This window comes from Ascidiella aspersa, chromosome 1, assembly GCF_963924565.1.
Source record: "Ascidiella aspersa chromosome 1, kaAscAspe10.2, whole genome shotgun sequence".
Lineage (NCBI taxonomy): Eukaryota > Metazoa > Chordata > Ascidiacea > Phlebobranchia > Ascidiidae > Ascidiella > Ascidiella aspersa.
Window position 1 is genome coordinate 20,404,912 of NC_139447.1, and position 144,179 is coordinate 20,549,090.

The 144,179-nt window shown below is 36.1% G+C and overlaps 2 protein-coding genes and 1 long non-coding RNA gene across 7 annotated transcripts; all 3 read right to left on the bottom strand.

The window, feature by feature from the left end:
• Window positions 1-209: 209 nt before the first annotated feature.
• LOC146168217 (2-aminomuconic semialdehyde dehydrogenase-like) lies at window positions 210-37,088 on the bottom strand. 2 transcript variants are annotated; one of them, XM_083391699.1, is made up of 11 exons: window positions 36,847-36,970; window positions 35,464-35,633; window positions 29,361-29,452; window positions 25,115-25,193; window positions 17,216-17,385; window positions 7,770-7,962; window positions 7,495-7,695; window positions 7,271-7,432; window positions 6,993-7,205; window positions 1,821-1,920; window positions 210-438 (listed from the first exon to the last, which is right to left on the bottom strand). In XM_083391699.1, the coding sequence occupies exons 4-11, from the start codon at window positions 25,181-25,183 to the stop codon at window positions 296-298; spliced, it is 1,251 nt and encodes a 416-aa protein (XP_083247825.1). In that variant the 5' UTR covers window positions 25,184-25,193; window positions 29,361-29,452; window positions 35,464-35,633; window positions 36,847-36,970; the 3' UTR covers window positions 210-295. The 2 variants fall into 2 exon arrangements, with proteins under 2 accessions (XP_083247825.1, XP_083247816.1); XM_083391690.1 differs by lacking the exon at window positions 35,464-35,633 and having other exon boundaries at window positions 36,847-37,088.
• On the bottom strand, window positions 14,340-16,580 carry LOC146168218 (uncharacterized). Its single transcript, XR_014501304.1, has 2 exons — window positions 15,605-16,580; window positions 14,340-15,441 (listed from the first exon to the last, which is right to left on the bottom strand). It is a non-coding gene; the product is annotated as an uncharacterized LOC146168218 (long non-coding RNA).
• Window positions 37,089-55,189: 18,101 nt separating the features above from the next.
• LOC146168219 (coiled-coil domain-containing protein 89-like) lies at window positions 55,190-103,919 on the bottom strand. 4 transcript variants are annotated; one of them, XM_083380825.1, is made up of 9 exons: window positions 103,865-103,919; window positions 103,660-103,791; window positions 98,946-99,104; window positions 87,049-87,146; window positions 81,801-81,925; window positions 73,452-73,594; window positions 67,414-67,572; window positions 66,868-67,011; window positions 55,190-55,419 (listed from the first exon to the last, which is right to left on the bottom strand). In XM_083380825.1, the coding sequence occupies exons 2-9, from the start codon at window positions 103,693-103,695 to the stop codon at window positions 55,270-55,272; spliced, it is 1,014 nt and encodes a 337-aa protein (XP_083236951.1). In that variant the 5' UTR covers window positions 103,696-103,791; window positions 103,865-103,919; the 3' UTR covers window positions 55,190-55,269. The 4 variants fall into 4 exon arrangements, with proteins under 4 accessions (XP_083236951.1, XP_083236943.1, XP_083236958.1 ...); XM_083380817.1 differs by having other exon boundaries at window positions 103,660-103,902; XM_083380832.1 differs by lacking the exons at window positions 103,660-103,791; window positions 103,865-103,919 and adding an exon at window positions 103,189-103,334 and having other exon boundaries at window positions 67,510-67,572.
• Between the last annotated feature and the right edge of the window lie 40,260 nt (window positions 103,920-144,179).

Consider the following 144,179-nt stretch of genomic DNA (forward strand, 5'->3'; position numbering starts at 1 on the left):
ACAAAATACTAACCTCCACCATCTGATCAATGAATGACACAGCAGAGTCTTACCGAGTATTTTTGTATTCAGATATAAGTCTATTTTGGAGTCCTCATTATTGATTTTACTGCTTTTTACGTTTGCCTGATAAAAAATTGTCTTACTGTGAATATTCTGGTTAAATAATGAACTAAATGAAAAATAAAAACAACCTAACTTGTTTATTACCAGGCAGTGTTGTATTATCGAAACAATTTACACCACAACGTAAACCACGTTTAAAATATTGCACTGACAGCGATTTATATTACGTTTAAAACCGCATACAAATACACTTTGATTCTGTAAAAAAATTTTGCGAATCTTTGCCACTCTCTCTTCCTAAACCAGACATTTTCATTCCACCGAACGGCATATGAAGGTCTCTTACGAGCCAACAATTGGTCCAAACAGTCCCTGAAGTAACATTCAACAAGCATATATTATAATTGATGTAAAACTTCATTAAGTATTTACACAAAGAAATAAAATTTTGAATAAATATTTTTCTTATGACCCGTTAACTTCCAATATAAATTTTGAGTGATTTGTCCGTCTATCTTTCTGATCATCGAAAGAAAAACATCGGAGGGGGGAGGGGTCAGGCGACATTTTAGCCTTCTCGTGAGTATGTGTGGCTGTGCAGACTCCATAGAACGTGATTGAACTAATTTTCACATTCTTATTGGTCGCAAGTAACTACAGCTATGGAAAAACCTTAATCGCCACAAGTTTGCATTAAACGTATTTTGAGATCCCCTTTTTTGACACGGCCCGGCAAGACACTTTTTGTTTCTCATGCGGCGCGCAGTAAAAAAAATGCCCACCCATGGGGTAGGGTATAATATGTAGATGTAGTTTTAGTTTAGGTTTAGGGGTTACGGGTCTGCTCTATTAGGGACTTTTAATTGGAGGTCAAAAAACCTAATCGAATAGCTCTCGATCACTATCTAGTGGTCGCAATATCTTTTAAACAGGATTCGTTACGTATTTGACAACACTCGCTTCGTTGTGCTCGCCAATAATTTAATTTATAAAAATCACTCGCTTTATTAAACATTGGTTTCAAACAACATTTATAACGAAACTACGCACCCTGTTACTGCTGAAATGTTCGGGAATTTAGGTTATATTTATTCCAGGTGAAGCGTCATAAAATCAAGCCAGGCTATCATCTTTCGCTTTATGTTTCTTGATTTGTGCAACTACTGCGGGTCGTGCGTAATTGTAATAATTTTGTTTTATATATGAAAAATACTCTTCAATTTAGCATCAGTGACAACGTTATTTAAACCACATATTTTGAAATAGGCCCAGTGTGGTATTTAAATATTTCATTATGGCACTGCCCCCCAGAAGCGTTTGAATTTTAAGCTGGTCAGGGAGAGGTCCCAGGATTTGCGCGGGTTTGTGAAACAGGAATAAATGATTAGTTCATAGTGTTCCGAGAAGACCACCACAGAGAATGTATGGCTTGTCAAACTACTTTGCACATATGTAAGTTCTACGTAAAAAAATAACAGTGATAAATAAACATATTTATAACGGCTAAACGACACTCAAACAACCCTTGCAAATCTTCCTTTGATAAAATACCCGTCAAAAATATCTGAACTATATAAGCCCTTACAAAATATACCAGAACTGCAGTCATGTGTAGTTCCAAACTTATCATACCGTAAAAATTAAACGGGTGGTTTTTCAAATGTTACCATTGCTTGCCTTGTCTAAGATTTTGCGTAACACACAGCTCACAAAATAGCTCATTTGATGTTAAGACATGTTTTTACTTATCTTACCAACTTCAAGATTCCTGGACACCCGGGTTGCCTTTTTCAAATCTGTAGTCCATACACAAGCACAAAGTCCATATTGAACATTGTTTGCCCGCTTAACAACCTAAAATATTGGTTAACTATGAGTTGTCTAATAACAGTTATTTTGCTGTAAATTAAGTAATAAGGACGTGCCCACAAACTATTACTTTCTTACGATAATCAATGTTAAAAGTTACTCATATAACACTAATAAGGAAGTTAAATTTTTATAAAATTTACAAATGTTATGAGCAGATGTTAGTAATTTTCTGCAACACTTTTGTGCATTAAGATAATTTTATTTCAAGTGGTTTAATAATGAAATATTTGGTCACATTAGGAAGACATTAAGCCCGTTTATATGCACATTTTGCGGGCAGATTAGATTAAGGTTTAATCCGGATTGAAAAGTAATCCGTTCCAGCGTCGTAATTACATGGCGCGAAATTCAAGTCAGCTTGAGTGTACAAACTGCACTGATATGCATTATTACGTAATATACCAGTAAACCTCTGACGCAGCGATAGCAATCTATTGCTGCTTGTTTGTATTAACCTAAAATTGAAAAAAAAAATACTTTGGTTAGGTTTGCCGATTAAGTACGTTTTTGACTGTATAGTGCTTCAGTTTAACTACCACACAGAATGTAAGTGCAGGAAAGTTAAGCTTATGTGTGCTGGTCAACGCTATATGCCAGGCAAAGTGGACAAAATAAGTTGATAAGATGTACCAAACATGACTAATGAAAACTGTATTTGGCGCTGGCCTAAAATCCTACCACAGCGATACAATTTTTACAGCAATGTAAAATATTTGGGTGAGGGTGGGCCAAATATTACTATTTAAATTCACCCAAACCCGCATCCTAACCCAAATAGTGTTCGATTTTGTAGATTCTAGACCAGCGCCTCTGTCACAAATTAGTATCTAACGAGTGTATGAAATATTATTTCCCTTTGCGCTAAACTTGTTGTTTTGTTTACGACTAGCCGTTCGTGTTACGTCAAAATGCCCAAAAACTGGCGTTATGTTTATTGCGTTAAATCAGGTCATTCTACATTAAACGATTTCGGCCGTCAGCGAAACGAACAGATTAAGCGGCGATCGGATTGAAAACCACTTCTTTTGGCCGATTAAGAAACTAGAGAATTTCATTCCCAGTCTGGCGCTCGTGGAGTGCGGAGCGAAAAATGACAAGCAGAGCAAGTTACGCTCAGGCAGTGAATAAAAATGCGGCCAGCTTTAACAGGCCGAATTGCCTTAGTTTGAGGACAGTTAATAAATTGAAAAGAGACAAAATAAAATTCTGAATCTTATAAAAAGTATGGATTATCCGCTGAAGAAATTAGTTGCGATTGCAGAAATGCGAGGCCAAAACGTCGACATAACTTCCAAATTTGTTAAACTATACGAAAATGACAAGATTAACATTGCAGATGGCTGGGTGCCAATTCCTTTCCCCAGTGAACTTATAGCAGAGAAAATATCGGCAAAATATGGAAAAGTTGAAAAGGTGACACACAGGAAGAACAAGGTTGGGTTGCTAACTAGGGATGTTCAAAGTAGAATCCCAAGGTATTCTAGAATAATAGGTTTCGAATCTAGAATAACGAATCCAGAATAGCGAATCCTAGTATATTTTTATTAAATTATTTAACCTCGGTTTTGTTTGGGGAAGGAATTAATCTTAATCTACCCTACAGGGCCCACAATCACAGCAATAAATCGCCCAAACAATTTTCTAACATGTGTACATTATAATAAAAAAAATCTCCCATATGTTTAACATTCTTAACAACTATCATTTGAACCAGTTGTGTAAACTGTCAACTGTCCAGGTTGTTGCCAAAACTTATATTCTTGCCAATAGTGAGTACAATGCAACACTGCACACAGAAGTCTTAAGCAATTCGAGCCTGTTTTTTCAAGCATTTTGGGCTCTTAGGGCTTTTTTACTACTAACGTGATCTGTTATGCAGTCAAATAATGTACTGCAAAGAATACAAAGTTACTATTGACTTAACGAATTCTTGACAATTACACTGTGCATAACTGCATAATATCGCTGAATATTGGCCTAAAGTTGACCTTAAGTAACCCTATAGCGCATTTTGTGGACGGCCAGCACGTTTTACAACGTAATGTTACTTTTGCAACTTAACGCATGTAGAGAAATTGCGAACGCCACACGAGACATTACACGTTGATCGCTCGCCAAATAACGCTTGATTGACACTTAGACGAAACGTTATCGCGAGACGCGGTAATTGGTCGCCCGAAAAAACGCTAACACTGCACTACCAGGTTACATTTAAAGCAAGCACTGTAAATTGGTCGCCGCAGCGACAGGCCAACTTACCACACGCGTTTGTGCAATTAGGCGATCTACAATCCACGGTAGAACAATAAATTATATCGGTTCTAATTACCCGAAATAAACGCCAGAATTGGATTCGAATCCCATCTGGATTCGATATTCTACTTTGAACATCCCTATTGCTAACCGGAATGAAAATCTTGACAATGAATTCAACGGACGTCGAAGAAAACCCTTTACCAAGGTATATTAGGATGGCGGACTGTGAATTTTACGTGACATATCATGGGCAAGTGTTTACTTGCAAGTATTGTGACGAGAAAGGTCACAAACAAGCAAACTGTCCCAAACGTCAAAAATATTTCCCTCGGCTTGTGAAAAGACAAGAAGAGCCCAAGCAAGACAAAGTAAACGGACAGACAAACGATAAGGCAGTTGCACCCCAATCTAGCGCTGGCGCTAACAACGATGATGACGATCCACACTCTACAACAGCCGTAAGCAGCATTCTAAACGATGCTGATAAGAACTCGCCGGACTTCAACTCTGAATCCAACGCCAACATCAAGTCAAGCACACCGAAGCTTAACAAATTAACAACAACGTCCCGATCGTATAGAACTCAAACATTAAAATTATTTATCCAGCAGTATAACTCCACCAAATCGGTTTACGAAAAAATACAAACAACAATCCTCTTTCCTCCAAAAGCTCAATTAGAATGACACCAGACCTTAAGTTACGGGAGTGCACGTCTGCCATGGGAAAAAATATACCGCAACCTCTGCAATTCAACAATCGAAAACAAACTAAGAAGCTTTCAGATAAAGTTTAACTTGGGCGCAATTGGTACAAATGACTCCCTTTATTCGTTTGGTAAAACCGAATCTAACCAATGCACTTTTTGCAAAAAGGCAACGTAAACCCTGTACCACTTGTTTTATTTGTGTCCTGTTACGTGTCTATACTGGGAAAACGTGAGGGCGTGGTTATGTACTAAACTACGAATATCGTTTGTTTTTTTCCCGCGAGCAATTACTCTTTGGAGTGCACAAAAATGAACCGTGCAAAACATTTGTGAATTGTGTCCTTTTATGCGCGCGATATGTTATTTATCAATGTAAATATGCCGACACTGTCCCGTCTATGTTACGCTTTCTTATGATGTTATCTTCTGTGCGAACTTCCAAGCGATATTCGGCTTTAAAAAGAGGAAGTATGACAAAACACAGAAGTAAATGGTCGTTAGCTGCTTGAGAGCTTTACTATTTTGCCAAAACGAGAGAGAATGAATTAACGAACTAGATTCGAATCCGGCTTAAACGTGCATATAAACGGGCATATTGTTGTTCTTATTTCATGGTAACAATACTAAGTTCAGAAAAATAACATTGGTGATCTCTTCTATATATATGCGGTACTACCTAACTATAAATAAAAGAGGTTTCCAATAGAGTAATATTAGAATAACAGCAATATCAAAGTAAAACATAGTTAAGAATATAATACCAAAATATGGCTAATACCTAATAGCCGGTATAAGGTCACCATCCCTACTGATTCCTACTTCTACCACCCCTGCTAAGTCTACTAACAATTCCAATCCTAAACCAAATCTCACGCTAACCATTTGGCACCTTTAGTGATAACAAAAATACACTCACAGTGGTTCTCAAACTGGGGTCCGCGAAGCACCTAACAAAAAAATCAACACGACTCTCTTAAATAAGATACTTTTTTGGGCAATAAAATTTTCAAGCAACTTACTTTTCCAAACTAAGCTCATTAGTTGTTCATTTACGTCATTGCACGCTCAAGTTAAATTGTCCATTGTGACGTTATAGTGTTGCGTTGTGCTAGTGAGAATTACGTTTTTACAGCTTGCTGCGGTGGCAATGTGGGCTTTACGGTCACGCTTTTAAAACTGTTCGTTATTGCTAGACTCAAATAAAGTGATTCGTTAATTAGAGGTTAACATAACTGATAGCAAAGAAGAAAGTGCACCCGTCCCATTGATACAATTAAAAACAACGCGTTATTTTGAGTTTATTTGTGTATATTTTTAAGGACCGTGAGCAATTAAAAAATTGCGTAATTTTTTAACAAAAGTTTGAGAACCACTGCTGTAAAATACAACTGAATTTCTATGTGAACAATGTATCACAATCACTACACACAATTAAAATCACGAGCAACAGCGAAGGTGAATAAACAAACCATCTTGTGTTATGTCTTTGAGACAGAATTACGGTTTGGGTATAATATACCACCCCTGACCCAAACCCCAAACAGCCTGTTGTCTTAACAGAGGAGTAAATCGACATCACCTTAAAAATACGCTTCAATCTGCCCTTGTCCTCATGATGATACAAGTGCGTTTCAAAATGTTTGGCTTTGACATTCCTTTTTAAAGGTATAACTATACTACTTATGAAATAATATTATAAGCGTAACTAATTTCTTTAAGAAAAATCTTATTTTTTCTGAAATTGTTACTTGACATTACCTAATATCACAATGATATTTAGACTGTTTATAAAACAGGTACAAAACTTAAAATAATTTCTTCAAAAATTTACAGAAAAATATATTTCGCCTGATTTTTATTAGAAATGTTTTATACCGTTTTTTTTGTAATAGTCTAAATATCACCGGACCCAAAAGCAAGAACCTTTCCTTTACAATTTACTGTTGTGGAAATTTATTACATTCTAAGTTTTTTAGCTTACTTAATTTCCTAGTCCATCATTATCCATTTATTTCTTTCAATGAGATAGAAACACTGAAGCACAACAGATTATGTTGAATAATATAAAACTCTATAAACACACCAATACCTCTGTTTCTGTAGCAAATGGTGTGACACAGACAACTGGTCCAAATATTTCTTCTTGCATGACAGGAGAGGAATCTGGTAGATTTGTTATAACAGTGGGTTTCATGAAGAAACCATCTTTGCAATTTTGTGGAAAATCAGGCTCACTGATCTGGTCATGCCCACAATTTATTGTACCACCAGTTTTTGCAGCTAAACTTATATAACGAGAGACCTGTGAAATAAATTAGAAGTTTACCTTAAGTTAAAATTTATTCAACATCAAGTTATTTTAAATACCTTATTGTAATGCTGTTTGCTCACCAAAGCCCCCAAATCCACACAAGGATCATTCGGATTTCCAATTTTAAGGGCTCTAACTTTTTCCACAAATTTTGACAAGAATGTTTCATAAACATTTTCGTGTACGAACAGCCTACTTGTGCACAGACAAATTTCTCCCTAATGTTCAAATCAAAATACTTTAACAGAATAAATAATTTAAAATCCAACATTAAACAGACCTGGTTGCTAAAGGCAGACTTTATGCAAGTTTGTACACAATCATCCAAATCTGCATCTTCAAAAATAATGGCTGCATTTTTGCCTCCAAGTTCTAAGGACAACTTTTTGCAAAAAGGTGATGCAACTTTGGTAATGCGTTTTCCAACTTCTGTGCTGCCCGTAAAGGATATTAGTGGGACATCTGGGTGTTCAACAATTGCCTAATATTTCAGGATTTGTAAGTTTGAAAGGCAAAAACCTTTTTTCAAGATGAAAATGTAAAATCTTTACTAACCTCACCAGCTAGCGGACCTGTCCCAAACACCATGTTGACCACCCCAGATGGAAGACCAGCTGCATTAAATATTTCACAAAGCTTCCAAGCAGAGACACTTGTAAGTTCTGAAGGCTTGGCAACACAAGTATTTCCGAATGCGATAGCGGGAGCAATTTTCCATGACAAAAGATACAATGGCAAATTCCAAGGACTGAATGTCAGAATATATTTAGCACTAACTATTGTCATCCAATATTATTACAAGTGTGTAAAGGGTATAACTAAGTTATTGTTGAGTCTTGCATCAGCTAAATCGTAAAAATCGTAAAACCAGCAATTTGCACGATAAACATTGTATAAATTTCCTACATTAGCATGGTAAATCAAAATAATGTCAAGAGAATCGTTTTAGGAATTAACAGCATAAAGCATTTAACTCTTATATAATTCAATTTGGCTCACTAAACATTCAATGAATATTTATTGGTTTACCTTTTAGGGTCATTAGCACACTTTAAGTAATATCTCTCTTCAATGATTTTTTATAGTGCTATACTACGCTTTAGTAAGTTAGGAGGGTTCGTGTTAAAAGGCCAGTAATGTTAGAGGTCCCCGTAAAAGTTAGGTTAGCCTCTTGTTAAATGGGTAAAGCTCATTGCAATTTCTTAGAGGATTGCATTTACATTAATAAGAGTTGTTGAAAAATTATTACATAACCTAAAAAGCAATGTTGTATGTTATGTCCAAAATGGATTATGTTAATTTATAAATGGCAAACTTTGACCGCTGGGCGACGGACGAAGGCCGCGATATCTTCACCAGATACGTCCTAAATAGCCCAAATATAGCCTGAAACGGGAGGAAGAGGGTATGGGTTGATCGGGCGCTGTATGGTCTGGCATGGGCCGTTTTGGTGTTGACGTTTGGACGCCCTAATTTGACCTGTGCCATAAGGGCGCCAATGTTTTTGCATTGGATTTTTGGCCCTGTTTAAGTGTTGTTTAGGCCTGATTCTGGCCTTTTCTTATTCTGACGGGTTTTTGAACTTATTTCAATTTAGATGGTACTACGACTATTAGCTATTGGTCCTATCTTGGTCTTATTCAGAAGCGTGTTTTATTGCGACGTTGATGTTGTTCTTATTTCGGTATTATGGCTGGAGCCCTTTTAAGCATAGATAGTGATGTTGTTAGAGGTTTGAAAAAATTTCAATGACATCATTCATAAGGTTGGTCCACGTTTTAGGTTGCGGAAGTTCAAACAGTTCAACTTTGACGCTTTCGGTTAGGAGCGAGGAAATTTGCCGTTAAGAATGGCAACGCGTTATGTGTGAACTGGACGACGCTAGCGTTTTGCGTTGTATGGTAACGCTAGAAGCAAAATGCATTTAGTGTGAACTAGCCTATACGTTGCCAGCTGTAAGGTAAGGAAAATGTAATTTTAAATATAAGCTACATCGTAATAGGGGAGATGTGGGACCAGTGGATCATAGGGACCAGTGACTCGTCAGCTTTTTTCCTCTTTTCATTTAAAATAGATATTCGAATATTTGAAAGAATAAAACGATTTTTGAGGCAAAAAAGTAATTATGTCATCTAATACAATTTGTATTTTGTTCTAGAATCTAGAACAGGGTTTCTCAACCAAGGAGAGGTCATTGGGGGGCCATGGGCATAACTCTCTAGCTAGGTCGTTATTTGCAAAACCCAACTACACAAGTGTCTTTATTTATAAAATTTGCCTGTTAACTTAAATTGTGAGTTTAATTATGACCTTTCTTGTAACGTATTGTAACTAATTTTTCTGACACGTTCTTTGATTTACTCCTAAGTGGGGATGTTTAAAGTAGAATATTGTATCCTTTTATTACGCAATAAAGTTTTATGCATAATGGTACGTTTGCGAGTGGCAAGATTGGATAAATGATTTGTCAAATAATTAGAAAGTAGATGCATTTATTCAACTTTTCTCTTCTTACATTTTGAGTTAGATGCTGTGGTATGTTGAAGGGTAGATTAAACGGACTCCAGCCATAACACAGAGATAAGAACAACACCAGCGTCAGAATAAAACACAATTAGGAATAAGGCCAAAATAGGACTAATACATAATGGTATTACTACCGCCTAAAACGGAATAAGTTCTAAATCCGTCGGAACAAGACCTAAAAGGTCAGAATCAGGCCTAAATAACACTTTAACTAACCCAAAACTCCACCCCTAAAATTATTACATTACTAACTCCCCTAATAATTTTAACACTAACCCATTTTCTAACCCCACTCATTGCCCACTAATAACCCCAAACAGGACCAAAAATGCGGTGCCAAAACAGCAGCACCGGTCAGACTAGGGGGTCCAATGGTAGTCACCAAAACGGTGGATGCCAGACCGTTGGCCACCGAACACCCATACCCTCTACCCACATCTTCGGGCGTTATTTTGGCCATTTAGGCCTTCTTCCGATGAATTTAAAACTTATTCTGTTGAATTTAGGACTTATTCCGATAAATTAAGGCCTTATTTCGCTGATTTTAGACCTTATTTCGACGAATTTAGGACTAATTCCAGTAAATTTAGGCTTATTCCGATAAATTTAGGCCTTATTCAGACAGATTTAGGTCTTATTCAGAAGATTTTGATCTTATGCTTTACTGGATATGACTGCGTATTTGGCTGTATTATGTTGTTAGTCTTAATAGTATGGTTATATAGATTTTTCTGCTTTAGGTATTGTGGCTTTCTAGGTCTTATTGTGTGTTCCCGATTAAACTTCATGTTACGACCTCTAAATCCTATTTTACGACGCAAATAAAACCTGCAGATGCAAAAACGTCAAAAGTGATCCACTGGCCCTACATCTCCCCACAACTATGAGTCTATGACACTTAATTACATTAATTACATGTTTGTGTTATTTTGCAGTAAATAACATTTTTTATGTATGCATTTTTACTATTTTTGGTAATAGCTACGTTTGCAAAATTATATGCCCTTCTCTGGTAATAAGCCTTAGGCCTACAGTGCCCTTATAATCCGGCCCTGATTGCCACATTCATCTTTCATAGTCATTTCGCAAACTATTGCGGACTTGCGGTTATTGGAGTGTAATTGGTTCACATCGACCGAAGAACGCCAATAGTCTTTTACCTAGGTCCTAGTAAAATTAAACGCGCGGCAGTTTTACCACAAAGCGATTTTCATTATTAAACGGGATATTTTTACGTTGGGCGCAGTTTGGTAGCACACAACATTGCTTTTTTGTTACATACTTGCATGTTGCATTGTACAAAAAACTGTGTAAAAAGAGTAATTTAATCTCACAAGACGAAGAATTGAATTTGATTTTTTTACAGTCACTCAGATATGTCACTTCCACACAGAAAGCATTAAGTTAAACCGTTTCAAACACAATCCGCGCCAAACAGTCAAGCACCTTTGCTGTTTTACAATAGGCTACACGTGGACGCGAAAAAACATCACAAGTTATGAAATTTATTGTTACTGAACGCGTGCAACGTTTCAAGTAAAGACTTAGGTTTAAAACTTTTAGCAGTATGTTTAACAACGCAAAATTTAGGCAGAGTTAGCAAAACATGGCGTTTGTAGTCCCTTGAACAGTAAGCAATTTTTATTTTAAACAGGTTATGGGTTGGTATGAGGTTACAGGCAGCTTAATCTGGCGTTTAATGCAGAGGTTTAGCAATTTTCACTTTTAAACACGATATAGATTTTTCTTACATTGTACGCCATTTGGCACAGGGATTACGTGTTTGCTTAAATATCACACAATTTAAACAAACACTGCTACAACACAGGTTGCATACTAAACATACCTTGATTAAACATCAGGAAACCTACACGGATATCGTACCACAAACCTTTTCCAAAACAAAAAAAATGATAGTGATTGAGCCAAAGCCTATTGGCTTTATACAATGTGTTTAATTACGCAAAATAATTGCGTTCATTGCAGCAGTATAAGTAACAGTAGGCAATTATTATTTTAAAAGGGGATTTTTCTTGCGTTTGAAGCAGTTTATAGGAGGGTGGAGGGAGGGAGGGCCAATTTAGATTTTTCTTTTAGGCAACTTTACCACTTAACTAAAAGCATTTAAACTTTAATTTGTAAAATATCAAACTTATTTTCGTAACAGACCTCTTTATTGTTAACCAAAGGCTACCATTTCGGAGGGTAATTTAAACTTAAATTTGCTAGGCCTAAGCAATATAACGACACAGTAAAAACATAAACTAACACAAAAAGGCACAAGAAAGAACAAAATTCTTCAATGACTGTTAAAGTAAGTAACAATAGCATAATTAATCGATGGGAAATTTGATACTGTTTGCTGCAAGACAACATCGTTACAAGTTTGTTGATGCTAGCAGTAGTAAGTCATCTAATTGTCCGTCTGTCAGTTTTGTTCTTAAATGATTCTTACAGTGTTTTATTTTTTTAAATAACTGCTCACACAGACAAAGTATATGCTGCCCAACAGTGATCCCATATTTTTTACCTGCTCCACTAAGTTTGGAAACTTTTCAGATGGAAGAAGATAGTGCCTGTAAAAGCCGTTCTAAGACACACCAACTACATTCAATTTGCTCTTAAACACCTTATTGCACTGCAACTCTATCTGTTCCATTTGGAAATTTTTTTTGGCATTCTACTTTGAAAGCCAAATAAGCTCAGTCGCCCACATAAGAACGAAGATAGGAAAAAAAACGGGATGCAAACTCATCCCAGTTCATAAAGGGCGGTAATGTAAGTGAACGTATCAGCTGGTTGGCTTCTTTGAAGATCAGGAAAATGGACATAGTTACATGTTGAAGCTGGTTTTCCAACAAGGAAGCTTATGTTCAAAAGCTGTACAGCAAAAAAACATCTCATTGTACAACTGATTTTTCTCTTAAGGTTGCACGTTCCAGTCGTACAGGTGAGAGTTAATATCTACCAAAAACCCAAAACTTGAAAGACAAATTGGATCACGAAAAGATAAAATATCCTCATTTTTGCCTTCCAAAAATGTTGCTATTTCTTCATGCAATAAATACACTCTGTGCAATATTTGCCACAATGTAGCCATCGAACATTGCAAATGTAGGTTAGTCTCCAAATTCAGCTTGAGTCTCCAATAAAAATTGCTAGAATTGACGATGATTTAGTTCACAAGATAGAATTAAATTTACTGCTTTTATCCCCACATCCAATACTTTTGTCACAGTGCCTCTTGATGAACTATGCAGCAAAGTTTTTTTTTTTATTTTGTGAGAAATTATGAGGCCTTTCATGTTTTTCCAGAGAAATGACAACCTCTTTCTGTCAGACCATTTTGGGGGGCACCATCTGTAGTAACAGCAATAGGTTTTGAAAAATTAAGTTTTATGTCTGTCATTAAGCTTTTCAAGACTTTGAAACAATATTGTCCTGTAGTAGTATCTTTTATTGCAATTGCCTGGGAAACTCTTCTATGATATTGAAATTTGGCATTACCACAGAGTACAGACTGCTAAATGTCCTGTATCTTTTAAATTTGTAAAATATAGTAATTTGGTACAGGTGTTCTTCAAGCTCCCTCTCACATTTGCAGACACATCTTCATTATGTCTTGCAACTTCCCTTCAAGAAAAACTAATGGTTAAAAATAATGGTGGCAATCAAGCATTTCTTAATGAATTCTCTTATTAGCTTTGACACTGCATACTTCACACAAGTATTTCTTTCCACTCTCTGCGCTTATCTATGTAATGAATGAAGACTATTTCTGCAAAGATTCTGTGAGTCTACAAACTTCTTCTTTGCTGATCTGCTAACGCAGTTCCTTGAATTCTGCATGCTTAGTTTCATAGTGCTGCTACAGCAACATTATCATGGCAGATGAGGCAACCAAGTTTCCAGAATCAAACCTTTCTGCGTTTAGCTGCCATATGAACAATTATTATTAAAAGAAATTTAATCTTGGACAAGTTTGCCTTGGCTACTAACAATCAGGCCCAGTCGCACTGTAAACTGCAACACAACTGTATTACACAGTTCAAATGTATGCACGTTGCACATGCAAACAAACACACACCAAGGTTGTCTTGTGCATAACAATGCTTATTCATAGTAGTATCTGCTATGTGGTTAATTTAAAAACTCTTTTTGCATCCAGTCTGAAAAAAAAAATTAATTTAGTACTTAAAACGGATAAATTGCAAAATTGAATCAGGGTGACTAACAAAAAAATTGCTTTCATGGTCCGAGTTAAATGACATGATCTGGCCTGTCAGCTGTAGGTTGCCCACCCTTGGTTACTCATTCATTTTTTAATTTAGCCCCAATAAATAAGTTTGTTTTAATGCTAATCGTTCTTGCATGGAAATGTGTGCAGTGTTAATGCAGTTTCTTGTAACAAACACAAGTTCATCATCCTAATTTTGTGCTGACTGCGGAGGTTAGCCATGCTAGCTTGAGAAATAGAGCTCAAGATTCATGCTGTCGTTATGCCACAGTGCGAACCAACTTAAGCGTAATAAGATATTATAACAAAACTGCAAGGACTATATTGTTAGGCATAACCAGTATGGCAGAAAGCAGGCGACTTGGTGACTATGTCGGCCGAAGAATCAAACAGAAAACCGAAGAAATTGGTCCAAAAAAAAAGTTTTTTTTTTTTAAATAAAATTAAAAAGTTAAAAAGATCGATTTTCCAAAAAGAACCTGTGCTTCTTCTACACATATTCAATCCAATATATTTTCAAAATGCTTTATATGGAATATTATGCACTAAAGTTGGCAGGAATTATTTTTTTGTGCCATTCTGAAAAAAGTTATTTTGAAAGTTATTTCGAACACATGATTTAAGTTTAGTGGCACGACCAAAAAAACGAAGAATTTAGCTCAAAAATGCTCGTCACCAGAAGGCAGGCAAGATTCTGCCAGCCTGGGAATAACACTGTTTTTTCATTAGCATTGCAGTATTTTAATTAATAAATAATACCATAGGTTAAGAAAGAAATAACCAGTTGACTGTTACAATGTAAAAGCAGCAATCCAGCAAAAAGGGAAAATGGAACAATCCATTAAACTAAGCTGAGATTTGTTATAGATTTAAAATCAGACAAAAACTACCCTTCCGCTCGCTATGATTTTTGCAAGGTCATGTAACAAAATTCATCAATAGAAAAGCGCAAACTGAAAGGCAGAGAGACACTGCACATTCTTAACACAAAAAGTCAACATCCTTTTTCAAACAGCAAACATGATATTTCGCTGAGCAAAATCAACAATTCCAGCAGTTAATGATGGGCGATGGCATCCTCTGATCAACCTGTCGTTGCATCATCACTAAGAATAGCTCATGTCCTTATGTCTCAAAGTTTTGCAGACAGCGTCATAAAACCGTGTTTAGAGGTAGTAGCACAGGAGATTCATGGAGGAGCTAAAGCTGTATCCACCGACGGTGCGAGGGCTATGGTCCAAATGCGTACCGGGGTTGTTGCTCTCACAAAGCAAGTCACACCGGAGGTTGTAAGTTGTCACTGCATCTAACACCGTTAAAAATTGTGACCACAATACTAAAAAAACAATGTCAAATTGCGCGTTTTATGATCTTGTCAGATAAATTGGAGATGAAGGGCGTCTTGTTTTTGATTCCAAAGTTTGGTGGCTCTCTTGTAGAAGAGTAATGGAAAGAGTGTGGAAACTGCGACGATAACATGTTGTGTGGTTCAATGGACAAGACAACCATAGTGATAATTTGATTCAAGATGTGTTTTGGTTAGTTGGCTAGCTTATCTTGTTGACATAAACGGTATGCTTAATGAGCTTACTACCAATGTTTGTAAGAAGAAATCTGTCGTACCAACCTTAACACTTTGAAGACCCTGCAGACCTTCATGTATGCATGTGAATGGGAAAAACCAGAGGAGAATCTGGAGTGCTGTATCATCAAGGCAGCGAGCTCTCATTTGCACACTCTGCTTGAGAGTTTTGATGCTTCTTTTTCCAGTCATTAGGCAGCAAAATTACAATCAGAGCTGTGGATTTTAACCACTTTGGCGAACAGCAGCCTACAGGCGTTTTGGTCATACCCTTAAAACGATTTCTGTCAACGAGTTTTTTTAATTATGGAAAACACTTTGAATTTTGAATTGGTGCTCTTAAAGAATCTAAAAAGACCTGGCGATCCCAAAAAGGCTCACGGTTTAATTACACAAACCTTTCATTGTTATTTCACAAATACGAAAAACTAAAAGCTTTAAACTTACTGTGCTTGTTTTTTGCGGATGAAAAAGTGTGAACGGTTTTATTACAGGTTGAGAAGCACTGGTCTAAAGCATGTGAAAGGCAATTAAAACAATCCTATCCATTGTATAAAGCCCTTTAAGTTGTACTACATGGCTATATACAAAGGTGAACATGGTATAAGTCTAAGTATGCGGCATTAACAAATTAATTCTGCAAATTTGCTGACTAAGGTTTATAATTTCACACTGTTTTAAAATGTTTAGCTCAAAAGTTTGTGTAAAATATTACTTAATGTTGCGTGGGTAAACATATTACAAGAAGCCATTCAGCATAAAAGTCTTAATCTCGCAACATTACGTTTTATTTTTACCTAAGCAATAATCCTAATTGGATTTTTGCAGTCACACAAAAAATCACACTAATGTTTGAATTAATTATGTGCAGTTATATTGAGAGATTTTGCATTGTATAAGAGGTGCACTTAAAACACAGAAGTCACCAAACAAGTCCCAAGGGAAGCCCATTGAAGCACACCAGAAACAAAAATTGTGACTGACTGTGGACAAACTTTGTATATCTATATCTAAATCTATCTATATATATTTACATATAGATAAACATTTTTATAATAGGTGCATCAACACATAAGTTAACAGTGTTGTTGAAATAATTTACAGAAAGCGTTGTTTCTAACATTTATACACAGTTAAAGAAGTTAGGTGAACATGTTTCAACCAATTTTATTATAAAAATTTGGTTTTGTTACCGAAGAGTAATTTGTTAAGAGTTAATTTGCACAATGAAATAATTTGTAGAGCAAAATGGAATTTCTTGTACAAAAACTGATTGCAGGGCTAAAAGATCACTTGTAAAATGTTTCTGTAGCAAATACTAACACTATCTGATAAATCTGGCTTACTTGCAAAGCCCAACTTTTTATTATAAACACTATGAAATATTTGTGTGGTTTGCTGTTACAAAAATCCACAGCAACCTACCAGCATTGTATTCAAACTAATAAGTAGATCATGTGGATTCAGCTGCTTGGCACGCTAACTCTGAAGTTGCGTAAATGCCTGTGACACACGTTAACAAACAATATCATGTAGAGAGGCTTAATCTTTGACAAACTATACACTTTTGTAATATAACAAATCAACATTCAGTAGAATTTTTAAACTAAGCAAATGAATTGAAGAAAAATAAGAAAACAAAACAAAAACCATCACCTTATAAGGCCTGCCACCCCAACAGGAATTTTTTGGACGTATGATATAGTATTTGTTTGGTCTCCTTTTCGGCAATCCTGTGCTGTATGAAGTATGTATGTTGCAAAGAAACGAAAATTATAAACACATCTTGGGATGTCAACAGTCTTTGCCAAAGCTAGGGGCTTTCCCTAAAGAATAATACAATTTAAAGGCAAACACAATTAAAACATACTTGACATCACAGAGTTATTGTCATGGGTTTACTGTCAAAATAAATGTTATGCTTTTTGCTCAATTAACTATTGAAGTGTTTATTAACCTTTGCAATTCAAAGAACACATATGCATTAAACTTATTTTGCGATTCAGCAAACATAAGTTTATAATAATGAGTTTATTAAAATAAATTAAAAAAGAAAAACTTTATTCAAAAATTTATGTACTCAGTTTTTGGGGGAGTTCAATTACTAGGTCTGTTTGGATGAGCACAAAACTGAAATTTGGGCTACATACACTGTAGTTAAGCAGAAACAGACACAAGTGATTAGAATCCTATTATTACAGGTCACATACTGATTATTATTAAAACAACAGTAAATAAAGCAAATTACAAAGTAGGATTCAATCATGTCATAGTGGATAATAACCAAAAAGTCAAATTATTTTTGGGATCATGTTACCCAAATCCTGACCTCACCTGAACATTTTTTTTCCTAAGACCAAGAAGCCGAATAATAATGAAATTAAAAATATTTCAAAAGAAGGTTAAGCTTGACTTAACCTGTCAAAAAGCGGTTTGCTCCAGCATGTCACAACAAGGGATGTTAAAAGTAGAATTCCAGGGGATTCTAGAACTTTAGGTTTTGGATCTAGAATAACGAATCCAGAATATTGAATCCTAGTATATTTTTACTGAATTATTTAGACGTGGTTTTATTTAAGGGAGGAATAAATCTAAATATACCCTACTGGTCCTATTGGCTTAAAGTTGACCTTAAGTAACCCCGTAGCACATTTTGTCCAAGGACCGCACGTTTTATAAGGAAATGTTACTTTTGCAGCAGTTAAGGAAATTGCCAACTCTGCACTTAACATTAAACATTAGTCACTCTCCCATTAACGTTTGATTGACAGTTAATTGTTAGGCAAAGGTTATCGTGAGACAGAAAGTAGTTGGTCGCTCGAAAAACACGGTGAAACTGCATTACCAGGTTACATTTAAAGCAAGTACTATAAATCTGTCGCCTCAGCGACAGGCCTTAAATGTAAGCTTGCCACTGCCGTATGTAAAGTTAGGCGCAACCATTGGGATAAAACCTTAAATTAGATTGGTTCCAATTACTCAAAATAAACGTCAGAATTGGATACGAATCAAAATCGATATTCTACTTTAAACATCTCTAGTCACAACTTATCATTTAAAAATCCAAGTTATCGATGTTCGAATTTACTGCTGTTTGCAAAATATGTGTCAAAAATCAATTAAAAACATTAACCTAAATGTGTTAGGTCTGTTTATTATCTAAAAAACATAAAAAATATATTAGTACCTAAATAAAATAAGCTTAAAAAGTATACTACAAAACTAAATCAGGGGGCATTATGAACAGTTTCTCCTTCGCTAAGTTAACAAGCTCTTTTTAGCAAGGAATTAACGAGCAAGAATCTCGCAGACTAATTTTTATGAATGGTCCTCGCCAACACCTCGCTATACCCAAACGCACGCGCAAGAGAAAAAATCAAAATTATAAGAAAAATAGCGAATGACTCAGCAAAATTGCTGCAAAAACGTCATTTAGTGCTGTATTTTGGAAATCGTTTACTAAATTTTTTTTTTTTTTTTTAATGTTAAATTTATAATGAAACAACTTGCAGGATGAATTTAATTCCTAATTAAACCAATAGAAAAAGGTTCTAAAAATGAACAAACAATTTTTTTAAACTTTTTATTCATTTGTGTGTATATTTACGGAGTCAACGTGACATTTTACAAAATAATTTATGCGATTTAGCGTAGCGAAAGTCACACTTTTGCAAATTATTTTAATACAACATTCTTTCAAAAAGTTATAAAATAAGTGATTTCAAAAAAAAAATTTGTTTCTAAACTTGGGCAAGGTGATTTGCAAATGTAATGAGTAGGCTCTATAATCCTGATTTTGTAAACAAAAAGTAAATTTATTGTGGACATTGCAGGACAGATTGCTACCTGATGTCACAATTAATAGACTGTGGTACAACAATCAAAAAACGTATTTTTGTGACAATTAGGTTCAGGACAGTCACTGGCTGTTGTTCAGTGTGTTTGTCAGCTCGTAATTCTATTTTGTAGCTAGTAAGCAAAGATAAATAAAATACAGAAATGGCAGCAGCAAACACCGAAAAAGATCATATGACGAGGCTTTTTTAAAACTTGGCTTCACTGAATTTAATGGCAAGCCAAAATGTGTAATCTGTTTTAAAGTTCGAAGAATCCATGAAAAAAAATAAACTTGAACATCACTTAGTGAAAAAACATCCAGGCTACGTTGGTAAACCAGAGTTTTTTTAACATAAATTGCAATCTCTCACATCCCAAGACGGCATCATGAAAGCATTTACTGCAGTAAATAAAGCTTCTGTTTATTCTTTGTATGTCTCCTCTTATCACATTACAAAACAAAAGAAAGCCCATATAATATTGGAGAAAAATTAGTGACGTCAGTAATGAAGGAAGTAGTAAAAATTAAGCTAGAAGACAAACAGAGCAAACATTGGATTCAGTTGCCCTATCAGCTACAACAGTAAAACAAAGGATTGAAGATATGTCCAATGACGTTCTTGAATAAATTGTAATGCAAAATGAATGTTTCTCCATATTATGCAATTCAATTAGATGAGTCTACCGATACTGAAGGGCTTGCATTTAAATGCTGTCACAAAGTGTGTGAACTACATTAAATCGAGACCACTAAACCAGCTTTTTTTTCTTGTTTGTATGATGAGATGGGGGTTTATCACATAGGATGGCTGTTACATACAGTACAGTGGTTGTCACGTGGTCGAGTGCTCAAGCGAATTTACGAACTGAGAAAAGAAATTATTTTGTTTTTTAACAAACAGAATCATTTGGCCTGGGCTGAACAGTTTGGTAAAGAAAATGTTGATTGCAAACGTGGATTACTTAGCCAACAAATTTGATTGGCTGAATTGTTTGAATCAATCTATGCAAGGCCCTGGCTTTACAATAATTGATGAATTTGCAAAAATTACCGCTTTTAGAAAAAACTTATCCAGTGGCAAATTTATGTAAAGCGAAATGAGTTTGACATGTTTCCACAATTACAACAATACCTTGTCGACAGAGATGTGTTTGTCCAAAGTACCATACTTGACACCTTCAGCAACTTAGAAAAAAATTTACAGCCTGACGCCGTCCAACGATCAAGACTGGATAATAGATCCTTTTACTGTCATAGATTTGCCGAATCTGCATCTCCGTGTTATGGAAGAATTTACAGGAATGATAGCGGATGCAGCAAACAGCATTTCTTATAACTCATTTAAAGGGAAATACCCAAAAGTTACAGCAAATATTTACATTTTGACTTCAATGCTATCAACGTACCCAACTCTGTGTGATTATGTTATTGAACGAATCATTCCATTTTTAACCACGTGACTTTGTAAAGCTGGGTTCAGCGGAATGAGCATACCAAAAAACGAAACATCGTAATCGCTCAAAAGTAGAGCATGACATGCGGTTATGCTTATGCAAAGTGGAGCCGCGTTTGCAAAAACTAGCAGACACTATGCAGGGGAAACCATCAAACTGAATGCATTTTGATGTTAAAGCACATTTTTGTGCTCTTTGGTTTGTTGAATTCAAATTCGTATGTTAAATATACGCCATAATTTTGGAGCACAAGTGCAGCCACAGTTCTCTAGAATTAAAGATACACACACACATATATGTGTTTTAATAACAACTGTAATCTAGCCCCTCGGAGGCTGCTTTTTGATCAACCGCTTGTGATACTATGTTCCAACATTAATTTAAATATTTTTATGAATCCGAAAACAATGGCGTCGCAATGTAAATTCTGATTTCATTCTATTTAAATTGGGGTCGTTTGTTAAAAAGTCCTATGATGTCTACTTTTTCTATAAAGCTTCACACAAGAATTGGTCTAAAACATACAACAGCAAACCAAAAATGAACTAGATAGGAGTCGGTAGCTACAGAGAGCTTAAACGATTCGGTCACTATATTTTAGGTTTTTTGCCCCCCCAGTATAAAGGCCTCTAGGGGTGCAGACTCATAAAGCTTCTATACCAACCTACAGACCACTATACGTCATGTGTGAAAATTTGAAAGTTCTAGGATTTAAAGTTTTTCTTTTTTCTCATAAAGCTCTGGACTAAAATCGGTCTATATGTTACAAAGCAAACCACAGCAAACTAAAAAAAAAGATATGTCCTTTTATTTTGTTTCATTTTGCTTGATTTTATTTTATTAAATTAAAATTTTGTGTTGGGCTGTTATTAATATCGATACTTACCAGGGTTCCTTGCAAATATTATTAATTTCACTTTGGTTTGTGATTTAATATATTCGTTGCACGTTCTATAGTGTCCTTAACTTGTTTCTGCAAGCAAAAACAGATATGGACTTATGGCTTAAATGTGAAAGGGGTTTAAATACGGCAAGGCATTTGGGGAATGATCGACAACATATATTTGATAAATAGAAAAACGTAGATAATGCGTACAGCAATGTTATTAATTCTTGGTCAGCTAACATGTTCAAAAATAAAATAAAATCATTCAAATAAGGACGAATTCTGTATTAAAGTTTTCAACCGCTAGAAGGGAGTCGATAGCTACAGTGAACTAAAACGATGAGGTCACATTATTGATTTTTTGTACAAAAAGCTTCGGACTAAAACCGGTTTGAAACATACCAAGCAAACCAAAAAAGAACTAGACAGGGGTGCGGTTATTGTATATTCTTTCAGGGATATATTTCCATGGTTTAGAACTAACTTTTAAACTAAAGTACAAAACTAAAGTACAATGAATGTGCTGCTATCACGCAGCCCACAACTACATGAGAACACTAAGCTAATTCAAAAAGTACCTCGCGGCCCACTAAAAATGGCTCTGCAGCCCACAGTTTGCCGACCACTGTTCTATAGTTTCCTTAACTTGTTTCTGCAAGCAAAAACATATATGGGCCTGAAATTTCCCGCCTTGTTTTATGGCTTAGATACGAAGGGGTAGTTGCCAGGGTTTCATTTTCTTAAATGTTAGTTTGGCAAAGGCCATATGCAAATCGTATTCTAGAATCATTTTGCAATCATAATATTTTATTCATTTATTTTTATTTTTGACGCTTTAAAACAAAAATCCCATTCCCAGAGACAGTGACACACTGGCATTTGACGCCTAAAATCTTTACCTTCGTGAAAATTTTCAGGTTTTTTTGACCTATGGTTAATCCTGGCGACATATTTCACGAACGTTATACAAATGAAGCTTCTAGCAATGCTTCCCTGATTTCTACAATGGGTGAAATTTTATCACATGTCCTGCCTCTTTTATGTATTAAGGATGGAAAATCTAACTTTTAGACTTGAAGTGTTGGACAATGCATTAATTCGAAATCCAGATGGGATCCAGATTTGATTTCATTCCAATTTTGCTATTTATTTCAGGTAATGGGAACTGATTTAATTTATTGTTTTACCGCCGACGGTTGCCTCAATTTTACATACGCAAGTGGCAAGTTTCGATGAAGGCCTGTCGCTGCGGCGACACATTTATAGTGCTTTAAATGCAGCCTTGTATTGCAGTTTCAGCGTCTTTTCGGGCGACCAAATACGCGTCTTGCTATAACCTTTGACTAATAATTAAGTGTCAATCAAGCGTTATTGGGCAAGCAACTACTGTGTAATGCCAGGTGCGTAGTTCGCAATTATCCTAAAGTTGCAAAAAGTAATATTACATTGTTATACCTGCTGGCTGTCAACAAAATGCGCCATAGGGTTACTTAAGGTCAACTGTGGGCCAATATTCAGCGAGGTTATGCAGGTACATTATTTGACTGCATAACAGATGATGGTAGTCAAAAAAAGAAGAACTAAGACCCAAAAATGTTTTAAAAGACAATACCGAATTGCTAAAGAGTTCATTGTGTGACAGTGTTGCATTGTACTTACTATAATATTGGCATTTGGCATATAAAGTTTTGAACAACTTGGACATTACAGTTTACATAACTGCTTTAAGTAGGGTATATTAAGATTAATTCCTCCCCCAAAGAAAATCGAGGTTAAATAATTTAATTAAAATATACTAGGATCCGGTATTCTGGATTCGTTATTCTAGATTCAAAACCTATTATTCTAGAATACCTTGGGATTCTACTTTAAACATCCCTACCATTGACCCACCCGAACCTCAACACTTTAGGCCATAATAATTCAATGTGTGACCTGGGCGAGAAAATATCTTATGCCCACTCAAGTTTGGGTTTTTTTTCCCATCATTCAAATAATTATTAAATAGATGCACAGAGTTTGACTTTTGGTGATGGTTAGCGTTTAGGTTCGGGTGGGTCAAGTATTATTAATTCTATTTCATATTTGTTTTGTGAGCTTTTAGCCAATATTTTGCATTTATCTCTGTCGGGAGTTTACCTAAAGGTCCAATTAGTGCATTGCCATGAAAGTCAGACTATCCTGCCCTTTAATGCCCTAATTGCCGTACAACTATTTGCTTAGAACTGCATTAATTTCCAACGGATCCGGTGAAACTACAAATGCTATAATTTCAAAGTAAGACATCAAATGTAGATCACAACCAGGTGCTACATGTAAACTAAAATCACACCAGGTGTTACATGTAACCATTAAAATTACTGCACAAAATATAAAATATTTATAGCACCACTTGCGACGTCCGGAGAATTTGCCGCGCTCTATTTAAGAGGGAGCGCCCCCTGGTTAAGAACCACTTTTTCGCCCGTATATTTCAAAGCAAACTAATTTGGACACCTTTTTGTCTGTACGTAACTCAAATAAAATAACTTGGGCCTTTTTATTCCTTACATAGCTTGGATAAAACTAAATTGGGCACTTTTTTGTCCAAACATAGGTTGAATAAAACTAATTTAGGCACTTTTTTGTTCATACGTAGCTCGAATAAAACTAATTTGGTCACTTTTTTGTCGGTACGTACAACTTAGCGAGGTGTGTTCATAATGCCGTCCCAAATACTTTAACAAACTCACCAAATCTGAAATTCACTACAACAGCATGAAAAACGAAAAAAAAATGCTGCATGCTTATTTAATATATTGTTGTAGTTTTATTGATTAGATGTTTTCAAAGTTAGTTAGAAATATACATTTATTGTCACTAACACTTCATGGAACCTTAAATAAAATACGGGTTACAATACATTAACATACTTAGGATTCACAGTTTTAGGTTAACCCAAGTTATGTTAAATGAACCGGAGCCAGAACTTATTGTTCCAGTTCTGTAAGAACTTCAGTAGAACAAGAGCTGAAAAAGCAGTGGTTCCCTAAGATCATCACTAAACTTTTGGTATGAACCTTTTTACTTCAAAATGGAGGCTGTTGAAGTTGCCTAGTCAATCATAAAGTTATTATAACAGCTTCCTCATCTAACATACCACTTATAATATGAAATCAATAAAAATAGATTTAAAAAAAAAAATAGAAAAGAGTGTCTCAGGTGTGAAAAATCAAAACTCATCTTTCGGTCAACTCTTTGGCAAAAAAATTAAACAATGATTAAACAAAGGGCTGAAAAGTTACAACATCATTTGAAAACAATTTTAAAATGAAATTTATTACATGATTTTTTTTAGGTTGTGTATTAAAAATACAATATCCCATTATTTAACAAACCTGGTCTTTAGATTCAATAACGGCGAGTTCTTCCAAATTTTCTTCAATCAATTCAGCAATTTTTAGCATCAGTTTTGACCTATGGTTGTCATAAAAAGTAGGGTTTAACATAGCATATTTATTTTTTACCACAAATAAAGACCTGTGCGGAAATTTTTGCACAGGAGTAAAAAAATCAGTGTGCAAAGTGCCCAAATAGGCCCCTTCCCAGGTAATCTTTTTTTGGTATTTACTTTCTTTTACTCTGGTAATGTCAATATCAATACAGCGCAGACATATTAAAACCATTGCTTTAGTTTTTAATATCCCTTTAGACCAGAGGTTCGCAACATGGGCAGTACTGTCCCCTTGTGGGCGTTGGCGAGTTACCAGGGGGCGTTTTGGGTCTTTGTCTTATTTTGGGTGCACAGAGCGCACAAAAGGGGGGGGGGGGGGGGGCATTACGTAAAACTACTTTCTACAAAATTTTATAAACTGTTTACATTAAAATAGTAACAAACAGCACTGTGATATGTAACATTGATGCTTGTATGGCAATTTAGTACTGCAATCATAGCAGTTATCCACCCATTGTTAACTCCTACTTAAGGATGTTCAAAGTAGAATATTGAATCCTTAGATTTATATGCAAATGGGATTTGTGTCCAATTCTGCCGTTTATTTCGGGTAATTGGAATTGATATAATTTAGTGTTTTTCCGCCGATGGTTTTGCCTAATTATACATACCACGAGTGTCAAGTTTCGATAAAGGCCTGTCGCTGCAGCAACCATTTATAGTGTTTGCTTTAACTGTAGCTCTATAGTGCGGCTTCAGCGTTTTTTCGGGCGACCAATTAATTAACGTCTCACGATAACCTTTGCCTAATAATTTATTGTGTAGTGTTGCATTGTACTCACTATGTTAGTAAACACTAGGATTTCTGAATTCGTTATCCTATATTTGAAACCTGAAGTTCTAGAATCCCCTGGGATTCAACTTTGAACATCCCTAATCTTGCTTAATAGTTGGCTAGTTTATGTAAAGCTGTTAGTTGTTGTTGCGTTTCACCATTTTATACATCAAAAAAAAAAATTTGCACTCGCCAGTTGGGCACTGGCTATCAACCAGCACTCGCCCGGACGAAATAACACTCGCCAAAAATGTTGGCACGTCGTCTGCAAATTTCCATCCTAGCGCGGCCATTTCTTGGGTAATCGTATTATAAAAGTCTGGTCGTTTATTTCCATGCATGGATGAACAAATTAATGACACATAAAGCAGTTTACGCTTAAAACAATGTTTTTAGCGAAACATTTTTTTTAATCTATAGTGAAAAAATAACACTGACAATTTAGTAGCCACAGCCTTGCTGTTTTCCATTTTTCTAAAAATGCTCGCGCTCTCTTTTTTTCGTATTCTGATTTTTCTGTGCTTGAAGGACGTTTTACTGCAGGTTGTTTCAGCCACAAACAAAACGCCACATTTCACCTAACACTATAGGTACTTGTTGAACAGATATACTAATGACAAAATAATTTTTAATTTACAACTAAACCATTCATTCGAAAAGTTAACAACCATATGCACCAGGGTTCTGTGCTGCGCGACGTGAGTCGTTTGAATTTCCAAGGGCGTCCGCAATGGCCGGTTCGTATTTTAACATAATTGCGATATAAAATATTCACAGACAGTTATTTTTTAAGCTTTGGCTTGGTTGACCGCTATGAACTTCTCAGCTGTAGTTACACAAGTAGGTGATATTTTCAAATATCGTAGTGTTCACTGGACTGTTTCGGCCCCCAAAACATAAAAAAACACTGCTTACAAATATTATTATAAGACATTTACATTCAAACTTATTGTTACCAAAAACTGCAGCAATTGCTTATTTTTCCTAAAATACAAACAATTAAATAAATACAAAAAAGTAGAATTCTTATCTTGGGTACATCGCAATTCCAATGAACTTTTCTAAAGGCGTCAACCACTGGGTTAAACATATAAAAATTACCAAGATTTAAGTTAAACGATAAACCTTATAACTATTTGCCACTGCAGCAAGGACATTAATTGTTTGCCAGTAAACGACTTTTTAAAACGGGACAAAGAATCTTTATTACGAGCTTCGAACATGACGTCGATTAACCTTTTTATTTGTGTAGTGTTGAAGGTATTTGCGTCTTAGTTTTTAGGGAAATAACTGGCGCTAAGTTATATTTCGCTTAGAAGTTGTGCTTAACACAAGTTGTCCTATACCAACTAATTAAATTTCTCGCCAAAGCCACTCGCCAGTCGGGCGAGTTGGTGTCAATCAGCACTCGCCAGGAGCGATTTGCACTCGCATTGGCGAGCGGGCCCAACCCTGACATGGCAAATTGGTTTTTAATGACCCACTTTGTCTTTTTTTTTTAATGACCCAAATGTTATCAATAATTTTCAGGAAATGATAAATGTAAAAAGCAATTCTCCGTTATATACCACTACTAGACGAAATACCCGACGTTGCCCAGGTTAAATAGGTAGGGTATTTACTTGTAACAATAATATGACGCCTTTTGCAATAAGCGTGATATACTACAGTGTTTCTTAAACCCCAGAGTGAACCAACCAAAAGGGGTGAACCGTCAGAAATGGCTGATAGCTTGCGAGTAGGGCGGATATTCCGGGTGTTCATTTTATGCTGTTATATATAGACGAGATAGTTTAATCATATCATAAAACAAAGGTGAATGAAATCTGGAGATAGATGCGAGGGGTGAACCAAACTAAAAAAGTTTAAGAAGCACTGATATACTATATATATTTTTCATGTATAGGCTAAATTGCTATCGTATATGTTGATCGTCCCTTGACTATTTCCGCTGATTGTGCCTGAAATGTTTTTTTAGCTTGTGTGGAAGTGAGGGAAATTTGACTATTTGTTTTAATTAATGTCGATGTCAGAAAATAGCGACAGTTATGACGTCATAAAATAGTGATTTGCAATGACGTCATCAATAGGAAAAAAATAAATAGAAATCGCCAATAAACGTCTAGCAAAAGCTACCGTTACAAAAAGCAAACACGAGCGTCGTTGACAATCCTGTCAGGCGCCAGCTGCGAAGCCTCTAGATGTGCTACCGTTAACTTCAAAAGAAAAACTAAACCAAGACTTAGAATCATGTTTTGACTATGAACAGTGCAATTACCCAAGTTCTATGTACAGGACTAATAGAGCTAAATTACAAGCACGTCTTCCACCACCTGCAATGCGGAACAAAAATCGTTTTTCCCAGGTGTTATCATGCCATGATTAGCATAACATCTCCTCGGACTGTGTGCCAAGTCAGCAAAATACAAGTACGGTTTAGAGAAAATAAGCTGTGTCAATTACACACTAAAAACATGGTCTTAGAATATGCTTAGTGAGAATAATTTTGCTGTAACCATCATTATATAAAAATGACAACTCCCAACCACCCCACCTCCAATAGAAATCTTTTAACATCTGCTGGAGAAATAATCTATGTTTTTCACAAAAATATGTTCAAAACCCATCCGAACCGAAATTAAAAGTAAAAACGTGAAAACTAGCTAAATTTGAAAGTAAAACCAACAGTTTTCTCATGCCCAACTTTTTTGTATTAATTTGCCTAAAAACCCAGTAATAGTTTGGGTGGTTACACTTAAAAAAACATGGAATATAAAGTATCATTGTTTGATGGTTTACTAGAGAATAATTTACATAAATGTATATAGTTTATCAGTCAATGAATTCAAAAAAATTAAAAGTTGTTTTGCATACCCCTTAAAAACCTCTTCTCGGACCCCGGTTTGAAAACCACTGCATTAAAGTATACTGAAAGTAAACTGTTTTACCAGGCATAATAACAATCAAATAACACAGCTCCTTTTGCAGTTATATTTCTTCTCCAAGGTTTCGGCAACCTATCCAAGTCGCCTTCTTCACTGTCTTTCACTCTAAAGAAGGCGACTTGGATTGGTGAAAAAACGTTAGAGAAGAAATACAATTGCCTAAGGAGCTGTGTTTTTTTATAAATAAGAAAAGTAAGTTGCTAAAGCTTTATTGGAAACTCAATAAAGATTATGTTGTGTTTTCTATCTTCAGTTCACACTCAATAAAAAGATAAATAAAATTTTCGTAATAATAAAATTACCTTTCATTTCAGAAATGTTTGGTCAACCCTATTTTTAAGTCTAAACTGATTTTACCAAATTGAATTTTTACTTTACTATATGCTTTATTAACTAAATAAAATTCAAACCTAAATGTAGGAGAAGTGTTGGACCATTCCAAAAATGCCTTTGAAGCACTTTTAACAGCCTGATTTACATCCTCTTTGCTGCTGGAGGGAATCTATAACAAAAACAGAAAGGTTGTTCAAAGTAGAATCTTAACGTATTGACAAAACAGCAATTAACCTCAAAACTATTTAATGACATGTGTATATTGTAATCAAAAAGTTAAATGAAAATAATTAACAATCTAGCCCACTGCCATTTGAAGCAGTGGTTTAAATTGTGACACATAACTATACAAAAAACGAACAAAAAAACAGCATAGAAAATACAGTTTGTGGCCAAAACTTTACACTGGCACACCCATATAGCGCATTACATTCCTATAGTAATGCGCACACAAAGATTCAAGGGCGTATCCAGAAATCCAAAAAAGGGGAGAGTTCCGAATTATTCAATTAGGTGTTGTAGTCATAAATAGGGAACACGTTAATCAGCAACAGTCAAGCAAAAAAAGTTAAGTGTTTTTTTTACACAATGCGATCTGCAGTAGTCTCCTGGAGTATACACATTTCTTATTTTGCAAGGATTAATAAATATAAAACCTGATGTACCCATGTTTACATAACTTAGGTTTCAAAAAGTGCCCAAATTGGTTTTATCCTAGTTACGTCTGAAAAAAAGTGCCCAATTTAGTTTTATTTGAGCCATGTAATGTACAAAACAAGTGCCCTGACGAATTTTATATGAGCTACCAGGCTGGCAGAAACTTGCCATCCTTCTTTGGCCTAAATGCTTTGGTTTTTTAGTTGCGCCCCTAAACCTAAATGATTTGTTCGCCTAAGGCAACGGTGTTCCATCTAAGGCGGCACAGCCGCATGCCGCCGCCGATGAATAATTATGCGGATGTTAACACATATTTTAATAAGCCTGTGTTGGCGGCTGTGCCAGTGCAGGCATGCGTTTATGGTTGATATGCTGAATGCAGATTAGAATTTTTAGGACTGATGCACAAAGAGTGTAACAATCTATCTAAATGGTGATGTCACATAAAGATAAAATAAGAATTAAAATCCGATCCATTATAATTTTGTATTAAATCCAAACACAAAAAAAATCTGTATTTAGGTAATAGGCCCCAAACCCAAAAAGATTAAATCATAAACCAAAGACAGTAGGCCCGGGGTTACAAGTCAACAAACTTGGTAGTACACTGTTACTGCATTGCATGTGCGCCGTTTCGACGATCAGCGCTCAGCTACGTTACATGTCCTATTAAAAAACCCAATAATTCAAACCCAATAAACGCATTCTTTTCGCGCTTCGTGCGATTATATTATACTATATTTCAGTTCTATATTTTTGCACGAGATCATTAGAGAACAACAAGTTTATGTTTAAGAATAATTGTTCTAATACGTCACAGTATGACTTAACTTTCTGAGGTCATCTCTAAAAAACTTACTGGCGGCCGTAAGATCAATAAAGATGGTCAATGCGTCCGTCTACAGATAAAAGGTCGGGCACCTCTGTTGTTTTGGATTTACATAAAAATTTTTGCAACAGGTTTTCGGTTTCTGGTGATTCTCTTGGCCGACATAGTCGTCGAGTCGCTAGCATTCTGCCATACTGTTTCAACAGTACTCTTTATTGTATATAAATGCTAGCTCTAATTTTTTCTAAATATCTACTGTATCTTCACAACTGTCTAACATGTGGAACAGTGGCTGGACAACAAACTATACAACATAACATTTAGAAATTAAAGGTCTACTCTTAAGAATTATCTGGTCCAATATGGTGTAGTGATACTGCAACGCTGTTATGTCACTTAAAACCAGTGTGTCAAAACGCATTCCATAAAGAACGGTGGGTAGACCATCAGTTTGGAAAATTTAGTTTTAGTTTGAATTGTTCTTTCCACAATGTGCATGTTTGCAAAGTTAAGGCAGGTGAGCGCTTCCTTAAGTGGTAAAGAATGGCCGGTGTGGCTATGGATGTAGTTGAGCTTACCATTGCAATTTGTTTGCAGAAGTGGCCATTAGAGGTATTCAAAGTAGAATTCCAGGGGATTTGAACTTCAGGTTTTGAATATAGAATAACGATCCAGAAAATCAAATCCTAGTATATTGTAATAAATTATTATTATTTAAACTCGATTTTGTTTGGGGGAGGGATTAATCTTAATATACCCAGCAGTATGGCAGAAAGCTGGCGACTTGGCAACTATGTCGGCCGAAGAATCAGACAGAAAACCGAAGAAATTGTTCCAACAAAAAAAATTTGTAAATTAATTTTCCAAAAAGATGTGTGCTTGTTCTACACATATTCAATCCAATACATTTTTAAAATGCTAAATATGTAGGAACATTATGCACTAAAATTGGCAGGAAATAATTTTTATGTGCCATTCTGAAAAAAGTACCAAGCACAATGTTTAGCAGGGAAAAGCCAGTGTTTGGCATATAGATTGTTTATTAGTTTAAAAAGTACTAATTTTCGATAGAACTGTTGTGTAATTGTCTCAGCTTGGAAAGTCCCACATGCCAAATGTGGTTCTGAGAGCCTGTCGAACTTTCCCAAATTTAACTATATGTAATTGAAAAAATGTTCGCGGTTCACCCATGTATTCTTAGTTTTATAGTATGTTATGGTATAGCATTATGGTATGGCAGTGTTTTGGGCACTAAGGCGCCATGTAATACTTCACCTTAAAATCAAATATACTGAATCAGCCACTGTTTTTCAAAATTTCTACCAGTTAAAAAAAAAAATTTTTTTTTCAGTTATGATTTTATTTTTTCTCGCATTCAATCTGATTTTGAGCTGCATGTGTGCACATGAGTTCGCCCCAAAACAGCCTATCTATGTAACAGGGTTAGAGTAAGAAAAGCAGACATGTGTACCCCCAGGCTGTACTTATACCCCATATGTATTTCTTTATGTCACAAAACATTTGTCTTGTTTAATGCCTAAACATGTCAAGGTTGATACATTCTTTAAACAAAAAAAAAAAAAAAAAAAAAAAAAAAAAAAAAAAAAAAAAAAAAAAAAAAAAAAGTTTGCTAATGGTGGTGTAAAAAATACTAGCCATAACACAGTGGTTCTAAAACATTTTTGAGCTTGCCCCAAATCTGAGTTTTATGAACATCTCACGACCCAAGACATCAAAAAATGTATTTTTCTGATATGCATGAAATAGAAAAAGACACAGATAATCGGCATAAACAATGATTTATTACAAACAAATGATTGATTTATTTTAGTGTAATTGATAAAACTGAAAATTTTTCTTCATGATATCTTTGATGCACGAATCTCTTTTATAGAGCGCAATGCGAAAATCGTCACAAGGATCAAGGCGATTGCGAGCTTTGGTTTTGGTACCTGGCTCGCACAAATATACGTGCTGGTCGCAAAGGAGCAGAAAAGTCATTGCTTGTTGCCAATTATTGGCTTTTCCTTTTTAACCAAAGTATTCTCCAATTGACGCTGTAGAAAAAAGTTAAGCACTTCCTGTAGTCCTGCAATATCCTCTGATAAGTCCTCAACCTTTGCCATAAACAGATTTCTGACCCACATCTGAGATGCCAGATTTATATCCGAGTTGTAGAGATTAAACTGCCTGATAAGGTTTTCTGAATGCTCCAATAAGATGGGTTTGATGACATCCAATCTCCTTATTGCATTTTGATTCCATTCCTCCAGATACTGGTTCATGGATGGAAACGCTGCTGTTTGTTCATGCTTCAGTTTTTTTCTTCCAGAGGTGTTTTTCTTTGAAGGCAGACAACTTCTCAGAGAGAGTGATAATATTTTGACTTTTACCTTTGATGTGTTAAGATCGTTTACTGCGTTGAAGATGTCGTTTAAGCAACATACTTTTAACATCCACTCCTTAACATCTTGGAACTGAATGACATGACAAAGTTTTTTTCAATGAGAAAGATAGGCACTATGCAGCTCTGTTCGTAATCAACTACACGGCGCAAGAGCTTACCTCGAGAAAGCCATCTCATATTTGAGTAGAACAGGAGGTGTTGGAATTAAGACCTGAAGTTGATATACTTCTGCTCGGACAGACCAGAGTTAAGAGCACTAGATTTGATAAAGTTGACAACACCAACCACCTCCTGCATCACTGCCAAAAGATTTGAAAACCAGTTGTGGAAACCAGCAGCGTGCTTTAGATTGCGGACGCCCGGGCAATTTGGATAAATTCATTGTGCAGCTTATAGCCCGGTACGCCTTATGTATAAACAAAAAAACAATCACAGCAATTTATTGACAGTGCGCTTTATAATCGGGTGTGCCTTATGGTCCGTAAAATACGGTAGTATTGACTTGTTTGACTCCTGTAGTAAACCCCTGTCGAGCACTAAGCATCGCGGAAGCACCAGTGCATAAGCTGACACAGTTTTCCTAATTAATGCCGTCTTTTGTTGGAAGTTGTCTACAACGTTGAAAATGTTGGTTGCCGTTGTTGTCAGTTGTGTGCAAAACAGAAATTCTTCTTCGAGGTCCATGTCACCCTCGTACCTCACATAAACCATTAGCTGTGCATTCTTTCCAATGTCGGTTGACTCATCGAGTTGATAGCTGGCTCTACTTTCCCGCCTTATTCATTTGGGAGCCACTTGAAATTTTATATTTAGTGAAAGGTCTGTGATTTGGACTTTTGTGCTGTTCGATAACGAGACGGACTGCAATTTTGAGGCCATGTCGTCGCCACATAGGAATCTGGCCATGTCAATGGCTGCAGGCTTAACAAGCTGATCGAGTGTGGTTTCATCTCTCTAGCATCAATTTCAAAATGGAGTTTCTCAGCAAAGAGTCCGAGATATGGCTTCTTCCTTAACAGTGGTTAACCCAGACCAGCCACCAAATGAATGCTGGGAGGTTGGGCAGCAACAGGTAGAGCCACATTTAAAGATTTTGGCATAGTTACTGGACAACGACAAGATGCGACAATGGTAACAACTGAACACAACAGAAAAATTCTGACACTTTTCTGATGCAATTTCAGCAAAATTGATCTAGTTAAAAACATTCTACACTTAAAAAATGCAGTCTTCTAAATCAGTGGTCTCCAACCTTTTTGATAAATGACCCCAATTTTAATAAAATGAAATGAGATTTTATATTGCAACCCCATTTTGTTTTCAGATATAAATAAAAATATGCAAATAATACTGAAACAAAGTAACACAGCAAATGTGCGTAAATTATGCATAATTCTAGAGAGCAGTGGCTACGCATGGGCAACAAAATGAATACAAAGCCTAATTGTCATATCGACAAACCATATTCGTTACGTTTAATGATAAAATTTGACTTTTTAAAAAACTAGCCCTTTTAAACGCATTTTTCAAAAAGTTCGATATTCGCTGGGCTAAATCAAAGAAATCTAGTTTTTGTGAAATGTTACCTTAACTGATTTAGCGGCTTTTATGAGCTTAAAAAGCAATTTTATGTAGAAAATGCACTGAGTTACGTTTAATAGTGTGACTTCATAAAGAAAACAAAATAAATCATTCAGACTGAAACAGCAGGAATATAGTGAATTATGGCAACCCCACAAAAATTTCAGGCGACTTGGGGTCGCGACCCACAGCTTGGAGACCACTGATCTAAATTGAAAGTTTTGTGAAAAACACAATTTTTTCTTTTTTTTTTAGCTGAAGAAACTGCAAGCAGATAACCTAAATGGTTTTAATACATTACTAGAAAAAAACTGGTGCACAATCGGGGGGGTTTACACGAGCACAAAATTGCTCCCTACCTCGTCGGTGCTGTTGTCCTAATAACAGCAGCATCAAAACAAACAAACAAACAAACAAACAAACAAACAAACAAACAAACAAACAAACAAACAAACAAACAAACAAACAAACAAACAAACAAACAAACAAACAAACAAACAAACAAACAAACAAACAAACAAACAAACAAACAAACAAACAAACAAACAAACAAACAAACAAACAAACAAACAAACAAACAAACAAACAAACAAACAAACAAACAAACAAACAAACAAACAAACAAACAAACAAACAAACTAATGACCTAGTTGAAAGTAACAAACATATAGCTCGAACTGAAACGGACGAGTTTCTGCTGACTCACCAAATCTGTTGATCTTATGCAAGCAGGGCAGGCTAGAAAAACAACTAGCCTGCATTGAGGTTCGAACTAACGACCTCCGGTCAAGTCGGGACCGTCGCTCTACCAACTGAGCTATGCAGGCTCAGAGAGGAGCGAGTCAACAAACAACCATACGTCAATGCTTGCTCAATCTGTTAGTACAAGCAATTCAATTAAAGGGGATCCACAGTACCATATCATTTATTCAATGAAACATGCACACATATGTGTGTTAATAACTGAGATCTAGCCCTTCTGAAGTTGCTTTTTGACCAACGATTACGGCTTACGTATAATTAGTACACCGAAAGCCATTGCAGACATTCAGAAAAACACTTATAATGCAATCCAGGTTACATGGAGCAACATGAAAAGCTTATGACGCAATAATTCAGTCATGATTGAATTGAAAATACTTAAAAAAATAAAATGAAAAAAGTTTGTATGCACAGGATTGAATAACACAGAGCGACCCATTTTTTGACCTTGCACAACCCATACTTACTGCCATAAACCAAAAACTAAATTTGTTTATTAATTTATTTTTCAGGTAAAAATTACATTCTAAGTCTAACCAATATATAAGACATCAACCAGTATATATATACATAAGTTCTTTGTAAACCTACTCTTGTCAAGATGGTTATAAATGTGGTAGATTTGGCAAACAAACTTTAAGTTAGGAGCGGAGTTCGCAATTTCCATAAATGCGTTAAGTTGCAAAAGTAACATGTGCTGGCCATCGAGAAAATGCGCTATAGGGTTACTTAAGGTCAACTTTAGGCCAATATTCAGCGAGGTTATGCAGTTATGCACAGTGTAATTTTCAAGTATTCGTTATGTTAATTATACCTTTGTATTCTTTGCAGTACATTATTTGACTGCATAACAGAACAATTAGTCAAAAAAGAAGCACTAAGACCCAACAATGCTTTCAAAAACTGGACTGAATTGCTAAATAGTTCTGTGTGCAGTGTTGCATCACTATTGGCAAAAATATAAGTTTTGGCAACAACCTGGACAGTGGACATGTATTACAGTTTACACAACTTCTTCAAATGACAGTTGTTAAGAATGTAAAACATTTTTTATTATAATGGACACATGTTAGCAAATTGTTTGGGCGATTTATTGCTGTGAATGTGGGCCCTGTAGAGTAGAAAAAGATTAATCCATTCCCCAAACAAAATCGAGGTTAAATAATTTAATAAAAATATACTAGGATTCGCTATTCTGGATTCGAAACCTATTATTCTAGAATACCTTGGTATTCTACTTTAAACATCCCTATTTAAGAGCTTTGCATTAAAAATAGAAAAATGTTAAACATAACTTTCTTGCAGCACAACTAACACAATAACTTACCAGTGCATGATTTAATCCAGTTGCTGGGTTTATGCTGTCAATATAATTCCCAAGCACAGGTGGAACAAAGGCGCCATTAATAAAATTGCTAACTTTTATCATTTTTTATTAAAATCAATTAAATATATACTCTGTTGTGTTGATTGTATGTTTTACAGATAGATTCAATACAGATTATGAAGCTTGTTATGAGGTAATACTACAAATACTGATATCAGGCTAAATTAGACTTTAAAAAGAAACATTTTAAAAATATCAATAAAATACGCCAAAAATATCCAACCAGTCAGACACCTCAGGAAATTTGTGAGTGCTGCGAGCAGTTGTTCTTATTCTTTTGACATTGTCCGCAATAATTTTATACTGCATTTAAAGCAACAGGACTCAAAACCAAGACGTGCACATTGTGCGCACAAAGTGCACTTGCGATATGTGGCGATAAAGTGAACATTGTGCAATATCGCTCAATGTACCAGTGCATGTTATACAGTTAAAGAAATAACTTCATATGAAACCATTTTTCTGATGATGTTTTTGTATTGAGAAGATCAAGTAATGCATTTTATCTTTCGTGCAATTCTTTTCATTATTAAATATATTTTTAATAAGTCCCAATTCTATGGATTTCTGATTATGTGGAGTGAATTTATTATGCATGTTATTTTTCGATCGATTCTTTTTATAATTATATTTTTTTTAATTGAGTCCCAATTGTAATTGTGATACTTTCTTGTCCACGATATTGGTTATCGGAATAAAATGTCAACTTTTGGGAACCCCAATCCAATTGCATATTGATAGGACCTTTAAAACTTAAGGCAACACTTCTTGTATTAAAATATCTAAGTTTGACCATTTTTAATCTAATTCGACTGCAATATTGCATTTTAATTTTGTTGACTTGGAAAAAAATTGTTAGAAATAGTTGAACATTGAATAGTGATACGTTAGCTTAGATTGTTTGTTTTTAAATGATCAATGACTTCTAAAAATAACTTTCGTAATGGTGGCTCGATCGACCTCTCTGATTCACTGCATTTTAAAAAAATTCAACCATTTTTATTATGAAATACATTTAAAATGAGTGATTGTACAACGTTAAGTCAGGCCATAATTCTGTAAATTTGAAACAACTTCAACACAAAAGTTTATTTTAAAAAAACAGAAAATTGAAGGCGTCACGGCATGCATATAGCACAAAAACAATTAAGGGAACAAAAAAATACTCACTACAGGGCAAAAACCAATCGTAAGATTAAAATGAAAATGGTTGAATAGAAAATTTTTAAACGAAAAGCGCAACTTAAACTGCAGCAGCAATATTTGCGAAATACTTTAAGCAAGATTATGAACGAAATACTATCGATATCTATAAAAGGTAAAGAATCAAACACAAACTGGACAACGTTCCCAGCTTTCGTTTGCAAATTTTTCCACATTAATCAATTGCAAATTGCAAACCTATTTTTTTAGCCACGTTAACATAAAAACTTTTACTGCATAAGTGCACACTTAAATTTTTAGCCCTGCACCTGAATGATTTCATTTTCCTTTTTGTCAAACCCTTTGAGCAATTAATGCTTGTTTAACTTTAACAGCCCTTCAGGTGACATTATCTGACGTGGCATGCCATAGCATTGTGATTTTACATTAAAATATTGCCTTTCATGTTTGTAAATATATATTGCAGAATTTCTCCTATGATTTTAAGTACCGGTAATCAAAAATCTGGCGCTTCGCGGTCCTTCTCCACGGAGACCGTTTTTCTTTTATCTGTATATATTCTAGTAAGAATTTTTTAAGTACAAATCCTACATCTGCCTGTCTGACTGATTTTAAGTTCGATAATAATCAGCTGCCGGACAAATAGCGCCTTATACCATGGATGTCCAACCTGCGGCCAGCCTGATGTTTACATGCGGCCCACCACTTATTCTCAATTTCAGTAGCCTTTATTTAAAACAATTATTTATACTATTATTAAAATGTGCAAAACGCGCAGTATTTGATGTAGACCTAATTTAAGATATTTTCTGAGACTATAATCGAGTCTAATGTCGCATTTCAACATCTATCGAACACTTGAGCATGCATCATTGTTAAGCAACATGTGTGTTTTTTTAATGTGTGTTTTTGCGTACCGTTTTAAGGAAATAAATGGTGTCGTACCATGGCATGATACGGCATGTTAACTCAATTTTTCGCGTTTCGTGCAATTAGAACTTTGCTTTCCCGGGGTTAATTCTTGCGTAATTGCGCACAAGTTCTATCTGGAATAGCGGGTGTTTATAAGTAAAGTTGTTTTAGGACGTCACGATATGACGTAACTTATGACGCCACCCCTTTAATTTAATGGGATTTGCAGCCCATCAAGTGGCAATGCGGCCCATTTTGCTAAAAGGTTGGACATCCCTGCCTTATACCATCACAAGCGGTGGAAAAAGTATATAATTACGGAACACAAAGTGTGCACCTTTTTAGATTTAGTGCACATTTGGTGCAAATATCGCAAGTACACAATGTGCGCACAATGTGCACTGAACCGTGCACATATCGCAAGTGCACATTGTGCACATTTTTGGAGCCCGTCTCATTCAAAGGATCAAAAAGTCCGACTTTTAGACTTTGAGGTCTTGGACAATACACTAATTTGACTTAACAAATGTGCATAAGAAGATTAAGTTTAATAATACTTGACCAACACGAACCCAAACGCTAACCAGCACCCTAACCTAAATAAAGTGCGTTAATTTAATAATTATAACGATTCAGGTCCCCATACCTCAATTTGTGACGTAACAATCCTATACACAGTGGACGAGAGTCGGATCGGGTGGTGGACGATAAACTATCTTATGCTCACCGCGTTTGAGCTTTTTTCCCCGCGTTCTGATAATTATTAAATTAACGCACATTATTTGGGTTAGGATTCGGGTTAGCGTTTGGGTTCAGGTGGGCCAAGTGTTAGTAATCCTAAAATTCTCTTTCGCCTTTTGTTATAGTGGTCACACCTTTCTAATGATACCCCATTTGTTATAATTTTGACTTGGATAAGTGGTTCAGTCGGCGATAGACGATAATCGATATTAATATTCATAACCGATCGCGGAAAATTTTCAAATGACTCTAGCCCAGCTAACACACAACGTATTTTCGACGTTCGGATTTTTTTTTTAAACTAAGTAAACGTTGTGGGAATGTGTCCAAACGAACGTTAAGAAAATACGTCGAGGCCGTGTTATCAAAACGTAATGTAAAACGTAGCATTAACGTCAAAATTAACGTTAAGAAAAACCGCAATGCGACCAAATTTCAACGTCATTTGTAACGTACAAACAACGTTGATTACAGACGTCGATCTTAACATGTTTTACATCATTTTGGACGTCACTTCGAACGTTTGTGGAACGTTATTTTTTAACGTTGCGACGAACCACAATGAAACAAATTTACAACTTCATAGGTGACATGCAAATAACGTTGATTACTGACGTAAAATCTAACATTTTTAGACCGGTTCAGACGTCTTTTACACGTTTAATTGACGCTATATATTTAACGTTCCGTAAAACTATAACGCAACCAGCTTAGAACGTCATACGTGACGTAGAATTCACGTTCATTTCTGACGTCACAATTAACTTGTTATAGACAAATTTTAACGTAACTTCAAACGTTTGTTTAACGTTCTTTCGTAACGTTGAAACAAACCAAATGCAACTTATTTTAAAACGTCATAAATCACGTACAAAAAACGTTGTTTACTGACGTCAAAACTAACGTCTTTTCAGCCACTTTTGACGTCGTTTAAACGTTTTTTCAATTCAATGGTATTCTTTAAAAAAATTGTGGCGCACCACAAAGTAACCTGATTATAACGTCAAAGGTGACGTACGAACAAGGTTAATTGATTACTTCGAGGCTAATAACTTGTTTTAGGCTATTTTGTACGTCAGAGCGAACGTTTTGCTAACATTATTTTTAAACTTTGTGACCACCATTGATGTTACTAATTTACAACGTGATACGTGACGTACAATCAACATTAAATTTTGACATCAAAGCTAATTTCTTGGAGACCAGGACGCCATTTTAAGCGTTATAATAACGTCATTTTACCGTTTTGACTAACTACAATGTTATATAATTAAAACGTGAAACGTGACGTAACAACAACGTTACCTTTTGTAACAAGGATAATTTTTTTATGACTATTTTGTACATCATTTCTAACGTTTTAATAACGTAATTTCTCAACCTTATTACAAACCTTAATGTAACCAATTTAGAACGTCATAGGTGACGTACATGCAACGTTAATTACTCACGTCAAAGTAAACTTGATTTCATGTCATACGTTGTCGTGAGAAACCACAATGGACCCAATTTAGGAAATCATACGTGACGTACAATCAACGGTGATTTCTGACGTCAAAGCTAACTTATTTTAGACCGTTTTGGATGTAATTTTAAACGTTTTAATAACGTTATTTCTTGACGTTGCGTCAAACTAAGATCCAACTAACTGACAACGTCACGCGTGAGGTATAAATGATGTTGAATTCTAAGGTCAAAGCTTACTTCTTTGACAGCATTTTGGACGTGATTTTAAGCTTTTTAATAACGTTATTTTTTGGTTTGTAACTAACAACAAAGCAATCTAATTAGAACTTCACGTGACGTAAAAACTACGGTAAATACTGACATCGAAGCTTAGTTGTGTTTAGAATTAGACTATTTTATACGTCATTTATAACGTTAATATAACGTTATTTTTCAACGTTATTACAATCTTCAATATAACCAATTCAAAACATCATACGTGGCGTATATGCAAAAAGCAATGATAACTGTCGCTGAAGATAACTTATTTGAAACCATTTTAAATGCTATTTTCAAAAGTTCCAATAACTTTATTTCTTGACATTACGAAAAACTAAAACGCGACCAAATTTGCAACATCTTAAATGATCGTAGTCATTTCGAAGGTTACGGCAAACCACAATGCAACCGGATTAAAACGTTAAACGTGACGTATACAACAAGGTATATACCTGACATCGAGGTCAACTTGTTTTAGACTATTTTATACATAAATTAAAACATTTCATTAATATTGTTTAGCGTTGATACAAACGTCAAAGGAACCCTATTAAAACGTTAAACGTGAGGTAGAAACAACATCAATTAGCCTACTTACGTTGAAGGTAACTGATTTTAGACGAATTTGCGTGTCATACACAGTTTTTTCGACTGAGCTGAAGTACAATCGAATCAAAATGTCATACGTGTCGTATAAAAAACGTTGTTTACCGACGTCAAAACTAACTTTCCAAGTTTTAATTTTCGCTAAATACAATGCTTTCTTTTAAGGAATGCGTCGGGATTATGTAGCCTATTTACAAAATATTTGTTTTTTTCTGTAATGTGTTTTGATTAACTATTTTAGAAAATGTAAAGAAGTATACTTAGTTATGCTTACATAAAATAGAGATGTGACTTAATTTAAGATAGCATTTTAGTAAGGGTAACATTGTCTTTACATGAAACAAATCGCATAAAAAAGTACTTAGCGCAGCGACCGCTATAGACGCAGTTTCCTGGATAGACAAGAATGTCGCTCCCTGCTGCTTTTTTTTCGCGGTTTTCGAACGGCGCGTAAACTCGTGATTGGCCAATATGCGGATGACATCACAGTCCAGTTTGAACATTTGCTGTCAGGACATTGGAATTCAAAATAAGTTTTGGCAGCTCAGCGCTAGAGTGCTTGTTAGATATTTAGGTTGTTTTTCTTAAACCATGAAGATTAGGGTTACATAAAAAGATAAGGCTTTGTTATCAAATATATTTTCAGGTTAAATAGTCTAAGCTGTATTTGTAGTTTTATTTATAACTTTTATTTTAAGTAGGAAAAAAAATGATTTACTGAATAAATGACTTTAAAGCCTCCACTAATTTTCATCTAACATAGAAAAACAAGCTCTATTACCTCTGTGGGCAATTGCAGGCACTGGTCTAGAATCCTACCACAGTGCACAATATTTGGGTTAGGGTGCGGGTTAGCATTTTGGATTAGGGTGGGTGAAGTATTAAATAATAGATATAATAATACTTGGCCCACCCTCACCCAAACGCTAACTCGCACCCTAACCCAAATATTGTGCGTTGATTTAATCATTGTGGTAGGATTCTAAACCAGCGCCCAATTGCATTCTACGGCGAGTGAACACCCAAACTTTTTAGACAATTTTAATGCAAATCTTTATATTTGTATCATGCCAGCGTAAATACCTTGGGTGTGCATAAAACCCCAAATGAACACTTGAAAATTCATTACTGAAGATCTCGACTAAAGGCTTGATTAAAAGTTCAAGGTGGGATTTGAAGAAGGGTACACGTTAAAGATATTCCTCATGAACTTGGCTGCTCATCAATATTTACAGCAGGTAAATTAGTGATTAATATTTTCAAGATTTTTGTTAATTATTATATTTATTTGACTCTTACTGTTTTGTTTTATGTTTTCAATTGCCCTAGATGCTAACAACAAAGACTTTAAAATGTATCCTGGCTGCGTTTAAATTTCTTTATTTGGGCAGCAATTTTTTTCAAAACCTACCAGTGATAGTTATACAATGTCACCAGAATTTTAATTTTATATATTTCTGACCAGTCTGCATTCTGTGGACCAGAAGCTACACAGCACAAAACGCTATCACACAATAAGTAAAGGCAAAATAAACATAATATGACAGAATTATTGGGAAAAAATTATATCATAGACTAGTACTAAGAATGGTCTATATTTTTTTAATATAAAAACAAAGTTTAAAAAATGTAAAAAATACTAATATTCATTATTAAATGTTATTATTGGCAAAAAAATGAGATAAAAATTCTTGATACTAAATTTTACCAAACAAATTCAGGTTGCACAAGAAAATACATTAACAGTGATATAAAATTTCTGTGCTTGGCTAAATTAGTAAATGGCACATTCCCTATTCCCTAATTTTTATATTATTTGCCCACAGCTCTCTCGATGTATCACACATGCATTCAGATTCGGAATAAACTGCTGGATTTTCGTTTTACACCGCTGGATTTGTATTGTTCTTAGTTTTTCAATACGTTGTTGTTGTTAACGTTACTTTTCTGTTTTAATGTGCACTGTTTTACACATAGTCTGTGAAATGCAAAACTTTTTCAATTTTGTCTTTTAGACTGTGTTAGTGTAATAGAGCAATTTAAGTAACACTATAAAATTTGTGTGTTTTGCAGGTCCACAGACCAATTTTCTCAGTTTTCTTGTCTTTTTTACAGTTCTTTATTGTCAACATTTTTATACTGCCGTGTTTGTTTTACTTCAATACTATATTATTTCTATATTTTCCTGGATGGTAATTGTTTAGAAGATTTAGTAAGAATTTGCAAGTGTAAATAATTACAGTCAGATATGTCACAACAAGTATAAGTGTTTTAAAAGTTCAAAAAAATCTTTATTATGTTTCTTTTTTGCGCATTATACCGTAGTTGCGAATGTAATTTGTAACTTCATTGCAAACGTAATTTGTAAGGCATGGAGTCCAAACTATTACGCAAACATAACAATGTAAACGCTTTCAATAACCTAGTTTTACAACGTAGTTTCCAACGTCGCATGAACTTTGTCCGGATCACACATTTTTACGTAAAAATAACGTCTGTGATAAACTTATAAATAACGTCGCTGAACATCGTAATTTGCAACGTCTAATCTACGTCGTCTGGAATAGACACTTCTACGTAAAAACAACGTTCATGATAAAGGTATAAATAACGTAGTTGCACAACGTCGCATCTAGGTCGTAAAGTGTCGACGCTTTTACGTGAAAATAACGTTCATGATAAACGTCTAAATAACGTAGTTGCACAACGTCGCATCTACATCGTTTGGTGTCGACGCTTTTACGTGAAAATATCGTTCAGGATAAACGTATAAATAACGTCGCTGAACATCGTAATTTGCAACGTCTAATCTACGTCATCTGGAGTAGACACTTCTACGTAAAAATAACGTTTATGATAAACGTATAAATAACGTAGTTGCACAACGTCGCATCTAGGTCGTAAAGTGTCGACGCTTTTACGTAGAAATAACGTTGGTTGCAACGTCTTATCGACCAAACTTAAACCAAAAATCTACGTCGCTACGACGTCAAATTGTTAGCTGGGAGATTGCTCAATTCAATTTGAATTTGAACGAGATTTTCACACGCTACTTTTGTCTACTCTATCTTCTAATGGAAAGAAATTTTGAAGAAAAAAATTAAAGTTTAAAAAATTCATATTTACAACTACACAGACGAAATATCGTGATTTTTCATCCTGGTAACATCCGGCCAAAACGATTCGATATTGCCAACTGCCCCAATAATGACCTATATTAAGAGAAGGACAGTGGTCACACCTTTCTAATGATATCCCATTTGTCATAATTTTGGCTTGGATAAGTGGTTCAGTCGGCGATAGACGATAATCGATATTAATATTGATAACCGATCGCGGAAAATTTTCAAATGGCTCTAGATTGCTCAATTCAATTTGAATTTGAACGAGATTTTCACACGCTACTTTTGTCTACTCTATCTTCTTAAGGACAGAAATTTTGAAGAAAAAAATTAAAGTTTAAAAAATTCATATTTACAACTACACAGACGAAATATCGTGATTTTTCATCCTGGTAACATCCGGCCAAAACGATTCGATATTGCCAACTGCCCCAATAATGACCTATATTAAGAGGAGGACAGTGGTCACACCTTTCTAATGATACCCCATTTGTCATAATTTTGGCTTGGATAAGTGGTTCAGTCGGCGATAGACGTTAATCGATATTAATATTCATAACCGATCGCGGAAAATTTTCAAATGGCTCTAGATTGCTCAATTCAATTTGAATTTGAACGAGATTTTCACACGCTACTTTTGTCTACTCTATCTTCTTAAGGAAAGAAATTTTGAAGAAAAAAATTAAAGTTAAAAAAATTCATATTTACAACTACACAGACGAAATATCGTGATTTTTCATCCTGGTAACATCCGGCCAAAACGATTCGATATTGCCAACTGCCCCAATAATGACCTATATTAAGAGAAGCACAGTGGTCACACCTTTAAAATCTTTTTATGCAAAACATGTCCATGAATTTAACATAATTAGAGGTCCGGACAGTTTGACAGTTGAATGTGATGAAACTAGTGGCGCTGTGTTGTGTAAAGACGGTTGTGATAGCAGCAGCGGTGCCTCGGATGTTGAAGTTAGCGAGGATGTGTGTTGTAGTGAATATTTTCGAGGTCCGGACATTTTGACAGTTGAATGTGATGAAACTAGTGGCGCTGTGTTGTGTAAAGACGGTTGTGATAGCAGCAGCGGTGCCTCGGATGTTGAAGTTAGCGAGGATGTGCGTTGCAGTGAATATTTTCGAGGTCCGGACAGTTTGACAGTTGAATGTGATGAAACTAGTGGCGCTGTGTTGTATAAAGACGGTTGTGATAGCAGCAGCGGTGCCTCGGATGTTGAAATTAGCGAGGATGTGTGTTTTAGTGAATCAATGTTGTGTGAGAGTCGAGGTGATATGCTTGTTATTTTAAACGATCAGGCGTCGTCGTGTGATGAAAAGGGTACTTTGTCTAAAAATATTAGTTACGAGTTTTGGACTCCGGACACTAAAATATCGCCAAGTCATCCATTTGAAATTTGTGAATCGGAGTGGATTCCACTAAAACAGGCCGTAGTTGGAAGAAGTTTTAAAAGTAAAAATTGGTGTGATGTGTTTCGTCAATCAATTAAGAAAAGTAACCCTTTCTGTAGTTTTGCCTTTCAAAAGCATTTTTGGAATAATCAAATAAATAATAAAACTCGTGCTTTTCACTGTAAAGCCTATTGTGAATTCGAATTTTGCACTTGTAATGTTAGCATCGATTTGCTCAGTAATACCCGCAAAACATTTCAGGTTACATACACGGGTGATGTAAAACACAGGAAAGGCGATATTGTGGCATGTAAGTTGAAGGGTGATAGAAGAAAAAAAATGCAGGAAAAGTTGGCCAATGTTTTGCCCCGAAGGTGTAACCTAAACAATCTAGACAAGTTGGACGACGAAGTAGAAGAATCAGGCAATCGCGATAACGCGCCTATTTATAACGTTTTAAGACAAGCGAGGGCGGAAGTTAATAAAATACAACTTCCTTCGAGTAACGAAACCGACGCGATTAAGGCAAACAAGCGAGGGCGGAAGTTAATAAAATACAACTTCCTTCGAGTAACGAAACCGACGCGATTAAGTCAATGCAAGTTGCACAGGCGGATAAATATACAGGAAGCAAGTCCTCGTTGCCAGGGACCATTCGGTTTCATTCTAACATACCAAGTAGCCTTATGCTTTGGTCGTTGGATACTCTGCGCATTTTTCACGAAAGAACACGAAATGACATTATGTATATTGACGCAACAGGGGGAATTATTAAATGTTCGGGAAAAAATGCGCCCTATTACGCATATGAGATCTCTGTGCGCCACCCGACCAAAGGAAAAGCCCCTCTATCTGTTGCAACGTACGTAACCAACAGCCACAACATCGCTTCCCTTTCGAATTTTTTTAAAATGTTTTATTCGGACGAAAATAAATTAGTCGGAAAAACCGTTGTGCGCCAAATTATTTGCGACGGAAGCATGGCAATTATTAGGTCGCTGTTGTCAGTTTATATGAGAGAGGATTTAGAAGCCTATTTAGATCGTTGTTTTAATGTGGTGTCAGGAAAAGCAACTGATAGGACTTTTAGCAAGCCCTTTCTTCATTTGTGTGGCAGCCACACCATGAAGAATATGAAAAGCCTTTGTGGTCTTCTTCCTAAAAGAAGGCAAGAGGCAATGTATGTGATGGGTTTGTTAATGTGCGCGGGATCTCTTGATGCGATAAACAATATTTTATATCACACGGTAATTTTATTTACATCTAAAAATGACATACAGGTAAAAATAAGCTGGAAAGGGCTAAATTATCAGATTGAACGTAAATATGATATTTCTAAACCATTCGTTCTGACCGAAAGAGATGCAGGGGAGAGCGCACTTGAAAATACCAAATCCGACAACATTTCAACAAACCCATTTGTTGTATATTTTGAAAAGACTCTTAGCAAACCAATACAGGCAGTGAAAATGCAAAAGGCATGTGGTCAATCCATTTTATTGTCCGGAATTTTTGGTAAAATTTACTAGTAATTGCTTGCCGAAAATTGCTCTCTGGACCGGACTGTTGTTAGGTGATTTGGGTCGTCACGGAAAGGACGAGTCCTACAAACGCGCGTCAGAATTTTTCGATAAAGTATCTAAAAGTGAGGAGGAAAATTTATCTAAAGACAACAGGACGCAAGGCGTTATGGAGAAAAGTCAGCAGGAGTTAAAGCGAACGCGGTGCTTCGGAAAGCGGTTTTGTAACGTTTCTGAGTTTGCAAAAGTGCACAATGATCACAGCGTTGCTTTAGTTCGGGAATTTAGAGATAACATTCGGTTGGCGCAAAAATCCAGGCGTAAGAGGGCAGTCGTCCAGCCACAGGAGGAGGAAAGCTGGGCAAAGAAACCCAGAATCGCATGGCCAGATAGGACGGTTGGAAAATATCTTCAAGCTCCTTCAAAGGACTTGAGAAGCTCTAGTCCTAAAAGGCACGGAAAGGCGCCGGGAAATACTAAACAACCTACAAACCACCAATGTAATTCACACTTACCTGTTAGTTGCTGGGGACGCCGTTGCTGTGGTGTAAAATATCAACCCAGTTTCAACATGGATCAAAATGACCATATGGAGTTATTGTCAAAAGACACTTGGCTAAGTGACAGGCATATTGATTCACTAATGCACATTATGGCCAAACAATATCCCCAAATTGGAGGGTTACAAAGCATTCATGCTTATGAGACCCCGTTTAATTTTCCTTCGGTACATTCTCCAGTTGGAAAGTTTGTTCAAATTTTAAATGTGCATTCTAATCATTGGGTAACGGCGTCTAATATTTTTTCAACCAAGTGTAATTCTGTACAAATGTATGACAGTTGTTATAGCGTATATAGTTCAGACGATTTATTTAAATTGTCAAAACTTGTTTACTTTCAAAATGATAAAAACATCGAATTCGAATTTCCCAAGGTATGCCAACAGAAGGGAAGCTCCAATTGTGGTCCTTTTGCAGTAACATTCGCAGTTGCACTACTATCCGACATCAAACCGGAACAGGTAATATTTAAAGAGGAAGCCTCCGCAGTGAGATTCAGAAAATGGTTTTGAATCGCACTGTTGCCCCTTTTTTACGCGTAGGAATAGATCAGGTTTACAAAGGAAGCCTTTAGCTATACAGACTAACATTTACTGTAATTGTAGATTAGCCGATAACAGAGCGCTTTTCTTAATAGAATGCAGCAGTTGTAAGGAATGGTTCCACAGGGAATGTGTTCAAACACATGTTCCTCAAGGAGCAATTGATAACAACGACGAACCCTGGTTTTGCAAACAATGTTAAAAAAACAACAAACGATGAACAAATATTTGGTAAGATTCTTCTTTATAAATTGTTTTAAAAAAATTGCCTAAAAGTATTAACAATTTTTCATTTGGCTTCACAACAAATAACAATAACCCAAATTTAAAAGTATGTTTGCTTATTTCTATTAATAATTGGAAATAAGTGTAATATATCTTTTATATTTGTGGGAACTATCTTCAAAAATATAGACAGTCGGTTATGAATATTAATATCGATTATCGTCTATCGCCGACTGAACCACTTATCCAAGCCAAAATTATGACAAATGGGGTATCATTAGAAAGGTTTGACCAGTGTTCTTCTCTTAATATAGGTCATTATTGGGGCAGTTGGCAATATCGAATCGTTTTGGCCGGATGTTACCAGGATGAAAAATCACGATATTTCGTCTGTGTAGTTGTAAATATGAATTTTTTGAACTTTAATTTTTTTCTTCAAAATTTCTTTCCTTAAGAAGATAGATTAGACAAAAGTAGCGTGTGAAAATCTCGTTCAAATTCAAATTGAATTGAGCAATCTAGAGCCATTTGAAAATTTTCCGCGATCGGTTATCAATATTAATATCGATTATCGTCTATCGCCGACTGAACCACTTATCCAAGCCAAAATTATGACAAATGGGGTATCATTAGAAAGGTGTGACCACTGTCCTTCTCTTAATATAGGTCATTATTGGGGCAGTTGGCAATATCGAATCGTTTTGGCCGGATGTTACCAGGATGAAAAATCACGATATTTCGTCTGTGTAGTTGTAAATATGAATTTTTTAAACTTTAATTTTTTTCTTTAAAATTCCTTTCCTTAAGAAGATAGATTAGACAAAAGTAGCGTGTGAAAATCTCGTTCAAATTCAAATTGAATTGAGCAATCTAGAGCCATTTGACAATTTTCCGTGATCGGTTATGAATATTAATATCGGTTATCGTCTATCGCCGACTGAATCACTTATCCAAGCCAAAATTATGACAAATGGGGTACCATTAGAAAGGTGTGACCACTGTCCTCCTCTTAATATAGGTCATTATTGGGGCAGTTGGCAAAATCGAATCGTTTTGGCCGGATGTTGCCAGGATGAAAAAATCACGATATTTCGTCTATGTAGGTGTAAATATGAATTTTTAAACTTTAATTTTTTTCTTCAAAATTTCTTTCCTTAAGAAGATAGAGTAGACAATAGCAGCGTGTAAAAATCTTGTTCAATTCCGAGTTGAATGGACTAGACTAGAGCCGTAGGCTGGAGGATGACAGGTTTTCTCTTGGTTAGTCTACACTCAACTATCCGATGGAGACGGTTTGTGCAGATATGAATTGTGATGCAAGCACGTCTAAATCATGGACATCTTACAAACGCTGCATTGGTAAAAAACATGCATCGACTTCAAAACATTCATTGAGAAGGCTGCCTACCACCAGGACTTCTACTGCTAAAACTTTTGCCACAAGCTTGGAAACTGGCCAAAATGTGTGTACGAGCTTGGAGGCAAAATATGCTGTAAAAATGAGAAAAAATAGAAACACAATGACTGCTATTGTTAAGACTGTGATATTCTATGCCTCAAGTAACATACCTTTACGCAGACATTCCGAGGATAAAGGAAATTTTGGGAATATTCTTCAATTTCGAATCGACGCCGGGGATGACGATTTAAAACAGCATTTTTGCTCGAATGGCTTGAAACAGGGCTGCGGAGTCGGTTAAAAAAAAACGAGTCCGACTCCGGCCAAAAAAATAAACCTGAGTCCGACTCCGGCCAATTGTAAGATTTTGTCGAGTCCCGAGTCCAGCTCTGACTCTACAGTAGGCCTACCATATGTCCTCTTTTAGGAGGATTTGTCCTCTTTGCTCAAGAAAACTGAATGATCCTCCGAGGACTCTCAAAAATGTCCAAATGTCCGTTTTTTTCGCATTTTGAGTTAGTTGCTCATACTTTTTTTTTGCGCTAGCTCTAAGTTAATATAAAAAAAAAAAATGTTCGAGCTCCGCGCGAATCTTTTCTACTTAGATGTTAACTTTTTTTAGCAAGTCTCTTTGAGTGCCATTGCATGTTTTTATATCATTGAAGGTATAACGACCCTATTTAAAATTTTGCTAACTTATAGATAAACGATAAAATTCATCCACCGTTCGAACTATTTTTTATCCATGTTTTATTTAATTGGATAACAGGCTAATGTATATTTCAACAAGGTAAGACATGACCACCGTGCTATCTGACTCCACTAAATCGAAACTAAAACAAACTGCCATTGTAATTCAAGGAGCATACTGTCAGGTCGCTTATAGATTTATTGTACATTCACATAATTTAGTATAGCTCGCTTTCAATAAAATGGCTTACAACGCAGTAAAAACACGTGTTGCCAGTAAGGAGCGCATCGTTGACTGTTTTTGCAGTAGAAAGGACACGACAAACGTTGCATTCAAAGCGAATGCGTTGAGGATTAAAACATGCCAGTTAACGAGCAGGATGCAGGGAAAGGAAATATACCAGAACGACTTAAACAGGCATTTAGCACACGCACAACGAACACAGTAAATAACAAATACAGACGGTGGGACCTCTACACTAGCAACAGGGGACTTAAACTTTTTCGCGCGAATCGATAATGTTTTTGCAATATTGCTGCTGTTGTTGTGTGTTATCACATCATTTGAAACACGATAACGCAAAGTTTAATTTTTGCGCTTACATTTTTATTTGCGCTGATATCGCAGCCTTACAACGTGGAGTGAATGCCCTCATCACGACACGTTTGTCAAAATCATCTCATGCACGAGAAATTTATTGTGTGTCCAATGCTAAAATCCTCCTGAATTTACAGTTTAACGCCAATTAAACCCAATTTTTTTCGCGCTTTGCGCGCCCGACGACAAACTTCACTATTTTCAAGTTGTCTCAGTGATATTTAATTAAAAATGGTCGCAAGGCATGGGAAAATTACCAAGGGGGACACGGCTAAAAAAGATTAAGAGCCACTTGTCTATGGCATCAGGTGGTTCTCAGCAGACGCTTTCTTTAAATTTAGACAACAATAAAGCAAAATATAAGCTATACATTATAATGCTGAAAAGGGAAACTCTGTTTACTGATGAGTGTCCGTGTTTCAGAAAAGGACGTGTTAATTTCGAAGCTGAATGCAATACTTGGATATGACACGTTTTTCTCAAACGTAACAATTCTACTTTCGTTTTACTTAAAGGCAAGAAAATGTCCTCTTTTAAGGTGCTGAAAATATGGTAGCCCTACTCTACAGCCTGTATTTTACCCATTTACGCAACTAAATTAAGGTGGATTTTTTGCAATCCACTCATATTGATGTCATAATTGATCCACCCGCATTACATGGTTAAAAAATATTTCACCATTTGCTATTACACTTTTACAACTTACATTTTGCCGCCTTAACAGTTTTTAAATTTGATACTGCGCATGCGCACGTCGGACTCGGGACTTGGGTAGTTTTACGTGGTCTTACCCGAGTCCCGAGTCCGACAAAACAAACCGAATTCACGATATCGTCCTTTGGTCGACAACAAAACCCCGAGGTCGTCGTGGTCGCCGTCCATCCTGATGAGCATGGAGTTGTAAGAAACGCCCTAGTTCGATCGAAGGGGAACGAATCACGGAGGCCAATGCGTAAATTGTGCCTCGTCATTCCCGCTTACACCGGGGCGCCTGATGACCCAGTTACACATGATGCACCGCAGGCAAACGAGCAAAAATGAACTTAGTCGCGTCGACCATTTGGCGAGCTCATCAAAATTTGTAAATTGAAAATTAAAATTGATCTCGCGCGACTTGTCAATTTTGGGGGGAATGTAATAATTTCTCCACGCTCTCCTACTGTTAAAAGAATACATTTGATGCATGGTTGCGCTTGGTGGCATGTGTAAGCTGTTTCAGTTAAATTCGTTAAAAGTTAATTTGCTTGTTGTTGATTGGTGAATGTACTTAAAGGTGTTTAAGTAAAAGTAAACCATCAAGATAAGTTCATTAAAGTAACTGTATTTGAATACTGCAGATGTACAAAATTTGTGGCTGTAAATGCAGTGAACTATCAATAACAGTTTGTATCCTTTTTTTCAAGTGCCTGTACTCTCAACTTATTGTATCTACACGTGCTATAGATCTGACTTTTTTGGTCACGATCAGTAAAATCACAATCAACAGACAATTGTCGAAGACGTGAATAAGATTGATTTATGTTTTCGTCTTCTTGTTTCGCTTCACGAAACTTGAATATCCCATAGTTTACGTTTTAACTTGGTATAAAGTACCGTAGGCCCTACTCGTCAAAAGCTTGCAGAGCTTTGTCATATAGGCAAATCTTCACTGTAACCATTATTAAGTAAGGTTTAAATTCTTGTTGCTTATTGTGATTTCTTTTAGCGCAAATAAATTTTCAAGGCGTTTGACCCATTTCGTCCAACATGTATACCAACTTTCAAACAATAAGTAACATGAAACGTAGGTAAACTGTTAGACAGTAATGTTGCAGCCATCTTGTTTTGTTCTTCTTTCGTCTGTCTTTCTCCTCAACTTTTGGGTGTTTAGTGTTATCCTCGTCGCCAATTATAGTGTCCGGCAGCCTAATTCTATGTCAAAGACTAGACATAACACAAGGTTCGCTATTAGGCTACCTTGCTTATCCGAGTCAACGCATAATAATGGAACAAAACAATCGATTTCAGTCGCTGCACCGACTCAATTTCGACAACATGTTTTGCTTTTCAATCGGCAGGTTCCGTTTTTGTGCAAACGCAAACGAACGATAACCATAGTTAACAACTTTAATACCGATTTATCTTTTCCATCTGGTAGAAAATTTGACATATGACGTTGAAGTCCATGCGTTAACCGTTTTTATAAGGTATTTCTAACCTATTTTTTTATTTTACCTGAAATGCACCGGTTATCATATCCGGCGGATGAATCCTATCATACGGGCACTATTCCAAGTGATATATGACGTTTTAGACTTAAGACTAACGATACTCCGGTCTTAAGGGTTATACGGATTTAATTTTGGTTTTCAAGTAATTGTTTTGCTTGATTTTCGGACAAAGACACTTATGGTTTAAAGCTAGGACTTTCGAAATGTTCTTGTTTAAAACAGTAGCTACCAAGTAATTACATTACTTGAATCAAGTAATTATTGTAAACAATTAACAAGGTTAAAAAACATGGAAATTGCTAAAAACACACGCATATTTCATCCTAGGACGATTTGTTTTTACTTAATTCACATGTTAGGCTAGGAAGGGTCCGTGAACTAGTTTTAGGGGGTCCATAAAGGCCCATTTTAAACGTTAGTGTATACTTAAGAAATAATTATGTAAAAAAAGAGTTAAAAATGGAACTGTTTTGCACTGAGTGTATTTTACTATTAATGCTGGATTTCACTTTTTACATTATTTGGACCGAAATTAGCAGATTTCTGAAGCTTATTTGTTTTGTGAAGTTAATGTATGACGTCATCTCTGAAAAAATTATGCCTATCGTGGTCCACGCAAAGCAAAAAAAATTAGGGGTCCGCGGCAAAAAATGTTTCAGAACCTCTATTTTAAAGTATTATTTATCATTAGATTTTGCTTTACGGTAACGAGTTGTTCAAAATACTTAGTAAGACAAATCCGTATTTTCCTGCCGATAATATGTCAAGTCAAATTTATGGTTTATGTAATGTAAAGACGAGCTCATAAATAGTCTAGACGGGGGACATTAAATTCATCTTAAGCAGCTTTTTTTTTTTTTTTGTATTTACGAGATAACGTTGTAAAAAGCAAAATAAAAACAAATTCAGGTAAAGCGACAAACGATAAAAATACACTTCTTCCAATTATGATACCAAATTTTGGCGCAAATTACAATTCAGTTCCTTTTCTTTAGTCAAAAGATGGTTTGTATGTTTTCGGTATGCCTGGAATTCAGCTTTCAGTTGAACTAATTCTTGCACGACCTTTTTTTTCTCCATTTGTAAATGCTTCACCTGGCAATAAAAGTAAAAAAGTAAATAACGAAGCCTTCAGGGCGGCTGCCCAAAACCAGTTGATCGAATAAGGAAGTTTATTCCAGCAAGGCCAGGCAAAAAATTCGAGCCTGCAGTGAGGTTCGAACTCACGACCTCGGTCATACCGGGACGGTCGCTCTACCAACTTAGCTATACACATCCTTAGTCATAGGTCTATTGCAATGTTGTAGTAAATTTACTTCAGTCATTTTTTTTAAATGAATATATTGACTTGACTTGCAAGTGTTTTCAATTAACATTTTATTATAAATTTGAACTTTTAACCCAATTTTTGCACATGTTGTGTTTTAAGTTGAGTTATTGCTCATAATCGAACAAGTTTACCTGTTTAAATGGTCCGTCATTTTATTTTTATATCAGTGATTTGACTTGCTCTAATAATGCAAAAGGGACAGCTCTTGGTTGCAGTACACCGGTCTTGGATCCGGTTTAAACTTTACTGCCAATTCCAAACCTTTAAGACAACCAAGTTCGGCTTAAAAAATATCCGGATACTTTTCGCACATTATCTAAGAAGCTACCTGGAGATGAAGATCCGGTTTAGAACATAAGTCGTTAGAAACTCTGCTAAGAACGGGAATTTTAACCTTGTCTTTGTACAGAATTTCATCCGGAGAGATATTTGGCGCTTTGATAGCGTCACGACCAAGGAGGTTCAAATTCGAAACATTAGTAATCACTAATCAGAAAAAAAGTACAGTAGATCCCTTTTCGCTGCTCCGATATCGCTGTTGCAGTGAAGGATCCAAGAATTGGCAAAGGGTGATTGTCGCGGATTGGTAAAGGGAATCGGGCTTCCTCCTGCCGCGGTATCGAGTTCAATCAAACAAGATTTGCTATTGGTCAAGAAGGGAATCTCTAACCTTGGTACAACGGCAATCCGACCTGCAATGGCCCAGATGGTCAACCGGTCGACCCACTTGACTTGAATAGAGGCCAACTGCTTATTTTAACGGCAAACCGATTGCAGGTGACCTGTGCGCTTGCAGAAATCGCAAACAGCAACCTTGAAATGGCATTCAGGGGCAATATGACCGACTTTACCACATCGGTAACACAAGTGGTACAAAAGAACGAAAAGCACGCATGGTTATTTAGGGCGCAGAATGAAACCATCATTCCAACGTAAAGAAATAATTACTGCGCCTCAGGGGCGCTAGCGAAGTACCAACGCGTGCACAAGTCGTGCATGCTGCAAGGCAGTAGACTCGTAAGAGTGCGACAACGAAATACAGGTACGAAACTAGATGGGGGTGCGGTTGTTGTACAATTTGTCGGGGGGTATATTTTTGGGGCTTAGTCTTTATTTTTTTTTAATTCTTAATTTTTTAATTTAAATTTTTTTAATTCTTAATTTTTAAATTTAATGTCTTTTAATTTTTAATATTTTTAATTTTTAATACTTTGAATTGTATACTTGATTTTCCTTAACTTGTTTCTGCAAGCAAAAACAGATATGGGCCAAAAATTTCCCCACTTAAAATATGGCTTTAATGCAAAAGGGGTTCAAATATGGCGTAGTATTTGGGGAATGATCGAAATATATATATTTGATAAATAGAATTTACGTAGATAATGCATACGGCCATGTTATTACATTTTGGCAAGCTAACATGTTTAAAAAGCAAATATTATTATTCTCTTTAAATGATGTAACGTCTATGGTTTGCTATACTTTTTCCAACTTTTACTGGGTATATTTTTATCATGGCTTGGTCCGAGCAATCACTGTTTTAATAGACTTTAAATCTGTAGTTTCGAGCAATATGCAAAACACGTTTATGTGCCTAATAAGCCACCTTTTATGTTGAAAGTTTTGCCAATTTAAACCCAATAAACGCAGTGTTTTTAACACTATTAGGTGCCTTCTACGCAACCTATTAAATCGAAAGTTTTGCTAGTTGTTTAGGCCTGGTGTTGGTATGTTGGTTGGAGCAACGTGCACAACAGGTGCTAACAGAGAGGCGTAGACTGCCTTAAGATTTCGCATTAAAAATTGCGGCGGTAAATAGGTTGTGTTGTGAAAGCAATACGTTTTTATACTAAGAGGAGAATCCCTCTAAAAGGCTAGTCGCGCGGCTTATTTCCCCAGTGACAATAAAACGCGCAGCATGGTGCCAAGTCGTTTCGCGAGCTGAACAAAGCAATCGAATGTGGACGAATTCTGTATTGAAGTTTTTAAACCGCTAGATGGACAATATTTTTGAAATTAATTTAGTTTTAAACACCCTCCAAAGAAATGCAACCCCAACCCTTGGGCCCAAACCACACAAATATATAGCATACTTCAAGATTTATTTTTTTGATCTAAATTCGAAATAGGCGCAACCAACAGTTTTCTCATAATTCAACTTTTTTGCATTAGTTTTCCATAAAATCACCCGATTGTTGAATTATTTACCCCTAAAATCTCAATGCGTCAAGTCACCCTCTACCACAACAATTTATGTTTCTCATGCATCCTGCGGTAACAAACTAAATGCCCAGCCCTGCGCTAGACGCTCGCTCGCTCAATAACACCCTATTGACACTTGATTATTAGGCGAAGCTTATCGCAAAGTAATTGGTCGTCCGAAAAAACGCTGACGCCGCATTTAAAGCAAGCATTATAAATGTGTCGCCGATATTCTGCGTTGAACATCCCTACTCGCAATGCTTCCCTGCATTAATTGTACGGTGGGTGAAAGTTTATTCATGGCCTTACCTCTTTGTGTATTACCGCGACAATAAAATGAAAAACGATTTGGAGAATATTTGAAAAATTCCTATTTGGAGAATATTTGCTATTTGCACCTGTTTCGTATGTTACTCCAATCCAACATATCAACACACAATTTTAAGTTGTGTAGGCCTGGTGTTGATATTTTGGATTGGAGTAACATGCGAAACAGGTGCAAATAGAGAGGTGTATATTGCCACAAGATTTCGCATTTAAATTTGCAGCGGTAAAATATGTTGTTTCTTAAGAGCATTAAGTAATTTTACTAAAGAGAAGCGTCTTTTTAAAATACAAGTCGCACAGGCCCAGTTTTGAATGAGTCACAATGAAAGTCTTACGCGCGGGACAAAAAAGCGCAGCAGGCGTTCAGTCGCCTTGTCACTTCACGAGCTGTACAAAGCAAGCGAATATGAACGAATTCTGTATGGTAGTTTTTCTGCTGCTAGATGGCAGTCGTTAGCTCCAGAGAGCTAAAACGCAATTATCCAGGTGTTTGCCCCCCAAGCAAAGGCCCCTGGGGGTGCAGCCTTATAAATATAAAGCACCTACATACCACTCTACGTCATGCCTGAAAATTTGAAGGTTCTACGATGTATACTTTTTCTATAAAGCTTCGGACAAAAATCGGTCTAAAACATGCCATAGCAAACCATATGAAACCAAAAAATAACTAGACGGGGGTGCGGTTGTTGTATATTTTGTCAGGGGGTATATTTTCAGGGCTTAGGGTTTATTTTCAATTTTTACTTTATTTTATTTTTTTTATTTTATTTTATTTATTTATTTTTTTTAATATTTTGTATTGTGTACTTTATATTATATATTTTGTTTTTTATTTTCCTTAACTTGTTTCTGCAAGCAAAAACAGATATGGGCCGAAAACTTCCCCACTTAACTTATGCCTTTGATGCGAAAGGGGTTCAAATATGGCGTAGAATTTGGGGAATGATCGAAACATATATTTGATAAATAGAATTTACGTAGATAATGCGTATAGTCATTTTATTAAATTTTGACCAGCTTACGTGTTTGAAAAGCAAATATTATTATTCTCTTAAAGACTAAAAATGGTTTAACGCCTATGGTTTGCTATACTTTTGCAAACTTTTACTCGGTAATTTTTTACCATGGCTTGGGCCGAGCAATCACTGTTAAAACAGGCTTTAAATCTGTAGTTTTAAACAATATGAAAAACACTATTATGTTCTCAATACGCAAACTATTAAATCGAAAGTTTTGCTAGATGTTTAGGCCTGATGTTGGTAGTATGCTGGTTGGAGCAACACGCACAACAGGTGCTAACAGAGAGGCGTACACTGCCTTAAGATTTCGCATTTAAACTTGCGGCGGTAAATACACCCTATTGACACTTAATTATTAGGAAAAGATTATCGCGAAGTAATTGGTCGCCCGAAAAAAAACTAACGCCGCATTGAAAGCAAGCATTATAAATGATTCGCCGATATTCCGCTTTATTGAACATCTCTACTCGCAATGCTTCCCTCCGTTAATTGTACGTTGGGTGAAACTTTATTCACGGCCTTACCTCTTTGTGTATTACCGCGACAATACGATGAAATACGATTTGGAGAATATTGGAAAAATCGTATTTGGAGAATATTTGCTATTTGCACCTGTATAGTATGTTACTCCAATCCAACATATCAACACACAATTTTAAGTTGTGTAGGCCTGGTGTTGATATGTAGGATTAGAGTTGCCACCAGATTTCGCATTTAAATTCACGGCGGTAAAATAAGTTGTTTCTTAACAGCATTAAGTAATTTTACGAAAGAGAAGCCTCGTTTTAAAATGCAAGTCGCACGAGCCCAGTTTAGAACGTGCCACTTCACACAATGAAAGTCTCACGCGCGGGACAATAAAGCCCAGCAGGCGGTAAGTCGCTTCGTCACTTAACAAGCTGGACAAAGCAAGCGAATATGAACGAATTCTGTATGAAAGTTTTTCTGCTGCTAGATGGCTGTCGTTAGCTACAAAGTGCTAAAACGCAATATTTCAGGTTTTTACCCCCCAAGCAAAAGCCCCTGGGGGTGCAGCCTCATAAACTTTTACAAAGCACCTACATACCACTCTACGCCATGTCTGAAATTTTGAAGGTTCTACGATGTATACTTTTTCTATAAAGCTTCGGACAAAACTCGGTCTGAAACATACCATAGGAAACCAAAAAAGAACTAGACGGGGGTGCGGTTGTTGTATATTTTGTCAGGGGGTATATTTTCAGGGCTTAGTGTTTATTTTCAATTTTTACTTTATTTTAATTTTTTTTTTTTTTTTTTTTTTTAATATTTTGTATTGTGTACTTTATATTATATATTTTGTTTTTCATTTTCCTTAACTTGTTTCTGCAAGCAAAAACAGATATGGGCCGAAAACTTCCCCACTTAAAATATGCCTTTGATGCGAAAGGGGTTCAAATATGGCGTAGAATTTGAGGAATGATCGAAACATATATTTGATAAATAGAATTTACTTAGATAATGCATATGGCTATTTTATTAAATTTTGACCAGCTTACGTGTTTGAAAATCAAATATTATCATTCTCTTAAAGACTAAAAATGTTTAACGCCTATTGTTTGCTATACTTTTGCAAACTTTCACTAGGTAATTTTTTACCATAGCTTGGTCCGAGCAATCACTGTTAAAACAGGCTTTAAATCTGTCGTTTCAAACAATATGAAAAACACTATTATGTTCTCAATACGCAAACTATTAAATCGAAAGTTTTGCTAGATGTTTAGGCCTGATGTTGGTAGTATGCTGGTTGGAGCAAGATGCACGACAGGTGCTAACAGAGAGGCGTAGACTGCCTCAAGATTTCGCATTTAAATTTGCGGCGGTAAATACACCCTATTTGACACTTAGGCGAAGCTTATCGCGAAGTAATTGGTCGCCCGAAAAAATGCTGACGCCGCATTTAAAGCAAGCATTATAAATGTGTCGCCGATATTCTGCCTTGAACATCCCTACTCGAAATGCTTCCCTCCGTTAATTGTACGGTGGGTGAAACTTTATTCACGGCCTTACCTCTTTGTGTATTACCGCGACAATACGATGAAATACGATTTGGAGAATATGGGAAACATCGTATTTGGAGAATATTTGCTATTTGCACCTGTTCTGTATGTTACTCCAATCCAACATATCTACACACAATTATAAGTTGTGTATAATAATATAATAACTTATGGCTTTGAAGCGAAGGGGGTTCAAATATGGCGTAGAATTTGGGGAATGATCGAAACATATATTTGATAAATAGAATTTACGTAGATAATGCGTATGGTCATTTTATTAAATTTTGACCAGCTTACGTGTTTGAAAAGCAAATATTATTATTCTCTTAAAGACTAAAAATGGTTTAACGCCTATGGTTTGCTATACTTTTGCAAACTTTTACTCGGTAATTTTTTACCATGGCTTGGGCCGAGCAATCACTATTAAAACAGGCTTTAAATCTGTAGTTTTTAACAATATGAAAAACACTATTATGTTCTCAATACGCAAACTATTAAATCGAAAGTTTTGCTAGATGTTTAGGCCTGATGTTGGTAGTATGCTGGTTGGAGCAAGATGCACGACATGTGCTAACAGAGGGGCGTAGACTGCCTTAAGATTTCGCATTTAAACTTGCGGCGGTAAATACACCCTATTGACACTTAATTATTAGGCGAAGATTATCGCGAAGTAATTGGTCGCCCCAAAAAATGCTAACGCCGCATTGAAAGCAAGCATTATAAATGAGTCGCCGATATTCTGCTTTGAACATCTCTACTGTATAGTATGTTACTCCAATCCAACATATCAACACACAATTTTAAGTTGTGTAGGCTTGGTGTTGATATGTTGGATTAGAGTTGCCACCAGATTTTGCATTTAAATTTGCGGCGGTAAAATAAGTTGTTTCTTGAGAGCATTAAGTAATTTTACTAAAGAGAAGCCTCGCTTTAAAATGCAAGTCGCACGAGCCCAGTTTAGAACGTGCCACTTCGCACAATGAAAGTCTCACGCGCGGGACAATAAAGCCCAGCAGGCGGTAAGTCGCTTCGTCACTTCACAAGCTGGACAAAGCAAGCGAATATGAACGAATTCTGTATGAAAGTTTTTCTGCTGCTAGATGGCTGTCGTTAGCTACAAAGTGCTAAAACGCAATATTTCAGGTTTTTACCCCCCAAGCAAAGGCCCCTGGGAGTGCAGCCTTATAAACTTTTACAAAGCACCTACATACCACTCTACGCCATGTCTGAAAATTTGAAGGTTCTACGATGTCTACTTTTTCTATAAAGCTTCGGACAAAACTCGGTCTGAAACATACCATAGGAAACCAAAAAAGAATAGCGGCAAAAACAAGATATGTCCCGAAAATAAATTTTCGGCCCATATAACTAGACGGGGGTGCGGTTGTTGTATATTTTGTCAGGGGATATATTTTCAGGGCTTAGTGTTTATTTTCAATTTTTACTTTATATTAATTTTTTTTTTTTAATTTTTTTTTTTAATATTTTGTATTGTGTACTTTATATTATATATTTTGTTTTTCATTTTCCTTAACTTGTTTCTGCAAGCAAAAACAGATATGGGCCGAAAACTTCCCCACTTAAAATATGCCTTCGATGCGAAAGGGGTTCAAATATGGCGTAGAATTTGGGGAATGATCGAAACATATATTTGATAAATAGAATTTACTTAGATAATGCATATGGCTATTTTATTAAATTTTGACCAGCTTACGTGTTTGAAAATCAAATATTATCATTCTCTTAAAGACTAAAAATGGTTTAACGCCTATGGTTTGCTATACTTTTGCAAACTTTCACTAGGTATTTTTTTACCATAGCTTGGTCCGAGCAATCACTGTTAAAACAGGCTTTAAATCTGTCGTTTCAAACAATATGAAAAACACTATTACGTGCCTAATACGCAAACTATTAAATCGAAAGTTTTGCTAGATAAGTTTAGGCCTGATGTTGGTATGCTGGTTGGAGCAAGATGCACAACAGGTGCTAACAGAGAGGCGTAGACTGCCTTAAGATTTCGCATTTAAACTTGCGGCGGTAAATACACCCTATTGACACTTAATTATTAGGCGAAGCTTATCGCGAAGTAATTGGTCGTCCCAACAAATGCTGACGCCGCATTTAAAGCAAGCATTATAAATGTGTCGCCGATATTCTGCCTTGAACATCCCTGCTCGAAATGCTTCCCTGCTTTAATTGTACGGTGGGTGAAACTTTATTCACGGCCTTACTTCTTTTTGTATTACCGCGACAATACGATGAAATACAATTTGAAGGATATTTAAAAAAATCGTATTTGGAGAATATTTGCTATTTGCACCTGTATAGTATGTTATTCCAATCCAACATATCAACACACAATTTTAATATAAATCAAAAAACAGCTCCTCTGGTAAGTGTAATTGTTAACCAACGTTTCGGCAACCTATACAAGCCGCCTTCGTCAGGGTGATTGACACTGAACGCTCGTACAATAAATGGAAAGGAAAAAAAGCAGAAATAAACGCGAGCAACAAAACGATAAGAAAATAATTAGCGACTGCCTCTAGGCCTTCAGCAGGTGCTTGTAGCATGCAGAAAGCATCACGTCAGTTTTGACGTTCATGGTGTTACCCTTCTTATGGATGTTCCAAGATTCCAAAAATAATCTTTTCATGTAGTCTGATTCTCGTGCTATTATTGAACGTTAAACGTTGGTTTACAATTACAATTACCAGAGGAGCTGTTTTTTGATTTACATTACCATGCCTGGTAGCAACAGTTTATACACAATTTTAAGTTGTGTAGGCCTGGTGTTGATATGTTGGATTGGAGTTGCCACCAGATTTCGTATTTAAATTTGCGGCGGTAAAATAAGTTGTTTCTTAAGACCATTAAGTAATTTTACTAAAGAGAAGCCACTTTTTAAAATGCAAGTCGCACGAGCCCAGTTTTGGACCTGCCACTTCGCACAATGAAAGTCTCACGCGCGGGACAATAAAGCGTAGCAGGCGGTGAGTCGCTTCGTCACTTCACAAGCTGGACAAAGCAAGCGAATATGAACGAATTCTGTATGAAAGTTTTTCTGCTGCTAGACGGCAGTCGTTAGCTAGAAAGAGCTGAAACGCAATATTTCAGGTTTTTGCCCCCCAAGAAAAGGCCCCTGGGGGTGCAGCCTCATAAACTTTTACAAAGCACCTACATACCACTCTACGCCATGTCTGAAAATTTGAAGGTTCTACGATGTATACTTTTTCTATAAAGCTTCGGACAAAAATCGGTCTGAAACATACCATAGGAAACCAAAAAAGAATAGCGGCAAAAACAAGATATGTCCCGAAAATAAATTTTCGGCCCATATAATAACGGCAAAAACAAGATATGTCCCGAAAATAAATTTTCGGCCCATATAACTAGACGGGGGTGCGGTTGTTGTATATTTTATCGGAGGGTATATTTTCTTTGGAACATAATGGTTGGAGGTTGTAGTAAGACATAATAAGAACATCAAAGCCCATACAGAAGTAGGTATCATTTTGAACGTTTCGAATAACTCTTTATTCATTTTCAACATTTGGAAATTCACAGATGGTAAGTGATAAATTTATAATAAATTTTCGGCCCATATAATAACGGCAAAAACAAGATATGTCCCGAAAATAAATTTTCACCCCCGTCTAGTTTTATGTTGCTGTATATTTTTTATTTTTGCCGCTTCAAAACAAAAATTATATTTCCAGAGACAGTGACAAACTGGCACTTAACGCCTGAAAGCTTTACCTTCAAGAGAAATTTCAGGCTTTTTTAACTTATGATTCAATCTGGCGACATAGTTCACGAGCGTCATATAAATGAAGTTTCTAGCAATGCCTCCCTGCTTTACGATGGGTGAAACTTTATTTCATACTAGCCTTACCTCTTCATGTAATACCGCGATAATAAATTAAAATACGACAAAGGAACTACGTGCCCACCCCTGCGCTAGACGCTCGCTCGCCCAATAACACCCTATTGACACTTGATTATTAGGCGAAAGCTTATCGTGAAGTAATTGGTCGCCCGAAAAAATGCTGACGGCGCATTTAAGGCAAGCATTATAAATGAGTCGCCGATATTCTGCTTTAAACATTCCTACTCACAATGCTTCCCTGCGTTAATTGTACGGTGGGTGAAAGTTTATTCACGGCTTTACCTCTTTGTGTATTACCGCGACAGTACAATGAAATACGATTTGGAGAATATTTGAAAAAATCGTATTTGGAAAATATTTGCGTGCGGCCATGTTATTGAATTTTGACGAGGTAACTTGTTTAAAAAGCAAATATAATAATTCTCTTAAAATTATTTAACGTCTATAGTTTGCTATGCCAATTTTACTCGGTAATATTTTACCCTGGCTTGGTCCGCATTCAGCTTTATGTTTTGCTTGCTGCGGCCCTTGTACAATTTTAATTTGTTTAGGCCTCGTGTTGATATGTTTGATTGGAGTAAAATGCGCAACAGGTGCAAATAGAGAGGCGTACACTACCGCCAGATTTCGCATTTTTAAATTTGCGGCAGTAAAATATGTTGTATTGTAACAGTAGTAGGTTATTTTACTAAGTGAAGCCTCTTTCTTAAATGCAAGTCGCACGCGCCCAGTTTAACTAACGCAGCCAATTCGAACAATGAACGTTGCACGCGCGGGACAATGAAGCGCAGCATGATCAGCAGCCACTTAGTCCCTTCGCGAGCACAACATGATGTACAAGCGACAAAATGAGGGCAGTTTCAGAATCAGTGCCAAAAACCCTTCAAGAATCAACTGATCAAAACTTTGTGTGTTATGTAGCAATACTGTATATAATTAATATTACCGAGTGCGAAAACTTAGACAATTTATTGCGTTTTCCTATGGTATTTTTAATACACCTCTCATTATGACAATGGATGACGCCATATGGATTCAAATTCACCCAAATAAATGCATTTTTTGCTGCGCACAAATCGTTACTGCTTTCTTTGCAAATGTCGTTAGACCAATTTTTAATAGCTAACAAACCTAGGTCAGTTCAAATGGCCACATTCTTTGTTTGGTTTCGGTCTGGCACTAAGAAAAGATTCCCCATCATTGATCAAGGGGGTTGCTGTGTATTATTTGCTAATAAAATTTGACAGAAAAAAACATACACTTAAAGTTCAGCAAAAGAAGGAGCAAAGGAAGGTATCAGTATAACGAATTGTGTTCATATATGACATTTACACCTGTGTACCAATCCTGATTATAAAATCTCTAATCAATGTGCAAAGCACAGATTCACTTTATATTATTGTTTTACCCTTTTTTATTAGTTGGGTATTAAATCAATATTTAAAAAAAATCCAAAGTCAGTTGAACTTTTATTTAGCTTCACACAAACGTAGGATATTTCAGTCATACCAGTATAACAATTTTACTGGATAAAGCTCTATAAATAATGTAAATATACACAAGGTTTGTTGTTGCTCTTCTATGTATACTAATATGTGTATTCATTTCATACCATCATTTTTTTGGCAGTGACTAATGCTGCACAAATATGCAAATATAAAATTATGGTATATATATATATATATAAATATACATTTATAGTTCAGAAACGTTTATCATTTCATGTTCCTTTCTTATAAAAAAATAATATATAATTACTCTTAAGTCGCAGTCCACCAAATGTTGTTTTTCAGAAATATCTCTTTGAAGAGTTTTTAGTGCACTATCAATCAATTTAACTTTAGAATGAAGTGCATCATTTTGCACTTGTTTTTCTTGAATAAGTTTTCCTCTTTGCATTACCTAAAATATGAAAAAAGTACCAATTGAAAGTAATATATTCAATTGGGTCAATTAACCTTCTCTGTTTAATACACAATTATATCTTATGAGGAAAAATATAATTAATAAAACAAGACAATGAAATGTTATTTACTTTCTTACCCACTAAAAATGTAAATAATTGTTAAAAATGATAAAAAAGATAGTACATCAAACTATACAGTTAAGTTCACCGTGGTATTCCACATCACAACTGGATTTAAAATAAATAAATATAAAATTGGAGATTTTTTTTATAATTTTAGCGTTGTAAAATTTGTGTGTTATGAAATTTCACTAAAATGTTTTTAAAAATTACCTAACTTGAGTTAATTATTATACTACTTTATATTGAATAAAAGAAAGTGAGACCACAAAATACACCTCAGCAATTAACTTTTGCTTTTCGTTCTTTAAATTTTGAAAGGTTTTCCTTTCTTCAGCAACATTTGCTTGATATCTTGAAGTAACATCACCAACCTCTTGTTGTGATTGTTTTAGACTTTTTTTAAGATTACAAAGCTCCTTCTCCAAACACTCCATCTATTATATTTTAAAATGCTTTTTTTTTGTTTTTTTTGAAATAGCACATAAAAAGAACAATGTATTACACCAGGGTAGTCCAAACCCAGGCCCGCGGGCCACATGTGGCCCGCGACACCATTGTTCGTGGCCCGCGGAGCACTGATGAATTATTGTAATGCTGTTGAAGGGTTTATCAAACAGATATTAGTTACGAACGAATAGTATGTTTGAATAGTTTACTGATAATTACGTTTTGCGAGTTACACTAATATATTAACCGCGTTTCCACCGCTCAACAATTCGGAAATATAAAGGGTGACAAGAAGGCCTAATATCTGATATGAGTTAGAGTTAGACCGGCTTTAGAGGGAAAGGATAGGTCCTGTATGGGCTATGGCACTTACTAAAATGACTGTACGAACTTATATGTTATATTTGCGTTTTTACTGCAGCACGCAATGTTTCCGTCTTTTTAGTATGAACTTAACATAGAAAGTACGACTCTATTTAAATTGCTACTTTTGCCACTTTAAACTAAAGAACGATCCAACATATTAAAGTTCTGGAAAGATTTTACACAGGTTTTATGTGTAACTGTTCCTAGTGTCCTAACTTTTTCCGCGATACAATTTCAGCCAAATTAGTTTAGGTAAAACATTATTTGCGCGAATTTAACAATAGCGTACTAGTATGCAACCTCTCTGATTTAAATTTTAACAAGACAAACACTCACGGTTCGTTTAGTACGCGAACGATTTGCATGTGATCAACTTTAACAGTTATGGGGCCAATGGCTCTTACAACTCCAAATGGCTCTTAGAAAATCGTTGATATGTGGCCCGTGAAGAATCATAACAAAATATTGTGGCCCGCGATGCTGTCGACCTTGGACCACCCTGTATTACACAATCAAAGTGCTTGAAAGCAACAATACAGTGGTGCTACATTTTCCTATCCTATCTACATAATAAAAGAGAGAGTTTTTGAGATGTAAGATAGAAGTGTGTGGCAAGATGTTCGCACAGTCGGTGATGATTATAATATGAATTTCGAGCAGTTTAACGTTGCGCCGCTTTAGCTCAGAGGTAGAGAACTGAGTTCAAACCTCACAGTTCAAATGTTACATTCTGTTTACAATGGCTTGCATCACAGTGTTACGTCACACTCGATGCGATTCAGAAAATGTCACAATGCAAATTTCAACATGGTACAACAGTAAGTAAAAGACCAAGTTTAATTTACCTGCCGGGAAATAAAAAAATAAATTAAGTACATTTCCTTCATAAAGTAAAATTTTAAGATTTCCAACTAAGACTATTATGTTTAGGAACTTATTGATGCCTGTTTACGCGTAAAATTTAGGTAGAGTTCGCAAATTTACGAAGAATTGAATTTTTATTTTTAAGCCGTTTGTTAGCGATAGTGATTGAGGCCAAATCCTAATTACTTCTTATAATGTGTTTACCCACGCAATACTCAGCAGAGTTCGCGAAATATTGCGTTTATTGCAGTAGTTTACAGTAAGCATTTGTTTTTTCAATGAGAATTTTTCTCATGTTTGACGCAGTTTAGCACCGGGATTACGTATTTGCTTAAACATGACGCTATCAAGTAAGTCTAAGCAATTGCTGCTGCAACCTAAAGTTTTACGTTGGGGTGTTATTCAAGTGACAAATGTCACGGGTTTTCGTTACTTAAAAGATGTATTGCATGCTTAGCCAAGTGTTATGCGCTATAGTTAACCGACTTCACATCACATTTGAAATTTCTATTTAGTGACACTCAGTTCAAACGTTTAGGCATAAGCAAATTTGTTAATTATTTATGTCATTTACGAAGATCTTACGAATAGCTGGTAAATATTCTTTTTAACCTGGGCAACGCCAGGTATTTCGTCTAGTTATTAATATTCAAGGCCGTAAATATGAAAATAATTTGTTCTGTTTAACAACATATAATATCTGAAAAATTTCGTCATGATTATCAATTTAAACAGAAATATGCATTTTAATTAAGAAAGTTAAAAATGTATGACCAAAAAGTGCCCAAATTAGTCTTATTCAGGCTACGCACGGAACAAAAAGTGCCAAAATTAGTTTTATCCAAGCTATGTATAGACAAAAAAGTGCCCAAATTAATTTTATCCGAGCTATTCATACAACCCAAAATTTGTTTTATTTGACCTACGTACAGACATAGGTGTCCAAATTAGTCATATCCGAGCCACATGCGGAACAAAATGTACCTAAATTTATGTAATTTTACCTATGTACGTCCAAAAAAAATGCCCATATTAGTTTTGTTTGAGCAAGTACTGACAAAAAGTGCCCAAATTAGTTTTATTTGAGCTATGTGCAGATAAAAAAGTGCCCAAATGAGTTTTATTCAATTTACGTACGACAATTAAGTAATACCTTATAACAGTAGTTTCTAATCGGGTGAGCTGCTTACCCCTAAATCAGTAGTTCTCAACCTTTTTGTGCCCCCCTTTAGATGCTTTTAAATAGTCATGGACCCCTTACGTTTTTCTGGTGTAATATATATTTAGTTCATTTTAATAAATCAGTATATCTGCCAAGCGCAACTGTAGAGAAACGACGCATGTCTGTTTGTGCTTGTAATTATAGCATGTTTCCTGGTAAAGTTTTAAATATTTCACCTCAAAACTCTTTTCCATCCTTGGCCGGTCTGGCAAATCCAGCCAGCATTTTGACTTAGCTAATCCCCAACGCAGTCGCTCTTGTGGTATATAGTGTCACGTGTCTGCTGGATAAAGAACTATATACAACAAGTGCACGCCTTACTTGCGAGACTCATTTTACTGAGCTGTAAGCTATTTTATTGAAAGCGAGCTATGCCGAATTCTTTGAAAGTACAATAAATTTTTAAGCAACTTGACAGTATGCACTTTGAAATGTAAAGACAGTTTGTTTTGTTTCGCTTTAGTGGAGTTCAGATAGCACGGTGAACATGTCCCCTGTTAAAATATACACACCTATGTTGAGTAAAGTAACAGACAACCCCAAATTGCTTTATGACAGGTTTTTTTTAATGTGACTTTTGCTGCTGTATCTATCGCAAATTTTGTGGACCCCGGTTGACACTGCCCTAAATAGAGCGCCGGCCAATTCTCATAGCGTCACAACTACTGCTACAATATTTTATACTTTGTGCAGTAATTTTTATGGTTACACAATATGTTGGTGTGATTCCTGCCTATATTCGGTGTCTTCTGTTTTACATTGAAATTACAAGCATGTATATTTAGTTACTGTTTGGCTTATGGAAATTTTTTTAGATGTATTTTAGTCTCTGTTTAGCACTGTATGTTTTGTGTTATAGAAAACTACTTGCTTAAAGCTTTAAAAGTTAGGACTTTCCGAGAATAAAACTTCATTGTTGGTAAAACCGTGTACAATGCAAAATGTAAAATACCCCAAAATAAGCAATGTTATGTGTTGTGTAGACCAGTGCTTCTTGAACTTTTTTAGTTTTGTTCACCCTAGCATCTAACTTTTTTTATTCACCCTTGTCTTATGATATGATAAAACTATTTCGTCTATATATAATAGCACACCGGAATATCCACCCTGCTCGCAAGCTATCATGAATTTTTGACGGTTCACCCCTATTCACCCCTTTTGGTTGGTTCACCCCTGCAAAAATGTTATTCACCCTGGGGTGAACCATTCACCTGATTGAGAAATACTGGTGTAGACTTTTAAAGTAGCCTGGATTCATGTCATTGTAAACAAGAAAAAAGCGAGTGCGAAATCTCATTTTAATTAAAGTTGCTGACTGCTAAAAGCGCTGCAATATGCGCGATAATTATCTTGACCGTTGAGTGGTTACACTGCGCTACACTTAGGTAAGTCTGCAACACAAACTACCAAGCGAAACTTTTAGGGGTTTTGTTGCGTCACTGAAGGTCACAGATCACAGGTGTAGCGCGGATATTAAGAAAAAAACAGAAAAAAAAAAAAAAAGTAGAACTAACAAACAACAGTGTTTTAAAAAAACAGGACCGAATTACCGAAGAGCTGAAATGAGTTCATTGTAGTGTTGCATTGTACTCACTATATTGGCAAAATATTAGGTTCTGCCAACAACCTGGACATGTATTACAGTTTACACAACTGCTTCAAATGATAGTTGTTTAGAACCATTTGGGAGAGTATTTTGTATTACATTATACACATATTAGGAAACTGTTTTGCGATTTATTGCTGTGACCGTTGGCCCTCTAGGGCAGTGGTCTCCAACTTGGGGTCGCCTAAAAATTTTCTGGGGTCGCCTTAACTCACCTTATGTCTGCTGTTTTAGGATGATTTATGTATTTTGTTTTCTTAACAATGCCAGCATACTAATAAATGTGACTGGGTACATAGAAAAGATAAGCTTATAAAATAGGTTTTATTAGCTCTTGAGAGCTGCTATAGGTTACAAAGATTTCAGCAAATAAGTATTTACTTTTGGACTTCGATGCAACTAATTTATCTGATTTTGTCCAAATTTGTGAATTAACTACTCTCTCCATTTTCAACCAATTTGCTTTATTTAATGAAATTGAGCGCAATGAGCATAATGAAACATTGTAAATCGCTTGTAGAGCAATACACGTAAGTAGAGCATTTCATTTGCAAAGCGGAGCCGCGTTTTCCACAACTGGTGGGCACTATATGCAGCCATCACACTACAAATTTAGTGTTTTAACAAAATTGACATTTTTGTGTTCGTTTGTGTGCTAAATTCAAATTCATAATTTAAATAAAAATTTCTAAAATAAATCATTTTGGCACACATAGGCCACAGTTCTCTGGAAATGTCTATATAATTTATGCATATTCTCTTGTGTTACTCAATTCCATCAGTATTATATAATATGAAAACAAAAATTGGCTCGCAATGTTAATTCTGATTTCAATTTATTTAAAATAGGGTCGCTTATAAAAAAGGTTGGAGACCACTGCTCTAGGGTATATTAAGATTAATCCCTCCCCCATACAAAATCGAGGTTAAATATATTAGGATTCGATATTTTGGATTCGTTATTCTAGATTCAAAACCTAGAGTTCTAGAATCCTTTGGAATTTGGGATTCTACTTTGAACATCCATATTCAGTGCACATTTTTTCAGAACTGAAAAATTATTTTTTGTGTCAATTGCATTTGGTTGTCTGTCAGAATGACAAAGTATTTAGAATACAGCTTGACACTGTTGCATCATTTACCAATTTCACCATTTTAACAACTTCTGCACCTTTTTAATATGAGTTCGTTTCAAATCAACAGCATACTTATACGCCATATCAAATATTGCAGCACAGAGGGGTGTCTGTAGTATTCATACACTTCTCTGGCATTAATAGACCTATTTGTTTATATATAAAGGAATGTTTCAGTTAAATAGCGACATAAAATTATTCAAATGCACTTAACCTAACAACTAAACTAAATTCAAAATTTAAATACGCATCATTCAGAGGCCACTAAAATAAAGGATAAACAAATACAGGCTTCTTATGAAAAACAATAAACTATCTTTACTTGGATATAAATAAAAAAACGTGTTGATAAAACATGAATGCTTTTAGCATGTTATGGCACTTACCTTCCTTTATAATATTTTTTTATGAAAATGATAGGGATTATTTATTTTAGACTTTAACACACTTTTCATTACATGTTATGACACATTAAATTTACATTTTTCCCAATAAAACAAAAATGAGCCTAAGAATTCTTTCTATGCAGATCAGTATTTGTATAACACAATTGTATTACAAATTTACAACCTAACCAAAACATCCAGTAAATTATACATTTTTAAAATTAATGGGAAAGTGCCCTTCTTGTTTTGTGGAATTCGCTTAGTTTGTCTAAGCGGTCTGACTTACCTTAACATCATGAAGTCTGGTCACGTCATTAATTTCCTTTCTAAGTGCTGTGTTTTTATGTTGTAATTTTTTAGCTTGAATATTGCACGTCTGCAGTTCAGTAAGAAGTTTGGAAATGTCTGCATCTTTTTGCTGCAGTTTCACTGTCAAATAATGATAATTAAACAAAAAATATGTTTTTAATTGTAGTAGAATAAAACCTATATTTAAGTACGTTTTAAATATGTATTTTTATTCATTTTCAAAATGGTCAAACAGATATTTGAAACGTTCAAAATTTTACCTACTTCTATATTGGCTTTAATATTCTTACTATTTCAACTAAAACTGCCAACCATTATGCTCCGAAATTCTTTTTAAGATGCACATGTTTTTAAAAATGTTTATCTCAAAAAGACATTAATACATCATAACATTTTTTATTTTGACCTGAAAAAAAATTTTTTTTTGAATTTATTTTCATTAAATTTTGACTTTATTTTGACGTACAGAAATTGCTTATTTGTAGAAGTCACAATTCTTTCTTCAATTGATACCAGTTACCTAAACATAATATTTTGTCGATTTCAGACCCAAACGTAATATTTTGTCAAAAAGTCAAGGTGTTTTATAGATTATAAAAAGTGCATCGAGTTTTTTGGCGATATATTTAGGTAGCTTGTGCTATTTTGTCCTTGCAGAAAGGGGCACTTTGCCTCGATTTTCTCTGCATGGTAAATTCTAATCAACAGAAAATTAAACAGGGAAGAAGTAATGTAAACCCCTTCACGCGACTTTAAAGAAATCACTACAGAAAAGCTTGCTTGGGTATTTTTGTATTACAGAATGTCAGTAGGCTATTCCAAAAATCCAAACTGTTGATCTTCGAAAAGACCCGGTTTATTAAGATGAAGTCTTTTATAAGAGGTATTTAAATACGTAACAATGAATAAACAATGGACAATTTGCTATAAAAGTTACTGCTGATCCAAGTGGGCATTGTGACATATTTTCTGCTATTATGGGTTATTATGGTTTAATTGTGTCGTAGTTCCTGATTTACAATGCTTCCACGAAGATTTTAACAAAAATTCCTCTTAAGAAACACAAAAACATTGTCAAAAGCCATAATTTGACAAATTTTTACTTTATTGTAATTTGACATTATTTTGACCTATAAACTTCTTAAAAACAAAATATTTTAGCTCTAATTACCCAATACAAATTGACCCAACATAATCGCCACAAATAATCCAGTATTCACCCTTATTGGATTTCAAAACTAGGTCCCAATTGAAAGTTCCAAACTGGCCTTCTATGCATCTATTTATCCTGAATGATGTCGAAATAAATCCAGTGATTTTGAATGGAACTCTTTGTTGGTGCCATGTGTTATCTGTAAGTCTACCTAACAGCCTAAACTGATTTTTTAACCCCCAAACATAAACAATCTCTCTACACATATTTTGACAGGATTAACAAACTTCGTCATCGATTTTACCATAAACAGGATGTTTGTTTATTGCAGGTGTGGTTTCAATTTAAGGATATACAGCTTGAGATTTTTAAACAAAACAAATATATTTTTTGGGATTAAAATAGTTAAACTAGGAGGTAGAACAACTTTTCAAAACCATACAGAAGAAGGTACTGTTGTATAACATTTTTTTTAATTTATCATCATTATTTTAGGCAAAATGTATGGCCTTTCTAATCAGAAAACAAATAACATCATTACTGTGACAAAATTATTCAAATTGAATTAGGAAGGTAATCTTGGTTATTGAGCATTTGCTTTACAATAAGTATTAAGTAAGCTTATTAATTCAACAAATTGACCTTTTTAAGGAACAATATCCTAGGATCACAAAGTAATTCACAAGTTAATTTGTTTGAGTTTGACTTTTTTCACCCGATTGCCAATGCTAATACAATTCGCGTTGGGCGAGTGCTGAATGACACCAAAATGCCCCACTGATGAGTGCCTTAAAGTAAATATTCGTTGTTGTTTTCAGACCTAGGAAGGTCTTAGTTTGTTAATTTGTTTCAAATTATGCTTAACTTCAATGAATGAAGGCCAAATATTTCTGTAGATGGCATAAAAATGACAAAACAGGAGGTTAAATAATAATGGCTTATTAAAACTGAATAAAGTGCATAAAAAACTTACCCACAACATACCAAGAACTCATTCTATGTCAATATGGCTTACATATTGTTGGAAAGATTGCTCTATTTTAACTGTATGTTTTTCACCCCTATTCTTTTCCAAAATCAGACTATGATTTGCATGTTACATGCAGTTTATAGGAGACAATTTGTTTGTTTTTTTCGGAGCAAATTACTTCAAATTCATGAAAAGATATTAGGATTTGATGTTAGAAATCCTCCGTATCATTTCAGTCAAAGTGCGGATATACTTAGCATCTGCCATGGATGTTTATTTTTTGGTTGCGAGTGGTAATACCTTGTTACTTCAAACGACGTTCTCCACTTATTGCACCAAAGTCATTTGGAAATGTAGCCGATATGGCAACTAGGTAGAACAGCCAGATACCCGGCTAACATTGACAAGACATGACATTATGGATATTTGTCCCAAATGTCCCAACTGTGCAGACCATCAGAATGCCCAAAAGCTTTGTTTCATCCATTGGCGAGTAATGATTGAGGCCAAAAATGGTCTTGTGACTTTCAAGCAAGCTCCGAGAAAGTCTGCAAATTAGAACTGCTTATATTTTTCAGAATAATGGTATGTATTCTGACTCAGGCTCGGAATAGCGACTGTTAGAAAGCCGACCTTCGGAGTTGTTGTGTGTTTCCAGTTTTACTTTGATTGACTCTTATATCGACTTAAAAAGCAATAAAAATAATTTTAATTGCAGTTAAACGGCTTCAGGGGGACTTTGTTTGGGTTTTGCTATGTTCCTGTCTTCTGTTAGGCAAAGCTAATCAGTACGAAAGACTGATGCATACTAACAAATTTCTATTAAATTAGACTATAAATGCAATTATTTCGAGCAACATGTTAATCTCAGTTAAGTGCCTCAAGGGGCAACTTGAAAATTCTTCCAATTTTACCAAACAATGCTATTTTTGTGCTTCGCATTTAAACTAGTTTCAAACTGCATGTTTGCACAGGAGTTTACTTAAATATAGCTTATCTACGAAACCGTGTATGAGTAAGAAAAGTACTTTTGCATCCCTCTATGTATTGCCTAGTGTCACAAAAAATTGGCGCCTTTGGCAAAACTCTTAGTTCACCTTTTTCCTTGTTAATTGCCTTATTTCTCTTTAAACATGACACGATTTATACATTCGTTAGGCAAACACAGAATTTAACTTTCCAAACAAAACCAAAGAACTCAGAGAATTTAGACCCAAAATGTTTGTCACCAGAAGGCTGGCAAGATTCTGCCAGCCTGATTAAAACAATAGGTGCCGAACATGGGTATGCAGAGCGTTTCTTGACAACCAGGATTTCTGGCAGGGCGTGGAATTTAAACTTTAAACTATCTCATCTATACACCCGGAATATCCGCCCTGCTCGCAAGCTATCATCCATTTCTGACGGTTCACCATTATTCACCCCTTTTGGTTGGTTCACCCTTGCAAAAAATGTATTCACCCTGGGGTAAACTATCACCTGATTAAGAAACACTGACTTAAGATGTATGACATGCTTAGCCAAGTGTTGTGTGCTATAGTCGATGATTTAGTCGTACCATTTCAAAAACATCACATATCATTGTACTTTGTTGCATGTTAAATCCAAAGGGCGCGTATGCGACTTCACGCAAAACCTCTTGATGTATAAGGTAAACTGTTTCCAAATATTTATAGGGCAATGACCTGCATGACTGTAAAAATCAAGTTGCCTTGGTAAAAATAAAAGTTCATGTGGCAAAGTTTATACTTTTATGTGACAAAGCTTTTAGCAGTTTGTTTAACCACAGAAAAGAAGCTTAAGTTCGCAAATATTGCGTTTATTCGAACAAAGAAATAAGATCTTTAGAGCCACGCAGATAGGTCACATAATTAAATACAACATTCCATTAATGCCGCTTTCATATAGGTGGTGGGGTGTTACTCTGATTGTGGCGAAGCATTAGGTTAACCAATTTTAGACGACTGATATGACATGATTTAAAACACATCACATGATTTGAAATTTCAATTTAGTGACATGCAGTGCAAACGTTTAGGCATAAGTAAAATGCCGTTTTTTGTATTTTGTTTGGTTGACCGTAAAAGCAAGATAGTTTTTCTCTTTGGCATTTCGTTATTTGTTCAGGTTGGCTGATCAACAAGTCTGTATTCGAGAATTGACATTACAGTTAGGCGCATTTCAGTATTACAGGTGGCGAAAAGACGTGCTTGTAATTTAGCGCTATTAGTCCCGTACATGCAGTGGCGTATCCAGGGGGGGGGGGGGGGTTTGGGGGTTCGGACCCCCCCTTTTCGGAAGTGACATTAACGTTTATTGTTCGTTTTTGTCAGGGTTTACCTCACCGTCCGAAGCTGCGTGTTTTTTTCAGTGTAATTCAGTGTAATTGGGCACACATCTTGCTAATGCGACACCAAAATCAAAGGCAAAACGCCTTTTTCGTTTCTTGTTTGGTCAACCGTAAACGCAGGATATTTTTTTGTCTTTCGCCTTTCGTTATTCGTTCGGGTTGGCTGATGAACAAGTGGGTGTTCGACAATTGATAACAGTCAATCAAGCGGTCTCTGTAATTCATCGGGTCCGCTGCCTCTTTAACAAACTATACACGAGTCCATTTTAAATACTTTTTGAGTATTTTAACTACGTTAGTGCGAAAAATTTTCGCGCGACCAAACTTGCAAGAAATTTTAAACAATGCCATTTTCCCCCAAAAAAAAAATCGCGCTTGCTTCGCTCACCAGGTGTGTACTCAGTTAAAAAGGTTAAAAACACTGAACTAGATTAACTATTGAAGTGGCGTTTTTGCAGATGTTGCGTTAATGAAATAACACCGGGGAAAAGCAATCTTTGTTTAGTATTGCAGGTGGCGAAAGAAGTGCTTTTAATTTAGCGTAGTCCCGTAAATGGATTTACCAAAAAATCGATCACATATATTTCACGGACTTGTTTTCGTTTTTCTCCTGAAGTTAACGATTGTACACTAAGCAGTTTCGCAGCTGGCGCCTGGCAGGAGTGTCAACTATGTACGTGTGACGTTGTGTTTTGCATCTAAAAGTTTGCTTTTGCTGGACGTTAATTGGCTGTTTCTGATGATTTTTTTATTATTTATGACGCCATTACAATCGCTGTTTTAAGACGCCATATCTGTCAATATTTTATGATGTCATTTACGTCAGACGGAAAAACGGGGAATTCCCGAAGTTGAAAATTCGGGACCCCCCCTTTTTGGATTTCTGGATACGCCCCTGCGTACATGGAACTTTGGTAACTGCTCTGTTGATAGTCAAACATGATTCTACCAAAATCAATCACACATATTTCACTTTTCGCCTGAAGTTAACGATTGCACACTTCAGTTTTGCAGCTGGCGCCTGCTTTGCATCTAAAGGTCGCTTTTGCTTAGCATTTGTTCGTGATTTTCTTTTAGTTTTTTTGTATTGACGACGTCATTACAAATCACTATTTTATGACATCATAACAGTCGCTATTTTATGACATCATTATTAATTAATGTCAGACGAAAAAAAGGGGATTTGCCTAAGATGAAAATTCGAAACCCCCACCATCCTTTTTAGATTTCTGGATACCCCCTGGTTTTAAAGAACAAAATGGAGAAGCACAAGGATTCTTCAACATGCTCCAAAGATCGATTACAAGTCCTTTTTTGTGTTTTGAAACAAAAAGGGTTGAATTAAATACTATTGAGATTAAAACTGCCTTTCTAGAAGGGGAAACTTTAGATAAAAATGTTTTTCTTAAACTCCCCAAGTAGGTAAACTGCTAAAAAGTAGGTAAACTGCAACAGTTATTATATGGAAACTAAGAAAATGTGGAGTTTAAGCTATTATGTAATATTTTACTGTCTATGCCAGTGGTTCCCAAACTAGGGTCCGCGGACCAACTGGGGTCCGTAAGGCAGTTTCAGAGGGTCAGCAAGGAGAATTAGTCTTTCAGTTTTCAACATTAGGCTTTAGCAAATGTTTTTAAACATTAGCAAATGATTTTAAACATTAGTCTATGTTTTAAACGTTATCTGTCATCATTATTGTCTTTAGTTATGCTTTGTTGTTTGATCATAGCGTGTTTTATGATGTCTATTGTGACATCATAAAGCATCTATTATGCTATATTACCTGCTATTAGCGAATGGTTTGCATTAGTAAGAAAGCTGTTACATACATTATAAATAATCGTGACCGCACTAGTGTACTGCAAGAAACATGGGTCAACTGCCCTTGAACGGAAGAGTGACTTTCGTGCTGTAGATGTAGTAGCAGACTGAGTTGGTAGCACTTACAAGTAATCCTAGACTTCATCGTCGGAACCATTCATTCATACTAGGAAACCAAGACAAGTAGAAAGCAGAGCTTGTGTTCTTTGGAAAACTCAACTCCTTCACATTTTTAGCTATTAAATTTAGTTCTGTTTATCAGTTTTTATTAATGTTGTTCATTAAACCTTAATATCTGCATTGTAAAGATTATTATTGTTATAAATGCCTCCTAAAAAGAAATTCAGATATGACGACTCATTTATCCAATTTGGGTTTATCGTGATAAACTCTGGTGGAGAAGAAACAAGAGCAATAGCACTTGCAAAAAAGCCACACACTATCGGAGAACAGTTAATTTGGCCTTGCTGTAAAATTATAATTTCAAATCTTCTGGGAAATTCTGACATGAAAAACTAAAACAAGTCTTCCTATCAGACAACAGTGTTAGTAGGCGAATAGCTGACATGTCAAATAACATTGTGTTACAAGTGGTCTCAAAGATGCTCAATTCAAAGTTTAGTTTTTTTTTAATCCAGCTTGACGAAACAACAGACATTGCTAATCTAGCTTAACTTTGCGTATATGTGCGTTACGTACATGACAAACATTGAGAATACGAATTCTTGTTCTGCGAACCTCTTGACACAACTACAAAGGCAAAAGATATATTCCTCAAAGTTCACAATTTTTTTCAGACTCATGGTCTACGATGGGAGCACATAATTGGTGTTTACAGTGATGGTGCTCTAGCAATGGTGGGATGCCGCTCTGGTTTCCAGACTCTGGCCAAAGAAAAGTCCCAAAATGCAATTGGAACACACTGCATTTTCCATCGTCATGCATCAATGGTCAAAACGATGCCCAATAAGTTGTCATGCGTTTTTACTACTGTAATAAAGCAGTGAATTTCATAAAAGCGAATGCACTTAATTCCCGTCTTTTTCAAGAAATGTGCAAAGAAAGTGATTCTGCATCAGATGGCCATCAAAGGGAAAAGTTCTGAAAAGAGTCTTCCTTTTAAGGAAAGAAATACATGAGTTTCTGAGAGAGCAAAAATCAGAACTACACAATAACTTTTCTGACAATAGTTCTTTGATGCCTCTGCATTTTCAGTGGACATTTTTGAATATGTCAACTTCATCAACCTGGCTCCGCAAGGAAAATAAATAAACGCTCTTCACTCCATGAAAATTTGACAGCTTTCAATACAAAATTAGTGCTGTGGCGATCCAAATTGGGAAAAAAAAACGTTGCCCCTTTTCCAGAGCTTAATCAATTTTTGGATGATAACGAAATTAAAGCAAATGATGATATTATTGAAGTGTCGAAATATCAAAATAAATGCAAAGGGTCCACCAGGCAAAATTTTTAGAAAAGTTTGGGAACCGCTGGTCTATGTTCAAGATATTTTATGGGCAGCCTCTACTGAATTTAAGAAGTTAGAGATCAGAAACATTTGGCAAACATTCTCTATTGAAAGAAAGATGAACATTGTTTTAAATATATGGTACTTAAGTTAGATTAGATTAGCCATATAATCAGGGGCGTATCCAGAAATCCAAAAAGGGAGGGTCCCGAATGTTCAACTTAGGGAATTCCCCGTTTTTCCGTATTGTAGTGCTTTTAACTGAGTGCACACCTGGCGAGCGAAACAAGCGCGATTTTTTTTTTGGGGGGGGATAACGGCATTTTCTCAATTTCTTACAAGTTTTTATTACATTGCCGAAAATAAAAAAAATGTTAAATAATATATGTCCAATATTTTTGAATACGTTTTCCGTTTTTCCGCGACGCACGGGCAGTCTTCCACAGCGCAACCTTACAGAAGCGCTGATCTAGTCAAAAAAAAAACTAGAGGGGCAAATGTATTCTAACAAAAATGTATTAATAAAAAAATAACTATTTAAAAAATAAAGAACTTGTAATTCACCTGTAGCTGTTTGTTTGGATCCTTCCATAAGACTTTTAATTTCTTTTTCCAGGTGAAAATTTTTCAGTTTGTACATATCTTTGAATTTTATCATTTCGTCATGATTGTTAGAAAGTTCATCAAATCTAATTTTGAAAAAAAATGAGGGTTATATGTAGGAGACAAACCTGGAAAACAAGAGGGACTAAGACAGAGTGTAAGTAAAAAAGCAAAATACAATAATACTAAAAAATAGGTCAGTTAAACTGCAAAGTTTAAGCTAGTGATTAGTCAAAGCTTGTGATTTATTTTCCAAAAGTGCATCAATTTTATTATCACTTAGCGTCTTAGCATGTTTTGAAAGATAATTGAAGAAGAAAAAACAGTACAAATGCCATGGTCAATACAACAATTGAAATTTAATTTATGTTACTGCAACACTCTTTACACATAAATACAACAATAAGTTGTCATGAAAAAGCAAGTTTATTAACACAACAACACACAGGCTCTATTATGAATCCCAATTTCCCCCAAGTATTTTTGAGTACTGCATATATGTAAATCATCAATACCAAGGAGAAAATTGGATCCACATTTGAGTTTTGGTAACATACCTTAGCGCAGTGGTCTTCAACCTTTTTAATAAGCGACCCCAATTTGAAGAAAATAAAATAAGAATTTTAATTGCGGCCCCTATTTGTGTCAGATACAAATAAAAATATATTAATTAATGCTGGAACAAAGTAACACGAGTGAATATGCGTAAATTATACACAATTCCAGAGAACTGTGGCTACAGACGTGTACAAAAATGATTGCCTTTAGGAAGTTTTAGTTAACATATAAATTTGAATTTAACAAATGAACAATCACAAAAATTTCCATTTGTTTTAACAGTATATTGCATTCAGTGCGATGGTTGCGCCTGCACAGTATTTCACTAGTTTTTGCAAACGCGTCTTCACTTTGCATAACCATAACCGCAAGTCATGCCTTACTTCCAAGCGATTTACGATGTTTCGTTTTAAATATGTCCTCATTGCGCTGAATCAAGCTTCACGAAGCCATGTGGTTGAAAACAAAATGAGTATTTCAATAACATAATAATTAGTCAGGGTGGAGTACGTTGATTGCACAGAGTGGGGTATGTTGACCACATTGATTTGGCAGCTCTTAAGAGCAAAAAAAAGCAATTTTATGCAGAAGAAATGAAAGCTTATCTCACCTACGTGCCCATTTACGTTTGTTAGTGTGACATCATTGTAAAGAGAACCAAATACATAATCGTCATAAAATACGAGTTATATGATGATTTATGGCAACCCCACAAAAATTTCAGGCGACCCCACTCGGGTTCGCGACCCACATGGTTGGAGACCACTGACTTAGTGCATTTTGTCAGAGGACAGTCTGTTTGATTGAATGTCAATTTTCCAACATGGCATTACTTGTAGATTGACACTTAATAATTGTTAGGCGAAAGGTATGCAAGCAATAATAGTTCACCCAAAAAAAAAACCCTGATGACTCACTCAATAAAATAAGAGCATACTTTAAGCATTAATTGCACTTATTCAAACTTGTCACTTGTATGATACAAGTTACGATCACCTTTCCTTGTTAAAATAATGGGTTTTAAAGTAAAAAAAATTGAAAAAAAAAAATTGAATTATCTGTTGAACTGTAAATGGCAGAATTCGATATTCTAACTGTATTAGGGTTCCTCTCTTTCCCGAATTTTTTCAATCCCGGGAATCCCCTCATCCCGACAAAAAAATTATACATAAAATTACGTCACTATAAAGTTTAAAATTTTTTTATTTTAGCTCCAAACATTAAATAAGCTCATTTATGGGCGTTCTTTCACTTATGTACGTGGAAAGTTATGCAAAATACAAAACAAAAAAATACCTCATACCACAACTCATATTGTTTGGGTTAGTGTTTGGGCGAGGGTTGGTCAAGATACGTTCATAACTGAAGATGCGCCCATTTATGTTCTGTATTACTGCTTCTGCAAAATCCCGGGAATTTCCCGTCGAAACATTCCCGGAGAGGAACCCTAAACTGTATATCCTCAAAGTACTTCACGATTATTTAAAAAAAAAGAAAAATTAGCACATACTATGCGTTATTTCAAATTGCTGAACACAGTGTCTTAAGTGGAATAACATCAAACCTTTGTACAGTGAGAGGGCAATAAAAATTCTGAGATTCAAAAAGAAAGAACATATGGCATGGATAACAGCCTGAAAACATAAAAATCAATTGGAGAACGGAAAGAGCAACAACAAAAATACTTAGCACTAAGTCTGAACAAATCAAAAACAAAACGTAGGGAAGGGCTAACACATTATACAAGATCACAAACGACTTGTAATTAGGGTTCAGTAGAAGCCCAGGGTATTGTAGAACTTTAGGTTTCCAATCTGGAATAACAAATCCTAGTATATTTTTAATAAATTTTAACCTCCATATTGTTTGGGGAAGGGATTAATCCTAATCAGTGTTCCCGCTAAGCGCATTTTTTTGCGCATTTGCAGAAAATTCGGGCACTTGTGCACTTTTTTTCACAGAAGTGCGCAAGCAAAAAAAGGGTTTAAGTTGTATTTTTAATAAAATTAAAAAATTCATTATTAGATTTTGAAAATGAAACTGATAAAACCTACAGTTAAAGAGAGCGATTTTGCCAACCGTAAGTCAGCTATATTTACCGAGAGTGTGATTTTGGCATGTTCGGGTAGCATTTTAATTCTCTTTAATTGGTCTCTATAAACCATTATTAATTATTTAACCAGCTTTTGCTATGTGATTTTTACAGTGCTAAATCTATCCGGAGAAATAATATTAAACAAGACAGATGCTCAGTGAAATGTCTATTTTCTAATCCAGGGGTGGGCAAATATTTTTAACCGCCGGCCAGATGAGAACCTCAAAATGTTGTGGCGGGCCAGGTAAAAAAATAGAATCTCAGATACACGCAATATGATGTCATACTATAACAGTATAAATCAAATAAACTGACGAACTTGTTATTACATTAGGAATTGTCCGCAAATGTGCAATTTAAGCCGAATTTAAAGAAGAAAAATTGCGACATATTTGCTTTAAATGCAAAAATTAATGTGGACTTACAGGGGACGTGACGCATTGAGCATAGATAAAAAATGTACATTGCTTAATATTGGCGTTTATCAAGTTATTATGCGCGGTGACTTAAATTAAGGTTAAAACTTGTAAAACATTCACACAAAACATACAATGTATTTTTTGCTTTCGAGGGTTTAAGTTACCGTTGTGTTACTTGCGGTACAATGGCCACATTACAAAGATGGTATAAAGCGGGGAAAACACACAACATGGCATTAACTAAATTAGGTTGACGAAATGTGAATCGTATGTTTCAGAGTTTAGAAAAGGCCAGTATTTCGTTCATATTTTAATGACGGAATAAATAAAAAAAATATATAACTATAAGTATCAAGTTTGTTAAACTTTCGTTGGAGATAGTGACACAGTGCAGAGGTGCTTTTTTTTCTGCAAATATGTCAAAAATAGCAAGAAACATTCGAGAAGGACAAAAGAGAAATCGTAAGTGCAAAAACAATTTCAATTTTGGTAATTAAAACAAGCTAAAAATTGAATTTGGCGGGGTCATGACTAGATTATATTTATCCCTTCCAAGAATGTTCACGATAGAACCAAGCAGGTAGACACTCGCCCTTCGTTTTTGCTAAGTTTATGTATTCAAAAAAAAAATAAGCCGCGGTCTGAATAAAAGTGCTTGGCAGGCTGTATGTTGCCCAGGTCTGTTCTAATCCCAGGGTTGTTCCTAAGCAAAAAATTACACTCGCCAGTTTGGCGAGTGGCTATCAATCAGTACTCGCCAGGACAAAATAACACTCGCCAAATTTTTGGCCTGCTGTCTGCAAATTTCCGTCCTAGCGCGGTCATTTCTTGGGTTATCGTTAACCTGTATTTTTCTATACGTAAACACCAGATTGCGTTTGAGCGACTTTTCGCGGCTGACTGAATTTTACGTTGACTTTACATGAAATGCGCGGCTGTGACCGCGGCAGAGCGGGTACTTTCCAACCTATCGTAAACATTTGTTTTTATAAAAGTTAGGTTGTTTAATTTTATGCATGGATGAACAAATGAATGACATATAAAGCAGTTTACGCTTAAAACAATGTTTTTCAGCCGAAGTATTCTTTAGTGAAAAAATAACACTGTCAATTCCTTGCGCCCTCTTTTTTCGTATTCTGTTTTTTCTGTGCTTCAAGGACGTTTCATTCAAGTTGCTTCGCGCCACAAACAAAACGCCACATTTCGCCTAACACTATAGTTACTGTTAAAACAGATAAAATAATGACAAAATAATTGTAAATTTACAACTAAACCATTTATTCGCAAAAAAAACAAAAAAACATTTATTCGCTGAGTTAACAACCATATGCACCAGAGGTTCTGTGCTGCGCGATGCCTTATAGTGGGTCGTTTCTATTTTCCAAGGGCGTCCGCAATGGTTTCGATTCGTATATATCTTAAATACGGTATAAAATATTCACAGACAGTTATTCAGCATATTGATTTTGTTCGCCGGTAAACGATTTTTTTAATCTCTGGCAACTTTCTCATCATGAATCAAACGACAAATCATCTGTTGCAATTTACCAGATTGTTACCTTGCTTACGAGACTATCATAGCCTATTGCATTTTACCATTATAATCAAAATGTTTTGCGTATTTTGTGCAATTACATAATATTAAAACAGTTTGTTTTAATTTATAATCCGTTAGACCGTTTTAACATACTATTGTGCTTGTCAATTAAAGCATAAATAAGTATAATGCACCCAGTTGTGAAGTACAGTAATAGATTTAAAAGAATTGGTTATACTGTAGTTTGCTAACACTAAAGATAAAATAGATTTGTGAAACAGCATACGCAAATGAAAAGACTAATGGAAACATATTGGGTAGTGTTCATAATTGCATAACAGAAGATGGCCGGAGGATGCTTAAGGTCGGCTGTAGGTGTTAGCATTCTGGCGTCTGGTATCATATTTATTTTCCGATTTTTACCCCTAGTTAAAGACCCCTCTGAAATTTACAGTCTGTAAGATTTTTACTTTTTCTACAACACTCTGGACAAAAATCGGCCTGAAACACACCAAAAAAAAATAAATTACGTCAAAACCAAGATATTTCCTGGAAATAAATTTTCGGCCAAGAAAAATATTGCTAAATTATAAATATCACCTTCTTTCCAACATTGCACAAGTTTTCTTTAGCTGTTTACTTTCTTCTTCTGATTGCTGGAGTAACACTTTTAACTTGATATCATTTTCTTCCAGATTCTAATGTTAAAGCAAAAAAGTAGCTAATAATAAAGTTTGTTTCACTTGATTTTCAATTTAATGACAAGCAATGTCAACTGTGCAGATATAACATGTGTGGTGTTGCATTCACTATTTAAAACTTGAAAAATTTAAACACAAGAGCTTCAGGAACTGGTGTACAGGTATTAGTTATTTCATGTTCTTTTGACCATACATGTATATGTTTGGCAACAACACCATTTTTTATACCTTTTTTACTTTCTGGCATCAAATATTAGGCAATGTTTACACATGCTAAAACAAATGTCAGTTAAAAATATGTAATTCATTTCAACAAACCAACAATAATAAGCTAATAAAATAGCAGGTATATAACTTTTAAAAAAGAACATAAAAGTTGGTATGGCTTGTCATTGCTCAATAAGGTTATAAGGTAAAAAAAAATTCATAAGGTTATTACTAGGGCGATGATTTTTTGACTTGGTCAAATAAGTCAAAACTTATCAAAATTATTTATTTTAAGTAAAAATCAGTCAAAAATGCACATAAATTGTTTACCAAATTAAAAAAACTATAGTCGTCTTTTTGAAACTGTTCAGTTAAAATTTTATCAAAAAAAAATTAATTTTGAAAATATTTTCCCAGACTTAGTTTAACACCTAAGGCTCAGCGCGAACTTTGTTTTTGCAATATGTAGTTGTTTTTCTCTTATTTAAACTAATGAATTGAACAGTATTTGCTGTATTTTTTCGCCTGTGATTAGCAAATACCTTATTTCCTATTTCGATAAATAGATCTTTGTTAATTTTTTGAAAAAATAACTAATTTGCGTTCGACCGGTAGTCAGTAAAACATCTAAAACATGTGGTTGACAACGCCAAATACACTAAAATGACAACGCCAATACACTAGTACTTTAAACAACAATGTTTGGAAAAATATTTCTGTGCACTTGTTTGATAAGGGTAGCCATAAACACCAACATTCTGCACTTGCGGTGACTTGTAATTTTAACACCAGGATGATTTTTCTTTTAACCACCTATGCGCTATGGCAGTGGTTCTCAAAGTATGGGTCGCGTAGGGTAAAAAAATGGGTTGCTTAATAGTGATTCAATCCTAACAAACTTTTTTTTGTTATTTTTTAAGTATTTTCAATTCAATCATGACTGAATTATTACATCATAAAAATTTCTTGTGGGTTTAACTGTGCAACCTGAATTATTGCATCATAAAGTGGTTTTCTGACTGTTTTGATGGCAGCCAACAACAGCAGCTGCTAAGACTGGCATAAGTGGTAGTGGCAAGGTAAATTTATTACTTTGTTTATTTTATTTAGAAGATTATTCTGCGCGCTCGTATCACACACATATACCTCAGAATTTTGTTTAACTAGCGTTTTTATATGGCTGTCTTTGTCCCTGATAAACTTGGGGTTAGAATTGAGAATATTGTGTAATACTATTCCCTACTTGAAGTGCTGACTGCTGAGCAGAAACTCGTCTGTTTCAGTTCGAGCTATAGGTTCGTTTTTTTCGATGCAAGCTATAGGTTTGTTCATTTTAACTAAGTCATTAGTTGTGGCTAGTATTTGTTAATAGTTAACGTTTAATTAAGTATTCGTACACGGAAAATAATAGATTTGGGATTTACTTTTATCAATGATCATGGTGCTCCAAAGCCACAATGTGTGCTGTGTTTTGCAGTATTGTCGAACGAATCTCTAAAGATAAACAAACTGAACAGCAATGCTTAACGGCTTGGGTTGCGAGATGTTCATAAAACTCAGATTTGGGTCGCGGTCAAAAAAGTTTGAGAACCACTGCGCTCTGGGGTCGAACATTTCTTTTAGCTCAAGTTTATAATTTTTATTGCAGATAGACCAAAGTTATGACTTCGACTCCAAAAATAATAGGGGTTTACCCTACATGAGCATAAATTAAAAGGGTAGGCAGCTAAAAAATGGTTAGAGAATGCCTGAACAAGCCCCTTGCCCAGTGTTCTCACTAAGCATTTTTTTTTTGCGCATTTGCACAAAATTTTGCGATTTTTTTTCATGATAGTGCGCAACCAAAAAAAACTTACTAAAATTTGATCTCCAGTCATGTCCTGATTCCCACATTATCGATATTTTGCAAGGATTATTAAATATATTACCCTAAGTTCTTTATTTATACTTCACCAAAGTTTTGAAAAAGTGAGAAAATTATAGTGATTGGAGAGCTACATACAGACTTAAAAGGCCCAAATTAGTTAGTGTAGTTTACAGACAAAAAGTGCCTATATAAGTGTTATTCGGGCTACGTACAACCAAAAAACTGCCCAAATTAGTTTTATTCGAGCTACATGTGGATAAAAAAGTGCCTGCAATAAGCGTGATAATTTCTAAAATATACCTGAATTTTGTGTGGTATGTGGGGGTATGGGTCTGGATTAATGAGTCTTCATTTATATAATTGCCAAGATGAATCGACCACACTCCTACAAGATTTGAGATGGCCTGTCTTCGTAAGGCCAGACAGGTCCAATTCTTTCCTTTAGTTCAGATACATGAACAGTCAATTTTGCTGTCTTAGTAACAGCTGTAAAAGCCTCCTCTGCACTAGGCAGTACTGGGTGATACTGGTTGATACTGGTTGATACTGGTTGATACTGTTTTTTTATTCGATTGAGCGACTATACTTATAGGCGAAAATATTTCTAAAATGCACAGGAAATATTGACGTAGATATTCTTACGATTTTCAATAATAAATCACGTGACAACAAGGCGTGGTCTAAACCTTTTTCTCTCGACTCTTATAGACGGAAATAATATTTTTGTCCAAATATGGCTTGAACAAAAGCGCTTCGATCTACATTGCGACGTAACTGGCGACGATTCTAAAAATAATGGATTGTTGACAATAAGGCGAATTTCAAAACAAAGCGCTCACATTAAACGGATATACGTCACCTCACATACAGCTCTGACGCATAAAAATTGGTGTAACAAGGCATTCGTTGCAAACTCTAGCAAGAGATATCGGCAATCGAATTTAAACAAAAACTTTCATGACGCAACATTAAGGCGATAAAACAAAGAATTAATTTGATGTGCTGACGTGTTGCGACAAATACTCCCTTTGCAAAGGTTTTGCAGTCATTTCGAATATATAGGAATGACATTCTTTTCCAATTGTTTTCGTGTGTTGTGTTTCAGCTGTTGTGAAATGCTTATGGAGCATTGGACGCGAAATTGTCCGATCATTCAACGCATTTGCGCAATTGTTTTTGGTTCGATTCCTGATTCCTCGAGAAAATTTTCGTTTGTGCCTGAACTGGCAAGGAGGATTTTGATGTCAGCGTTCGCTGGTTGCTTGAAATGTGTTTCATCGACACGCCAGAGCAGTTTGCTGTGGCTTTTTTGCTTTTCAGGAAATCTGTGCGGCTTGCAGGTGAAAATCCCTGCGCGGTGCGTTGCAATTCTGACGTCACCAGGAAGCCGTTGTTTTGCGCGTTGCATCTCGATCTATCGCTTTGTCCAACGCTTGTTGTGTTTGTTTTCTGAAATTTCAAAATATTTTTCCGGCAGATGTGTGTTCGAAATTATCTGTAGCAACACTCAGTATTCAAGTTATTTATATTTTGGTTATAGACACACATATTTTCTATACTTATATATATATATATAGGCGCGACAGGTTACACTTAAAGTTTGAGACAATTAATTACTGCAATTTGTAATTACTCACGTTACATCTTTTGCGATTCAATACAAAATTAAATTCTATTGTTTTTTAACATTGAACAACATTTCCTTCAAAAATTTGCATTTTTTTTTAGTTTGCACAATTCGTTCAATGTAAGTTTTAAAATAACGACGCATCACAAGAAAATACGCTTTGAAGTTGCTGCTTATTCACTATTGCTTTCAACAAAAGGCAGGAAATGGGGTGTTCCTAAAGTTGTGATTTGAAAGCTAATGTTTCGCGTGTGGATAAATCATTATGCTTGATACGAGATGTTTAAACTCGTGTGTAAACGCGGCTGCGTGATGAGAGAAAAACAGACAAAAACCCAAAACGTACCAAATGTTTAAAAGAATTCGGAAATTTAACACGAAATTATTTCGTGCACAACAAAATTAAATCATGATTCACAAGTTTAACGCGTTGATTTCAAACTATTGAGCTCCAAGCACAAAAATTAAGCTCTTTTAACATTTATCAAAAGATCGTGCGATCGACGTTTAAGCTTAGACTTCATAGATATAGACTATACATAATTTGCGAAATGCGATACATAATGGTTTAATAGAAAGTCGCATTAAAACAATTTACAGACCTTTCAGTCGATATTTTTACTTATTATATATATAATTTTGTTTTTATTTTAAAAGATAATAGATTTTTCACCTGATAAACTAGGCAGAATCAGTTATTGTGAAATCCATAATTCCGTTTCGTTTTCCATGATTCCAAACGGTGGTGATGTCTTTATCGGCAACGCTTGTTTGTATTTCGTGTTTCGAATTCCAAGCAAATGCTTTGCTGACGCTATGGAGCGTCTCTTCACGTATCTTTCGATGAGATTAATTTCTTCTAAAGCTGGCTTCTTGCAAGTTCCAAACATGACAGTTTTTATGCGGCTGTTTGTAGGTGGTCCATACAGATTAAGGCACATATTTTTTTCTTTGAGCTTCGTTTCTTCAGTCTTCTTGGGAAAGTAGTTTGCAGGTGGTTCGTTCCTCACACGCGGGCATCAATTTTGTAGGGGGTATGGGTCTGGATTAATGAGTCTTCATTTATATAATTGCCAAGATGAATCGACCACACTCCTACAAGATTTGAGATGGCCTGTCTTCGTAAGGCCAGACAGGTCCAATTCTTTCCTTTAGTTCAGATACATGAACAGTCAATTTTGCTGTCTTAGTAACAGCTGTAAAAGCCTCCTCTGCACTAGGCAGTACTGGGTGATACTGGTTGATACTGGTTGATACTGGTTGATACTGTTTTTTTATTCGATTGAGCGACTATACTTATAGGCGAAAATATTTCTAAAATGCACAGGAAATATTGACGTAGATATTCTTACGATTTTCAATAATAAATCACGTGACAACAAGGCGTGGTCTAAACCTTTTTCTCTCGACTCTTATAGACGGAAATAATATTTTTGTCCAAATATGGCTTGAACAAAAGCGCTTCGATCTACATTGCGACGTAACTGGCGACGATTCTAAAAATAATGGATTGTTGACAATAAGGCGAATTTCAAAACAAAGCGCTCACATTAAACGGATATACGTCACCTCACATACAGCTCTGACGCATAAAAATTGGTGTAACAAGGCATTCGTTGCAAACTCTAGCAAGAGATATCGGCAATCAAATTTAAACAAAAACTTTCATGACGCAACATTAAGGCGATAAAACAAAGAATTAATTTGATGTGCTGACGTGTTGCGACAGGTAAAACAAAAGTAGGAATCCATTTTGCTGAAGAATCTTCATCACTATTGCATAATATGTTGTAAAATGTTCATGTAAACTTACTACTCTTGTGTGAAAAAAATGATAAAAAAAGTAATGTGACAAATGCCAATATACCATGTAATCAAAATGTAAAGGGTTAAATAATGCTAAATTATTTTTTCAAATGGCATAACATTTTTACTTATGCCTAAACGTTGCACTATGTGGGGCTTCACGTTTGGAGAGAAATTTCATAACATGTGATGTTTTTTTTTGCTTTTTACGTGATCGGAAAACACATAGTCTACATCAGGGGTCGGCAACCTACAGCCCGCCGATGTAATTCATCCGGCCCGTCGCCTTTTGACAAATTAGACACGAGTCTATTTCACATACTTTTTTACTATTTTAACTACGTAATTGCGAAAAAATATTCGCGCTGCACATGAATGTTCATTAAACGTCCGGTTTGTTTACGTTTTGATGCAGATCCGCGATTCTTTACCGTTGCGCCGTGGAAGGCTGCTAAGTGCGTAGCGCAAAATGGGAAAAAGTATTAAAAAATGTGAGACATATATTTTTTAACATTTTTTTTATTTTCGGCAATGCAATAAAAACTTGCAAAAAATTTAAAAGAAAAAACAGTCTACCAAAAAAAATCTTGTTTGCTTCGCTTGCCAGGTGTGCATCGACTTAAAACAGTTAACAAACCCTGAGCTAAATTAACTTAAAATGTTATCGTGTTCCCTCAAAGTAATTGTATTACACTTTTCATTAGTAGTATGGATGACAACGTGTGAACTCGATTTTAAACCAAACAAATGCTTTTTTTTCGAGCTTTGCGTCAACACTTTACTGCCTCTGTAAATGTATATCCGAGGCCCGCCTGATCCACACTTATTCTAACATTTTAATAACACAATTCTTATTTATAATTTTATGCGACCCGCAGAGACCTTTCTAAGTTTGGTTTTGGCCAGCGACTAGAAAATTTTTGCCGACCCCTGGTTCATATTGTAAAATAGAAATGCGCTGGTTTTCCTTATTTTGTTTACCACTGACAATACAAGTAACACCCTATAAGAGTTGTTGTTACTGAGGCGCTCCCCCGTCCAATTGTGCAGTAACTTTTATGGTTACATGTTACGTTTGGTGTTAACTGTACAATTATGCGGTGTCTTATGCTTTACATTAAAATTACAGACATGTGTAGATTAGTAACTGCAAAATTTGGTTTGTGATTTTGTGATTGGAAGCTTTTAACTACCAATTTTTAATAATAGTTCTCGTGCATAAAGGTTAGACACCAGGTCATGGCTCTCAGCAAATGGATTTTTTGCAGTTAGTGCGATCTTTCGTTTTACAACTTTGTTTTGTCCTAATTTGAAGATATATTTCAGCTCAAAATCTATGTGTGTAGCATTGTATATTTTGTGTTAAATGAAATTACTTGCTTATATATGAAAAACATCGCATCAGAATAGCTTTAAACGTGTTCAAATAAAATTATAGCAATTATCTTCAAACTTTTTAAAAGAATTATGCAACTGTTCCGTAGTAATTTTTTTAATTGCTCACGGTCTCTTAAAAATATACACAAAAAAACACAAAATTTTTGTTTTTAATTATCAATAGGACGGGTGCAGTTGTTTCTTTGCTATCAGCTCGCCTATGTTGACCTTTAACGAATCACTGTATTTGAGTGAAGCCATCACAAACAGTTTTAAAGCTGTGACCATATAGCCCACAGTGGCAGCGCAGCAAGCTGTAAAAACATAATTTTTATGCGCACAATGCAGCACTATGACGTTACTATGGACAATTAACTTGAAGCGTGCAATAACGTGAATGAACAACTAATAATCAACTTGGTTTGGAAAAGTAAGTTGCTTGAAAAAGTTTATTCTAAAAAAGAAATTCTTCTTCAGGAGTGTCATGTTGATTTTTTGTTAGGTGCTTCGCGGTCATATTGGCCTTAAGTATTAATCGTTTACAAAATTAAAAAAACTATAATCATCTTTTTGAAATTGTCGTTCAGTTAAACTTTATCAAAAAAAATAGTTTTGAGTTAAATTCATTTGTCGCATTAGGTTGGGCTTGAACTTCATTTTTGCTTTATATTGACAATTGTGTTAAACAGTATTGCTGTATTTTTTCGCTTTTTTTGTTAAATTTTTGCAATTATTTTTATGTTGTATTTCAACTGTTTAAGCAACATTTTTTTTTCTTTGGCATTTATAATCGTTTGTCTTTTTGATATTCAAAAAATATTAACTAAGCTTTTAAGAGTTCTGCATAATCCCAAAAAAATATTTTGATTTATGAATCTAAAACATGTGGTTGATGATGACAAGACACCAATTCAGTATGGCAAACAACAATATATTGTTTAAATCGAAGTATATCTAATAGGTTAAAATTTTGTTAAAAAATATATTTTTAGTTCAAAATTTCTTATTTTTTAGGTCAAAAAATATTCACCCTGGGAATTGGAAAGGTTATTGGCGATGTTTAAAAAAATATTAGGGTATTTAACATCATACCAAATTGCAACGTTGTGTGTTTTTTTTAAATGGAGCGCTATTAAACACACAACCTTGGCTAAATTATTTTACATAACGAAAACCTGTGACAAATAACGATCAAAAATCACTAACAAACGTAAATTCGTAAAAGCAATTGTTCAAATTGCGCACAATTCAAGCAAATACGTAATCCTGGTAGGTACCACACTGCATCCAACAAAAGAAATCCCGTTTGAAAAATAAATATGCTTACTGTTCACACCGCTGCAATTAACGCGATATTTTGCAAACTAAATGTTGCATAGTTTATACTCGGTTAGGGTTGCTGTATGTTGTCTGTGTAAGTATTTCTTAATACCTCATAAACTAATGTTAAGGAAAACTCTGCAATAACTGCAATATTTTGCGAACTTAGAATATCTTTTCTCTGGTTACACAAATTGCAAAAAGCCATTAAACATAAAAGTATAAACTTTGCCACAAGGAATTTTTTTTTACCAAAGCAATGTACTCGACTTGACTTTTACGCAGGTTATTGCCCTACAAATGTTTGAAAACGTTTTACCCTTTACATCAAGAGAATTTGCGAGAAGTCGCATGCGCGCCCCTTGGGATTTAACATGCAACCAAAGTGCAATGCTGTGTGATGTTTTTGAAATGGTACGACTAAATAATTGACTATAGCAGTGCTCTACAACCTTTTTCTGGTTTGGTGAACCCCTGAAGTTTTTGTGACAAACTCATACACCATGTACAAATATAAGGTAAGCGGAGGTAAAAAGCGATCTGAAAAATTATTAGCTTAACAATATCATCATGTTAATTAAACCGTGCGGAGCTGCTGAAGTTTTAAACATTAAACAAAAACAAAACAACAACATGTCAAGCTGTCTTACTTTTTTTCAAATGTCGAGCTAGACGCAGCTAAATGTTTCTCGCTGTTTGCTGTCTGTGCTAATATCAGATGTTGGTCTAACAACGGAATTTTGTAACTGAATCTGCTTCTTGTAAAAAGTGGTCTAACTATGAATGTTCATAGCCTTTTTATGTTATGTTAGTTATCTCAAAATTATTCTCTTTAAAAATATCCTAAGACTATGCGTTTAGTGGGTAATTAACACAACTTATATTCTCTCCACCGCAGCTTGTATTTTAGCTGACTTGGCACACTGTACGAGTGTACGGCGTAGATATTGCGCTAATCGTGGCATAATTACAGTCGGGTAAACGATCTTCATCATTTAGCGTAGTCCCGCACATGGAACTTCGCTGAACTGGCTGATAGTCGAAACATGATTTTACAAAATCAATCACACATATTTTACTGTCTTGGTTTAACTTTTGCCTTAAGTTAACGGTTACACACTAAGAATTTTCGACGATTGTGTTCACTTTGCATCTGACTTTTTATGATGTCAACCACTTCTTATTTTTTTGACGTCATTATTCATTACCGTTAGAGGAAAAAAGGGATCCCTAAGTTGAAAATTCAGAACCCTGTCCTTTTTTAATTTCTGGATACCCCTGTTTGACATGTATGATATTCAAGCAAACACATAATCCCAGTATCAAATGGCGTACAACGTAAGAAAAAAAGCATCGTGTTTAAAAGTGAAAATTGCTAAACCTCTGCACTAAACACCAAATCAAGCTGCATCCAACGTCAGACAAACCCGTAACCCGTTTAAAATATAAATTGCTTACTATTCAAACTGCGACAACAAACAAAATATTTTGCGAACTCCTAAATTTTGCATGGTTAAACATACTGCAATACGTTTTAAATTTCTTTACTTGGAAACGTTGCATAGTTGTGTAACAATAAATTTTAAAACTTCTGATGTGCCTTTTACGTAATGCCGGCCCATACTGCTTCCAGGGAAAGTAAAATCTTGTTTGAAACGTAAAATTGGTTACTATAAAAACGACAGGAAAGACTACATACCCACTGGCTAAGCACATCAAGCAACTTTTAATTTGAAAAAATTAAAATTTATTTTATTAAGGAAATAAACTTCATTTGATTTTTAACGTGCTAGCAGGTAATGGCGGTTGAAAAAAAAAAAAAAAAAAAGTTTTGCGTGGTTAGGTTAAGAGTTTTACAATATGTTGCATGTGTGCCCATGGAGAAGCGAGCACACGGTGGGGATTTGCCGTTCTAACCTGAAAAGCCCTTGTATACCGCTAAACTTTGTACCACAGGTTACTGATTAATTTATTTCGAGTCACAATGCAGAAAAAAAATGTCCTGCATAAAACATACTTCATTAAATGTCAGAATATATATACGAAAAATAAGAAATTCAATTAATTCGGACTATTAAAAGGGAGATTATTTCTCACCTTGGCAAGTTGTTGGTTAACAACATAAAAGTCATTACATATGGTTGATTTCGCTAAAACATCTTAAGAGAGGCATGGTGACAGAAAATGTGGAAGAGCACTGGTATAATTAACCATCATAGGCTTCACAAATAATTGTCTATTATCTACCAATGTAAAATATGTGCAACATGTTATTCTTGACCAAAGAAAAGAAGTACAACTATCACACAGCCAACATAGTATAGCCTATTACTTGTCTTAAGTTTCATCATCAAATTGTACATTGGCAAATTTAAAAAATATCTCTAACATTCAATTAATTTGATGGATTATTATCTAGCAACTGTTCTACACTTTTGTGCAAAACAGAATACTTGAGTATTGACAAATTAACAAAACAAGAACAATAGATGATAAAAAAATCAGAAAAAATCCATGCCAAAGTAACCAAATGTAACCTAGATTCTTCATTGCTAATTTTTTTAGTTTTTTTTAGAGGGTTGAACAAAGAATTTTTTTAAAGGGTTGAAATCCTTCAAAAATAATTTTTTCCATCTAAGTCTGGTATTGGTAATTGGAAAAGTAATAGCATTTTTTAATTAATTTTTTGGCGCTCATTCAACAATAAAATTTAGAGATTTTTATCCGTTCAAACTTCAACCTTATAAACTGTGTAATGGATTGGAGTTGGTGCTTTAAATTAAGTTAATTTGAAAGGTAACGACTTTCATTTATTAAACTTATTTAATTTAAGGCATAAGTTTAAAGGTGTGCTATCAAACAATGACAGGAACGATTTCATGCTCAGATTTTGTTGTGTAAGTTATAGAGATGGACTGATGTCAATTTTTTAGACCGTATACGATAATCAATTTTTTAGGTTTTTGTTGAGATTTTTTTATATACTTCAGATACAGTAATAACTTTAATTAATTCAACATAAAAAAATATATTCAGTTTACATACCTATTTAATAAAACATGTTGTATATTAACTTTAAATCAGGCTAAACAAAACCTAATACTATGTTAAATCAGCAGGCATAAAAATAAAAGCAAATATGTAATGTTAAAGTTAAATTAGGAAATTTGGTTACACAACATTTTATGGTTAAAATATGTGCAAAACTACAAGCTCAGATACCCCATTCAAAATATCGACAGGAGTGTAAAGTCATCTGATATTATCAGTAAACCAATATGTCTGCCAATCTTAGAGTGTATATGAAAAGCTCAGAAGAGTGTATATCAAAAGTAGTACCAAAACATCCCAGCTTGGTTCTAATCACATTATTCTTTAACAAAAGCTGAACACAACTATGATAGATCAATTGTTCATTTACATGTACCTATAATATGTTTATTTCACATTATCTATTTTGAAAATGATTTTATTGCTGATAACAGGGAATGTGTACATTTTAAAAATATGATAAAACTTCTTAAAGATGAATTTATTAAAAAAACGTAGTACATATTAATAAAAAAGAATGGATAAGAAAAACACCCAATACCTGGTTTCTTATCAGTTGAGTATCAGCTCTCTGCTTTAAAAAACAGATCAGCTGACCTTGTTCTTCAATTCTTGATCGCAAAAGGGTATTCTCATACTTCAAACTGTCTATATCTGACCCAGATTTACTTGGTTTGGATTGATCTATAGTGTCACCAAACTAAATAAAAAATTTATCATTGTCAGACAGCTTAACTAAATACTGAATTTTTTTATTGCACATATTGGCAAGCTGCAGTATTTTTACTTGTGGGTCATTCCATTGCTACTGGTACAGTGGTGGCACCATATGTCATAGATTTTTTTTTAATTTTATATGTATAATCTCCCTGCAATTCTATGAAAAGTGATACCAATTTTACCGAAATTGGTCAAGTACTTTTTGAGATATCAGCGACTGAAAATTGGCCCTTTTTAGGCTTTTTCGTGATCGCTCATGCGTAAAATTTAACTGAAAATTTTGTTTGACCTATTATGAAAGTGTTTTAAATGGTAACTAAAAAAATCCAATGCATATCAGTTCTTCAAAGTAAGCAGATTCTAAAAAGATATATTGTTGTTTGTTTTTGTATCACTACAGGCCACCAAGTGGCTAGTTTCACACATGACTATTTGTGATCAGTCATGCATGACAAAACTTTGATTGGTTATAGCGAAAAATACTCTACTTCGATTTTTCTGCAACTTAGCTTAAATGAAAGGGAATTTTGTTGGCTTTCTACCCTCCAAATATGAAGTGGGATATTTGAGTAGAAATTACAAAATTTCATTGCTTTGTAATAGATTGCGAAAAAGCTTTATGACGCACAATTATAATGTATAACTATGAAATGTGATTGTCTGGTGCTTCCAAGAAGTCAAAAAACTTATAGAAATCTGCTGGTACAGCAATGCACACTAGAAGCCCATACATAGACCAATAATTTTAATCAATGTATGGCAAAATTGCTATTAATTGTAATGTTTTGCGACTGAAAACTTTATGCACAGTCAGCGCACAATACTACTTATACTAACACAGAGGAGGATTCTATACGATGACAAAAAGAAAGATATTATACGATGTTAAGTACAAGTATATATGTATATTGGAAGACATCTCATATTCAAGTAACAGACTACCAAGAGCTTAAATCTTTAGCAATGTTATTGCAAAGCACTGCCCCTCATTCAGTTACACCAGAGGCAGGAACCTTTTTAACTAAGGGAGCCATAATAGTCAAATATTCTTTTGTGTTTTCATGAGAGCCACAAACATCTAGCTTTATGTTGGCAAAAACTAGTAAATTGTGCAAGGCCATTTATTTTGTTCTCATTTAAAGGACAGAACATAATGTGCATTAAATTTAATTAGTTAGGTTTGCCCAAATTTTATTACGGAGTTCGGTTAAAAGAATTGGGCCTTTTGAATATAAAGAGATTCGCTAGAAGAAGGAAAAAATTTGCTACTATGAGTACTAAAAAAAAAATGAGTTAGGAAAGCGGTTGTGGCCGCTTGCAATTTTATTCAGATCATGCTGAGAAATGATAGCTTACATTTATCTGCAAGCAAGATTCTTTTATCAAAAGAGCCATATGGCCTTACCAAAAGAATCATACATAACTCAGGTTCCCGACCCCGGAGTTCACAATATTAACTGTACAGTATGTTCTAAACAGCCATTATTACTAAGTACTAATTAATAATACATCTAAAGATCTAACACTCATTAAGGTTGAAAGTTGGTTGAAATAAGCTTCGGTGTGATTTCAAATCAGGACTGAAACTAGCTGCAATTCATACTGCCTCAAGTTACAAAAACTTATAAAGATGTGTGGGACCAGTCACACCACTTTTTTTAAATCAGGCTTCCATCAGACTTGGAGATGTGGTATTGTCCTCTTAATGTTAACAAAACATGACATGCAATGTGGCACAAAACATGATCAAATGGAAAAAAGTATTGGTCCTGCTTTTGAGGCCAGTAATATGTGTTTTTGTTGCCAAACTTTTTCAACTATTAGTTTTGAAGTGATTCCGAAGGACATGAAATCAGTTTCTTCCCATTTGCAAGATAGGTTTTAGTCTGGACCAACTTTAAAAGGTACTATACTCCACTATTTGAACCACTGAATGAAGGATTTATACGACATAAGGACAAGTTGTGACCAATCTAAAATTTGTAAAAGCACTACACCACCTTAAATGCCAATGCTTTCTCCTGTTGCTTATGTTTCACAAGTTTGTATATGAGCATGACTGGTACATGGGCTGCATAGTCTCTATTGCTAAAGATGATGGTATATATGTCAAGTTGTTGCTGCATGCATCCAAAAAGACCTGCTCAATCATATTACTGGCCTCAAAGGCAAGACCAATATTTTTTCCATTGGACCATGTTTTGTGCCAGATTGCATGTCATGTTTTGTTAACATCAAGAGGACAATACCAAATCTCCAAGTCTGATGGAAGCCTGTTTTTTGAAAAGTGGTGTGACTGGTCTCACACATCTTTATAAGTTTTTGTAACTTGAAGCAGAGTGAATTGCAGCTAGTTTCAGTCATGATTTATAATCAAACCAAAGTTTATTTCCATCAAATTTTCAACCTTAATAAGTGATAGATCTTTAGATGTATTATTAGTTATTACTTAGTAATAAGGGTTACTTGGAACATATGGTGCAGTTATTATTGTGTAACTGAAGGAAGGGCGGTGCTTTGCAATAACATTGCGAAAGATTTAAGCTCTTGGTAGTATGTTACTTGAATATGCGGTGTCTTCCAATATACATATATACTTGTACTTAAAATTGTATAGTATATTTCTCTTTGTCATCGTATAGAATCCTCCTCTGTTAGTATAAGTAGTATTGTGCGCTGATTGTGCATAAAGTTTTCAGTCGCAAATCATTAAAATTATTGGCAATTTTCGCCATACATTGATTGAAATTATTGGTCTATGTATTGGCTTCTAGTGTGCATTGCTGTACCAGCAGACTTCTATAAGTTTTTTGACTTCCTGGAATCACCAGACAATCACATTTCATAATTATACATTATAATAGTGCATCATAAAGCTTTTTCGCAATCTATTACAAAGCAATGAAATTTTGTAATTTCTACTCAAATATCCCACTTCATATTTGGAGGGTAGAAAGCCAACAAAATTCCCTTTCATTTAAGCTAAGTTGCAGAAAAATCGAAGTAGAGTATTTTTCGCTATAACCGATCAAAGTTTTGTCATGCATGACTGCTCACAAATAATCATGTGTGAAACTAGCCACTTGGTGGCCTGTAGTGATACAAAAACAAACAACAATATATCTTTTTAGAATCTGCTTACTTCGGAGAACTGATATGCAATGGAATTTTTAAGTTACCATTTAAAACACCTTCGTTATAGGTCAAACAAAATTTTCAGTTAAATTTTATGCATGAGCGATCATGAAAAAGCCTAAAAAGGGCCAATTTTCAGTCGCTGATATCTCAAAAAGTACTTGACCAATTTCGGTAAAATTGGTATCACTTTTCATAGAATTGCAGGGAGATTCTACAAATAAAATTTTAAAAAAAATCTATGACATATGGTGCCACCACTGTACCAGTAGCAATGGAATGACCCTTGTATAAGCTAATAAGTCTTTTACAGAATTGCTGAATGATATTAACTACTGTTGGTGGTTTGCTGCTGTAGCATTCGGAAACTTAAAAAAAAACTTGTCAAAACATGGCATAACAGAGAAACATAATTGTAGGCCTGTGATTTTTCTGTGAGACACAGAGCAAGACAAATCCCGAGAATTCTGTCGAAACATTCTCCGAGAGGAACCCTAAATTATTCTTGTCAACAAAATCTTTACAGGCAATTATATCTAGTATATTTTAACTTTCGTAAGTATGCACAATGTTTGTTTTTTTCTTTGAAGAAAAAATCAAATCAAAATTTTAAGAATAGCAAACAAACCCCAGGATAAAAAAGCTTCAATATAAGAAATAAACTTTTATTACTTACAATTTTAGTTATCAAGTCGGCGCAGTTCTAGAATCATACCACAACCCACATTATTATTTGGGTTACAGTGTTTTGACCCATTTGACCCACCCACACCCAAACGCCAACCCAAATGTTGTTCGTTTATTTAATAATTGTTTAAACGCTGTGGTAGGATTCTAGACCATCGCCAAATATTGTTTTTCACTAGTTCAATATGGATAAATAACAAAAGTGGTTTAATGATAAACAATAAAACTAAAAAGTTGTTTACCATCTCATTGACGTCGATAATATTCCGCAGATCATTTGGTGTTCGTGTCGGCGAGGCCATGTTTTTTAATTTTTTTTTATTTTATAAAGAAACATCCTTAACAATTTTTTAGTTTTTTTATTGTTTAGGATTTTAGGTAGATAGTTTTAAACCTACAAGTTGCAGGAGAGAGGATTTTGTTGAAATTCATGTTTCACATGTCAACTGACATAAAATAGGACAATGAAGTGAACATTACAAACAACTTTTTTTTATTTTTGCGGTATCCAAATATATTTTATTAAATTATAATATATAAATATTTTTGCTGAAAAAGAATACTTAAATGTTCCGCTATTATGCCCATTAATTTCTATAAAACGTAGACAACTAGCCAACTAGTGGTCGAAAATTGAAGCCAATTAAAACAGTGGTTCTTAAACGCCGGTACGTGCCCGCATCAACTTTCTTGTGGTCCGTCAAATATATTACCATTTTATATCGCAATAGCAAGATGTTGAAGACCATCAAATTTACAACTTCGCCAGTTCCGTAATTTGCAGCATTGTATCATAACATGAAGTTAATGGTCTACTTCGGAATTTACAATGGAACCATGATAACCTGTATGGTATAAAAAAGACAGTCAGCAACTCATTAAATTGAACTTTCTATTTTTTGATTTTAAGTTGCATACTTCTGTCGTAGTTATATTTTGAAAGTTCACCGGCCCGCAAAACTTGTTTTGAAATTTTACCGGTCCGTAAGCTAAAGACGTTGAGAACCACTGAATTAGAAAGCCCTTCCGTCACCTTGTAAAGGACCAAAAGTGGGCAAATTTTGCATTACGGCCTATGGAGGAAGGTGCTAGTAACAGCATTTCCTGACTATTTATGAACATGTATTACCTAAAATGGATGGATTTGACAGTTGCTAATCATACTGTAATCATTTGGAAGAGAAAAAAACTTGAAACTGTCTAATTAGCACAACAATCTGCATATAAGGACAGGACTAAGCCAGTATAAAATTTTCCCACTGTAATATCAACCTTCTTTAACTTTATAAAGATCGCGAGTGTTGTTTGAAAAAGGCTGGTAAAACTCTGAATATTATAGTTACCGACCACAAGTTTATTAGGCTAAAACATGAGTTATGGCCCAAAGTGATTGCTAGGGATGTTCAAAGTAGAATATCGAATCTCTGGATTCGAATCCAGATGGGATTCGAATCCAATTCTGCCGTTTATTTCGGGTAATTGGAACCGATATAATTTAATGTTTTGCCGCCGATTGTTGCGCCTAATTGCACAAACGCGTGTGGTAAGTTGACCTGTCGCTCCGGCGACCAATTTATTAGTGCTTGCTTTAAATGTAACCTGGTAGTGTTTTTTCGGGCGACCAATTACCGCGTCTCGCATAAACATTCGCCTAATAATTAAGTGTCAATCAAGCGTTATTGGCCAAGCGCCTAACGTGTAATGCCAGGTGCGTTGTTTGCAATTTCCCTAAATGCGTTAAGTTGCAAAAGTAATATTACGTTGTAAAACGTGCTGGCCGTCCACAAAATGCGCTATAGGGTTACTTAAGGTCAACTTTAGGCCAATATTCAGCGAGGTTATGCAGTTTTGTCAATAGTATTGTATTCTTCGTTATGTCAATAGTATTGTATTCTTTGTAGCACATTATTTGACTGCATAACAGATCATGTTGGTAAAACAATAAGCACTAAGATAATGCTTGAAAAAACAGGACCGAATTGCTTAAGACTTATGTGTGCAGTGTTTCATTGTACTCACTATTGGCAAAGATATAAGTTTTGGCAACAACCTGGACAGTTGACATATTACAGTTTACACAACTGAAATGACAGTTGTTAAGAATGTTAAACATATGGGAGATTTTTTTTATTATAATGTACACATGTTAGAAAATTGTTTGGGTGATTTATTGCTGTGATTGTGGGCCCTGTGGGGTAGATTAACATTAATCCCTTCCCCAAACAAAATCGAGGTTAAATAATTTAATACAAATATACTAGGATTCGCTATTCTGGATTCGTTATTCTAGATTCCAAACCTATTATTCTAGAATACCATGGTATTCTACTTTGAACACCCCTAGTGATTGCCCCTTTTCTGTCTTTTTGTCATTTTGAAAGGTGCCTGGTTGCAGATTTTGGTGGCTTTTTCAGGTTTAGTTTATACTGCTGATAAATAAAGCTTAAGGTGGTTTAGTCGGTACTGTGACTGTTAATAGTTAATAGGTTTAGTAAAATAATTCTGATTGCAGTGATTTGCCTAGGTTTTTGGAACTTACAGTGCCTAAAACATCGGCGCTGCTCTAGAATCCTACCACAACGAACATTTTTGGGTAGTTCAAGCAAAATTATTAAATAATAATACTTGACCCACCCTCACCCAAACACTTATCCGCACCCTAACGTATATATTGTGTTGATTTAATAATTCTTTGAATGCTGTGGCCTGTGGTACAGTTCTAGAGAAGCGCCAAAAAAATCTCAAAGTAAGTAAACTCAAAGTTAAGTAATTTCAAAAGTAAGTAAATCTCAAAGTAATTTCACTTAAAAGCTCCATCAGTATAGTTATTTTAGATGAAGTTCAGCATTTTAACAACGTATACAAAAATTATAACAAATAATATTATTTATGAAAATAATATTTTCAAAAAATATTATTTTCTTTATACAGTGCCACCTGATTCCTCTATTATTTATGAGTAACAGAGCGAGTTTTTTTTTTTATGTAACTGGTTTAAAATTAAACTAAAAATATTGTTGTTGCTGATTTGAGTATCTCAGATTTAATGATATTGCTGTGTGTTAACTGTTAACCAGTAAACAGTGGCGTATCTAGCAACAGGAGTCTTGACTTTTTCACAGCCTGTCACTGTCACTGACACCCGTCACTGAACGACTGACACCTGTCACTGCGCAATAACAGAGTTTTTTTTTGTTTTTGTTTTTTTATTAATAAAATAGATAGCGAAAAAAACGAACAAGAAAAACAAATCAAAATAGTGAAACTCTCAAGCAGCTAACGACCATTTACTTTTGTGTTTTGTCATACTTCCTCTTTTTAAAGCCGAATATCGCTCGGAAGATCGCACAGAAGATAGCAACAGTAAAAAAGCGTTAAATAGTCGGGACAGTGTCGGCATATTTACATTGATAAATAACATATCGCGCGCATAAAAGGACACAATTCACAAATGTTTTGCACGGTTCGTTTTTGTGCACTCCAAAGAGTAATTGCTCGCGGGAAAAAACACACGATATTCGTAGTTTAGTACTTAAAGAGATTATAGCCATGAGGACAAACTCTCACTTTTGCCTTTTTTTCTTTTGCCTTTAAGCAATGCATTCTACTTTCGACAGCCGTTACGGTCTGATTCACAATAAGAAAAACATCATCTTTCCCATTTAAGCCTGTTATAAAAATGTACGCTTTTGGCGTAATTTGTTGTTTAATGACCCCTAGTCCTAATTTAAACCGTTTTCTGTTTACAAAATTGACTTGGTAGGACAGGCAAGGTTATCACAAGTTGCGTGATCCTTTCTTAGAACCCTACTGTACTTTTTTGAAAGGCGTGTTACTGTTAAAATGTAAGCGATTGAGCTATGTCGTTGATTTCGGGGCTCTTTCCATTTGGTACGTAGAAAGTAACGCAAAAAACGGTCTACAAAAGATAAGTGTGCCGCAAATCAAAATTCTTTTTTGAGGGCGTCGCAAAAAAAGTTTGCGAACCACTGCCTTACATTACTATTGGAATACAAATGTATCTATTTCTATACTACTATTTAAGATCCCAAATTTAGCGGTGTGGCGCAGTAGTGCTATGCAGATTGCGAACAATTTTTTGAAGTGCAAATTTTGTCTGCACCTTGGTGGTAATTCCAGCTTTTTTTACATAAAGTAAGTTGGAGTAATATTTGGTTGTATACCAATTTAATTTAAATAACAAAATTTGCTGTGCTTGGTAAATGGTAACAGCCATTGTTCATTTAGGAAATGTTCTTTACGCAAATATATCCTTATCCTAAAGAATACTTTCCATACAGTAATTTTTCTTTAGTATGGCAGTGTCCAGTGCGCAAAATAAATTTATGCTGTACTGCTGCTCTAAATAGTCTTCTAAATACTTGTTCCAGTGTTACAAATTAAGATACATTGAAATTGATACCATAAACTGAAAATTAATACCAAATTCTTTGAAAACATCGTTCAAACAAAACGTTTTTTGCACCTCAGTTTGCTGTGTGTAATATTTAACTAGCAAATATTATTGGTGGTGTGCTGTTTGTGCGAGTGAAGCAAGCAATTAGCATTTGTAGTTACATTTAAAAAAGGTAGTTACATTTGAAATCAGTTTATACCAAATGTCACTGAATTCAGTTTATAATGTTGCAAATTATATTATACTTGATTGCTTAGTATTGGAGTATGTTATTATAATGTTAAACTTCTCCACTTGGTTTATTTTTAAAGAACTTGCTCGTATTTACTAGTTAAACTATAATAAGAACACATATTCGTCTATAACTGTGATTCAGCCATTCTGGGATTATGTTGGACATTGCTTAAAGACATATCAACAGTACACTGGGAAAATAAAAAAATAGTCTGTCTATTCCTCAAAGATACAACAAATCTCTGGTAAGATTATTGTGACAATGAGATCATAGTGTAATGCAAACCATTATAGAGTATTTATTTTACTTATAAACAAAACTTTAAACTGCCATCTGTCCATGGGTAAAGTTTAGGCCTATCTAGTTTAGGGCTACCCAAACTTTTCAGTCTGTGACTGCTTTTATTGTATTAAACTTTTTGACCCACTAGGTTTAACATTTTAAAACATAACATTTCTCGATGTCTGCTTTGGCATGTATTTATTGAAGTAATGTGCATTACATAATTTGCCATTAACATACCAAACAAAAAAATAACAATTTTATAAATTTAGCACTTTGTATAAAATTTAACTCCATGAGCAAACCCCAGTTTGGAAAGCCCTGGTCTAGTTATACAAAACTTCCGAGTACTTTTACCAATGTTTTGTTTGTGACTTACTGGCATATTTTAAGTATTTATTTATTTAAAAAAATTTTTTATTTCAGTATGTTACACTATTTTTTTATTATACAGGTTGGAAAACTGATTGGGAACCTCCACTTAAAAAGTTCTGGTCACAGAATGAGCAGATTACAGAGTAAAACACAATAAATTCCTTCAAATTTTCCACCCTTTTACCATTTGTTGTGCTGCAAGAAGCCTATTAATTAATGTGAAACTTTATTCTCTTGTGGATAACATATGACACTGCTTTACACAAATTCCTACTGGCAATTGTTTTGGGCTTTTGGTTTTGAATTCTTAAGTCAGGGTGGTCCAAGGCTGCACAATATTTCTTACATATTCTTTACGGGCCACAAAGCAGGCTACATGCAGGCCAGGAGCGGATAAACGATTTTCGTTAGGTCGGAGCATGAAGGGGTTTCCAGATGACGGCACAAAGCATTGTCAAAAAGTAACTGTCGAAAGATATATAAACTGCACAAACTTTCTGCTATCACCAAATTGTGCACAAATAAAATCAAGCGATAATAATCAGACTGGCAGAATGGTGCACTCCAAACACGCAAAATTGCATATTTGACAACACTTAATTTCGAAAAAGACTGCATTTATAAGTGAACACAAATATAACTTGCATTGCAAAACAGCCATTTTAGAAAGTTCCATATAGGACGCAGTGCGACTTTTCAAACCTGACACATACAAAAAATTAGGCTTTTTTTTTTCAAGTTATTGTAAACTGGTTTATTTAATAGTGTAATCGCAAAAATGTAACCCTAACCAAACCATTGCAGTATGCTCACTGATTGTTGGTCACTTATATTTCTTTAAAATAAACCCTGTATGCATTACAATAATTCAATAGTGCTTCGCGGGCCACAAACAATGATGTCGGGCCTGGGTTTGGGACCACCCTGTCTTAAGTAATCAATTCTAGTTAAAAATTTCATTATTTTTTTTATTCTTTATACCTAATATGCAAACTCAGGCAAGCAAAACAAAATAATGTTTATTTAAAATTTATTTGGTTAAACATGGCAGGAATCAATCAATTTAAGGAATGAATAAAGTTCTTGATTGACACCAGATTCCAGAGGCCATTTCAGTATTGTACTCTTTTGTGTAGTACCTGGTCAACAGCGTCTGTAAGAACACAATTTATCAATATATTACAAATGTTTTTTATAATTTTGTTAAATTATCTTTCTTTGCACTGATTTATTATATTTATATTTCCAAGTGTGTATTACATAGTAAACGTTTTGTTTTATATGAATAAAATATTTATAAATTATTACTTATTCTGAATAAATTTTAGGAAATAAATTATAGACTGTAAAAGTATAGTGGCTTAATTTAGAGTAAATAAAAAATTCCACACAGAACTAGGTGGCATATTGTACAGGTTTGAAATCAGGACTGTGGAGTATGCATCGAGGAGTCGGTTTGTTTTGCTGGAGTCAGGCTCGGGACTCGAGTAAGACCATGTAAAACTACCCATCTCCCAAGTCTGACATGCGCAGTAAACTAATAGGATCGCCAACTGAAAATTGTAAAGGTGGAATATAGCATATGGTGGAATATTTTCCAACCATGTATTATGAGTGAATGAATTATATGACACCCCTATAAGTGTATAGCTGAATATCCATTGTTAAACAGGCTGTTTAGTCAGGGCCAGACTCGGGACTGAATGAAATGCCACATTTACCCGGAGTCGGACTCGGGTTATTTTTAACCGACTCCGCAGCCCTGTTTGAAATAGATATTTTTTGTCATTTTCAATGTAAGTTTGCGAAAAGTATTTTTTACCTTGAGTGGTTCTCATCTCTTTTCTCCCTAATAGCTGATAACAAAAGTTTGGAGCTTAACTGCTGGAGGATGTAGTTAAATGAATATCAAAGCCCATGTATAGAAATAGGTGACATCTTGTAAACAGCTTAAATATATATATTTATTCAGTTTAAACTTGATTGGATAACTGGTAGTAAAAGAATAAAGGTTATTATTACATTTAATTTCAACAGATTACAAAGCTGCATAATCTGTTGCTTTCCTTTTTCAATGAACAATATTACACACTAAGTTTGTGTTCACCAAACCCTATCCTGTACCAAAATGTGTAATGTTAATATTCCTTAACACCAAAAATAAAGAATAATTGAATATATTACAAGATCCCTACTCTAATTTTCTTTAAGTTTTTTACTAAAATACTAAAATAAACGAAACTGGGGCTATAAAAAAAACTTTAAACAATATTGTAATATTTTGTTTATTGTATTATATAAGCAAACACAAAAAGTTGTACCAAAAGGCTTACTAGTAATAATAAAAAATGTAAATTCCTCTCCGGTACCCCGGTTTGGAACCACTGGTCTACTCTACAGCAACGCGTTGTACGCTTCCGCAGTCATTAACTGGACGACGTTGGCGCGCCAACGAGTGTGTTAACCATATTATATAGTACTTATGGTTAACTGATATTGTATGCCCTACAGGCATTTTTAAGTGTGTTTACACGAAACTCGGCAATGAAAGTTTGACACCTAATTCAAACATAACTTTTAACCTGTCAGAAATGTCGAACCTTAATATATATAAGCCGGTTGCTCCAAAATTTTAGCTCACCAACATACAAGTCAAGCCCAAGGCTGCCACTCTAAATTTCCATTTTTCCCTACCACACATGCCAGTTTTACCCTACGTTTTCCCTACGCTTTTGCGGGTAAATCTAGGGGCCCTACAACAACTCCATTGACGTAAGTGGGCTAAAAAACAAAATAGGGAGAGGAAATTTGCCCGGCAACCAGCTTCCGTACTTAAAATTTTTTTAAGTTATTTTATTTAATTTTCCATTTTAGAAGAATGAGCCAGTCCCCAAAGTTTGAAATTTAAAGTTAAGTAAACGGCTAGTATAGTGCCTTCTTTCTGTAGGCCTAATATTTTCACACCAAGTTCTATAATTTAATGTTATTTGGTAAATAACTCCATTGCACGTGTCTAAACCCCATAATTTTCTTTTTTACGAAAATACCCTACTTCCCCCTACAAAGTACGCTTTTCCCCGTAGGTATTCCCTACCCCCTACTTTAGGCGAAAATACCCTACCGTAGGGTAATATCCCTACGAGTGGCAGCCTTGGTCAAGCCCAGTTGTTTACGTTTTACTATTATGCACTAGAGCGGAACGCTGTCGAAAGTAGAAAATGGGCTACGTCACAGTTTGTCCTCATGGTTATAATCTCTTTGGTACTTAACCACGCACTCACGTTTTCCCAGTATAGACAAGTAACAGGACACAAATAAAACAAGTGGTACAGGGTTTCCGTGGCCATTTTGCAAAAAGTACATTGGTTAGATTCGGTTTTACCAAACGAATAAAGGGAGTCATTTGTAACAATTGCGCCCAAGTTAAGCTTTATCTGAAAGCTTCTTAGTTTGTTTTCGATTGTTCAATTGTAGAGGTTGCGGTAAATTTTCTCCCATGGCAGATGTGCACTCCCACAATTTAAGGTCCAGTGCCATTTTAATTGAGCTTTTGGAGGAAAGAGAATTGTTGTTTGTATTTTTTCGTAAACCGATTTGGTGGAGTTATACTGCTGGATAAATAATTTTAATGTTTGGGTTCTATACGATCGGAACGTTGTTGCGCTACCCGAATCCCATTCTTCTGGGAGACTCGATATTAATTTTATGGATTGGACAAAATCTGTGTTGTTAGGTGTAAAGTTAAATTTATTTACTAATGTGTCATATTGTAGATACTCGCCGTTTCTATTCAATAAATCCTGGTGAAAACTTATATTGGAATCTATAAGTGATGGCATAAAAAAAACATTTGAGCGGAATTTTACTTTTTTGTTTAGCCAAAGCGGACGGCTGTTTGACTTTGGATCTATAATTTCCAAGAGTTGTTTGCACGCCGTTATTGCGCAACGTAACGTTCCTGTCCCCCCATTTGCAATACTCGCACTCAAAGTCTCTCTTTTCATCCTCTCCCATTTGGACCCCCATAAGAATGTAAAGAGGATTCGTTTAACTTTTGAGATAAAGCATTTGGGTATATTAACCGGGACAACACTCATTTTAAAGGTTAAGATTGGAATCATGAGGGTCTTGATAACTGTTATTTTTCCGAGAAGAGAGAGATCCCTCGCGGACCAAATATTTGATACTATTTTAATTTTTTTCAGAAGTGGTGTGAAGTTTTTTTCAATTAGATCGGCGTTGTTACTCGAGCTAGTGGGAATTTCAACGCCTAAGTATTTAATAATGCCTGATGGCCATAAAAGACCACTTTGTTTCATGGGTTTGTGACAGTTTTCACGATTTGTTCCGATAAAAAAGGCGTTTGATTTGGACATGTTGACCTTGCAGCCTGACATTTCGCCGAAGTCGTCAATAATCCGAAAGACTTCTGTAAAATCCTGATCACTACCCGATAGAAATATTGTAGTGTTGTCAGCAAATAGGGACACTTTAAATTCTTTCCCATTTATTCTGATGCCGTTTGGGCGGCCCTGTTTTAACGCAGCGGCAAGGCATTCAATGCACAGGACAAATAAAGTTGGAGAGAGAGGGTCTCCCTGGCGTACGCCACGTTCAACGTTAATCGATTTTGATAAAAAGTTGTTGTTAACAATTACGCACGAAGGATTTTGGTAAAAACATTAGATCAATTTAATAATCTTGTCCCCGAACCCGAAATCAGCTAAGGCTGTATATATGAAGTCCCAGTTTACCGCGTCAAAGGCCTTGAACATGTCTAAAGACAGTATCGCGCCAGGTATATCGTAATAGTCGGCGCAGTCAATGATATCGAACAAAAGACGAATATTAGTGCCTATGTATCGTTTTGGAATAAAACCATTTTGCGCAGGCGAGATAATGTCGTTTAGTACCCCTCGGATCCTGGTGTTAACTACTTTTGAAGCAATTTTGTAGTCTACATTCAAAAGCGTTATCGGTCTAAAATTTCCCGGTTGAAGACGATCTTTATAAGCTTTTGAAAGTAGAGTTACCACTGCTTCTGACTGAGAAGCTGATAGCCTACCTGTATTTACTGTATGTCGCCAAGCTGCCATATAGACGCATTTGATATTGTCCCAAAAGGTGATATAAAACTCTGCTGGAAAACCGTCTAGCCCAGGGGATTTATTTTTACCCATGTTGCAGAGAGCAGTGACGATTTCCGCTTCTGTTGTTTCCGCTTCTAATAGTTTTGATTGTTCTGCCTTAATTTTTGGGAGGTTTAGTGTTTTTTTTTTAATTAAGTATTTTGTATTTTTCTCGCCCTCCTCTGCCCAGCGAGCCCTACTTTGCGTTATGGCGCTTTTAGTTTGGCGCAGCATTAGTTGGTCGAGTTCCGATTTAAGTTTGGACAATTTTTCGTGCAAGGGGCCTAATTCTGTTTCAGAGTTCTTTAAAATAGCGTCTTGCGTTTCGCCAATCAGTTTTTCCAAATCGACTTGCTTAATATTTAGCCTTCGTTTTAGTTCGGCCGCATATCTAATAGTTTCTCCCCCCGAACAACTGCTTTCAAGGCGTCCCATCTTACATGTGGGTCGGTTTCGCCTATATGGTTTTCTGCTTTATAATAAGTGATTACCTTTCTTATTTTATCCTTGTAACGCTGGTCATTTAATAGTGATGTATTAAATTTCCAGTAGCCTCTACCGCGTGGTGCTGGGTTAATGTCAGCCCCTAGAGTTGCTATATTATGGTCGGACATTATACCGGGGACTATGTCTACATTTTTAACGTTTTCGACGAGAGATCCGTCAATGAAAAAGAAATCTAAACGCGTTGATGCCGCTGGTAGTTTCTGAAGCCTTGAGAACTTTTTAACGGTTGGAAATTTGTGTCGAAAAATATCTGTTAGTTTGCAATGTGTCATATATTGCAAAATACTTTCTCTTGCTTTTCGGTTACGATGTTTTTTACTTCCATTTTGATCTAGGACATTGTCCAGAACTACATTAAAGTCCCCTTCCATGATTATTGGGGCATCGGAAAAGCTGTCAAGTACGGCGAACAAATTGATGAAAAATTCTGGATCGTCCTTATTCGGCGCGTAAACATTAACAATTACTATTGGGGTTGCATTTATTGTAATTTCAACCATTAAGTATCGACCTTCTTGGTCTACCCTTGTGCCTGAGACGGAATAGGATAAGTTTTGTCGATTAGTATTGCCACCCATCTACTGCTTGAGGTGCCGTGCGGCCAAAACGCTTCCCCTCCCCATTCCATACCCCATAACTTTTCGTGCTTAGCACTACCATGGGTTTCCTGCAAAAGGGCAACGTGACACTTTTTACGACGTAAAAAATAAAAAATCGATTTTCTTTTGATAGCAATGTTTAAACCTCGAGCGTTGTGTGAAATAATATTTAAAGACATAAAAATAGTATTTAAACGCGTTCGACACCAATATCAATGTCCCACTCGTACTCCATGCCACAATCACATCTAAACGCTTTATTGGGACCCATAAGACAGGAATGCTTTTTCCCGCAACTACAGTTGACTATCTCATACTTGCAATGTGTATACTACACGCTTTACACAGGTAGCGAGTTAACAGTAAAACAATTACAGACAACAGAGTACCTTTCGCACTGTATGCACTCAAGCACATCTTCCTTCGTCTTGTATTCTGGCTGAAGCTCATCGCAGCACGGCATACGTCTCAGTGTCCCTTCGCATGAAGGACATTGACATGTTTCTTTACCCTCTTCGACTAGAAATAACTCGTCCGTGCAGCACTTCATTGCTACGGAATACTTGTTGGAACAACTCCAGCAAACGAAAGTTTTTGACTGAGCCGAAACCACAGCTTCAGCTTGGCAGCCAGGGCATGTCAGCGAAATTCTGGTCGCAGATAGGCTAATAGATTTGCTGTTAGGAAGCTCGTCTGGGCTTCGTTGCAGCCTTTTCCTTGACCAGTTGTTGGTAAGCTTCGGTGTGCTTGACTTGATGTTGGCGTTGTTTTCAGAGTTAAAGTCCGGGGAGTTCTTATCAGCATCGTCTAGAATGCTGCTTACGGCTGTTGTGGAGTGTGGATTGTTATCAGCGTTGTTGACGCCAGCGCTAGATTGGGGGGCAACTGCGTTATCGTTTGTCTCTCCGTGTGCTTTGGCTTGCTTGTGCTCTTCTTGTCTTTTTACTAGCCGAGGAAAATCTTTTTGACGTTTGGGACAGTTTGCTTGTTTGTGACCTTTCTCGTCACAATACTTGCAACTGAACACTTGCCCATGATATGTTACGTAAAATTCACAGTCCGCCATCCTAATATAACTTGGTAAAGGGTTTTCTTCCACGTCCGTTGAATTCATTGTCAAGATTCTCATTCCGGTTAGCAACCCAACCCAAATTTTACTGATTCTGCTGCGCATAGCTTTGTGTAAAGTTCCAAAACATTTTGTCTATTGGTGCAAGTTATGTCGACGTTTTGGCCTCGCATTTCTGCAATCCCAACTCATTTCTTCAGCGGATAATCGATACTTTTTATAAAATTCAGAATTTCGTCTCTTTTCAATAAATTAACTGTCCTCATACTTAAGCAATTCGGCCTCTTAAAGCTGGCCGCATTTTTAGCGCAACTAGTGGTTGAAAATTGAAGCCAATTAGAAAGCTCTGACGCCATCTTGAAAGGTTCCAAAAGTGCGTAAATTTTGCATTACGGCTTATGGGAGAGGTATCTTAAAATTGTCTTTATGGCAATATTTGGTGTTTATTTTACCAAATTTTAAAGGATTAGTGATGTATTGGTATGCTTGGTACTATACACAATACTAATAAAGCAGAATAACTTGGTTTTAGCTCCTGCTGATAGAAATATACTTCGTTTTTACTGGCATCAGAAAATATTTTTTTTATTGCAACCAGGCAATGTCAAGTTAGGTAAAATCAACTTATATGATATACAATTCTTTGGAATTGCCTTTTTGATCAGTCTAGTTAATGTATTTATTATGTACATTTAACTATGCTGGTTGGTAACGCTGTTCTGACAACAACATTTCTTAGCATTTATTTTCGTATAATAGTAACAGCAGCAGGTAGTAGTAAGGTTTAATTGAAGCTATATGCATAAGTAGAATCAGGTATTTTATTTAATTGCTTTTAATACCTCAAGGATGTCCTGAATTAGTTGCTGTGCTTTATATGGTGCTTGTCTGTGTCATCCACTAACAAACATTGGCCACCAGATGCCCAATCCATCACTAACTGGTGTTCAAATGGCAAAATGTAGGACCACAAGTTTATTTAAACAAGAGTTGCGGTGCAAGGTGACTATGAATTGGCCCTTTTCTGTCATTTTTTCTTTTTGGGAGGTGCCTGGCTGCAGATTTTGGTGGCTTTTTATGGTTTAGTTTATTACTGATGAAAGACAAAGCAAAATCCGGTTTAGGGCGCTGGTCTATAATCCTACTACAGTTATAAAATCAACGCACAAAATTTGAGTTAGGGTGCGAGTTTGGGTGTGGGTGGGTCAAGTATTATATTCTTTATTTGATAAGAATATTTGACCCACCCTTACTCAAACGCTAACCCTAACCCAAATAATGTTTCGTTGTGGTAGGATTCTAGACCAGCACCGGTTTAGTCCGCACTGTGACTTTTAATAGGTTTAGTCAAATAATTTCGATTGCAGGAACACACCTAGGTTTTTTGAACTCGAATTCATCACTAAACCATTTACAACGAAACTATCTAAGTAATTCCACTTAAACTGCATGAGTATAGTTATTTTTAGATAAATATCAGAATTTCAACAATGCATGAATTTAGGACAAATAATAATATTGATGAATAACAGTGTAAGTTTATTTTTTGTATGTAACTAGTTTGATATTAAACTAACAATATAATTGTTGTTGCTGATTTGAGTATCTCAGATTACTTAGATTTAATAATATAGATGTGTGTTAACCTGTAAATATTTCCTGAAGACTTTTGTACTGTGAAAAATAAAAACAAACATGGAACAACAGCGAAGTGGTATATTCTGATCGGAATGATTTAAAGAGCAAGAATCAATGCAAGCAACAAAATAATACATACATTCTGGACCACTTTTTTCTCATGGAATATGTGATGTGTAATGAGAACTAACAAGAAAAAACATAAATTTTACCAAAAACATGAGAATTTGTTAAGATTTTTACATTTTTGTATCAATATTGTCACCCAACAACTGGCTAAAACTAATATAAACTTGAAAGCACCGAAGGTTGCAGTTTGACATATAATGAATTACTCATTTAACATAGATAGCGTTTTGTTAACATTATTAATAAATCTTTTATTTTCAACATTCAATAAGGGTACTTTATAGAAAATGCAACATATAAACTTTTTACCAATTTATTTTCTTGTTTAATTACAAGTGTAGCGGATTCTTTGGAACTCTGTGACCCCGTCAACTCTGGCCGCCTGTAAACAGCCTGCCGACTGAATCGCTCATGCTGTCACTCTAATTTCCCGTCGCGTATTGTAATTTCGTTGGTCGAATGGCCGATTTCCTAAGTCGTGTTATGTGTCGCGTTTTCTAACGAATTAGTAATTACTCACACCTGTCCGATGTAGGCTATATAAGAAATGTTGTAAATCGTTAGTTTAGCGGTGCCTACTGTTCAATTGTGGAGTCCAGATCGCGTACGTTCTACGGAGGTAATTATTGTATGTATCGTAAGTACCTGTGTAAGTTTACTGAATGTCGTTTGCTTATTTGCAATAAACATTCTTTCATTGTGCTTAAAACCAACAAATTGGTGACCCCGACGTGATACTGAACACGCATAATACCTTCTGACTAACTTATATTCTTAAATAATTAATATTAACCTTTTGTATTGTATTTACTATATTTTTAACCTACGTTTTTTTACCTATTTTTAGTCTTATTTACCGTGTGCTATTCTTAAAATCGTTATGTCGAAGAATAACTTTTCCGTTTTGTTTTCAAAGGTTTCAAAAGCTTTAACGCGTATAGCTGCCATGCTATGTAATATAAGGGAAGGTAATGTTTTTCCGAAACCAAAGGAAATTAATTTGAATTTTTCCATTTCTAAGCTACGTCACAGGAAAATAGGCTCTTTTTCTAAACCTGTTTCTCCTTTCTCTAAAAAGACATTTACAGAATATGATGTTCAAATGCCATCGGTTCAAGTTGTTCCACCGATTGCACTGCCATTCTCGTCTAACGATTCTTTTTCTCAACCTGCAGCTTCTCTTTCAGCTGAGCCGCAGTTTGACAACGACCAACTAAATTCAACTTTCGAAGCCGCTTCTTCGTCGTTTAGCAGCACGGCAAAGCCTATTATTGTTCCGTTTAAATCTTTGCAGCCTGTTGCAGCAACGCCCAGCAGCAAACCTTCAACAGCAGAAGTGACGCCTCGTCAACCACGCGAGTTTATTCGATCTGCTACATTCGACACATCTACGACGTCATGCAATTCTACGTCAATTTCTATTCTAAATGTACTCGAAACCTATCTTTTAAACCTATGCTTTTCTATAATCTTATCAGACAGGATTTCTTGGCGACCATTTGATGTTGCTGAGTTTTGCGATGCTTTGAAACGTCCGCCCGACTTAACTGCTTGCAAGAAAACCGTCCGTATTTGTTGCGAAGGAAGCAGCACTTTCCTACGACGTTTACACCTGATGATAACCTAGTAAGCTTTTATAACTTTACTTTACCTTATCTATCTACGGCCTCTTACTATTCTAACCTTCGACTTTCCTAAACTTCGTTTCCCCTTACTCTCAGCCTCTTGCTAGTTTTTATGATAGACGTTTAGTTAACGTTTTTGGGTAAATTTTAGCGCCTATGGCTTAAAGTAATCGCTAACGCAGGGATGGGCCTTGCACCAATCAAATTGTTTCACTAATAGGCTCATTACGTAGGATGGCAGCTATAGTTTATTCGTCATTTTTGTGCGCGCTATGCGTTGTCAGTTATTGATACATGCTTTGTTTACATTTTTACGCACCACGCCTCTTTCTATCTAAGCCGCCGCCATTGTAAGTATGTTGTTGCGTAACTAAGCTCGTTATAATGTTGCTATATCAGTCGAACAATGCAGATTTAAAAACGGTTTTGAGCTAACTAAATTTACGGCATAGCTGTTCAGTCATTTTCAAAATTACGTCTCTTTTTGTTAAGTTAAAGGTGAAACTTTACGTAAGAGAATATTCTTCTCTCGTAAACTAATCTCTAAGCCTATAAACAGATAAATTTATCTCTCACACTTACAGAAGTTGTGCCTTTCTGAAGTGCATTTCCGTTTGCAGCTAACCTGCAGTCTGGTCCTATATGGTTTACGGTGTTTGAACAGAGATATCACACCTAAAATAACCTGACCGTTTTGTTTGTATTCCTTGTATAGATCCCGATGTTTTCAAGGCCACGTGATGCCGTGATGCCTTTTTACCTTACCGACGGCTGAGGTACCGTCACATGTCCTTTTGAGTTACAGGCTTGCATAATGTAACTTTTTAGTTTAACCTTTACGCCAAGGTTAAAATGTCTGTCATTTAGGGATTAATTTTAAAATGGACAAGGCGTTAAGTTTGTTTTCGAGTTTCAGAGATTAGGACCGTTTAACTTTCTTTATTTGGTATTTAGAACGATAGATTCTAGGCATTTGACGAACGGTTTTCCTCTGAACATTAAATTACGATTTTGACGGTTCTATTTCTGCATTGTATAGGCTATACATTTTTGTGCATTCGCATGTTGTTAATCGCCGGTGTAAGTATTTTTTACACAGATCGTTCAGCAACAAAGTAGGCAGCTCGATAACGGAGGAATTCTCGTACACATAAGGAGCAGTTCAGTTTCAGCTCTTTGACTACCAACGCGCTTTGAACGAAGCGAGCTTTTCATCGCCGGACAACAGTCATCTACGCCTTGAAGGTTCGCCACCGCTCCTGACTTGTGCTACAAGGAGCCGGCCGACAAGGAGGACACTATTATCCAATGAACAATGACATGCAGGAGGAACACCACGAAGATGAAGTTTCTTCGGACCTTTTGACTTAAAGGCAGGGAGAGTGAATTGTAGCGGATTCTTTGAAACTCTGTGACCGCGTCAACTCTGGCCGCCTGTAAACAGCCTGCCGGCTGAATCGCTCATGCTGTCACTCTAATTTCCCGTCGCGTATTGTAATTTCGTTGGTCGTATGGCCGATTTCCTAAGTCGTGTTATATGTCGCGTTATATGTTGCGTTTTCTAACGAATTAGTAATTACTCACATCTGTCCGATGTAGGCTATATAAGAAATGTTGTAAATCGTTAGTTTAGCGGTGCCTATACTGTTCAATTGTGGAGTCCAGATCGCGTACGTTATACGGAGGTAATTATTGTATGTATCGTAAGTACCTGTGTAAGTTTACTGAATGTCGTTTGCTTATTTGCAATAAACATTCTTTCATTGTGCTTAAAACCCACACAAGTGTCATTTAACTTTGTTTTCCTTAGTTATGGTTGTTTTTCTATTTGTAAATACAACAGAGTTGCTGCTGTGTGGAAAATAGTAATTATTTGCAGAGATTTTGTATTATGGATAAGATATTTATGCACGAATATGTTTTCCTAGCAGAGTAACAACAATAAACAAAAAAATGCACTGGAATGTGATAATATCCTACATTTTGCCATTTGAACACCAGTTAGTGATGGATTGGGCGTCAGTGGATGACACAGACAAACACCATATAAAACACAGCAATTAAATAAAATACCTGATTCTACTTATGCATATAGCTTCAATTAAACTTTACTACTACCTGTTGCTGTTACTATTATACGAAAATAAATGCTAAGAAATTTTGTTGTCAGAACAACGTTACCAACCATCATAGTTAAATGTACATAAAAAATACATTAACTAGACTGATCAAATTGTGTATCATATAAGTTGATTTTACCTAACTTGACGTTGCCTTGTTGCAATAAAAAAATATTTTCTGGTGCCAGTAAAAACGAAGTATATTTCTATCAGCAGGAGCTAAAATCAAGTTATTCTGCTTTATTAGTATTGTGTATAGTACCAAGCATACCATACATCACTAATCCCTTAAAATTCGGTAAAATAATCACCAAATATTGCCATAAAGACAATTTTAAGATACCTCTTCCATAAGCCGTAATGCGAAATTTACGCACTTTTGGAACCTTTCAAGATGACGTCAGAGCTTTCTAATTGGCTTCAAAAACCGCTCACGCGTGCCACTAGTTGCGCTATCCAGGTTTCATAGAGATCAGTGGTTTTTACCTGTCGCTGCGAATTTCTATGAATTAAAAAGAGTACTAAATCCAGGTCGGAGATGCCCTGGATATGTTTTTTAGAGTTTCTATTGTTTCAGCAAGTGTTAAAAGTGTGTTGTGATTGTAACTGCGGTAAAAACTTAACAAACTCTTTGCATATTGCTGTTTTTTATTAAGAGTTAAAAAGTATTATGTTTTACCCCTTAAACTTTTATCTTGGACAGAGGGGATTAAAATTAAAAACTTCATAGCATTTTTGAAATATTGGTTTGTTGAAAGTGCAGCGTTTATAGCCTACAAAACAATATAGCTTAATTATTAATTTCGTTTAGATTTAATTGGTTAAGTTTTCGGTAAAGCATATGCCTTATGTTTTTAGCTGTAAGCATTTAATTAATCGCAGCTGCAAGCTAGCTTCCTGTATAAGCTGTAACGCTTGTCAAATCGTGCGAGCGTTTGTGCCTGGTCTATTTCCTAAGCCATTTTCCTGTCCAGAAGCTAGCAACGCATTCTAGCGTTTTTTTTCTCTCGTCAAAATCTGTTCTTTCTCGTTTCGGATTTCCTTCGACTAGTTTATTACCGTTAAACTCAGCGCCAGTCTACTTTTTACACTTTACATTTTCTGAGTTCAACGTTAGTCGTTCTACGTTGTAACTGTTGTACCGGAGTCTTGTTGGAGCGAAGTTCTGTCAATCAAAGTGAGTACTGTATATTATAACGCTATTATATTGCATGAAATAAATCTGATTTTAACCCCTTGTTATACGAGTCTAATTTTACTCTAAATGAGCCTGAACACCTCAAAAGCAAGTCTATTCATCGTGAAAGAGCAAATCAAGTAAATTTGGGAAGGAAAGTTTGTATCAGCTGAGAGGTAGCAATAACTAATAATAACACCTTCAAAAATCATTTAACAGCTTTATCTTTTACAAATGTATAACAAGTTTTGAAAAGGATTGAATCGTTCCTCAAAGTTTTATTAGAGTAGCCTATATTGATACATTTTATTCTTCTAATAAATCATACAAAATTGTGTACTTTCCTATTATATACCAGTGGTTCTCCCGGCCTTCGTGGAGTCCTGGCCCCTGCTCACCGTTTTTAGGGCAAGGGACACGTTAAGTAACCCTGCTGTATACAGCCTCACCCTAAAACTTCAAAAGCACCAATACATTTTTAGGTTACATGGAAAAATTTAATTCCAACAAAAAAATGGACAAAAAGCGTTTTACCAGTGTCCGTCATAAAACACAACATGAAAATGAAATACAGTAATATTAAGCATGAACATGATTAGTTGGGTTTGCTTTTATAAACGTAATTTATACTCAACAATATTGGTTACACTGTAGCGATGATGCTTGTATGAAGCGCTGACAGAAGTGTGTATAACATGTAACGAGTAACAACGATGAAAACGTACGCAAGAAAAAGGCAATTGTACGCTTCGTCATCTGCAGTGTGGCAACTCGAGTGTGACGTTAATTAGGTCACCCTCGAGCTGTTGCACGCCAGGAATTATGCTGGAAGGAGCAGGGCCGGATCAGGCGCGGATCTAGGATTTCAGTTTGGGGAGGGCTATGAATTTTTTTCAGATATGGGCAGCTTATTTTTTTCCCATGCTGTCACTCTAATTTCCCGTCGCGTATTGTAATTTCGTTGGTCGTATGGCCGATTTCCTAAGTCGTGGTATGTGTCGCGTTTTCTAACGAATTAGTAATTACTCACATTTGTCCGATGTAGGCTATATAAGAAACGTTGTCAATCGTTAGTTTAGCGGTGCCTTCTGTTCAATTGTGGAGTCCAGATCGCATACGGAGGTAATTATTGTATGTATCGTAAGTGGCAACTCGAGTGTGACGTTCATTAGGTCACCCTCGAGCTGTTGCACGCCAGGAATTATGCTGGAGGGAGCAGGGCCGGATCAGGCGCGGATCTAGGATTTCAGTTTGGGGAGGGCCATGAATTTTTTTCAGATATGACGTCACAATTTTTTCAGATATGACATCACAAAAGTATACCATTGCGTGACGTCATAATTCAGGTAAAAATAACATCGGCTGGCCGAATAAACTAACTCCTGCAAAATAACGCGAAAAACAGACCTTTTGAAAGCACGAAAAAGTAATAAGGTTAGCCTCTACAGTGGGCCAGTTTCCTAGTTTGACCCGGTATGAAGAATATCGCTGAAAGACGCTACCATGTCTATTGTCTACATATCTTGCTTTTTCCCGAAAAGGCGAGAGCAACCGCACATGCCACCGAAAAAGCGCCGAGGCCACGTCGCAATAAAACCATAGCGTTGTCTGCTGTGGTCAGCTGTGGTTCTTTCATGACACTTCTCTCAATTTTTAAGTTACTGTAGTTGGTTTTTGCCAAATAAGGTTGCTGAAATGAGCAAAACTCTATGCAGAGTTAATCCTAACATTGGATAGGTTATTCAAATCCTTACACAAGGGTCGGCAACCTTTGTGTAGTATAGTCGCGGGCCAAAAGCAAACTCAGAAAGGTCTCTGCGGGCCGCACAACATATGTTAAATGAGATTTTATGTTATTACAACTTTATAACAATTGTTAAGCGATTTTTTTGGTATACCGGGATTTCTTTTAAATTTCTTGTTTTTCTTACATTTAAAAAAAAATGGTTAAAAAATATTTATCGATTATGTTTGAATATACGTTTTTCGTTTGGCCGCGACGCACTTGGCAGCTTTCCACGGCGCAACAGTAAAGAAGCGCTGATCTAGTTCAAAAATAGCATCAAAACGTAAACACACCGGTAAACACACTGGATGTAGAAAGATCATTGGCGCGAAGCGCGAAAATTTTTTGCATTTACACACTTAAAATAGTCAAAAAGTATTGAAAATGGACTCGTGTCCAATTTGTCAAAGAGGCGGCGGGCCGGATGAAGTATATTGGCAGGCTGGTTCTGATACAGATTTGCATTAACAATAAAAAAGCTTTTAATTGTACTTGGATATAAGTTAGTTATTATATAGTCGAGGTCAGCGTACGGTCACTTAAGCCGTCTCTGCAAATCTGAAAAACGCCGCTTTGCGCGAGTGCGCGAAACGAATTATACCATTTTTTTGAAATATTCATTATATGGCGCCATAAGCTCGTACACCACTACAAAGCTTTAAAATATGTCTTATTTTGGCGAAAATAGGCCATACTACCTAGGGAACCGCGAAAATAAGCTGCCTATAAAGTAAACAAAATGTACATCTCTTTTTAGTTTTTTTTTTGGGGGGGTGGCATGGCCATATCGCTGCCTTGATCGAGTGCTGTCACGAACACAATAATGTGACCGCTACTTTGGAAATACTTAAACACATTTCAGCCTGTATACCCAGAAGTGTTAACTATTAGTTTCGCTTTCAGCTTGGTTTCCCAATCACACAAAAAATCACTCATGTTAGCTCGCATTTTTCTTACATCGAACGCTCTGCTTTAACGTAGTAAACATCACGCCACTTTTGAGACATTGTGGCGTAATACGAACGGTTTTAGTCGTAAACAAGTTTAATATGGTAATTTTTATCTGAAAAGGATGTTAAATGCCACTGTTAGATACTGATTGTGACAAGGGCCACGATGCTAGTCCTAGTTGTTTAAGAGAACATTCGAGGTAATGGCAGCTTCGCATTTGATTTAAACTGTATTTAGACTATTGCTTCTGAGAGAAAATTGTCAGTAAGTTACTAGCTATTTCGTGATTGAGACAACTATAGCACCTTTTGTACTAAACTTAGCAAGCTGGTTGAATGGTTGGGTGTCAGCCGAAGGCCTACAGTAATTCCTATGGTAGTCTGTTGTACTTTAAGTTTATGTTGTCAGGCTAACTGTAAACTAATTGTAATAGTTGATTCAGTGAATTTAATTAAGTTCAATCTAATGCTAACACTTATGAGACGACTTCACTATGACTTCACGAGACAGAGATATAAGGAAATATCTTTACGGGGCAGAGAAAGCCAGAAGAAAAGAGAGGCATCAGAACGGCAACAGAAATTTCTACAAAAATGCCTAAACTCGCATATTTTTTTTCTACTTCGTCACCATCTGCTGTTAGCTCAACTTTTCATAATGATGCCAGTATGCTGGAACCTCAGCAGCCTTGCTGGCCTATAGTTCTTAGATATGAACAAAAAAAGAAAGGGGCAGTTCAGAATGTCAACACATGAACAGTAACTTTTACCAAATCAATAAGATTCTATGAGGCTGAAGGAATAGATTTTGTAAAAAGCAATATTTTACACATGTGCATAAATCTACCAATGAAAAGCGGCTTAGGGAGTGGTTATGCTACAGCGAGACCAAAGTCAATCTGTATTGTTTTACCTGCAAACTAGCAGCCTCATCCAACACTGAATTGAACGTATTTTGTGAAGGTTTCAATGCCTGGAAGCATGCACATGCAGCTGCTGATACAGAGACGCGAGATAAGTTCGATGCACAAAGACGGGGTCCTGTACCTGATCAATCTCAGAAAAGATGGAGAAAAAATTGATGCCGCTCTGACGAAACAACTTGAGGACGAAAAGAAATACTGGGGTTCCCTACTGGAGAGGATCATAAATGTCATAAAATTCTTATGTGAAAGAGGGTTGGCCTTCAGAGGAACAGATGAAACAGTAGGATCTCCTAACAACAGAAAATATTTGGGACTGTTGGAGCTTAATGCAACTGTAGATCCATTCTTGTGCCAACACATCAATATGCATGCCAATCGTGGAAAAGGGCACACTTCCTACTTATCAAAGACTATTTGCGAAGAGGTAGTCGAGACATTGGGAAAAGCAGCTGAAGATATAATCATCAAGAACTAAAAGAAGCTAAATACTTTTCTATATCACTAGATTCAACCCCGGACATTGCTCACACGGACCAGCTTTGCTTCACAGTAAGATATGCCAAGCCAACAGGGCCTGTGGGAAGGTTTCTTGCATTTCTGCCAATGGAGGGCCATACTGCTCAGCAGATTTTCGACAGCCTGGTGCTGTACACCAATGAGAAGGGTATCAATCTTGCCGATTGCCGTGGACAGAGTTATGACAGTGCGTCCAACATGAGCGGGAAATATAACGGAGTACAGGCACTTGTCAGAAAAAATAATGCTGTTGCAGACATGGGCACCCGCATTGGGGAGCAAGGGGGGACCTGGAATTTCAAAATGCGATTATTAGTATTATTTAAAGGTGTAATATGTATTACTTATGAAGGGTAAAAATATTATTCATTATCCATTGCCCCTAGTGGCGTATCCAGGTGGGCGGGAGTTCTTACCCCCTTTTTGTCAGTGATATTATCGTTTTTTGTTCGTTTTTGTCATGATTTAACAAACTATTCGAAGCGGGGTGCTTTTAGGTAATTGGGTCTCTCGTCTTAATCTAATGCGAAACCAAAATCGAGCGCAAAACGCCGTTTTTCGTCTTTTGTTTGTTCGACCGTAAACGCTGGAAGTTTTTCTCTTTCGTTATTTGTTTTAGGTTGACTATGATTATCAAGTGTGTATTCGACAATTGACAACGCTAAGTCAAACCTTCTTTCTTTTTTGCTTGCTAAAAAACGAGTTATACGCAGTATGTTCCTCGCTGTTCGGTCTCTGCGCTAATATCCGATGTTGGTGTAACATCGACATTTGTTCAACTGAAGCAGATTCTTCAAGGGAGGTATAATGGTGACTATCGTGCGCGTTTCAAAGTCTCCATTTTTAAGCAATGATGGTGTTGCGGTCTTGCAACATCTTTAGCCGTTGGTAATTTTACACTTAAGGAATACTAAATTAACACACTCAGTACCCCGATGGATTGTAAACATTCGTGCATTTCATTGGCGCCGGTTACCACGCTATTCACCTCGCGACTATGTGTATGACTATAGCAGGGATGGCGAACCTTTTTAAGTGAATGGGTCATAGACGAGACCTTAATCCTGAAAAAAAGCAAAGTGGGTCACAGATTTAATGATATCAATAAGAAACCTGTTGCTGCATCTTCTCTGCAAATCTTGTGATCCTAGGCTGGTAATGTGTAGTTTTCAACTTAACACATGCAGCACTTATATCTGAGCTGAGACGATTTCTGGTACTCGATTTTATGAAATTCATGTGTGAAAACATGACTCGCCATGTTTTCAAACGAGTTTGGTAGGGAATTCCATTCTGTAAGGACTATATTTTTCGCACGGCGTTTAATGGCAATAACTTCGCTGCCATCCATTTCCGCTTGTGCTTCAGTTTTTTGTAGGTGGTAATTTCAAATCTATAAATTTTGTTTTCCAAATTGCACTTTCTTGGAAGTCTATCATTTCCATTTCCAAAGTTGGAAAGACGAAGCCATTCAAACTTCGACAATTCAAGAGTTTCAAATTGAATTGTATGTGGGGAAAGAATAAACTGCAATGTAGAATCTAGCTCTCGGAACTGGGCAAATCTTTCTGACATTACATCTTTGGCCTGCTTTGTCAGCAAAACTTACTTGTCGAGGGCATTTTTCTTTTGGTCGTGAGCTAAATCGGTGCTGGCAAAGTGCTTCTGTATAGCTGTGGAAAATATTTCCGCTTACCTTGTTCAAGGTCTGCAGAAAAGACAGCGAGTTTCTTTTCCAATGCTTTAACATGCCCAAACATCGACAATGCAGTGTTTCCACAACCTTGCAATTTAGTATTTAAAATATTGTTATGCACTGTAAAATCAGCAAAGAAATGCAAATCGGTCAACCACATAGTTTCTCTTAATTCGGGATAATTATGATTTTTTTCAGCTAAAAATAGTGTTACTTCTTCCAACAACTCAACAAATCGGCTTAATACATTGACACAACTCAACCACCTTACATTATTGTACATAAGTAATCCAGAAAATTCACTATCACACGAGTTCAACAAATTTGCAAACTGGCGTTTATTAAGAGCATGAGCTGCAATATAGTTCAATATTTTTGTTACAACAGTTATAACGTTTTTAAGAGATTTCAGGGATTTAGCGCAAAGGGCTTCTTGATGTATGATGCAGTGAAATTCAACAAAGCTGCGCTTTAACTCCTGTTTTAGTAACTGGACAAATTCAATATGTTTCCCAATCATGCTGGGCGCCCCATCAGTCGTAGTCGTTATCGATACAATATTTTGCATGTCTATCCCTAGCTTAGTAAATTCTTTCTTTAGTTCAGTCATTACATCTTGACCTCTTGTTTTCTCAGATAAGGTCATTAGTTTAATGAGATCTTCTTTCATTATATTTCCTGTTCGAAATCTTGCGATAACTGCTAAACGGGAAGATGAGGTAACATCTGTACTCTCATCCAAACAAATTGAGAACATTCCTGCATTCCTTAAATCTAGTAACATCTGGTCAGTAACATCTTCGTTCAACGCAATTATTCTATCCTTTACTGTGTTTTTTGCCACAGGTAGCTCATCAATTCTTTTGAATATGGCAGTTTTATTTGGAAAATCTTCAAATAGCATCTCTGAACATATTTTGAAAGCTTCTTTTACGTAAGCACCGTCAGAAAGTGGTTTTCCATGCAAAGCAATAGTATAGGACACGTGGAAACTAGCAGCAGAGATGTTGTTCTTTGACTTGAAGATATGCTTAAAGCCACTGGTTTGCTGTTTATGTTGCTTTACTCTCTGAATCAGTTCAAACTTTTCATTCTCTTTCATAGGGCACAAATTATCGTGATTGCTCTCGAAATGACGGTTGATATTGTATAAACGTGCAAATACAACATAAGGCTTTGTCTTTCTGTTTGATTACACCAAATTTACTAGTCCACTCATCATGAAACGACCTGCCACCAATACTCACTTCAGGTTCAAATTTTCTTTTACTTGCCATCAGTTTCACTACTTGTAAAATAATTTACAGTCAAAATTAGCTGAAAGCTATGGTCTAATTTGGACTTGCCTGAAAGGTTAGGATAACACCAGCAACTATTTTTAACTGTGCTCAGTGCTAAATGAAGTATAAACTGGCCAGGGTTGCCAGATTATAAAGGCAACAATATACCAAACTTTGAATTAAAATATACCAAATATATACCAAACCTATTTTTTTTCATCAAGAACCTTGAAAAATAAATGTTCGAACCTTAAAAAATAAAACAATGCATTGATATGAATTTATATGAATGGAAAACTTTAGTCAAGTAATTCAAACTCATTTCCATCCTCATTTTCTAGATCATACATATTATGTGAATTAGAGTTTTCGAACATTCGTTGGGTAACATCAAATTTCTTAAAGCATTCTCCTTTCATAATTAAACAATGCCTTACTCTCAGAATTGCTTCTAGTATTGGAAGTTTAAGCCTATTTCGGAATTTAGTTTTTACACAAGTGACGTGGCTAAATATTCTCTCAACAATAGCGTTACTGACTGGAGTAGCCAAACAAGCAAGAGCATAATGTGCTAACTCCGTGCAGGGTTTACAACTATCAAGAGTTTCATAGTTTCGGATACTAAGCCAAAATGGAACAGTTTCTTTTGGTAATCCGTCAGTAAAAGCAGACTTTTCTTCTTCCCATATGTGACAAATTAACTTTCTGTACTGGCTTTCAAAATCTGGGTTACGTGATAGAAGGTGCTGAAATGGAAGTTGCGAAAACGGTAAACGTGACATCTGTGAAAGAACCACATTTGGATGAAGGCCACTGAGACCTTGAAAAATTTGCTTAGACAAACACATTTGGATGAAAGGCCACTGCGACCTTTTTGCTTAGTCCTTTTCTTAACTTGAATCAACAATTCCATTAAAAACTGCATGCAGCTCAAGTAGAAGATCCACTGAAACTATAAATTGAGACCATTCTGAACGAAATTTTCGTTGACCATCACGTGGTTTCCATTTCCTTGATGCCATTATTATTCAGTAACTTCAGTCCTAGACTCTACTGTTACTGTTAGGGTTGCCAGATTGTAAAGTAAATTTGTGGTAGAAATTCAGGCGCTCTTTCACTTATGTACGTGAAAAGTTATGCAAAAAACAAAACAAAATAATACCGCATACCACAACGCATATTGTTTGGGTTAGGGTGCGGGTTAGCGTTTGGGTGTGGGTGGGTCAAGTAATATTATGTTTCTTATTAATAACTTGACCCACCCTCACCCTAACCCAAACAATATGCGTTGTGGTATGCGGCATTTGAAGAAAGTTTTTTTTTATTAATTTTCACGTACATAAGTGAAAGAGCGCCGAAATTTAGAAACAGTTTTTTTAATTTCAAAAATATACCAAGAATATACCAGTTCTCCAAAATATACCAAACGAAAAAATCGCATACCAAACAGGTTTGAAATATACCAGATTTCTGAAATTTGGTATATAAATATACCAGTTGGCAAGCCTGAAACTGGCTACTATAAACACAAAACGTCATAAAAGGTTTGTAAAGTCATAAACGTTTAAAACGTTTCTGAAGTCATAAACGTCTAAAACTGGACATATTTACAAATACAAAAGTTAAGTCACTTAAATATTTGTCAACATTTTATTACATTTTTTGAACCTCAAGTGGGTCACTGAGAAGGCAGTGGTGGGTCACTTCGTGACCCGCGGGTCAGTGGTTCGCCATCCCTGGACTATAGCATGTGAGATCACGCGATTATCGTGGACACAGGGAAAAATTATTTCATTATTATATTACTGTTAGGGATTCTTATTATTGTGGTTATAGTTAATATTAGGGTATTTGTCGCTATGTATTGCTGCAGTTTTAAAGAAATATTCTATGATAAGGGAAAGTGTTATGTAAAAGTCTTTGATTAGTTGTTGATTGTTTAGTTGATAATGTATGTAAATTATTGTAATGCGCGAGCTCGTTGTTGTTGTAAATAATTTAATTAATAATGGTAATTACGTTTCTTGGTATTTTTGAGAATCAGGCAACAGTCTTACTGAGGCAGAACATTAGCGCTAAGATTAAATATACCAGAACTCACGCTAAATTGTTATTTACGATAAATATAAGGTCGTAAAATTGGTGTCCCTGAGTATCGTAAAAGATGGTTAATGCAAAATTATGCTCTTTAAGCATACTCTAAGTCTAAGACCACGTGCTAAGTGTGCAATGGACACAACTTATTTCCCCTCAACCGCAGCTTGTAATTTAGCTGACTTGGCACACAGCTCGGCGCAGATGTTGCGCTAATCGTGGCATAATAACACCGGGAAAAAACGATCTTCGATTAGTATTGCAGGTAGTGAAAGACGTGCTTGTAATTTAGCGCTCGTTCCGTTCATGGAACTTGAAACCTGGGCTGCTGATAGTCGAATTAGGTGATTCTCCCACAATTAATCACACATATTTCACGGTCTTGGTTGTTTGTTTGCCTGAAGTTAACGATTGTACACCGTGATTTCGCAGCTGGCGCCTAACAGGATTGTCGACGACGCACGTGGTCGTTTTTGCTGGACGTATTTGGCTGTTTCTGATTAGTTTTTTTTATCACGTCTTGCAATCACCATTCTATGGCGTCATACTGTCACTGTTTTATGACGTCATTATTCGTTTTTCTTTTATAAAGGAGGCATTGGAGAAACTTGCAAAAGACAAAGAGCAAAAGCCAAAATGTCGACAGCAGGCAAATGGACTCTATGAAATAGAGTTGCTCGAAACTGGAATTTTATTGTTTTTTTAGAATAGCGTACTCGAGCGCTTCCAGGCAACTCAAGCTTCTCTTTAATCAAAGCAGCAAAACCTCAACATTGATTCAGCATTGTGTGCCTCTTTGGCAGAATCCCTACAGACTTATGGAGAACAATCCTGACTCAAGTGCCAGATTAAAAAATCGAAGACGCGATGATGTCCGAAATCGAAGACGCGATGATGAGGATCTAGGCAGTGGCCGTTTAGTTTCAGATGCAATGGATAATCAATCACCTAAAGACAGATTTTGGGTAGTTTTTATTGCAGTATTTGACAGCCTAATATGTGCGCTGGAGAAACGTCGCGAGGCATACACCCTATTGAACACACAGTTTAGTTTTTGGCGAAATCTGCATGACCTAAACACCTGCGCAGATCCAAGAAAGTACTGTCAGACTTTTAGAAGCATATCCTCAGGATTTGGAAGATGGATAAAAGATGAACTAGCTCAGTTTTCAGAATTCTTAAAGTACATTGGTATTGATTGCTACTCTCCAGAACTCAACTATTTCACTTTGTTCAAAGAAAACAATATTGACACCACGTTTCCTAACATTGACAATTTGTTACGTATTTATCTATGTATGATGGTAACTAATAGTACTGGATAAAGATCGTTTTCATAAATGAAGTAAATTAAAAACTATCTGCGAAACACAATGGAGGAAAAGCGGCTACACTATTTAACTCCTTTGAATGTAAAAAATGACGTTCTAAAGTCCCTAAACTCATCCGAAATAATTGCCAAATTTGCAGAAATCAAAATGCGTCGAAAAGACATTTAAATAATATTGTTGAAGTTTTATATTTCTTGCAAATAAAACATTACATTGGACTTTTTTGTTGTAGAATGTAGTTTTAATTCATAAAATATTTAATTACTTCCGGTGATTATTTTTGTACATCAGATCAATCTGCCACAGGCCCCGCACTTAGTTAATCCGGCACTGGGAGGGAGACTGCGTGAATAGAGTCGCCACACAACTCCCCCAGAAGCGAAAAAATAATTAACGAGGCGAAAAATGACTAACGATCAGAGTATCGCGCCCGTGGCCGAACATGTCGATGGGGCCTGTTGCGCGCGTAAGACGATAGAGCCGAAGTTGCCGGTAGCTGAACCCGCTGTCCAGCCGGTGCATGCGTAAACTTTCGCTGTGTTTGCGTTGCTGGAGGCCGGACTGCTGTTGCCTTGTTGGGACGTCGTCCTCGTCGAGGCGGTTGCGACACTTGAACCGGATGCATCGTGTCCAAGTACGCCGGTTTAAGGCGACCGACACCAGCTGCTCCTTTCCGCCCAGTTTGCATGCCTTTGGGCCGTGTTCGGTTTGCATGCCTTTTGGGCCGTGTTCCAGTTTGCATGCCTTTGGGCCGTGTTCGATTACCCTGAATGGCCCATCGTGGGGAGGTGTTAGTGGAGGACGATGCGAAACCTCGAGGTATGGGTGGCCGGTGGGTGGAATGACGTGACATAGGTACTGGGGCAAACGCTCGAATAGCCTCGTGCAGGTGTTTGAGGAAATCTAGAGGAGGGGGTGCAGCCTTCTGAGTTGGAATATCTCCTGGAACCTTGATTGGTGAGCCATAAACCAACTCCGATTAAGATGCTTGTAAGTCCTCTTTATGAGCTGTTCTGATTCCTAAAAAACCCACGGTAGCTCGTCAACTCAGTTGGGACCTGTTAAACGCGACATTAAGGAACTTTTTAAATGGCGATGAAACCTTTCTACGAGGCCGTTGGCTTGTGGGTGAAAAGCGGTGGCTCGGTGCAGGTTGATGCCGAGTAGTTTGTTTACCGATGACCATAGCTCCGATGTAAACTGCGGGCCGCGATCTGATGCAACATTTGTCGGGATGCCAAATCGTGCCACCCAGTTGCAAACAAATGCCCTCGCGCATGTGATGGTTGTTGCATCTTTTATCGGAATCGCTTCAGGCCATCTCGTGTACCTGTCAACCATAGTTAAAAAATAAACATTACCTGTTGTATTATTGATCAGAGCAGTTAAGTAATAGGCAATGAAGCGAAACCAACCACGGTTTAAGTAGCAAAGAAAACAATTAGCATAGCAGCACAATAGCATTGTAATCCATCAGCAATCAGCACAAGAATGCGAACAACGTAATTAAGCCGCAGGGTGCGAAACGGCTACAGTACATGGCTCAAAAAGCGTAATACTTAACACCTCCCAAACAAAAATACAAAGCTGCGCAATAACAATATCACGACATTAACAACAAAAACGTTGCGGAGGCTTGCGACGTCGATTAGACCATCGCGTATTAGTCGGACCGTACTCGGTAGTTGTCTGGGATGATACCGGTAAATCACCGGAAGGCCCGTCATCGATATGAGCGTCATCATTCACCGGTGTTGGAAGTTCACCGGGATTTTCATCTTCGGGAGATGCCTGTCGCGGACGGAGCTGGTCAATGTGGCGGCGCCACAGTTGTCCCTGAGGTATCATCTTCACAGTGACCGATCGGGTGCCGTGAACGTCTGTCACAACGGCTGGAACCCAGCGTGGGTCATGGTTGTGCTTAGGTCCATGATACAAAGCGTAGCACGGCATTCCAACCTTGTACGACCTTTGTGCAAAGCGATGTTTTTTAGCGTTTGCACGTGACGTTTCTCTTGATAACCGTCCTTAGGCAATGTGTGGCGGTGAAGGAAAAAGTGATTCCACCGTTGTGCGCATCTGACGGTTATTGAGAAGTTGACTAGGAGAATACCCGTTCCCAGTCGGCGTCCTGGGATATTGCATGACAAATTCCACTATCGCTTGCTTCGGAGGCATTCCAGACTTTCTCAAAGCCTGTTTGAAAGTCTGAACAAGACGTTCAGCTGCGCCATTTGTCGCAGCATGGTAAGGAGCTACAGTAAGGTGATCTATTCCCCTTTCCTTGCAGTAAGTTCTCATCAGATGTAAACATCGGAGCGTTGTCAGTTACTATCGTATGGGGAAACCCGAAGTGAGAAAAATCAGTCTCTAAAAGATCCCCAGTCGCTTTTTCTGTAATAGACTGCGTCATGTGGATGCATGGATACTTTGAATAAGCATCGATCATGACCAGCCAATTGTGGCCCATAAAGTTGATTAATTCACATGTACCCGAGACCAAGGTTTTTCGGGTAGAATCCATTGATGCAATAAAGCTTTTGGTGGAGCATTTTGATGCTCGGCACAACTATGACATTTGTGACAAATATCCATGATGTCTCTGTCAATATTGGCCAATAAACCGCTGTTCTGGCCAGTTTCATTTTCTGCATTCCCAAATGACTTTGGTGCAACAAGAGTACGCGCTGAATTAGCAGGTATCACCAGTCGACAGCCGTACAATAAACAGCGGTAGCTGATGCTTAGTGAATCCACAATCTGACTGTAGCGATACAAGGGATCTCCAACATCAAAATCTTTATGTGGCCACCCTTCTTGTGTATGTCTCATCACTTTGGAGAGAACGCAGTCCTTTGCAGTTTCCTTTACAAGAGCCATAGCATCAGCGGGTTTCACTTGACTACTCAAAGTAGTGATTGCACAACCATATCTCAATCTACGGAAGTTTCCTCCTTATCAAAAGTTGCATATTTTCCCGCTGGTAGTCGACAAGGGCGTCGGAGATTTCGACACATGTTCTGGTGGGGGCATATTTATGACATCATCGACTTTACTACCTTTGGCAATACCCTCCTTGGTGAGAACATGTCCAAGGTATTCAACTTTTTCCTGCGCAAATTTGCATTTCTCCAACCGACAACGTAGACCCTTTTCATCAATGCTTTGAAGCAAACGACGCAAATTTTGCAATTGATTCTCTTTAGAAGAACCGCTGACCAAGATGTCATCTAAAAATACCGCCACACCTGGTAAATCGTGAGTGATGTCGTTCATTAACTTTTGGAAATAACCCGGTGCAGAAGAGATTCCGAAAGGTAACATATTTTGAAGAAAAGCGCCTCGATGAGTACTGAGGGCTAACCTCTTTCGGCTTTCTGGGCCAAGTCTGATCTGGTTGTATGCATCTGCCAAATCTATCTTGGTAAAACCGTGACCTCCTCCAAGTTTCTGCTTTAGATCACTTGGTAACGGTAGTGGCTGGCGATGTGTCTCGAGTTGAGGATTCACAGTTACAGAGTAATCGCCGTCCACCAGATGCCTGTCCTGGTAATGGCGCCTTTCGCACAGGCACCACAGGTGTACCCCAATCATTAAATTGCACAGGCGTCCATGTGCCGTTTCGAACTACTGCCTCGTAACTTTGATTTAAACCCTCGAGCAGAGTAACCGGAACGGGCCTTGGCTTGTGATACACCGGAGTTGGATTTTTCATAAACTGCGCTTCTAATTCAAAGCCTTGTAAGGTTCCCAATTCTTTTTTAAAGAGATTAGGAAAATCCATGCAAATCCTCTTACACGAATGGAATCTCTTCCCAGAATGTTTAAATTGCTTAGCTTCGTTACGTAAAACGTGAGCATGCTGGTGGCATCTGAGTTAGGAACATTGACCTTCAAACGACAGCAACCGATAATATTAAGAGAATGGCCGGAAGCTGATCGATAAGCCACGCTTGTGTCATCAAACTTCGGCCGCCCAATAGTTCTCCAAACATTGGTTGATAAAATGTTACCACCTGCAGCGGTATCGAGTTCTACGTTGAACGATTTGGAGTCGACGACCAGTGAATAAATCATTTTTGGCATAAGCTGGCAGTCAAGAGATGCCACTGACCTTACGCTCGAAATCTGCATCTTCTTGCGACATACTGCTTGCAAATGTCCTGTGCACTTGAAGTTTTTGAAACGACAGGTTGTCGCAAGATGTCCAGGCTTCCCGCACCTATGACATTTTAACAACGGTTCCTTTTGCGAATCCTGAAAACCGGACTTCCATGGCTTCTTGTGGCCTTTGAGCTTGTTTACTGAGAGATCCATTTCTGCCTCGAAAACAGTTTCTTTGGCAGTCCGAGCAGCATCTTCCGTCTCCGTGGCAATCTGTATAGCCCGCGAAAACGAAAGCGTCATTTTTTCACCTTGAATACCGCCTTCAGGACAGCCTCATTGCCCACAGAACAGAAACGGGTCCGTAATGCTTCGTCCAAAGGGTCGGTGATAGATGGAAAGTCGCAGGTACTAGCGTCTTGACAAATACGTGCTGCAAGTTCCTGGATAGATTCTCCCGGCTTGCGCTTCATATCGCTCCAAAATTTGAAACGCTCTCTTACCACGAAACGTTTGGGGCCGTACTGCTCATCCATGAAAGCTTTAATCTCGCCCAGCTTTAGGTCATTAACCTGTTTGGGTGGAGAACTCTGCGATGCCAAATTGGCCAGAAGCTTGTATACAGTACCGCTCTGATTCGTCAGAAAAATTGCGCTTGTCTCGTCTCGGGAACTTCATGAGCCTTGACAAAAGTATAAACCCTTGACAAATAGTCTTGCCACAGCTCCACTGTAGAATCGAACGCGCAAAAACTAGGCGTGGCTTGGGGCACGCTATTACGGGGTGAAGAAGAACTTTCATCTGAGGATGTCTTCTTCAGTAGCGTCATCATAACTTCCATCTGTTCTTGATGACGTCTTTCTTGAACTTCCACTTGCTTTTGCATAAATTCGAAAAACTTTTCCATCGTCAGCCTTGAAGAAGATTTCCAATAGCGTGGAGTCTAACAATGAAAGCAAAAATATCCTCGTCGCCAATGTTGTATTCTTGATCAGAGAAGTGAAGTAGTAGGCAATGAAACGAAACCAACCCGTTTAAGTAGCAAAGAATTCAATTAGCATAGCAGCACAATAGCATTGTAATCCATCAGCAATCAGCACAAGAATGCGAATAACGTAATTAAGCCGCAGGGTGCGAAACGACTACAGTACATGGCTCAAAATGTAATACTTAACACTACCTTGAGAAGGTGAAAGTGGGTCGACTATGTCGATATTCACATCGGAAAACCGGACGTTGGACAACGGGTAATGCTGTAAAAGTGCGCGCACATGTTGGTAAACCTTCGCTTTTTGGCAAGATGTGCATTGTTTGGTCCACAAGCCGACATCTTTGTTGAGACCGTGCCATACAAATTTGGAAGCCACGAGTCGACTGGACCATGGATCTGAAATCTTTGCAAATGCGAACGTTAAAGGTTTATGATCCGTGTACTTGGTGAAGATTCGACCTTCGAGGAAATACCGAAAATGTCTGATAGCTAAATGCAAAGCTAACAGCTCACGGTCGAAAGCGCTGTATTTAACTTCGGGTGGTCTTAATTGTTTACTAAAAAACGCCAATGAACTGCTCGAGTACCCAACCGATTGAAGTTTCCGAAGAAAACACACATTGACGTGCCTTCTGTCGGAAACGGCGGTGAAAGAAACATAGACCCTGGTCGTTGACGTTAGCTGAATGGTTTTCGTGGTTGTGTGAAGGCGACGATGATGCGACCTTTGAAACAGTCATTCTTGTCCGACTACTGCTTGCTTGCCAAAGCGTATCTGCACGCTGGGCTAAATGGCGTGAATTGGTCAATTCCTCGCTTGCTAAAATAACGCGGACATCCTCGGGCATGCGCTGTAGGAACAAATGTTGTAAAAGAAAACAGGCCTCGTGTGAGCCCAGAAGCGCAAGCATGTCATCCATTAACTCATAAGGCTTACTGTCTCCTCAATCGGGCATGTTAAGCAGCTGAGAAGCTCGTTCCTGGGGTGAAAGACCGAAAGTGCTCAAGAGCCTTTGCTTAATCGCGTTGTATTTTCTGTTTTGCGGTGGATTCTCCAATAGGTCGATGGGGCGTTGTGTGGTGTCTTGATCTAGGGCTGCAACCACGTGGTAATATTTCGTAGTGTCAATCGCTACATTGCGCAATGCGAATTGCGATTCTGCTTGTTGGAACCAGACATGTGGCTGCGCAGACCAGAAGTCCAGAACGAAGGCAGTTTGAGGGCAACGGCGTTTTCCACTCTTGCTTGATTTTCGTCTGCCATATTCTTTTGAAAAAAAAGGCAATTGTACGCTTCGTCATCTGCAGTGTGGCAACTCGAGTGTGACGTTAATTAGGTCACCCTCGAGCTGTTTCACGCCAGGAATTATGCTGGAGGGAGACTGCGTGCATAGAGTTGCCACAACACATACTTATGGCAGTACCAAGATTATTCAGAATAGGATTTGTTCAAGTCATTGCTTAGGTGGTCGCCCTGTTACACATACTTTATAAGGCAGTACACAATAACTGCTTGGGTGGCTGTAAAGTCGAATAGTTGTGCTGTAAAAATGACAGCCTCCTTGTTATATGAACAACGGACACGGTCATGCTTTTCTTATATGATATTTTGTTGTATTCTCCAGACTGCATGTAGCACCCTGACTCTCCTATAAAAACACATAAAGTAAATTGGGCTACAACAGGGGTCGTGACTTTTTTATACAGCCTGTCACTGAACTGTCGCTGCGAGTTTGTATGAATTAAAAATAATACTAAATCTAGGTCGGAGATGCCCTGGATAAGTGTTTTAAGAGTTTCTATTGTTTAAGCAAGTGCTAAAAATGTGTTGTGATTGTAACTGCAGTAAAAACCTAGCAAACTCGTTGCATGCTGCAGTTTTTTATTAAAGTTTAAAAGTACTATATGTTTTACCCCATAAACTTGTATCTTGGACAGAGGGGATTAAAGTTAAAAACTTTATAGCATTTTTTCAATATTGGTTTGTTGAAAAGCAAGTCTATTCATCGTGAAAGAGCAAATCAAATAAAGTTGGGGAAGAAAGTTCGTTGCAGCTTAGAGAAGCAATAACTAACTAGACGGGGGTGCGATTGTTGTATATTTTGTGAGGGGGTATATTTTCAGGGCTTAGTATTTATTTTCAATTTTTACTTTATATTAATTTTTTTTTTTTTTTTAATTTTTTTTTTTTTTAATATTTTGTATTGTGTACTTTTTATTATATATCTTGTTTTTAATTTTCCTTAACTTGTTTCTGCAAGCAAAAACAGATATGGGCCGAAATCTTCCCCACTTAACCAACATATCAACACACAATTTTAAGTTGTGTAGGCCTGGTGTTGATATGTTGGATTAGAGTTGCCACCAGATTTCGCATTTAAATTTGCGGCGGTTAGTCGCTTCGTCACTTCACAAGCTGGACAAAGCAAGCGAATATGAACGAATTCTGTATGAAAGTTTTTCTGCTGCTAGATGGCAGTCTTTAGCTACAAAGAGCTAAAACGCAATATTTCAGGTTTTTGCCCCCCAAGCAAAGGCCCCTGGGAGGGCAGCCTCATAAACTTCTACAAAGCACCTACATACCACTCTACGCCATGTCTGAAAATTTGAAGGTTCTACGATGTCTACTTTTTCTATAAAGCTTCGGACAAAAATCGGTCTGAAACATACCATAGGAAACCATAGGAAACCAAAAAAGACTAGACGGGGGTGCGGTTGTTGTATATTTTGTCAGGGGGTATATTTCCAGGGCTTAGTGTTTATTTTTATTTTGTTTTAATTTTTTTTTAAATTGATTTTATTTATTTATTTTTTTCATATTCATTTTTTAATTTTTATTTTTTATTTTATACTTTTTATTTTTTAATATTTTGTATTGTGTATTTTATATTATATATTTCATATTTTGTTTTTCATATTCCTTAACTTGTTTCTGCAAGCAAAAACAGATATGGGCCGAAAACTTCCCCACTTTGATGCGAAAGGGGTTCAAATATGGCGTAGTATTTGGGGAATGATCGAAACATATATTTGATAAATAGAATTTACGTAGATAATGTCTATGGCCATTTTATTGCATTTTGGCCAGCTTACGTGTTTGAAAAGCAAATATTATCATTCTCCTAAAGACTTAAAATGGTTTAACGCCTATGGTTTGCAATACTTTTGCAAACTTTTACTCGGTAAATTTTTACCATGGCTTGGTCCGAGCAATCACTGTTAACACAGACTTTAAATCTGTAGTTTCAAACAATATGAAACACACTATTATGTGCCTAATACGCAAACTATTAAATCGAAAGTTTTGCTAGTTGGTTAGGCCTGATATTGGGATGTTGGTTAGAGCAACATGCACAACAGGTGCTATCAGAGAGGCGTACACTGCCTTAAAATTTCGCATTTAAATTTGCGGCGGTAAATACACCCTATTGACACTTCATTATTAGGCGAAGCTTATCGCAAAGTAATTGGTCGGCCCAAAAAATGCTGACGCCGCATTTAAAGCAAGCATTATAAATGTGTCGCCGATATTCTGCTTTGAACATCCCTACTCGAAATGCTTCCCTGCGTTAATTGTACGGTGGGTGAAACTTTATTCACGGCCTTTTTGTCTCTTTTTGTATTCTTTTTTTGTATTGCCGCGACAATACGATGAAATACGATTTGAAGAATATTTGAAAAAATCGTATTTCGAGAATATTTGCTATTTGCACCTGTATAGTATGCTACTCCAATCCAACATATCAACACACAATTTTAAGTTGTGTAGGCCTGGTGTTGATATGTTGGATTGGAGTTGCCACCAGATTTCGCATTTAAATTTGCGGCGGTAAAATAAGTTGTTTCTTAAGACCATTAAGTAATTTTACTAAAGAGAAGCCTCTTTTTGAAATGCAAGTCGCACGAGCCCAGTTTCGGACGTGCCACTTCGCACAATGAAAGTCTCACGCGCGGGACAATAAAGCGCAGCAGGCGGTAAGTCGCTTCGTCACTTCACAAGCTGGACAAAGCAAGCGAATATGAACGAATTCTGTATGAAAGTTTATCTGCTGCTAGATGGCAGTCGTTAGCTACAAAGAGCTAAAACGCAATATTTCAGGTTTTTGCCCCCCAAGCAAAGGCCCCTGGGGGTGCAGCCTCATAAACTTCTACAAACGACTCTACGATGTATACTTTTTCTATAAGCTTCGGACAAAAATCGGTCTGAAACATGCCATAGGAAACCAAAAAAGAAATAGACGGGGGTGCGGTTGTTGTATATTTTGTCAGGGGGTATATTTTCAGGGCTTAGTGTTTATTTTTAATTTTTAGTTTATTTTAATTATTTTTTTTAATGTTTTTTTTTTTAATATTTTGTATTGTGTACTTTATATAATATATTTTGTTTTTTATTTTCTTAACTTGTTTCTGCAACCAAAAACAGATATGGGCCAAAAAATTCCCCACTTAACTTATGCCTTTGATGCGAAAGGGGTTGAAATATGGCGTAGAATTTGGGGAATGATCGAAACATATATTTGATAAATAGAATTTACGTAGATAATGTGTATGGCCATTTTATTACATTTTGGCCAGCTTACGTGTTTGAAAAGCAAATATTATCATCCTCCTAAAGACTTAAAATGGTTTAACGCCTATGGTTTGCAAAACTTTTGCAAACTTTTACTCGGTAATTTTTTACCATGGCTTGGTCCGAGCAATCACTGTTAAAACAGACTTTAAATCTGTAGTTTCAAACAATATGAAACACACTATTATGTGCCTAATACGCAAACTATTAAATTGAAAGTTTTGCTAGATGGTTAGGCCTGATATTGGTATGTTGGTTGGAGCAACATGCACAACAGGTGCTAACAGAGAGGCGTACACTGCCTTAACATTTCGCTTTTAAACTTGCGGCGGTAAATACACCCTATTAACACTTCATTATTAGGCGAAGATTATCGCGAAGTAATTGGTCGCCCGAAAAAAAGCTAACGCCGCATTGAAAGCGAGCATTATAAATGTGTCGCCGATATTCTGCCTTGAACATCCCAACTCGCAATGCTTCCCTCCGTTAATTGTACGGTGGGTGAAACTTTATTCACGGCCTTACCTCTTTGTGTATTACCGCGACAATACGATGAAATACGATTTGGAGAATATTGGAAAAATCGTATTTGGAGAATATTTGCTATTTGCACCTGTATAGTATGTTACTCCAATCCAACATATCAACACACAATTTTAAGTTGTGTAGGCCTGGTGTTGATATGTTGGATTAGATTTGCCACCAGATTTCGCATTTAAATTGCGGCGGTAAAATAAGTTGTTTCTTAACAGCATTAAGTAATTTTACTAAAGAGAAGCCTCGTTTTAAAATGCAAGTCGCACGAGCCTAGTTGAGGACGTGCCACTTCGCACAATGAAAGTCTCACGCGCGGGACAATAAAGCGCAGCAGGCGGTAAGTCGCTTCGTCACTTCACAAGCTGGACAAAGCAAGCGAATATGAACGAATTCTGTATGAAAGTTTTTCTGCTGCTAGATGGCAGTCGTTAGCTACAAAGTGCTAAAACGCAATATTTCAGGTTTTTACCCCCCAAGCAAAGGCCCCTGGGGGTGCAGCCTCATAAACTTTTACAAAGCACCTACATACCACTCTACGCCATGTCTGAAAATTTGAAGGTTCTACGATGTCTACTTTTTCTCGGCCCATATAATAACGGCAAAAACAAGATATGTCCCGAAAATAAATTTTCGGCCCATATAATAACGGCAAAAACAAGATAACGTTTGAGAAACCCTGCTCCTATACAGACCCTAAACATAAAAAATATGCATTTTTGTTAAAAACTCCAAAAGCACCAATACATTTTTAGGTTACATGGGAAAATTTAATTCCAACAAAAGATGCACAAAAAGCGTTTTACCAGTGTCCGTCATAAACACAACATGTAAATAAAATACAGTATTATTAAACATAAACAGATTAGTTTGGGTTGCTTTTATAAACGTCATTTATACACAATAATATTGGTTACACATACTTATGGAAGTACCAAGATTATTCAGAAAAAGATGGGTTCGAGTCATTACATAAACTAGTGCTTAGGTGGGGGTCCTCTTACACATATATTATAAAGCAGTACACAAACTGCTTAGGTTGGTCCTGTAAAGTTGAATAGTTGTGCTTTTAGAATGACAGCCTCCTTGATATATGAACACGGACATGGTCATGCTCTTCTTATCTGATTGAATCTTGTCAATATTCCCCAGA

What these genes read in the sequence shown, in the direction of transcription:
- LOC146168219 (XM_083380810.1), bottom strand. Translation starts at nt 103,248, where the DNA reads ATGGCCTCGCCGACACGAACACCAAATGATCTGCGGAATATTATCGAC. An exon ending in TTATCGACGTCAATGAGATG is followed by an intron (nt 99,105 to 103,188) that starts GTAAACAACTTT and finishes TTTTTTATTTAG; the next exon opens with TTTGGTGACACTATAGATCA. An exon ending in AGCAAAAGTTAATTGCTGAG is followed by an intron (nt 67,012 to 67,413) that starts GTGTATTTTGTG and finishes TTCATATTTTAG; the next exon opens with GTAATGCAAAGAGGAAAACT.
- LOC146168217 (XM_083391690.1), bottom strand. Translation starts at nt 36,948, where the DNA reads ATGATAAAAGTTAGCAATTTTATTAATGGCGCCTTTGTTCCACCTGTG. An exon ending in CATTTGCTACAGAAACAGAG is followed by an intron (nt 1,921 to 6,992) that starts GTATTGGTGTGT and finishes CCAATATTTTAG; the next exon opens with GTTGTTAAGCGGGCAAACAA. An exon ending in GTCCAGGAATCTTGAAGTTG is followed by an intron (nt 439 to 1,820) that starts GTAAGATAAGTA and finishes ATGTTACTTCAG; the next exon opens with GGACTGTTTGGACCAATTGT.